At 45.9% G+C, this 144,179-nt stretch overlaps 2 protein-coding genes and 1 pseudogene across 2 annotated transcripts; 2 read left to right on the top strand and 1 right to left on the bottom strand.

Annotated features, from left to right (window-relative positions):
- Positions 1 to 685: 685 nt before the first annotated feature.
- On the top strand, positions 686 to 62,330 carry JHY (junctional cadherin complex regulator). Its single transcript, XM_030332966.1, is given in 10 exon segments — positions 686 to 756; positions 3,414 to 3,841; positions 17,279 to 17,795; positions 36,746 to 36,859; positions 42,128 to 42,551; positions 42,554 to 42,788; positions 48,643 to 48,937; positions 57,876 to 57,956; positions 58,747 to 58,875; positions 61,674 to 62,330. Coding segments are annotated over 9 exon segments (2,328 nt in total). The 5' UTR covers positions 686 to 756; positions 3,414 to 3,506; the 3' UTR covers positions 61,872 to 62,330.
- A 23,441-nt stretch (positions 62,331 to 85,771) lies between these two features.
- Positions 85,772 to 89,451, bottom strand: BSX (brain specific homeobox). The gene is made up of 3 exons (XM_030331322.1): positions 89,190 to 89,451; positions 87,006 to 87,202; positions 85,772 to 86,011 (listed from the first exon to the last, which is right to left on the bottom strand). The coding sequence occupies exons 1-3, from the start codon at positions 89,449 to 89,451 to the stop codon at positions 85,772 to 85,774; spliced, it is 699 nt and encodes a 232-aa protein (XP_030187182.1).
- Positions 89,452 to 108,419: 18,968 nt separating this feature from the next.
- On the top strand, positions 108,420 to 108,609 carry LOC115525614 (annotated as a pseudogene).
- The last annotated feature ends 35,570 nt before the right edge of the window (positions 108,610 to 144,179 follow it).

Consider the following 144,179-nt stretch of genomic DNA (forward strand, 5'->3'; position numbering starts at 1 on the left):
TGTGCTAATTCTTAGGAATTTGTGAAGAACAGAGTATTGCCGTGTTGCTTATTAAGCCATTGTCTCTCACGCCAACCCCCCCCCCCCCCCCAGCCTGCTTGCCGGAGCTAACCACAATCCTAACTTTATGAGAATCACTACTTTTTTTTTTTTAGTTTTCGACACAAACTGTGCATCCGTAAATATAGCACAGTTTAGTTTTTCCTCTTTTTAACTTTATATACAAGATCACACAGTACGTATTTTGAGGGGTTTTCTTCCTCAACATTTTTAAGATCCCTCTCTGCATTGCTCTATCGCATTTGAACGCAGTCATCACAACTGGTCCCACCCTCTCTGCAAGAGCAGGGGATGCCACCGCCGTGCGCCCGGCCCCCGCCCCCGGCGCCGGGCCCCGCCCCCGGCGCCGGCCCCGCCCCCGGCGCCGGCCCCGCCCCCGGCGCCGGCCCCGCCCCCGCCCCCGGCGCCGGCCCCGCCCCCGGCGCCGGCCCCGCCCCCGGCGCCGGCCCCGCCCCCGGCGCCGGCCCCGCCCCCGGCGCCGGCCCCGCCCCCGGCGCCGGCCCCGCCCCCGGCGCCGGCCCCGCCCCCGGCGCCTCGCTAGCTGAGTTCGTGGCTTGGGTCTTGTTGGCTGCGGTCTCCAGGGCAGCACCTGCGACGCGGGCGGGGCGGGGCCGGGCGGCGGGAGGGAGGCCGGCTGGTGGCGGCACTGGAGAATGCGGGCTGCGGGGGTCACGGTCTCCGAGGAGCGCTGGGCAGGTGACAGGCGGTTGCCTCCTGAAGGGGGGGGGGGTGCGCGTGCCCGGGAGGGAAATGGGAAGAGCTGAGACTTGGGGTGGGGGGGGGGGACGGGGACAGCAGGAAACCTCCAGAGGAAACTGGATCAGGACCAGGAGACACCCAAGGAGCCCGTGCTAGACAGCATTTGGGGTCCAGGCGGGAAGGGGGACCGTGGCGAGGCAGGGACAAGGGCCCCTGGAAAGGCTTCGGTGCCCAGACTCCCAGAGCAGCCCTGTCCTCTGTTGACTAAGACCCGTGCAGGGCACGGACCCGTCACTTCCCTGATCTTAAAACGCCTTTGCTGCCCAGTCTTGATCATCAGGGTGGGGGGAAAAAGGCAAATACAGAAAACAAACCGGCCGCCCCGTACAGGCAGTTTCCAGGCTGTTCCACAACAGGACAACTTTCTACTTTTCCTCTTAGCCGGAACACGCAGAGTTCCCTTTCACCTACAGAAGGAAATTCGTTCCTCCCCGTATGAGAGGACGAGACTCAAGGTCTTGAAGAGAACCCTAGGGAACTGGCCGAGTCTCAGCGCCTGGATACCAATGGCGACATCCCAGCCTGTCTTGTTTACTTTGTAACGAGATTTGTCAGCCTCTCTAGGTCAGAAATTCAGTGAAAAACAACTGTACCACTAGGGAGCCACTTTCATTACATTTAAAATGCCCGTGTGCTCATTTATTCAAGATACTAGTTTCCCCTCTTTAATCTCACGCCTTTATGAGATCAGGCCTCCACCAAAGCCTGGTGATGTTTGGCTTTGCTCTCTCCCCACTATCCCAGATTTCATTAACAACAAAATTATCTTCTTCCATGGACATTATTTTTTTATTCGTTAAATCGCAGAAACCTTAGCCTATTTCATTTAAGAACTACTGAGGGGACTGAAGGATTTCATGAGCAATTCCAAATTGATTAAGCCTTGTCTATAAGATCCCAAGTACAGAGGCTTAAACTCATTCAGTAAAACTCTTAACAGATGTTTATACAAATTTTCCATTAAAATGTTAGTACTTGGTGGATTTGCTGCTTTCTAAAAACACCCGAGGGGCCCCTGGGTAGCTCTGTCAGGTAAGCCTCCGACTTCAGCTCAGGTTCATGAGTTCAAGCCCCGCCTCGGGCTCTGTGCTGACAGCTCAGAGCCTGGAGCCTGTTTCAGATTCTGAATCTGTCTCTTTCTCTCTCCGCTCCTCCCTGCTAGCACTCTGTGTCTCTCTCAAAAATAAACAAACCTTAAAAAAAAAAAAAAACTTAAAAAAATAAAAATAAAAACACCCTAAAGAGCAACAGTTAATCTGCTTATCAATATTGAGCTAACAAGGTAAGGCACACTATGTATTTTTCAAATGAGCTGATACAGCAAACTAGTCTGTACAGTTAACCGATAATATACTAGGTCTACCCCCTTGGGGGATTTTGAATTAAAAAGAAAACCACTTCATAATGTATTTAAATCTGAAAGCTGCCTTTTGTCTGTTTTGTTTGTTAAGGTATTTTCCTCTGAGGAGCTGATAACGTTAGCAACCAGATTCCACGTGATTACAGTGCAAGGAATCCGAATAAGTTCATTTACTTAATTACAGCTAGCGGTCTGCCAAAATAACAAGAGCACTTAAAAATGTTACAGGAATCTCTGATGGTAAAGTTTCTGTTACCTGACCTACGGGGGGAAAGAATGGCACAAAGGCGGGGAGAAAGAAGACAGAGCAAAATAGGAATGCTAGGTGGAGATGAAAGGGATCACAATCCAAAATCATCATCTCCTTTCAATCTGATATGAACTCAGAGCACCCCTTTCCATAAACCGTCTCATGGGTCTTTATGACAGCCCTTTGAGACAGGGGAGGCTTGCCTGGAACCACACACTTCAGAGAGTTAGAAGGGACCCTCGCTGTTACTCAGGCCAATCTCCCACCCACCCGACATTCTCCAGGACAACATCCCTCTCAGGTAGGTAGATGTCCAGCCTCTGCTATGAGTCACTTAGTGGCCGAATGCACAAAGCCTCCAAATATTTTGTTGAACGGTTCTAATCGTTGCTTTCTTAAATATATATACTGACCGGAGGTTGGCCTCCATGTGATGGCCACCTAAGTTACACATTCCTACCCAGTAGCAAGCTGGGTACCGACATGTCTCCTAAATGACAAGACCGGCCAGTACTGGTCTACGCACAAAAGCCTCCCCTCTTTACAGTTCCAAAACACATTCTTCCCTTTTTTCTCCTCTACTTTTCAAAAGGTAGACCCTGAACCTGTTTTATTCTATTCATGAATACTCCTGAACCTGGCATATTTATATTGGTGCCCTGGGTGTTCAAAATAATTAATCATTTAGCTCTTGTCCAGGCGTGTCTGTAACAGGCCCTTGGAAGGCAGAGGAAGGAATCTAGCCACTGGATTTCCTCAATAAAGCTGCATTTGATTACTCAGGCTATTTATGAGCTCCACATCAGATGTGTTTCCGTAGAGAGAAAAACACAATAGTTTTTCTAATAGACCTTCCTCCCACAAAAGGGTACAAAAAGGCTGCAGATAATATAACGGAGTTCCACTCACTTAAATGTTTGAGTAACCCTGGAATTAAAGAGCTTTCAGGAGTCGCCAAGTGACATAAACTTCATTGTTTTTTAGGTGATGCTTTTGTGAACCGCAGCTTTAAATATTCAAGCCAACTGCTCCTCTCGAGAATATTTGTATTCATATTCATAAGTGTATTTTTTCAAGATGAGTCATAGTAAATTAATTCCCAAGCTCTCAATTCGGTCTCCTGTCCACCACACCAGCTTAAAAGTCCAGTCCACAGAGCCACCTTTTAAGAAAGACTTACACCCGATTTCAAAAGACTCCTTGGAATCCGATTCAGAAAGCTTCACTCAAGAGAGCAAGTCCCAGTCTGGACTTGGAAATCCAATCCAGGACAATATGGAGCCTGACAGCCTGGAGGAGGAAAGCCCTCAACCGGAAAGCCTGAGTGAGACAGAAGAGGAAGGAAGCAGAAAAACAGCCCAGAAGGACGGCAAGGAAAACCTCCACACCCACAACGATGGCATATACTCCAGGTAAGGAATTGGCTTGTGTAAGATACCAGTGGGTTCTGAAATGTATTGTTAGTTACAAGCAACAGTAAGGACAGGCTAGAGTCATGAACACCTTGTAATGTGTCTGGCACGGGTCCCAAGCAACTAAGGACAGCTCGAAGCCAGGTTTTGCCACGTTTGGTCGTTTGGTTGTTTTTTAACTAAAAAATCTGCAAAAGACAAGGACGGGTATTAATAAGGGCTATGCACGCACTCCTTATTTCCTGTCCATATTCCAAGTGCCTCCACTGCTACGACCTGACCTTGGAGCAATTCCAGGAAGCCTGTGATATAGGAAAGCACCAGGACGTGGAACCAGGTGGTCTTGATTTAGTCCAGGCACTGCTATCTAGTCTGTAATTTGGAATAAATCATTTAACTCTTGCGACTCATTTTTCTCACCGGTCAAACTGATCTGGCCTGCCTATATCTCCCAGGACGGCTATCAATGTCAGTAAATACATTCTGGGAGTAGAATCCTAGCTACCTCCCGGGGCTTATATAATCATATAAGGATTTAATTTCTAGTAAACTGTATTTATGGGGTATTAACATAATGTTATGTGGGAGCTACCAAATAATTTAAGAGCATATAAATGAGTACAGTACTCCGTTTTAACGAAAATACTAATTTTCTGACACAGTATGGAAGAAGTTAAAAGCTACTGATTAGAAAAGAGGTTTTCACAGGGTAATGAAGTATATAGTCCAAAACGGACAGTCTGGGTTCAGATTCTGTCACTTACTAGCTGTGTGACTTGGCCAAGTTCACTTAATCTCTCTGTGCCTCAGTTCCATCATCACTGAAATGGGACAACAGTTCCTTCACTGAGTTTTGAGGTGAAAGTCAATCAATATACACAGAGTGTGTAGAATGAAGTGCTTTTTAAGTTATATAGGTATCAGGGGTTTTTTTCTAAATGGATAAAATATATTAAAAAAATTTTTTTAGTGTTTATTTTTGAGAGAGACAGAGACAGAATGTGAGTGGGTTAGGGGCAGAGAGAGAGGAAGACACAGAATCCGAAACAGGCTCCAGGCTCTGAGCTGTCAACGCAGAGCCCGACGCGGGGCTCGAACTCACGAGCTGTGAGATCATGACCTGAGCCGAAGTCGGACGCTCAACCGACTGAGCCACCCAGGCGCCCCTAAATGGGTAAAATATATTGAACAAAGTTTATAGAAGGCCTAGAACTTGGGCAGGCAGGGTTTTGGAAAGAAGGTAAAATTTGACAACAACAGAATTAGAACGAATGCGTGACACGTTAAAGCCCCACTTGGTGCCAGAGGAGCATAGAGAGAGAGGACGGCACAGGGCCCTGATTATAGGGACCACAGTGAATGCAACCAGCCCACCCACCAGACAGGGCATTGAGCATGGAACCCAACAACCAGCCCCAGCAACACCGTCCTAACAAGGGCACCTGCGGGAGCCACAGTGAGGGCCCAGTCCTGAGTCTTTTTCTTCCTTTCTGCTTTCCTTCCTTATTTCTTTCACTACGGACATCCTGCAGAATCAAGTGCATTTGCTTCTAAGCAGTAAGTGCTGTGACCAAGGTGCAGCCACGGCGCTGGGCGAGAGAGAGGGGCTCAGGGAGGCATCAGCCAGACAGCCACCCCTGCGTGGCCTGGGTTGGGTACACCACGGGGAGAGAATACAGGCTCTTGGGGACACCGGGGAGACGAAGCCATGTGTAAGGAAGATTATCCTGTAAGCAGGTGCATCGTGAATTAGAGGGTAAACTCATGATGGACAAAGAGACTACCAAATAGTAACAATTTATAGCCATGACAACAGTATCTCTTTTTAAAGGCCCATCTGTAATTTCTTTTAATTCTGCATTGCCATCCTGCAAGAAAATGCTGCTATTCCCATTTTATGGATAAGGAAAATGAGGTGAACAGAGGTCAAGTAACTTGTTGAACATCATAGTGCTGTGGGAGGATACTTGTGGTTTTGTTCTTGATGTTGATTTAAATTTCGACAAAATTCTGGGGGGCTTGGGCGGCTCAGTCAGTTAAGCATCCGACTTTTAATTTCAGCTCAGGTCATGATCTCATGATGCCTGAGATCAGGGCCCACGTTGTGAAGCCTGCTTGGGATTCTCTCTTCCTCTCTCTCTCTCTCTCTCCCTCTCTCTCAAAATAAAGATTTAAAAAAATAGGACAAAAATCCTAATCTACAGATTAACCCTTCTTGCCATATGTGTGTCGTATATTTTTTTAAAGACCTAAAATGTTACAGATAAAGTGTCCTGATTCCCCTTCTCAAACCCATTCCCCCACGTGCCTCCTCAGAGAGAACCAGTATGTACCCTTCCGTGGATGTGTATCCTTCTTAGCAATCTTTTATTCATTTACTGCATAGGTAATTTAGAAAGAGAGAGAATGAGAACATGAGTTGACAGGGCCTGTTGACACATCAGATATGATGACTGAAGGAAGAAGAGAAACTAAAGGTCACTATTAAGGTTCTCGTAACAATAGCCAGCATTTATAGGATGTTTATCATGAGCCCATCCCTGCACTAAACACTTTATGCATATTGTCTCATTTAATCTGTATGCAGCCCTGTTAGGAGATGCTACAATGATCCCCATTTTATTTTTTAATTTTTTTAACATTTATTTATTTTTGAGACAGAGACAGAGGATGAACAGGGGAGGGTCAGAGAGAGAGGGAGACACAGAATCGGAAACAGGCTCCAGGCTCCGAGCTGTCAGCACAGAGCCCGACGCGGGGCTCCAACTCACGGACCGCGAGATCCTGACCTGAGCCGAAGTCGGCCGCTTAACCGACTGAGCCACCCAGGCGCCCCTGATCCCCATTTGAAAGGCTGCCCACAACGCTTAATTGTTATTATATACATTTATTACCTCGGCTGAGTGGGAGAGTGGAAAACAAGCACAGTCTCTGTGCCTTAAGCCGTGTTTTTATCATAGCTCTGATGTTGAGAGAGTCAGAGTCTCCTAGGTAATAAATGGTAGTTCTTTGGGGGTTTTTTTCCTCCAGAAACGAGGGCATTGGAAAGGACAGATCTTTGCAGTAGATAGGCATTCTTGCCGGTACTTTTACAACGGAGAAACCAAAGCAAGGATCCATTAAGTGACCTCATTTCCCCAGTGTTGAGTTTTTCTTCTTTTGAGTCCAGTGCTCAGGAAGCAGACTTTTCTCCCTTGCTCCTTACCCCAGGCCAATGTAAATGCCACTCAATATATTTCAAAATAAAGACCACTACTTATAGAAATCAAAATTATGGTCGGGGCCCTCGTCTTCTGATTCAGAGATCCATGAAGATTGCTGTTTTTTGTAGACTGATTTTATTTCGAAATCTTTAATGACAGACTGTCATCCCCGGGGTTAGAATGGCTTTTAGCCCTAGTAATTGTTTGGCGGTGTAGCGCTCCGTGCACTGAACATGAGGAGGACCAGTTCTCCACTACAAAGGAAAACAGAACTGAAGCATTTAGCCAAATAATGCCTCAAAAATATTATTCAGGTTAGCTATTGGCCTTTTTCACTTTAGTCCTAGAAACCTTTCCTATGTGCAGTTGTTGCTTGGCCCTGGGTAGTTTGCTAGCCGTGAAATAGACAAATCGATCCCAGGCTCTCCTATGAAATTCAAGCAGGCTTTCATTTTTGCGAGGTAGATGGTATTCTGGGAACTGTAGTTCAAAAACAATTAGTCAAAGCCGTGCCTTAAAACCATGAAAAATCTCTTTCCTCTTGCTGTTATAAGCAACAATTTTAAAAGCTGCCTGACAAATCACTTGAGCCCCACTCTTCTGTTTTGATGTTCCCAGAACCTCCTCAAAGCAATTACTCTCCTGTACCTCACCAAAGTCAAGCCATAGTTCAATGTATATGGATTAGAGAAAACCTTTTACTTAATGGAAATTGGAGCGGCATTGACTACAGTGAATGAATCGAGAGTGGAGAGAGAGAGGATCTCCACGTGATAATCCTTAAACCCCACTCCACAACTAGCCATAGGAAACTCGGCAATGGCAAAGAAAGAGATCAATGTAATTCCTAGAGCATTAGAAATAGCCTCTTCAGTCGTGGGGCCTCTGAAACCTTATATGTTAAAAAAAAAAAAAAAAAAAAAAAAAGTCAGGGGGCAGCGGTACCATACCTAGTATATGTGTTTAATAAGAATACTTACATGTAATTAGCTACCATTTGTAGAACTATTTGCTTTATATATACTATCTCATTTATCCTTACGAGAGCCTCTTAGGCACTATTATCCCCATTTTGCAGATAAGGAACCAAGGCTTTGAGAGTCGTGTAGGTGTATGTCGTTTCTAAGTGGCAGAGCCAGAAATTGAACTGAATGAAAGCTCTCCTAACCAAAGCCTGATCCTCTAATTATTGGTTATCTAGATAGGTGATCAGGGCTGATAGCAAAAATTAAAGCTATAACAATCTCGACATGGACTAAATGGAGGCCAGACTAAATATGTATGTAAGGTTATAAATTTTGGGAAAGTAACACACATTTTTTTCAAGGATACTGTGCCTTTGCAATGTACAAACATTGATCGCACTTTGCTCTGGGCGGCAGGGTCACTGGCTACAGCATCTGTCCCGGGGAAACAGAAATGTTTTCATTCATCAAGGCCTGTAGGTGTCTTCTGCATCACCTGGGAATCAAAGCCTTCACCAAAGATCCCATATTCTAATAAACCACCTCATACCAGAAATCACCGGGCAGGAGACAGGCACAATGAGGAATTTTTTTTTTTAATTTATTTTAATGCTTATTTATGAGAGAGAGAGAGAGACAGAGTGCTGGGAGACAGAGTGCAAGCAGGGAAGTGGCAGAGAGAGAGACACAGAATCCGAAGCAGGCTCCAGGCTCCGAGCTGTCAGCACAGAGCCCGAGGTGGGGCTCGAACTCACGTGCCAGGAGATCATGACCTGAGCCGGAGTCACACGCTTAACCAACTGAGCCACCCAGGTGCCCACCCCCCCCCCCACAATGAGGAATTCTTACCCTGTAATACTCAAAACTGTCTAAAAGTAAGAAATGGATTCAGTAATAATCTGCATTTTTATCGTGCTGTGGTGTTATAGGATCTTCCCCTCAAATGCTTTCATAGGTATTATTTCTGATTACTAATACAAGAATCAGGTGGAGGGCTTAGAGCAGTGCTGAAGAACCAAAAGAGACAGTGGGTAAAGAGAGACTTGGTAAAAAGCAAAACTCAGCGGGGCGCCTGGGTGGCTCAGTCAGTTAAGCATCCGACTTGGGCTCGGGTCATGATCTCATGGCTTGTGGGCTCGAGCCCCACATCGGGCCCTGTGCCGACAGCTCAGAGCCTGGAGCCTGCTTTGCATTCTGTGTCTCCCTCTCTCTCTGCCCCTCCCCTGCTGGTGCTCTGTCTCTCAAAAAATAAATGTTAAAAAAAAAAAAAAAAAGGAGCAAAACTCATCATCTCATTTCCCCTCAAATTTCCCAGGCTGTTTTGGGGAACACACTGGAAATATTAAGCTGAGGGCAGACTTTCTTTCACAGGTGGTGTAGAGATTCCCGCCCCCCATTAGTAGAGTAAGGATGACACCCGAGGGCACGTTTAACATGCTAGTGTTACTAAGAACATTGTGAGAGATTCCAGGAGCCCACTCATCCCTGTTGGTCTCTAGAAACATTCACCCATGTTCATTTTTATTGACTTTATTGGATAGATTTTCAATTTAAGGACATCGGTTGGCCAACCACTTGAAATATATTACACTGCCTTCCTTACTCCACACAGTATTTGGGGGAACAGCTACTAGCATTTTTGTTGTTTCTGATCACGTGGGAGTGGCTGTTATCAGAGAAGTGACTTTTTGCCGTAGGTATTAGTCATTTGTTTTCTTTTCATCCGTTTGTTCAGAAACTCTGTTGTAGTTAAACCTCGGTGCCCTCCCCCGGGAAGGCAGGGTGCCATCACAACGGATGAGCCGTCAGAGACAAAAGTAAAGAATGTGCGTGGGCATAGATTGTGTCCATTAAAGGCAGAGTCCCCGCCAGAAATGCTAACGCCGCAGTGCCCTGGGGTTTAATGCCCTCGGAGACCACCACCAGTTCCTTTCTGGCTTATTTCAAAATTGGGATGCTTACTGTGTTAAATTAGTAAATAGCGAGTTCCGAACCTCACAAAGCAGAATTTAAATTCACATCACCTACAATCCTGTGAGTTTATCAAGATGATTAAGCGGATTATAACCAAGTTACTAAAGGAATGGCTTAATCCATGGCCTTTATTGTATTCATTTTATTTCTACTCCCTGGCAAGTGTGAAAATATAGAAAGCTTTCATTACTATACATTTTGAATATATTGAATTTAAAATGAATGCTTTTTCCAATTCGTTTTTTTTTTTTTTTTAATGTTTATTTTTGAGAGAGAGGGAGGGAGGGAGGAAGGGGCAGAGAGAGGGAGGGAGGGAGGAAGGGGCAGAGAGAGGGTTCCTCGCTGACAGCAGAAAGCCCGATGCGGGCCTCGAACTCATGAACCATGAGGTCATGCAAACCGTGAGATCATGACCTGAGCCAAAGTTGGACGCTTACGCAACTAAGCCACCCAGCCACCCCTCTCTTATGTACATTGGTGAGTTTAGCACAATGGATGCAACCCAATGAATAAAACTGGATTCTTAGAGCTGCAGGGCTCTTAAAGCCCAGCCTATTTTCCTTATCGTCCAAAGGAGGAACCGGGGGCCGAGGGCGGTGAAGAGATTCACCCAAGTGCACCCAGCCGGTCAGTGGCAAAATCTGGACTTGGGACCCAGGTTTCAAGACCTGTCCCTTCCACTGCTTTTCTCATGACATCACGGCTACCTTGCAGGTACAATGCTGTTAATATCTGGCATCTCAAAGACAGAAAATTCTATCTAAAGAAAGTGTAAGCACCTAGACATTTTATAAATCCAAGGCTCTGCTTCTAAGAAGGCAGCGTTTCTGCAGATTAAAAAGAACATCCGAGACCTGTACGGAAAATTCCTAGTGAGCGCTGTAACTCTCACTGACTGCAAGGAATTATGTTTGTAAATACTGGACATACAACATTTTCCTTGTGAAGCTGTAGGGAGGCTTTGTTTCACGTAAGTGATAGAGGTGAGGTACTAGGATTTTACACCGCGATTACAAACACACACTCTTTACAGCATTTATTTTCCTTTAATTCACAGATTGCCCTTGAATCAAGGCTGAACGTGGGGCAAATATCTGGTTATTTTGCCGCCATAAATCTGTTGTCGACAAAGAAGGGACTTTAGTCGGAATTACCCAAATTATATAATTGCTGTAAACAAAATCCACTCGGTACCATCCAATCCCTTCTCTTCGGTGTGTTTCTGTAGATAGTGTTTGGCCTTCAGTTCATTAAAGCAACATTCTTCCATTAAAATGTTTAATTTTTTTTTTTAGCAGAATGCCTACATTAAATGAAATTTCCCGAACTGTAAACAACCTACTTGAAGTACATCCGTATAGTTGTGGCACCATTTTATTTCATATTTGCAGAAGTGATTTTTTAATCCTTTGGATTTATTTCATTTGATTTACTTAAAAGCCATTGATTAAAAGATGAACATGAGCCTAGAATTCAGAAATCCTTGGCAGTGATTGTCAGTTTTATAGTTCCTTAAAGAAGCATTAAAAACTTTACACTTAAACAAAAATTGAATTTGCTGTTCATATGCATAAAAGATTTAATGGCATATAAATTGGGAATAATTGGTCTGTTTAAAAGGATTAAATTAAACCTGAATCAATAATAACATGTGCAGTTTCAATTTAACTGCCTACTTAAAATAAAGTGGCAAATAAATAACTGCTAAATGATTAATAGCAGTGCTTTTATTCACCTCCTCAACAGGCAAAATGGCCAGTTATTGAATATTTTATTATGAGTGCCAAGGATGTTAATTGTGCTAGAAACATGCTCTAATTTTAGTAGGTTTTTTTTTTTTGATCGAGTGCTATGCTACATGTGAGGCTCTTCATTAAATGGAGACTTGATTTTATTTTGTTTGGAGTACAGTAAGTCCTCGAATACGGTCCATGAAAGCCAGCAAATATCATGGTGCATGCATATGAGACCACCCTCCCCTGCCTCTCTGCATCCGTGTCTTACCTAGGCATCTGAAGAGGAGACCTTGCATCTGTTGTCTGAACAGTAACAAAAGAGTTGTGTCCGCATTGTCTGCGTAACCTTTCTAGCGAATGCGGAGGAAAAGAAGTGCATGTTTTGTGTGCAGATGATTACCGACGAAGGAGCACTTCACGCTCATTTTGTTCCCGCGTGTTGACCTGGACCACGAGACATAATTGAGCGTCTTTGCACACAAGCCCGGTACAATGGGGATCCTTCAGTATCATGTTCTGTTTCGGCCATTAGATGTGTTTCTGTGAAACAGTACAGCTTCCCATGCCCGTGATTTTGCGAAACGTAACCTTTCATTTGTTTCGACGTAGAGTTTCCATCTAGACGGGGGACCGAGGGGACACTTTGAGACAGTTGCGGCCGGCGCAAGTGGCACAGCGTAATTCAGGCTCTTAGAAGAGCCACGTTTTCAGATTTAAATCTGCTATGCAAACATCATTAGCGTTTCTCTCCACACAATTGGTTCAAAACCAGTTTTCTCAGCCAAAGCCATTAGTTCTTTCTGATTTGTTTCCAAGCCCGTCGTGTTTTCTAGGTTCCACTTATAAACACCAGTCTCTCTGCGGCGTGTGATATAGTTCTACGGGCATTTAGGAACGGAAATTTGTTGAGGCCCGAAAGTACAGTTATTTCTGTAGATCTAAAGTAATTTAATTCTCCCTGTTTTATCTTCCCCCTCATCTTTCAGCAGGTTCTTAAAATACTTCACCACGTGGCTGAAATTTCTTAATCCCATCTCCTAAACTATAGCTCAAAAAGATTGTCCACAGTGCCTAAATCGTGGTTTAAAAAAAAAAAAAAATTGGATTTTTAAAGATAAGTGTTAATCCTTCAAGGCCACTCAGGTGCCACTTAGTGCATCACAAGACAGCCTTATGTTCTGGAAAGAACATAAGCCCCAGGGAGAGAAGAATCCCTTGAGATCTATCAGCAGGAAGCACAATACACAACACTGTTATGTCACGGTGACTGTGACACTCAGCAAGCAAAGAACGGTGACAGAGCTCACTGACATAGGCTTTCACAGCTAGCCCTCACTCTGTGTCAAGGACACAACTACAAGCATTCGTACATATTAATTCACTTAATCCCCTCAACAGCGCTGTGAGATGGGTGCTGTTCTTATCCGCGAGTTACCGATGAGGAAGCGCAGAGAAGGTAAATAATTGGCCCACGCTCACACGGTTACTGGTGGCATCAGGAATTGTGAATACGGGCAGTCCGATGTGGGCCGCCTGTCCTTAGACACTCTGCTATACCATTTCTCAGAACCAAAGTACTCCCTGTCATTATCCAGGCAGGAAAAGCACCACGGAGATGATGTATAACTGAGGAAGGTCTACGGTCGCGACTGCGGGCATAATGCCATCCCCGGCCGATGCTGGGTAAATACGATGACCGCTCTGAGCGCTAGTCTTACTGCAGAGATACAACCAGGGAAACCTTCATATCCTTCAATCCTCAAAGACTACCTATTTTTTTTTTTTTTAATAATAATAAGCACCCCTCAGCGTTATCGCTTCTTCTGTGGGTTTATCACAGGGTCATAGAAGGATAGAACTGAAACGGACTTTGAGGTGATCATCTAGCAACCGACTCTGGAAAGAAGAGGTTAACACGTTTTCAGTGATAAGCAAGGTTGTGCAGCCCCTCATTTTAAATTTTTTTTTTTAACGTTTATTTATTTTTGAGACAGAGACAGAGCATGAACGGGGGAGGGTCAGAGAGAGGGAGACACAGAATCTGAAACAGGCTCCAGGCTCTGAACTGTCAGCACAGAGCCCGACGCGGGGCTCGAACTCACGGACCGGGAGATCATGACCTGAGCCGAAGTCGGATGCTTAACCGACCGAGCCACCCAGGCGCCCCACATTTTAAATACCCATAATATGCTGCGTGTTTCTGTACACATCTAACTTCGCCCTTGATTGTGAGAGCTGGCGCAGAAAGCCTGTTTCCTTTCCAGCAGGTTAGCCTGCTTCTGTTTGCTCACCACGCTCCAATGCCTCCGCACCCAGGGAGCCGCTCGGCGTGTATGTGGACTAACTCGCTAACTCACATGAGGCAGGCCTCGCTCCGTGACCGCCCGAGGGGATAGCTGCAGGACACAGGCCACCGACCCCGTGGACAGGAGCCAGGGCAGGCTGCCGCGGTCTCTGTCCCGGCTCCACCACGTGTTCGCTCTGTGACCTTGGCAAAGTGACACAAGCTCTCTGGCCTTCAGCTTCTTCATCTATTAAATGGGGTGCATGAGAGTACTGCCCTCACAGGGTTGTTCTAAGGGAAAAACTGGAGATTCGCCGTGAGCACTCCCCCTCCCTGGCACGCAATAAGTATGCTGCCTTCCCAAAGTCAGCCCGTCACATCCCACCCCGACCGAGTAGCCGAGCAGATCCGCAAAGCGATGCGTCACTCTTAACGGAGTGCAAAGAAGGGGACTCTATCTGTTCGAAACACCAAATACATACGCACACCTCTAGAGACGATCCCTTCCCAAAACTCATCGCCTGGACTGTTCGAAAGTATTCGTGTCTAACACCTCTGTTCTCTAATTAAGTTATTTTTGCTCAATGAAAGCCAGACTCTCGAGTTCACTGAGGTACATGCAGGCCGGGTTCCTTCGCAGAGTTCACAAAGCCTTTCAAAGACCTCCCCTCTGCTTCGCCCTGAGCTCTCCTCAACCTGCCCTCCTCCCGCCCTCCGCTGCGTCCGTACAGAATCCGTCATCGGGTCCCTCATCACGGCCACTGTAAACTGCCTGTTTCCTGGTCTGTATTCCCCACAAGGCAGGGAGCCCATCGCTGTGTCCCCGAGCTCAGTAAGTGCTCAGTAAATACCTGTAGAGTCACTGAGTGAGCAAACGAGTGAGGGAAGTTAAATTCTGTGAAACGGAGCGAATGAATGAACAAGGAGAGTTAAACGTTATGTTTTCCTTTCAATATGTACTGGATATGGGGAAACGGCACCCTTCTTCATGTAAAAAAAAAAAAATCATGGCTTTGCTGAAGATTATACGATTATATTGAAGATATAATCAAGGTACCCCTTCCTCTTTTCTTCCTTAAACCACCGCCGATGAACCCTATGTTTAACTCATTACGAACCAAGCCTTGAAAGCTTTCACTAATTTGGTTCCAGACAAGAAGCTTTTCTGCATGTTCGAGTCTAATTTCCTACACTGTTGGGTTTTTAAAAATTAACATCCGATGCCACATTTGTGTTGACTCGAGTATTTTTGAGGCCCAGTTATTTAAGAAACACCCGTTAACTCCTCTGTCCATAGCTCAGGGTGGAGTACTAAGGGCAGAGGTTAGGGAAGGAAGGGTGACACTTAAGTCCCTGTTGCCCAGAACCTTAACTAGGTCAAGAGGCAAAGTTACCACAGTGAAAATAAGCAAATACAAACCCTTAATTATGACATAACTGCCTCATTTTGATGCTTATGCAAGCCCAACAAGAAAACAAAATATAATTTAGCCCTACTTACAGACCAGAGAGACTGGCTCAGAGATGACAGCATTCGATACACAGATAGGTAAGGACAGACCCAGAACTGTCCAGTCCCAGGTCCAGATTGTGCCCTGCTGCACCACTCCGTGTCCCCGCTACCTGCCCAAAGAGACCCACGGAACCAGGCGAAAGGCAAGGCCAAAACACAGTGCGTTCAATGTGACAAGACATCACCCAGGAGAAAGGTCCCCCTCAAAGCCCCAGAGGCACGTAACCCTGTGCTGCCTAGGGGGTGGACTAAGCTACACAACCGGGTGTCCGGCTTCCCAACACGTGGGCGCAATCTCCCTTCAGGCATTTTGCTGGAAGAGCGTGTCATTTCGCTTCCCTGGGTGGAGAAAGAAAAGCAACCAGTTCCAAGAAGTTCTCCGTCTTAATACGTGAACCCCAAATTCAAAATGACGGTTTAGCAAGGCATGGGAGTTTTGTGGTGTTGCCATAATTTTTGCCTTACATCGAAGCAAAAGAAATCTAGGTCCACGTTAAGAGAAGTAAATTAGCCGTAGGGGCACCATTAGTCTGTTTACCCAGCATAGAATTACGTCCTCTGTAAACGGGAATATCAAGTAGCATAAAAAGCCTAGGTGATTTACATTTTCTTTTTGATTAGAGGATTGCAAGTACTGTACTCAAGGAAGGAAAATCTCCCCCATTTAGCTTTTGAAGATCAAAGGGGCCATTAAATATGCCATATTACCAGCCTTTTTTTTTTTTTTTCTTTTTTGGTTAAGACCGGGAGGTGCTTTACAAATTGAGACTGTCAGGAGGAAAAGGGAAGACTTTATTTGGGGTCATATGCACGGATTATGGACTGGCCCGTGTCCCTAAGGCAGGACCCTACGTTTAACCTTTGGCTGAAACAGGGCTGTCCTACAGCTTAAAGCGCATGCTGACCTGTCTGCTGTTCTGTGTGCATCGATCCGACCAATGAAAAGAATATGAGCTGAGGATGAGTTCGGATTCTCAACATTTGGGGATCTTTCTGTAGCGCAGCTGATAAAACCTACAAAGACAAAGTGAAAAGTAAAATCGCTTTACAGCAGGATGAACCTAGGTGGGTATTCAGTTGAGACGAATCTTGCTTTCCCTCACAAAAGGCGCAGACCGAGGAAAATAGCGTCCAGGCAGCAACAACATGTTCTTCCTAGATAAGCAGTCAAATGTGTATGTCACCAGCCAAAACGTGAAATCAATTTTATCTTCATTAGCCGAAGTACTTAAGGTGTGCATAACAGCCTCCCTTAAACAGTGAGTCACTGACATTTATTTTTCAGCTGTTTTTCTAGCATTTATAAATTAACTATCCCCCACTTTGATTCTGTAATTTAATGAACTGGGGTAATTAAGACCTTTTCGTCCTCAGGCACAGCGTGTAAACCCAATCTGAGCCTCAGATAGGTCTTGAACGTATAGATAGCAAAAGAATGGCTCAGTAGGTTAAGCATCTGACTCTTGATTTCGGCTCAGGTCAAGATCTCGTGGTTTGTGAGAACGAGCCCTACACTGGGCTCTGCACAGACCGTGCAGAACCAGCTTGGGATTCTCTCTCTCCCTCCGTCTCTCTCCCTACCCCTCCCACATGTGCACACCCTCTCCCCGCCTCTCTCAAAATAAATAAACAAACATTAAAAACAAACAAGATAGTAAAGAGGAAAATTATAGGAGAAAGATTCAAGTAGGATAATCAACTAAATATAATGAGTAAGTTCATTTTGATGAAAGACTTGACATTTTCCTTCTGCTTTGGGCAGCCAACAGCCGGTAGAGGATAAATATTCAGACCTGCGATACGACCCAAACTGGAAGAGTAAGAAAGAGGAGAGGAAGTTCTTGACTGTGGAAGGACTGCCAGAGTCTGTAGACAGCTCGACTGAAAATCTGACTTCAGATCCACTGTACCCCTCCAAGGAGACGTCCATGGAACTCCCTGGGGGAAAGGCGGAACAGAAGAGGAGCCCACAGAGCGTTGCCTCCTTACTTGGGAGTGAATTTTTAAGCCCGAACTATGAGCGCGGCACCCATCACAGCCAGCCATCTTCGGAGCTGAGCGACCGTGATCTGGAGAAGTCCAGCAAGCTCTCTCGGTGCTTGAAGAGTTCAAGTTCACATAATGAGGTTTCTCTGCCAGGATCACGTGGCCGGCGGCGAAGGAAGTCCAAACAATATTTTGTGGAAAAAAACAAGCTGACTCTGGGATTACCTACTCCTAAAACGGACTCGTATCTTCAGCTTCACAATAAAAAAAGGGGGGACGTTCTCTCAGAACAGGTATGTAAGTGCTCCTTTCTCTCTTCCCAGCCCTAGACTGGGACTTGCCCTTGTTTGAAATGGCTGGAGACCACTTCCTTTGAGATGGTGATGTCATTGTAACCACATGGCTAAGACAAATGTCCTTGCTCTTCTTTGAGGAATCGGGGGAGTTATTCCACTAATTCTTAAGAGCAAAATCAAAGCCATCAATGGCTTACAATGCTATAATTCAATTATATCCAAAATATCTCCATTCAAGGAAACAGAATTTAAAAAGAAATTTTTTTTTTAATATTTATTTTTGAGAGAGAGAGACAGAGACAGAGTGCAAGCAGGGGAGGGGCAGAGAGAGAGAGAGGGAAACACAGAATCCCAAGCAGGCTCCAGGCTCTGAGCTGTCAGCACAGAGCCTGACGCGGGGCTTGAACTCACGAGCTGCGAGATCATGACCTGAGCTGAAGCTGGACGCTTAACCAACTAAGCCATCCAGGCACCCCAAATGCAGACTTTTTTTTTTTAACTGCCTATTCCATTAGATAAAATAGAGGACTGAACGTATGGTTCCCTGTGCTGGTTACCTGGTTTTCAACCCTCTTAAATGCCCAATACAACGGAGGTGACATGACAAACTCACATCAGAAACAGCAACTCACATACACAAGTTATTCTCAACTTAGATTTTAGATACATATTGTGTGGTAGTGGGAGAGGGGCGGGGTACAACATGTGGTTGTTTGGTCATCGTTTTTCATTCTCCAAGTGATTTTATTACCTTTCCAACCATGATTGATAATCACTACACCTTCCTTTATTCTGGGCAGATGATATAATTAAACTTTAGTTTCTCCATCTATAAAACTGGAATAAATGCCCCCCCTTTCTCATCTGATCATTTCTAGAATAAATTCTATCCCAGATGATGGATTCAAAATCTATTTCATGGGCACTCATTAACGATCCTATCAGCCCACCTCCTGGTAAGAAAAGAAGGTCTGGGGCGCCTGGGTGGCTCCGTCGGTTAAGCGCCTGTCTTCAGCTCAGGTCATGACCTCACGGCTCATGGGTTTGAGCCCCACGTCAGGTTCTGTGCTGACAGAGCCTGGAGCCTGCTTCAGATTCTGTGTCTCCTCCTCTCTGCCCCTGCCCTGCTTGCGAGCCCTCTCTCTCCCCTCTCTCTCAAAAATAAATTTTTAAAAATTGTTAAGAAAGAAAAGAAGGGCCGGATCAGTATATCTACCATCCATATTGGGGAAATAGCTTGAAATTCATTACCTACTAATGTGGAATCATTTTCAAATAAGAAGGAAAGGGTATTAAATGAGGATGCCCTTAAACCCATTCCAGATTCAAACTGGTATTATTTACAGTGCTCTAACCTGTTCTAACCTGTAGCTTTTTTTTTTTTTTTTTGATAGAACAAGAGAGATGAGGTAGATGAACATTTGAGATTTTCCTTTAATTCAGAAAATCCTTTTATAGTCTTAAAGGATTAGGGTCACATCCTTGCCTTTGTAACTAATAATAAAACAAAGGAATTGATGTATTATATTCAGCTGAATTATCAAAACACTTAGCGGAATTTAATTTTGACCCAATTTTAGATGTTAACATAAGTTTCATGAAGCTTAGGTGGAATTGTGAATTTTGCTTCATTGCCCATTTAGAAATATAAATAGGGGTGCCTGGGTGGCTCAGTTGGTTAACCGTCTGACTTTGGCTCAGGTCATGAGTTCAAGCCCCGCGTCGGGCTCTGTGCTGACAGCTCAGAGCCTGGAGCCTGCTTCGGATTCTGTGTCTCTCTCTCTGCCCCTCTGTCACTTGCACTCTCTCTCTCTCTCTCAAAGATAAATAAACATTAAAAAAATTTAAAAAAAAATTTTTTAATATAAATTCAACAGTCCAGTATCTGTGAAAAATGCTTAGCCAGTAGTTTCCCCGGACAAGAACAATATTTTTCATTTATTTTTAAATGTGTTCTCCAAAGAAGCCAATCTAGGAGAGGCAAATAATGAAGCCAAAGGAAAGAGTTATATGTCTACTAATAAAAGTGAAAATAGCTGTATTATAAACTCTTTAATTGCTGATTTTTTTTTTTAACATTTATTTTTGAGACAGAGAGAGAGAGAGAGCATGAACAGGGGAGGGTCAGAGAAAAAGGGAGACACAGAATCTGAAACGGGCTCCAGGCTCTGAGCTGTCAGCACAGAGCCCGACGCGGGGCTCGAACTCATGGACCGCGAGATCATGATCTGAGCCGAAGTCAGACGCTCAACCGACTGAGCCACCCAGGCGCCCCTAACTGCTGATTTCTTAATTGCTAATTTTTCTTAGTAGTTGTAACTTAATTTACAGACAACATTGGGGTGAATTGACTGTCAGTGATTCCACAGCATAATTCTGTGTTATGCCAGTGAGGAAGCTTCAAAGCATTTTTGGCCCGCTCAATCTTTAAGCTCATGAATTAGTCTTTGAAGTGGCCATTGACCTTGTCTGCCACTTGGTCCAGGTTTAAATGTCGAAGGGCTTGTTTATAATTATAATCGAAAGTGTTTCTTCATCATTTCCCAACATATATTTCCTTCATCTTACTCCATTTAAAAAAAAAAAAAAGGTAGCAATTTAAAAATAAACAGGCTAGAAATCAGTTTAACCTAACAGTGATATGATACGTGTAACTTGTTTTACTGAATTATAGTCAATAGCATAGAATGACGTGTTCCTTTCATTATTTATATATGAAATATGTGCAGGTCTTTCTGCCAGTAGAGATTAAAAGTTCCCTTATGGGCAAGAACTATGCTTTGGACTTATCTTTTTTTTTAGCTTATTTATTTATTTTGAGTGAGAGAGCGCGAGCGAGTGTGAGCAGGGGTGGAGCAGGGAGAGAGAGGGGGAGACAGAGAGAGAATCTCAAGCAGGCTCCATACTGTCAGTGCACAGTCCGATGTGGGACTCGAACCCAGGAACCATGAGATCATGACCTGAGCTGAAGTTGGATGCTTAATCGACCGAGCCACCCAGGCACCCCACTTAGTTATTTTTAATCTTCGTGGTAATGAGCCTAACATACTACAAGGTCTCAGTAAATACATGGGAAATGAAAACTGAATCTCTTCCATCACCTCCAAACTTATTCTCTTCAGTATAAAGTTTATTTGAGGGGGAAATAGTATTTCCAGAGCAGTGGTTAGAAAGCCTCACTGGATATTAGATTCACCTGAGAAACGAATTGTAAAATGATTCTTGGCTTCACCCAGACCAACTGACATCTCGGGGTAAGATCCTGAGAGGCAGTATTTTTCTTTCAAAGCTCCCCAAGTGATTCTAATATTTAGCCAAGATTGAGAGAATCCTTGATGTAACGGAGTGGTTCAGGGGCACCTGGGTGGCTCAGTTAGTTAAGCATCTGACTCTTGATTTTGGCTCAGGTCATGATCTCCCGGTTCGTGAGATCGAGCCCCGCATCAGGCTCTGCGCTGACAGGGCAGAGCCTGCTTGGGATTCTCTCTCCCTGCCTCTCTCTCTCTGCCCCCCTCTCTTGCAAAATAAATAAATAAACATTCAAAACAACAACAACAGTGGTTCCCAAACGTTAGTGTGCATCAGAGCCAACTGGAGGGTTTATTAAGACAGACAGCTAGACCTAACCTAGGATTTCTGATTTAGTAGGCATAGGGTGGGACCCAAGAATTTGAATTTTCTACATGGTTCTGAGTGATGCCACTTCTGCTATCAGGCCCACTGAGAATCACGGATCTTTTCTTCCCCTCAAACTTTTCGAAGGCACTAATGAGCCACCTCAGGATCTTGTTAAAATACAGATTTCGATCGAGTAGGTCCGAGGCGAGACTTAATTAAGAGTGTTCATTTCGAACAAATTCCCAGGTGATGTCAAGGCTGCTGGACCACACATAAAGCACATACAGGGGTTTCCAGAGACCCAAAGTCAAAGTTGGGTACGTGAGTACCCACAGAGCATTGATGTTTTCAATGGCTGATAGGATTGTTCTGTGGATTTGGGAGCAGGAGGTTAAGTATTGGGCGTGGCAGGTGCGGAAGTTATTGTTTTAGATTAAGCAGCATCTATCTGGAAGGTTTTCATATTTGAAAATCTATTGTCTCCTCCTAATTTCTTTGAAAAAGATGACAAGTGTCTTACGACTAGAAATACTGAAAGGACAAATGACACCTATTGCCAAATGAATGACTTAATGTCAGTTGCCATTACACAGCCAAGGAAACCAGCTTCTTAATACATTTTATTGTTGCAAGCATCCCTGCCCAGTCTAGTAATACAGGGTCTTAAGTAGTGTATTGTATTTGGGAAGATTTGATAGTAAATCTAAGGGGCACCTGGGTGGTTCAGTTGGGTAAGCATCCAACTTCAGCTCAGCTCGCGATCGCATAGTTTTTGAGTTCGAGCCCTGCTTCGGGGTCTGTGCTGACAGCTCAGAGCCTGGAGCCTGCTTCACATTCTGTGTCTCCCTCTCTTTCTGCCCCTCCCCTCCTTACACTCTCTGTCTCTGTCTCTCTCAAGTAAATAAATAAATAAACATTAAAAATTTTTTTAAAAAAAGAAAGTAAATCTAAGAAATTTACATTTAAAAAAAGTCAAGTTTTTTTAAAAAACAAAACTCAAAAAAAGCTGATTAAGTTCAGATGAAATCTAAAACCAGGAATAAAGAAAGCTCTGGAAATTAAGAATCATGCGAGAGGGGCGCCTAGGTGGCTCAGTCGGCTGAGCGTCCGACTTCAGCTCAGGTCATGATCTCACAGTTCGTGGGTTCGAGCCCCACGTTGGGCTCTCTGCTGACAGCTCAGAGCCTGGAGCCTGCTTCGGATTCTGTGTCTCCCTCTCTCTCTGCCCCTCCCGCTCTCAAAATGAATAAACATTAAATTTTTTAAAAATTTTAAAAAAAGAATCCTGAGAGAATCTAGCACTACCACGTAGTGTATTATAAAGTCTCGATAATTAAATACTAGGGTAACATTTAATGCATATACAGACATTAAAAAGTGGTAGAAAGTCTAGAAACAGAGCCAAATTACATACAGGAGTATAGGATATGATACTACGATTCGATGAAGCAGTATCTCAAGTCAGTGAGGAAATGATGGCTTGTTCGATAAAACAAATGGGTAGCCATCTGGGCAAAAATGAAGTCATATCCATACCTCATATCATACAACAAGCTAAATTCCAAATGGGTCTAATATTTAATTGAAAAAATTAAACCGTAAAAATACTAGGTGGAAAAAAAAACAAGAAAATTCTCCTATAACCTCAAAATGGTTCACAGTCCAAAATCTATAAAAGACTGAGAAATTTGACTACATAAGTATCAGAAACTTCTGCAGAGAAAAAGCCTAAGAAAGTCAAAATATAAAGAACAAAGTAGAAAAATACTTCTAATTCATATCATAGATGGAACACTAATATCTCCAATATGTAAAGAGCTCCTAGAAATCAAGACCAAAAAATCCCAATATAAAAATACACAAAGGCGGGAATAGATAATTCACAGAAAAGTTAATACCTGTATCTATGAAACATGAAAAGATCCCCAACCTCAGTCATTAGGCCTCAGCCTTTAGGCCAAAACAGTACAGAATAGTTGGTGAGAGAATAAATTAGTATAACTGATATGGAACACAATTTGTTAATATCTATTTAAAATACAAATACATTTACTCCTTGAAAAAGTAAAGCATAATGGCTAAGAGAATAGACTTTTGAGCCACGGCAGCTGGCACTGACACCTGCTAGCTGTCTGACCGTGGGCAGGTGGCTTAACCTCTATGTGCCTCAGTTTCCTCATCCTTAAAAAAATAAATAATAGTACTTTCCTCCCAGAATTATTAAGAAGATTAAATCAATGGGTTAATATAGGGAGTGTGCTTAGATCAATGCCTGGCTTATAGCAAACACTATACAAGTGTTAGCAATGATTATGATTTTTTTTTTTTTAAGTAGGCTCTGTGCCCGGCATGGAGCCCAGTGCGGGGCTTGGACTCACGACCCTGAGAACAAGATGTGAGCTGAGATCAAGAGTTGGACACTTGGGGCACCTGGGTGGCTCAGTCTGTTAAGCGTCTAACTCTTCATTCTGGCTCAGGTCATGGTCTTACGGTTCGCGGGATCAAGCCCCGCACTGGGCTCTGTGATGACAGCACAGGGCCTGCTTGGGATTCTCTCTCTCCTCTCTCTGCCCCTCCCCCTTTTGCACGCTGTCTCAAAACAAATAAATAAACATTAAAAAAAAGAGAGAGAGAGAGGCGCCTGGGTGGCTCAGTCGGTTGAGCTTTTGACTTCGACTCAGGTCACGACCTCGCAGTCTGTGAGTTCGAGCCCCTCGTCGGGCTCTGTGCTGCTGACAGCTCAGAGCCTGGAGCCTGCTTCGGATTCTGTGTCTCCCTCTCTCTCTGCCCCACCCCCACTCATGCTCTGTCTCTCTCTTTCTGTCAAAAATAAACATTAAAAAAAAGAGAGAGAGAGAGAGAGTTGGACACTTACCCGACTGAGCTCCCCAGGCACCCCGCAATTATTTTTAGTTGACCCAACACATTCCACTCCGAGGCATTTTTCCTAGTTAGGTATGTGCAGTTTTTAAATAAATCGTGTATAGGATTATTCATTTCAGCCTTATTTTTAATAGCAAAAGACTGGAAACTACCCAAATGTCTACTATTTGGGGCATACTGAAATTATAGTACATCCATAAAGTAGAGGACATTGTAACTGTTAAAAAAAAAAAAAAAAGAATGGGGATGTTCTCCATGACCTCTTATGGATAACTTATCAGGGCTTATTAACAGAGAAAGTAAAGGTGTAGAAGAATGGCACATACAGTGTAAGAAAAGTGAGGAAGAATAAAGATACACGTTTTGTTCGGAACGCATAAAAAACCCTGATAGGACTGGCGGGCGTTAATTGCAGAGGGTGGACGGGGGGCCAGAGTGAGAGCACAGCTTTTCCCTTTCTATCCTTTGATAGCTCCTCTCTTTGGAACCACGCCTATGGATCCACAACACACAACATCTTGTAATAACCCTTGTAACTATACACCCCCGAGTGCTTGGGGGTGACCTAAAATGCATTCTCTGCTTTTAAATAACGACTCCGAACCACCGACTTTTCGATTCAATTGCTCCGCAATTTTTTGTGTGTGCCATTTTTCACACATCTGCTGATCGTACATTAAAACGCACTGGAAATCACCTTGAAATGCACGAGAAGATCTTTATCACATGCCGTGGAACGCAAGGAACGGATATAAAAACGAACACACACTAGAGGGCACCTAAGTATCACAGTCAGCCAGGAGCTTTGCTGGGGAGTATTCAAGGCTTAACTTTTTTATTCATGGTTTGTTCAGCGTTTGCCGGAAACGCACCAGGATTTGAGCCCATGTATGATCTATCATGAAAAGAAAGTGGGGTCTTGAAAAAGGAGCTGCCTTTGTGTCTTGATTCCAGAATGACTCTGAAGACTGATACAGGTGAAATCTAGCATGCTTGGAAAACAGCAGGAGCAGCTTTAGACACGCTAGTCCTCTCCTGTCCTTCCTTAGAAAGTACAGATGCTTTTCAAGTGCAAATACAGAAACGTTATTCAGTCGCCCTATAGCCTTGAAGCCAATGTAAAGCCCTGTAAGTATCCACTACCCATTTTGAAGGTCAACATACGTTTGTGGCTCTTGCTGCGACAGCAGGTCAGTCAGCCCACACACCTTTAATGAGCACCAACGATGTGCTCGGTGCTGTGCTCGGCATGGAACAGAAAACAAGACACACAGAGCCTAGTCTTCAAGGAGCTTACCTTCCAGTCACGTGACAGAGGCAAGAAACGTGTAACAAAATAATTTCAAACGCCAATAAAAGCCTCAGAGGATGCTGAATAGCTACTTAATAAAATGACGAGGGGGAGCCTAACCGGGATGGTTGGGTTCTTGGGAAGGGCTCGGAGACGTCGTCCAAGTTGAGGCGTGGACGGACGGCAAAGGGAAAACGTCAGGAGCTCTGGGGGACCAGCTTCGTTCGGTCTGTGCCAGCCTTGGGAGCAGCGTTCTCCCGTAGGGGCAACATGATGTCATGGGAGAAAAAAACAAAACCAACACAAAGCGCTAGTTTGGGAGTCAGACCATCATGGATTATACATCCTGGCTCCCCCGACGTCCTAGGTGGTGGCACTTCCTAGACATCTGAGCAAGGGATTCTTTAAACCTTACCTTCTTCATCTATTACGTGGGGTCAACGACTGCCTTGGAAGCTTATTGGAAAAAAAATTATACAAAGCCCCCGACGCACTGCAGACACTCAGCAGAGGGAAGCTGTTACCAACACTGGGCATTCCGAAGCCACGGCTTCTAAACAGATTCTTTTCTTTTTTCAGGTTACAGTGATGCAAAAGGAAAGGGATGGGGCTTCAGGTGGGATAAGAAAGTGTAGCTAAAAGGATAGCATGTAAATGCCCTGCCAGCCCGGTCGACGGCAGGACCCCCAGAAGACCGTCCGCGAAGCGGGCAGGCGGAGGGACACTTCACGCTTGCCATGTTGTAGGTCAGACTCAGACCCTCAGACTCGCACACCCTCTCCGAGACCCAGCCCCTTCCTGCGGCTTCAGTCTTAGTTATTTTTTGTCATCCTCCCCCTTGCATCTTCCGGGAGCTCACGGCTCCCCGAACCCAGCATCTCCCCTGTGTTTCTGGCCACACTGATGGACGACCCTTCCCTATCTTGTTTGCTTAGGAAAACCGTACCCCCCTCTTGCGATGCAGCTCAAAGGCCTCGGCCTTGTACCACAGGTTCAGGGTTATTGGGATGACCGAATGAGATACTATGTGTGAAAGCCTTGGATGGGCATGTCGCCCTACATGTCTATTATTATTGACATTTAATTTGAACTTAGTCTCCCACTAGAGAAGATTAACAGTTAAGTGATACATTGCTTGCCTTTTCCATAGTTTCAGCCTTAGCAAGACGTTTGGCTGTCTAGAAAATCAGGCTTTACCTTTAAATGATGATCATCTTTTTCTAAGCACATCTGGCTAGAAACGTAGAATCCCGTTCTAGAGAATTCTTCCAGTCTGATGGCATGTTCGAGTCTCACCTCTTTATGCTGGTAAAAACGTTTCTTCTACAGAGTAAGTACTCTGTGCGTTCATTGATTGGCCTTTTTTTTTTTCTTCTGCCCCGTGCGACCGCAACAAGAGCACTTACTTACGACAGCCTAATTTAAATTGAACTTTACGGTTTTGTCCAGTGTGTTGCTTAAGGCGTCTTTCCGCGCGTGCTGTTTAGCACTGGCTTGGGCTACCAGTTGTATGATCCATAGAGTGGCACTCCATTAACTCCGTGTGACTGAGGAGGGATCCACAAAAAGAGAACCTTTCCACGTAACGAAAGCATGCCCTTTTGAAAGCCAGAAGTGATCGTAACACGAGTAATCGTGTCTCAGGACAGCTTGCACAGAGGCGCCCGGTGTGCCCACCCCTTCCGTGCCATCTTGCCCAGGCCATACGGCGTGGCTCTGTGGTACGGTCGGGAGCTGTGGCAACGGGAAGAAGCCGTTCTTTTGCGGCTGTCAGTATATCTGCTCTTCGGGACCTTCTGGCCCCGTGGCAAGCCCACAGAGTAAAGAGTGGGTACCAGGTAGCAGCTGCTGTAGTAGAGACACGTACGGCCCCGAAGGAACACAGAAGAAAAAGTGCGCAAGTCTGGCAGGGGAAGTCAGAGAGGGCTTCACAGAAGAGGCAATTGTTAAACAGATTCTCTAAAAAGCAGCAGAAGTTAGCAGGTGGCGGTGGGCGGAAAAAGTATTGAGGCCTAGGGAGTGAAGTGCAATGGTGTAAAAGCAATGAGAGGATGCTGGGGCGCCTGGGTGGCTCAGTCGGTTGAGGGTCCGACTTCAGCTCAGGTCATGATCTCACGGTTCGTGAGTTCGAGCCCCGCGTCGGGTTCTGTGCTGACGGCCTGGAGCCTGCTTAGGATTCTGTGTCTCTCTCTCTCTCTGCCCCACCCCCACTCATGCTCTCTGTCTCTGTCTCTCAAAAATAAATAAATGTTAAAAGTAAATTTTTTTAGAAAAGCATTGAGAGGATGCTGTTTAGGTAGAAGCCCCCTGGTACAGTGGGAACCTCTACGATACAGGTCAGGAATGGTATTTGGTCAATCAATCCAAGTGGCTCGGGTGCCTGGGTGGTTCAGTTGGTTAAGCATCTCACTCTTTTTTTTTTTTATGTTTATTTTTGAGAGGGAGAGAGAGTGTGAGCAGGGGAGGGGCAGAGAGAGAGACACAGAATCCGAAGCAGGCTCCAGGCTCCGAGCTGTCAGCACAGACCCTGACACGGGGCTTGAACTCACGAGCCGTGAGATCATGACCCTGAGCTGAAGTCGGATGCTTACCCGACGGAGCCACGCAGGCACCCCAAGCATCTTACTCTGGATTTCGGCTCAGCTCGCGATCTCAGTTTCGTGAGTTCAAGCCCCATGTCGGGCTCTGGGCTGGCCTAGCAGAGCCTGGTTGGGATTCTCTCTCTCTCTCTCTCTCTCTCTCTCTCTCTCTCTCTCTGCCCCTCCACCTCCCCACTCCTGCTCTGCCTCTCTCAAAATAAATAAATAAACCTAAGAAAAAAGCAGTCAAAGCAGATATGAACAATGATAATCTGAGATAGTTGATTTTCACGTAAAGTATATAAACATACGTTAATTCACCAACCTTTAACAGAGGGGCCAAGGCCTCTTCTGTCCGTGCATATGCTACCAGGGTATTGCGTCATCTTTCCTGAATCAGTCTGAGAGCTAAGATTTATACTTTGGATTTCTTTTTTTAAATTTTTTTTTTTTCAACATTTATTTATTTTTGGGACAGCGAGAGACAGAGCATGAATGGGGGAGGGGCAGAGAGAGAGGGAGACACAGAATGGGAAACAGGCTCCAGGCTCTGAGCCATCAGCCCAGAGCCCGACGCGGGGCTCGAACTCACGGACCGCGAGATCGTGACCTGGCTGAAGTCGGACGCTTAACCGACTGCGCCACCCAGGCGCCCCTACTTTGGATTTCTTAAAAGCAAAGGGAAAACTTAAAAAGCCTAGGATCTAAGAACATAATCTTTGATTTTGCTAATAACCATTTCCATAATCTTTTACAGCTTTCCCCCTGCCCTACTTGTCATTTTGCCTTTTGCTTTACTGGGTCATTCTAAGTTATTTTACTTAGTTTTCATGAAAATAACGACTCTCTGTTCACACACAGACTTCTCCAAACAATCTGACCTTCCAATGAATTTTATAATTTTAATAACACGTATAATACAAATCAATAGGTTTGCAAACAAATGGAGAAAGAACTGCTGATAAACATACAGTTCAACTACCGGAGACAGAAATACCCAGGCATCTTAGAGAGCAGCTGGCCAGTCATGGCATCTGGCTGGGAGCATTAGTTGGGATATCTTTTTTGTTTTTTTCTAATGTTTATTTTTGAGAAAGAGAGAGTGAGCAAGGGAGGGGCAGAGAGAGAGGGAGACACAGAATCCGAGGCAGGCTCCAGGCTCTGAGCTGTCAGCACAGAGCCCGACACGGGGCTCAAACTCACGGACCATGAGATCATGACCTGAGCCGAAGTCGGACGCTCAACTGACTGAGCCACCCAGGCGCCCCAGGATATCTTAAAGAAGGACTAGAGTAATTAAAGGATATCTTAAAGAAGGACTAATCCAGTAAATTGAGACGACGAATACTTCCGTGTTGCATGGGACTAGATTGTGTGGATGGGAGTATAGGTATTTAGGCAGAGAAACTGGCTGGTGCCTTTCATGCAGGCCCTTGTAGGTCACTGTAATGCAGGGGCTCTCAGAATGTGGTCCCTCGATCAGCGTCAGCATTGCCTGGGAACTTATTAGCCATGCAAATTCTTGGGCCCCATCCTATACTTCTTGAATCAGAAACTCTGGGGCGAGGCCCAGGAATCTATTTTATTTTTTAATTTTGGAGAGAGTGCACACACAAGCGGGGGAGAGGGGGAGAGGGAGAGAGAGAGAATCTTAAGCAGGCTCTGTGCTCAGTGCACAGTCTGACACGGGGCTCCATCCCACGACCCTGAGATCAGGGCCTGAGCTGAAACCAAGAATTAGACACTCAACCCACTGAGCCACCCAGACGCCTCCCCCCGCCCCCAGCCATGTTTTAATAAACGCTCCAAGTGATTCCAATACATGCTCAAGTTTTAGAATGCTGCGCTAAGGAAGTATCTTTTCCTCTACACGACGTAGAATCATTGAAGGATTTTAGTAAGGGAACAATTTGAATTATGTGGTCACCCAGAGGTCCCACGTCCATATTCTTAGTTGTGTTATATAGAACTCGGGCTGCTGGTTTAATCGAACACAAGATCTCTTTCGTATTCTTGAAAACAGTTAATTGCATTGTTCATTTGCCTATATTTATTACCAGCTTATGGTGGGTCAGGCATTGTCTTAGGTACCTAGAATAATACATCACTGAACCAAATTCCAAAAAATTCCAACCACCGTGGGGCTAACTTTCTAGTAGGAGGAGACGGACAATAGACAGAATAGATAAATCAGTGCAAGGGAGAGAAATAGAGCAGAGAAATGGTGAATTTGGGGCTGGGGGGAAATTATAGTTTTAAAGAGGTCACGAAGGAGGTGAGAGAGCGCATGATGCAAACATTTGAGGGAAGAGTGTTCCTGGAAGAAGGAACAGCACATGTGAAGAGTGTGAAGGGCCAGTGGTCCTAGGCCAGGCGAGCAAGGGAAAGGGAAGAGGATGCCTACTTTGCACCTTATGTTGTTGACAACTGGCGACCCAGCTTCCTCATAAACCACAAATGTAGCCAGATTAACAAGTAGATTCTATGTGTTCTGATGTCAATGGAGAGTTCAGTGCTCAATGCAGATAGGTCTTTTCACTTAGTAATATTTACTGAGCACGTCTGTGCCAGGCACATTCAGGGTCACCCTGCAGTTCCTGTGAGTCATGCCGCTAGAGCTGGGACTTAGAGTCTAGAGGGGAAACGAACCTAATGACCAAGGTAAGACTTGTTACAAAAGGGAAAGTACAAAGTGCCAAGGCCATAAGCTCAGGTGCCTCTATTGGTAAGTAACCTCTGAGGAGTCAAGGAGGGCTTCCTGGAGGAAGTTATATTTCAGCCAAGGCTGGAACAGGAACAGTGAATGGGATTGGTCAGAATAAATCAGGTGAAGAGGGGTTTCTCAGCAAAGGATGGCCTATGTGCAGACCTAGACATAATGGTACATGTGGCCCAACCATAGAACTGAGAAAATACGGTGTGAAAAGACCAAGAAGTATAGGATGCAGGGCCTTACAAACCTTTAAAGATTAAGGACAACGGAAAAGTGCTGAAGGTTTGTTTTTTTGTTTTTTTTTTTTTTCATTTCTTTATTTTTGACGGAGAGAGCACAAGTGGGGAGGGGCAGAGAGAGAAGGAGACAGAATCCAAAGCAGGCTCCAGGCTCTGAGCTGTCAGCACAGAGCCAGCGGGACCGGAACCCGTGAACTGTGAGATCATGACCTGAGCCGAAGTCGGACATTTAACCGACTGAGCCACCCAGGCGCCCCTGAAGGTTTTTTTAAGTTTGTTTATTTTTTGAGAGAGAGGGAGAGAGAGAGAGAGAGGGAGAGAGAGAGAGAGAGAGATTGAGAGAATCTCAAGCAGGCTCCACACTGTCAGAGCAGAGCCTGACATGGGGCTCAAACTCATAACCCATGAGATTATGACCTGAGCTGAACCCACTGAGCCACCCAGGCGCCCACTGAAGGGTTTTTTAAAGTGGTGGCTTAGCATAATTAGTTCAGGGGTTTTTTAAGCTGCGGTATCTTATAGGGAGAATGAATGTAAAAAATAATAGATCCAGAGGTCTCGAGGCCCTCCAATTCTTATTGAACACATACTTGTGAAATACATTAGGAAGTGATCGGCAGGCACGGAGAAAGCAGCCCACGGGAGCCAAAGTATCTCACGTGTATTGTCTCTAAGCAGCTGAATAATTACTACAGGTCCCCAGACAATCCAAGTAGCCGTGCGACGTATCGGAGGTGGAGCCCCACCACGGCAGGCTCTCTGGACCGCCACGCCTCCACCTGTTTTGCTGGCCACGTATGAACAGAGGTGGCAGCACCCATGTGAGTGGGTGGGGACTGACACGGAGCAGAATGTATGAGAAATAGGACAGAATTAATACAGCAGATCGCTCGTCAGCCAAGTTAACAAACGCTCATTGAATCCGGCGACTATGCACCGAAGGGAGGGTTTCAGTAGCAGACGTGTTGGGGTGAGGGTGGGCGAACGCTACATTTCAGAAATCAGACTCCTTGATCTGCTTTAATTTGGGCACGTGCTAGTTAATACCCTCAAGGAATAACAAGGAAACAAATTAATAGTGGGGCTCCCCATAAAGTTAAAAAAAAAAACACACAACATCAAGGAATAAAGGAGCCAAACATCCAGCGATTACAGGACTTAAGGCTGATACGCTTTGCAAACACAATTCAGCATGTGTCGTGCAGATACGCTAATTCACATATCGCTCTTGGTTAAAGCCTCAACTTTTTTGTGCGGTGCCGATTCTCTCTGAGAACCTGCCCAGTTTCTTTGAGAGAGAAGCCGCAGCCCAGTCTAGCTCAGCTGTACTCAATCTGAGTTGCTTTCCTTCCTACAAACCCTCACTTCAAAGCAAGGAACATAATGTACAATTTTTTAATGGCTCTAGACCCAGGCACTCAGGCTCTCTGCTCTGCGCCTTACCTCAGTGTAAACACCTAATCAGGATTGCCCGCGCTTCATCAATAGCAGCCAAATGCAATTCGAGAACCACAAGCCTTTGAAGTCCTCCCGGCAAAGGCCGGTTTTCTAGTCTGGGATAATGACATGCCATGATTGCTGTCTTTGTTGTATCTTTTCAGTAGAGAAGCAATTATAGGCCCCAATTTAACAGAATAGACATTACGCAGCTTATGATGCTCAAAATGCAATTTCATTTGATCATTTTCTCGATTTGATTGGTATTAATAGAATGGTTCACAAAAAAAAAAAAAAAATAGCTGGCAGAGGTTGTGTCCCACTCCACTTTCAAAGAGATAACGTAGAAAGAAGCATGCTTTACTTGGTCGGAGTCTCTCGCTGGGGTGATTCAGACACGGAGTCCACCGAAACAGCGTGTGGATGGAAATATCACGCAGCCCACATTCTCTGGGGAAGGCAGCGTAGGGCAATGCATTTTTAATTTGTAAATTCTTTACCAGAGGCTGTGTAGGGGAGCCCATAACTGGTCGTCAAACCATCGATATCACCAGTGAAAAACTGAGTTAACGAAACCCAGTCCCCTTCCCAGAAGCCCAGGGAATCAAACATCCTAGTGGAGGCTCTAGGAGATCAACCCAACTTTTTCTCCCAGGCTCCAGATAACGTTTTTGTCCAAGACGTCGCTCATTTGAGGTTGGAAAAAGGATTATTTCCTTGCCTGCTTAGGCAGCCTATTTAGACTCTTAATTTTTTTCATGTTTATTTGTTTTTGAAGGAGAGACAGAACATGAGCTGGGGAGGGGCAGAGAGAGAGAGGGAGACACGGAATCCGAAGCAGGTTCCCGGCTCTGAGCTGTCAGCACAGAGCCCCACGCGGGGCTGGAACTCAAGAACTGTGAGATCATGACCTGAGCCGAAGTCGGACGCTTAACTGACTGAGCCACCCAGGCGCCAACCCCCCCAACTTTTTTTTTTTTTTAAACTCTGTTGGCCTTCATTTCTCCTCCAGGAAAGAGATGATTTTACTTTTAAATGAGTGGTGTTTCCTTTTAACATCATGGCAACAAGGGATGGAAACCTTTACAGTAAGAGGAGCAAAAGCTGTAAAAACCCTAATGCTTGTATAATCCCCTTGTGTTTCTTGAACCGGTGTCATGAGAGGGACGGAGACGTGGGCATCATGACACAGTGGTTCCTGACCTTGGGTGGCAGCATTCATATTTCTTAACTATCTCAGTGCAAGTTACACTGTTTCGTGGTGTTGGGAAGCTTTCCTTTTGCGAAGTAGGTAATCCTTCAAAATCTGCTGATCAGTCCCATTTGTAATCAGAAAAATCCCCATGACCCAACGGCACAAGTCGCTCCGTGTATTTGCCAGGATGGTTCGAGCATCAAGAAGTTTTGTTTTCATTTTTCTCCGTTTTCAGATCAACCTCTAAGTACAGGCGCCCTGAGGAATGAGGTTATCTTTACTGTCAGACGCTGACTTATTAATATGTAACAAATATTTCCCCCTCTTCCCTGTATTGACTCTGCATGTATGCGGAGTACAGAGCAGCAGGAGAATGGGAACACGTGAACGCACACAACGGACCCTAAACCCCATGCTTCTTCCTGCATTACACGGCTCGCTGCTCGTCACGCTACGCAGCCCACCGGGGACAATTTAATAAAACAAGTATAAGATCCAAAACCTAAATTTGAAAGTTCTATCAGTTTCGAAAGGGCAAGCTCGACATTGACGAGCCATCGGGCATGGTGGCCAAAGGAACCCAAGCTGGGTAACCTGTCCCAGGACGAATGGCAAAGAAATCTCGCCACCGCGCCCGTGAATAAGAGGAGGTTTAGCAAAGGCATCACAGTCGGCTTCTATTATTTGGGGCCATCGTCCGAACGAGCCAAACAGTCTCATTTTGTTTGACTTACTCCATTATTTCAGAAGGAAGCAGGCTAGAAATTACAGGAAGATGTATTTCTGCTCTCATAGGAAGAAATTTTATAGCAACTGGGTGGCTCAGTGATGCGACAGTATGTTCACCATCCACGAAACAGGGATTAAGAGAGCTAGTGTTTTACTCCATGGGATGGTCGAGAGGACCAGGTCTCCCACAGAAAAAAAGGAATATTCTCAAGCCACCTTATGCCTTCTCGCCTCCTTAGTCCACAGAAGGTCTTTAAACCTACAGTGACACAGGGGTGCCTGGGTGGCTCAGTCGGTTAAGCGGCCGACTTCGGCTCAGGTCACGATCTTGCGGTCCGTGAGTTCGAGCCCCGCGTCGGGCTCTGTGCTGACAGCTCAGAGCCTGGAGCCTGTTTCAGATTCTGTGTCTCCCTCTCTCTGACCCTCCCCTGTTCATGCTCTGTCTCTCCCTGTCTCAAAAATAAATAAAAAAACATTTAAAAAATTTTTTAAAAATAAATAAACCTACAGTGACACAGACGGGTGTGTGTTTGAGAGAGAGAGAGGGAGGGAGGGAGAGAGAGTATGCACATGTGCACACACATGAGCAGGAGAGAAGAGCAGAGGGGGGAGAGGGAAGGGGAGAGAATCCCAAGCAGGCTGCACACTCAGGACGGAGCCCGACCCAGGGATCGATTCCAGGACCCTGGGATCATGACCTGAGCTGAAATCAAGAGTTGGATGCTCAGGGCACCTGGGTGGCTCCGTCGGTTAAGCGTCCGACTTCAGCTCGGGTCATGATCTCACGGTCCGTGAGTTTGAGCCCCGCGTCGGGCTCTGTGCTGACAGCTCAGAGCCTGGAGCCTGTTTCCGATTCTCCCTCTCTCTCCCTCTCTCTCTGCCCCTCCCCTATCCATGCTCTATCTCTGTCTCAAAAATAAACATTAAAAAAAAAAAAAAAGAGTTGGATGCTCAACCATCTGAGCTGCGCAGGCGCCCCCTGGGGCATGTGTCTAAATAGCAAATGGATTGTGTAGAAGTACTATAGTTATACTGGATTACCTCTAGAATCTTTTACCAATATTAAGACTGTATCACTTCAGGGGCGCCTGATATCTTGTCATTCCAACATCTGACTAAAGTTGAGAACCTCACTCTCCATCATTCAAATTCACTAAGTGCCAACATTACAAATTCTGCAAGTCAAAGATGATACTGCTCTCTATGTTTTTACGTTTTTATTCATTTTTGAGAGAGAGACAGAACATGGGCAGGGGAGGGGCAGAGAGACAGGGAGACACAGAATCTGAAGCAGGCTCCGGGCTCTGAGCTGTCAGCACAGAGCCCGACACAGGGCTCGAACCCACCAACTGTGACCCGAGCTGAAGTTGGACGCTCAACCGACTGAGCCACCCAGGCACCCCAAAGATGATATCTGTAATAAGTGAGTTACTTGAGCAAAATTGCGAAATATCAGGCTCTGGAATTAGACTATTTGGTGCTTCTACTTACTAGCTGTTGATTCTGGGCAAGTTACTTAACCTCTCTGAGAGATGATAATCAGATCATCTGTTAATAGTTAATAGTTACATACCTGATCAGCTTTAATATATTATAACTGATAGAATATATGCTAAGTGCTTAGGACAGCTACTAGCGCACCATGCACATCCAATGAATATTGTTATTTCTGTTGTTGTTGTCGCTATCTTCAAGTACAGCGTTATTTCACTACGTTAGTATCTCATTTGATATACTCGACATTTGTGGCTACATTCAGTTCAGGTAACTGTTCGAAAACTGGGTCCCCTGAGTATATATCGAACATTTAAAGTACAGGGTGACTGGGTGGCTCAGTCGGTTAAGCGTCCAACTCTTGATCTCAGCTCGGGCCATGATCTCACGGTTCGGGAGTTCGAGCCCCACATCAGGGTCTGTGCTGACAGTGCAGAGCCTGCTTGCGATTGTCTCTCCCTTCTCTCTCTGCCCCTACCGCACTCTTGCTCTCTCTCTCTCAATAAATAACTTTTAAAAGTTTTTTAATAAAAAAAAAAAATAGTTTGACCTCAAAGCACCAATTCTCACATCGTGCCTACAGGAGGAAACGTTATTTATTCCCATTTTCCTTAGGAACAATCCAGGTCCCTGAAGACCGAGATAGATCCTTGAACCGAAAGGAAAACATAGCCCTTCAGGGTCTCTTTCTAGGTTACACGGTTGAGCCTCGTGGCTCTAAGACTAAGAAGAAACTTGTTAACATGCTCTCTCTGTTTTACCCTCTTAGATCTCCTACTCCATCAGTGTAACTGACAAGACGTCCATTCAGAATGCCAAAGAGACTGAAAACGCTGCCATTGATCCTGTAGACAAATGGCATCAAAGAGCCCAACAGTTAAAGGTTACTTGCTAGACTGAATTTTAAATGGGTTTCGAGGGTTACTGCTAAATATCAATAATATCCACCACTGACTTATTACTTACAGGTGTATTCTTTTTTTTTTTTTTAATGTTTATTATTTTTGAGAAAGAGAGTGCGAGTGGGAGAGGCACAGAGAGGGAGACATAGGATCCAAAGCAGGCTCCAGGCTCTGAGCTGTCAGATGCTTAACCGACTGGGCCACCCAGGCACCTCTATTTACAGGTCTATTCTTATGCCTGAGAATAGTTACCCACCATAGGTAAGACTGATTTCTGCCCAGATGGGCAGAATTGCAATTGCTGGGTCGTAGGGTAGTTCTATTTTTAGTTTTTTGAGGAACCTCCATACTGTTTTCCAGAGTGGCTGCACCAGCTTGCATTCCCATCATTTATTTTATTTTTTTTGAGGTTTGTTTATTTTTGGGGGGGAGGGGGGCGGACAGAGAATCCAAAGAGGGCTCTGTGCTGACAGCAGAGAGCCCAATGTGGGGCTTGAACCCACCAACCACAAGATCATGACCTGAGCCGAAGTCAGACACTTAACCGACAGACAGAGCCACCCAGGCGGCCCAGAACTCATTTGTTTATAACCCACTCCTGAAGGAAGATAAAGAGGAGCCAAGTATCTCAAGATCGTTAGACCTAACATGGCAGCAATACGGAGTGGCCCATGGGATGCTTCCAAAGGATTTGTTCATTTCAAAAGGATTTGTTAATTCCCTGCTGCATCCTACACACCAGTCAGGCGTTCAGCATACCAATGCTGCAGGCTGCCTTTCCTTTTCCTCTTCAACTACCCAAATCTAGTGCCTTCTTTCTGGATGGAAGACCATGGAACCCGAGACGTGAACATCTCAAGAAAAAGACACCGGAAACAAGGTCCCGAGACAATTTAAATTTATGTAGCCTCACTTTAAAAATACTGACAACTGATGGTCGTCATAATCATTTTTTTCTTTTTTTGAATTTTTTTAAATGTTTCTTTTTGGGAGGGCGGGGGACAGAGAGAGAGGGAGACGCAGAATCTAAAGCAGGCTCCAGGCTCCCAGCTGTCAGCCCAGAGCCCGATGCGGGGCTCAAACCCACAAACAGCGAGATCATGACCTGAGCTGAAGTCGGATGCTTAACCAACTGAGCCACCCAGACGCCCCATCATCACTATTTTCTATGGAAGCATCCTACTTGTGCCTAAGGTCTCTACTTTAAACCAACTAATCCCTCTTCACTCTACTTTTCCACATAGGTCTTGTCCTGAATCATTCTGTGCTGTCCTGTGAACGTTCCTGGGTATTCCAAATCCCAATTCCATTGTGTATCCAGAACTAGACCCAGTACTTTGCTGACTAGTGTGAGGGAGCACATTCCCAATAGCAGAAGATCCTTTCCCAGGCATGGAACAGGTCACCAATAGAAAGAAATGCAAAGTTCTCCAATTAAGTAAAGCTTCAAAAAAAAAAAAATGAAATAGGAGATTTGCTTTCTTGCCACTCTAAAATAACTCTTGGGGCGCCTGGGTGACTCAGTCATTTAAGCGTCTGACTCCTGACTTCAGCTCAGGTCATGAGCTCACGGATCCTGAGATCAAGCCCCAGATCAGGCTCCATGGTGACATCACGGAGCCTGTTTGGAATTCTCTCTCTGTCCCCCACCCCTACCCCACTCATGTGCATGAGAGCTCTCACTCTCTCAAAAATAAACTTAAAAAAAAAAAATAACTACTGGGACGCCTGGGTGGCTCAGTTGGTTAAGCATCCAGCTCTTGATTTTGGCTCATGATCTCATGGTTCAGGAGAGCTCTCTCCCAAAAATAAACATTTAAAAAATAATGAAATAACTCTTGACTTTCTAGGCAAAGGAAGGACAGGGTATGTAGGATCTTTGACTAGTTAATGTCAGGTTCCTCGTAATCACATCCTAAGTAACTTCCCACCTTTCCAAAGACCTATTATTTTGGTTTGGGCTCCAACACTGTCAAGACTTCTTGACGTCTTTTGTTCATCTGAACACAGAACCCTCCCTTCCTGATGCTATAAATTAGAGCCAGTTAATACGTGTGCTCTAAGTTTTCTTACTAGTATCCGATGGAATTTCTAACCCAAGTTCAAAGTATTTGTGTTTCATTGTTAATAAACACAACAGACACTTCTCAACGTCAGAGCTGACCCTGGAGCCCAGGCACAACCCTCAGGACGCCAGGGTCGATCGGGGACACTAAGGACAAGAACAGCTTTTGTTTTAAAGCAGATGAACCTTTGGTTAAGACGACCATGCATCCTCCTCTCTGCTTATGGCATAGCAACAGGAAAGCCGCCAAAGAGAAACAGCCAGACGCTGCCTTTTGCGGGGTTGGGGGCAAACTACCCTTGGATGGCACGGTATGAACAAACGTTAATAACGAAGCGCGGATCTTACTAAGAAATCATCCTCCCAGCGTGAGGCATCAGGATTCCCCGACGCAAACGCTGTTCCAATGGACAAGGGTGTGTGTGGGCCAGGGAACCCTAGTGCCATTAAGCCGTTATTCTGAGTGCATGTGGCATGGACCGGTTGTGAGTGTTGGTAACAAAAGAACCCCGTTGAGAGCAGGATAAAATAGAGGATTTCAGCGCTGATGGAGATTAAATAGCCTGAGAATGGCTTTGTATATTACCTTGAGGGAACTCAGGTCTTGTGACCTAAAAAGTGACACCTGGCACCTCAATTGTAGGGAAATAAATCTTCAGGAAACCACACAGCTCAAGTAGCCTGCTCACAAGGTGAGAGAAATCACAGCAAACCCGTAAATGTCTTCCCTTCTGGGGACTGAAATGCCATCTCTGGGCACTTACGCTCACGTGAATAGCGGATTTAACACTCGAGACAACTGAAGTTTCCTCAAATGAGGAGTCCTCTGCCTTGTTGACAAAGCCCCCTATGAAGAGTACTACTGTAATCTGAATCGTCAGCAGCAAAGGTGGGACATGATTAAAACCAAGTGGTAACCCAAGATTTTGGGTCTGGGACCCCAGAGAAAGAATTCTTGGTAGCTTCCCCCCCCCCCCTTTGTCGGTGGGAATGAGGAGGGAGGGCTAGGATGGCAGCAGAAAGAATTCCTGTTCGCTTATTTTTCTAGCAATTAAAAGGCTGGACAAGTTTCTTTTTAATTGTTTATTTATTTTGAGAGAGGAAGAGAGCCGGAGATAGAGTGTGAGCCAGGGAGGGGCAGAGAGAGAGGGACGATCCCAAGCAGGCTCCTCACTATCAGCACAGAGCCCCACGCAGGGCTCGATCTCACTCGCGACTGTGAGATCATGACCTGAGCTGAAATCACGAGTCAGACGCTTAACCGACCGAGCCACCCAGGCGCCCCAGAACAGATACTCTTCTATATGACACTATCAGCATCAATAAATATTTAGAGATCACAGCAAAGGGGATTTTTCTTTTTTGCCTTCATAAACAGGGATGACAGGCATGAAAAGAGCCACCGTGTTTCATTAACACACTGATATGACTGTAAAATAGCCGTTTTCTTCTGGGTCCACTTTAAGGAAGGATGCTCTTGGATTATCTATTTGCAGAGCCTCTGTACCCACATTTCTCCCGTGCAGCTCCATATACCACATGGAAGGAAAACTGTTTTTCTTTAATGTTTATTTTTGAGAGGGGATAGGCAGAGGGTGTGGGGGGGGGGGGGAGACACAGAATCCGAAGCAGGCTCCAGGCTCTGAGCGGTCAGCACCGAGCCCGATGCAGGGCTCAAACTCATGAACCACGAGATCACAACCTGAGCCGAAGTCAGATGCTTAACCAACTGAGCCACCCAGGTGCCCCTTTCTTAACTGAAATACAAAAAAAAAAAAAAAAAAAAAAAAAAGGAAGTTTTTCTTTTTTCGAGTACCAAAGGTAAAAATGTAAAGTTTAGACGAGCTAATCAGAGGCTGGCCAATCCTCCAGAAAGTTCAAATTCTGAGGAGAACATAGTCTAAATTTCAGATAAGCCATTCTCACTTAAAAATCTGACAATGCAAAGTAATATTGTATATTACTGTGTTAAATTTAACTGTCTCGACCTAATCATTATAAGGAGACTTCATTAGAAATAGAATGCCATTTATTATTAGAGAACAGGATGTCCTAGTAATTCTACCAGAAAAGTGAAAAGAAAGTTGAACTCGCTGCAATAATTTAATCATTGTTCATAGCAAGCTTAAACAATTTGAGCAAAAAAAAAAAAAAAAAAAAAAAAAGGTGTTCCCCCCCCTCGAGTGATCCAGGTAACTTGGATTTTTCAATTAACATTGCATAGATACAGGCCATAGAGATTTTTTAGTAGGTGTTCAGAAAGGAAAAAATATGGCACAGGTATATTCCACACTGATGCATATGGTCTTTACTATTTTTACTAAGCATTTAATCATTCTTTTCCAAAGGCCTCTTAACTCTGCTAGTTTTTCACAAAGTAATGAGTGCTTTATTCCTTGGAAAAGATTTCTAAATGGCTTAGCACAATATAGTTACATAGTGTATCTATTATACCAGGAGTACATTTTGTTGTTACAAGACTTTGAAAAGCATAAAGACCTTTCTGAAATTGAAATATTTCCCCCAGATGTTTGATTGCCTAAGTACAGGCTATATTAAGGAACTGAAGCAAAACAACCCTTGTGGTTTCACGGATGTCCTATCACAGTGCAGACTCTTTTATAATCCTCTGAATAAAATCTAATTTGTTTCATCTGGTGAAGAGGTCATTTCTAGCTTCTGACCCATATGAGTAAGAAGATCTGATCATCTAAATGGTATCTCCTATTAGATTTGTACCTGGTTGGTAAGCAGATCACTGATGTCCCTTCTGGTTAAGATGTTTAAAAATATTCGTCTTGGTTAGAATAAACTTGCATATTTTGGTATAGATTTGCACCTTCTTTGTAATGCAGCCCTGTAGAGGTAAAGCCCCTTCCCCTCCCCACCCTGTGGTGATACATCGTTTTACATTTGAAGTCAAAGACTAGTCCTGAATATAAAGCGCATTCTAAGCTCTCTTCTTCTTTCTAGAAAATTCATAATCTGAAATTGCCAAGAGGAATTACTCAATCACTCTCATATCCTGAAATTAGGAAAGGTTCCCCCCTCCCCCCATTCATAATCTCCTTTTGATTCTGGGGTCACTTTCCAGAAGTCTTAACCGGCAATTTGGAAAATACTAATATAAATTGTGAAGCATGCTGATCATTTAGCTTTACGTTAACCAAAGGTCTCTTTTTAGAATCACCAAGAACACTGGTCTCAATGTGAAAGTGCAAAATCAAACAACCTACTGAGACGTCAATCTTCTGAAACCACCAACGGTCAGCAGCCTTCCAGAAAACCAGCCAAGCGCCGCATCCGGAAACAGCATCAACGCCAGCGTGGCCTGAAGTCTTTGGTGACTGAGGAGCTGGCTGTCTGTCAGGGAAACCAGGATAGCACTCCCAGACAGCAACCAAACGAGAATAAGCCCACTGATCCTTCAATAAAGCACGAAACAACTGTAATTACGAATGCCCCGAATGATGATTTACAAGACTCAAGTGCACTTAGGAGCCGGGATCCCAAAGTAACCTCCAACAAACTTGGCCCAGCACAGCAGGCTTCTGATAAGGCATCGTATAACAACTCTACTGGGTATCAGTCAGTGACGGATGTTCACAAACAAGAGGACACGAAGGCCAAGACGAGAAAAGACCGTCACACCAGCAGCCACACATCCACACTCTTTCCAATGTGGGCTTGAACCACCTAAACGAGCTTAGTAAGAGACAAGTGCCCCTGAGCCAGAAAGGCTCACAGTCTGTTCCTACAGTAAATGTTAATGGATCAACCACAAATAAGAAGCAACCCAAGCAGATTTACACAGAGACGAAATATAAGAACTTAGAAATATTATGGTAAGAATTCCCTTTTCCCAACTTTTTCCTAGAGGAGCTATGAGAGACCACTGGAGACAGGAGAAGGCGTGGGTCATGGGGACGGTCAAGGGAGAGGAAAACATCGCCTAGCAATGTCCTTGGCTCTGATTTCTGCCTCACATAGCCCACTTTCGAGGTATTTCTTTTCTTCTTCCCAGTCTCCTCTACTTTTCCCACTATAGTTAAGCCAGAGATTGGAGGGATGGGAGGAGAGAGAAGGACCCGGTGGGGGGGGGGGGGGGAATCAGTATATTTTGAGGGTTACAAGTAATGTTTGGAGGAAACTGTCTCCAACATGGTTATCCTAAGGAAATATAGGTATGCCCCCAAATACCATCATTTACCAAAATGACAACAATAATCCAACAATAAGGAAATGTTTAGGTAAATGATGGTATTTAATGTCACGCAACCATTAAAAAACTTTGGTTATAAAGAAGCACTTCTAGGGGCGCCTGGGTGGCTCAGACGGTTAAGGGTCCAACTTCGGCTCAGGTCATGATCTTGCAGTTTGTGGGTTCGAGCCCCACCTCGGGCTCTGTGCTGACAGGTCAGAGCCCTGGAGCCTGCTTCGGATTCTGTCTCTCCCTCTCTGTCTGCCCCTCCCCCCGCTCGTGCTCTTTCTCAAAAATAAACATTAAAAAAACCTACTTTAAAGAAATACTTCTATAAAAAGCAAACAGTAAGGTGCAAATTTACACCTAAGGAGTAGGAGCTCTACTATGCAGAAATAGGCACCAACGAGGAAAAACGCATCAAAATGTCCATAGCCGTTATTTCTGGCAAGAGAAATTGGACTTATTTTTAATGTCCTGTGCATACTTTCTGAATCTGAATTGTTCAAGTTCCCTGCGGTGTAGATGTATTGCTTCCATCGTCAGACCAAAAAAAAAAAAGTTATTTTTAAACTCACATCAGGGGACGTGTGCCGATGTCATTCAATCGAATGTGTATATTACACACCAGATATGCACTAAATCCAGTGCTAAAATGCTATATAGAAGGTTCAAAAGTAGTGTGATGCCTGGGTGCCTTCAAGGAGCTTACTTTCAAAGTAGGTAGACAATTTTGCATGTCTGAAGTAAGAAGACATCTCAGTGCTTCTCCTGGAGGTATGGAACAGTCAATAAAATTCAGAACTGGCTTCCTAGAAGAGATCGTGATAGGTAGCAGGCATCCCTGTCTTTTTTCCTGACTTTAGAGGGAGCGCTTCTAACATTCATACCATTAAAAATATTTAACTTTTGCTAGACAGGGAGGGGAGACAGGAAATGTCTCCTATTCCTGTTGCCAAGAGCTTTTATCACAAATGGATACTTAATTTTATCAAAGACTTGTCCTGCATCAATTGAAAATTTTTCTCTTTAAATCCTTTAAGGTAGTTAATTAACAGATTTCCTTTTTTTTAAGTTATTTCTATTTTTATCGGAGAGAGACAAAGAGAGCATGAGTAGGGGAGGGGCAGAGACAGAGAGAGGCTCTGTGTCTGGTCAGCATGGGGCTTGAACCCACAAAACCACAAGATCATGACCTGAGCCAAAATCAGGAGTCGGTCACTCAACTGACTGAGCCACCGAAGGTGCCCCTATTAATAGATTTCCTAATGTGACATCATCCTTTTATTCCTAGGATTAACCTAACTTCTCACATTGTATTTTTAATATGTTGCTTAATTTTTTAACACTATTTAGGATTTAACATTCACATGCGTGAAGTGAGGTTGGCTTAAAATTTTCCTATCTGCCACTAGCCTTATCTGAATGGGTTATCAAGACTATACCAAACTTATAAAACTAGTTGCAGAGTATTCCCCCTTTCTCCATCCTCTAGACACTTGATATACAATTGGAATTCTCTATTACTTGAAGTTTCATAGAATTTTCCTATAAAACCATTTAGATCACATGTATTTTTTGTTTGGCTTTGTTCGGTTTGTGGGCAGATTTTCAACTTTAATCTACTTATGTTTACTGTAGTAATCATATTTGGATTTATTTCTATCATCGTAATTTGTCCTATCACCCTGTTTCTATCCTTTGTGTGTGTGTGTCTGTGTCTTTTATTGAATAGAATTGTTACTTTTTCCCCTGATTTGGAAATACGCTTTGTCTATTTTGAGTATAGTTGACGCACAATGTTAGTTTCAGCTGCACAACTAGTGATCTGACAAATTTATACGTTATGCTACGTTCACAAGTGTAACTGCCCTCTGTCCCATCACATTGCTATTACAGTATCATTGACTGTATTCCTTATGCAATGACTTTTACTCCTGTGACTTATGCATTCCATAACTGGAAGCCTTGTATCTCCCTCTCTCCATCACCCACTTTGCCCAACGCCCTACCTCCTACCCTCCGGCAACTGTCAGTTTGTTCTCTGTATTTACAGGACTGATTCTGCTTTTTAGAGTTTATAGATTTCATTTATGAGTGGAATCCTATGGTATTTGACTCAGACTTCATTCACTTAGCATAATACCCTCTAGATTCACCCAACTTAGGTTTTTGAAAAACTTACTTAGCCAGGCAAAATATTTCTGTTCTCTTCCAGAGCATATTCAGAATCGCTGGATTGTTTTAATCCAATCGCCCTTTGAGTCACGCATCATCCTCCAGCATCTTTTGTAGTTCCTAGGTCTCCAAAAGTTAAGGCTTCTTGTAGAGAGTGTTTTAAATTTAACTGTTTATTAATGTCTCTGCCTCACCATTTTTCTTCCATTTGACTCTTTCTTCCTGAGGTAGATCTTTTGGAAAGGTTTTCAGCAAGGGTAGGTCACTGCTAAATCTACCTGAAGGACCTTTACTGTCTATCTTGAATTATAGTTCAACCTGGTAAAGAGCTGGAAAACATTTTCCTATCTCCTGGTTTCTGTTTCTTTGAAAAGTTTTTGTCAATATGATTATCATTCCTTTGTTTTTCTCTTTTAAGGCTTCCCCTTTGTTTTCGGTATTCTGAGGTTTCCCTGTGTTAGGTCTCGATATGAAGTGGTTTTTTTTTTAATTTTTTTTTTTAACGTTTATTTATTTTTGAGACAGAGAGAGACAGAGCATGAGCGGGGGAGGGTCAGAAAGAAAGGGAGACACAGAATCTGAAACAGGCTCCAGGCTCTGAGCACTCAGCCCAGAGCCCGACGTGGGGCTCGAACTCCCGGACTGCAAGATCGTGACCTTAGCCGAAGTCGGACGCTTAACCGACTGAGCCACCCAGGCGCCCCTCGATATGAAGTTTTTAATCCTGCTTGTGATTCCTAAATCTGAGGATTCATCGCTTTCATAAATTCCATAAAAACTACCATCCATTTCCCCTTTGATTATTATGTACTATTTCCTATGAATATTTCCTGTCTCAGGAAATAGTTACTGTTTTCCCTCCGGGAACACCAAATACATGCATACTAGATTCTGTTATTCTCGACTCTGGGTCTCTTTAACGGTTTCTTATTTCATCTTTTATCTGTGCTTGAGAAATTTCCTCCCACCAGTTTCCCAATGCACTAACTTTCTTCAGCTGAGTCTAGTATGCACTTTAATCAAAATTTAGTAAATTTCAATAGTGGTATTTTTCATGTCTAGAATTTTTATTCGGTTCTGATTAAAACCTTTTTTCTTTTTTTTTTTTTTCCCAAAATCGGTTTCTCAGGGTTTTGATTTCTTCTCTCAGGTCTTTAAAATCTTGGGGCGCCTGGGTGGCTTGGTTGGTTAAGTGTCCGACTTCGGCTCAGATCATGATCTCACAGTCCGTGAGTTCGAGCCCCATGTCGGGCTCTGTGCTGACAGCTCAGAGCCTGGGGCCTGTTTTGGATTCTGTGTCTCCCTCTCTGACCCTCCCCTGTTCATGCTCTGCCTCTCTCTGTCTCAAAAAATAAATAAACGTTAAAAAAAATTTTTTTTTTAAATAAAATCTTTAAACATGCTTCAGAATGCTATCTAGGGGCTCCTGGGTGGCTCAGTGAGTTGAGAATAAAAATCCTGGGGTCATAGGATCCAGCCCTGTGTCAGGCTCCTGAAGCCTGCTTAAGATCCTCTCTCTCCAGGGTGCCTGCCCAGCTCAGTCGAGTAAGGGTCTGACTTCGGTTCAGGTCATGATCTCACCTTTTGTGAGTTTGTGCCCCACATCGGGCTCTCTGCTGTCAGTGCACAGAGCCTGCTTTGGATCCTATGTCCCCCTCTCTGTCTCTGACTCTCCCCCACTCATACGTGTTCTTTCAGAAATAAAGATTAATATTTAAAAAAAGACTCTCTGTTGGGATGAGCACTGGGTGTTGTACGGAAACCAATTTGACAATATTTAAAAAGAAATAATTAAGAAATTAAATTTAAAAAAAAGATTCTCTCCCCCTCTGCCCCCTTCCCAGCTCACTCTCTAAGACATAAAAATTTTTTTAAATGTTAAAATTCTATTATCAGAAGTTCGTAGAAATCCATCACTGTTTCTTGTGCGTGTGCGCCTGTGGACTCTTCTACTTAGTGGATTATTTCCTCATATATTCTAGGATTTGGGATTGTGAATGTATGCTTGGCTATCTTGTCCAAAGACACGTAGGCAGGCTAGAGAAGGAGGTTATCCCTCCAGAGAATTTTTTTTTTTAATGTTTATGAGAGAGAGAGAGAGAATGAGAGTGGGGAAGGGACAAAGCGAAAGAGAGGGAGACACAGAATCCGAAGCAGGCTCCAGTCTTCGAGCTGCCAGCACAGAGCCCGACGCGGGGCTCGAACTCAGAAACTGTGAGATCATAACCGGAGGTGAAGCCGGACACTCACCAACTGAGCCACCCAGGCGCCCCAGAGAACTTTTATATTTGGTTCTGCCAGATACAACAGGGAGAGCCCTCTTCTAGGATCATTTTTATGTTAATTTTTTTGGTGCTGGAATCCACACTTGTGTGGGGAAGGTAAATTTGAACCCCAAACGCTGTCCCGTGGAAATTCACAAGGAATTTTTTCTCCACTTGAGAGCTTAGATCAAGACAAACAGGCTTGCTTTGCAGATTCTCAAGGCTGGTGACTTTCACTAACCCAACTTTTTCTTGAAGACGTAGCTCTCCAAGGCCTGTATGCGGGCGTCTCCCTTGATTCCCCATGCCACACGGGGCCAAGATTTCACATATCCTACACCAGCGTTAAGTGTTAACACTCAAGCCCAGGGGCGCCTGGGGGGCTCAGTCGGTTGAGCGTCCAACTTCCGCTCAGGTCATGATCTCACAGCTCGCGACTTGGAGCCCCGCATCAGGCTCTGTGCTGATAGCTTGGAGCCTGGAGCCTGCTTCCCATTCTGTGCCTCCCTCTCTCTGCCCCAACCCACTCGCATCCTGTCTCTCTCTCAAAAATAAACATTAAAAAAAAAAACAAAACTCAAGCCCATAGGTGCAAAACTCCCACCAAGAAAGCCATAGCTTTAGCTTATCCAAAATCTGCTTTACTTTTAGTTCCTTTTTTTGTGTGTGGTCTTGAAGTTTCCCTGTCTCTCTTATAAATTCTACTATGTATTCACTAAAAAGATGTTTGTTCCAATTTAACCCAACATTTCCAGGCATTTTATAGTGGGAAGGTCTTTGACGTTTCCAAGGGGCGTTTGTTGTTTTTGTTTTTTCGATTTCGAATTCACTAAATGCAAGTCCTCAAACAAGAGCTAAACTACCCTAAAGAAAAACTAGGAGGATTTTAAGAGGTTAATGTATTTATGCAAAGATTCAGCTGAAGGTCATGAGTTTGATTTGGAGAGCGATGAATACCTCAAGTTCAAAAAGACTTTTCTGCTAAACGTCCTATATACCCAGGTATCATTAACAGATTTGTGGGTTGTGTTTTTTTTTTTTTTTCTCCCCATTCAGGAAATTCCATTCTCCCTCTGACAGCCAGCCTGTCAGAGCTTCTCCGGACTCCCAGCTCGCTCAGATCATGGAGCACCATCAGCAGGCCTTAAAGCAGCTGACGGAGGTGCAGCCTAACGAAGGGGCCTCGCCCAGCGTCACATTTCCACCTATCTTGTCCAGGGTAGAAAGCGAATCCCAACTCAGCGCGGAGACAAGCCAAAGAAACCAAGTGAAAGTGGGTCGGAGCAACTCCGAAGGCTATCTGTTTCAGCTGGAAAAAGGAAAAAAGCACAGGAAAAGCAGCAGCACCAAGGTAATAAAAGCATTTTTACCAAATAACCTTTCAATTCTGGTAACACGGGTGGGCATGGCCATTCCCTTACGCCCAGCCCCGAAACAGGTCCTTCCCGGTGGGCCCAAGTCCTGAGGCGTTTCCTGATCTCATCCGTCCCTGGCTGCCGCCTGAGATGTCCCTACTTTGTGCCTCATCTCTGGGAAGGGTGCACCTTCGCGGAGAAGCGAGAGTCCTCCTTCTAGCCCCAGGTTAGACGTCACACGCTTGGGTTCCTCACACCCCATTTCAACCCCTAGCCTAGGCTGAGTCTCTCCACACGTGCTCGTATTTGAAAAGAGGAGACAAAGTCGGGCGGAGGGAGTCTGTCACTGCATTCTACCCGCTCCATCCCACTGTCCCTCCACCCCGGGGAACAATTCTTGTCCTAATCCCCCCCCCCAGCTCCTGCACCCCAAGACCCAGGACCAACCAGTGACTGGGCTTCCCTCAGCAACACTGGCTCATCTCTTCTGAGTTCTTTGTAAGAGTCACCATTATGAGCACCTTTGCTCCATTTAAATCTTTCGCATCCAGTCTGTAGAGATAAATAAGCGGAAAAGGGGCAGAGGGGGAATTCCTAGTGGAGTCTTTCCAGGAGGACCTGAAGGAACGTTGAAGGAGTCTTTTTATGTCCTGTGCGTTTCTCCACTGTTGCAAGTAATAAAAACCCCTCAGGAAAGTCACTGGCTTCGAATGTCAAGTGGTCAGGAAACAACTGGAAAGTGCATTCCGGTTTACAGGGCAACAGGGCAAGACCCAGTGGGAAGCAATATGGGAATGTGGTGACTGGGTTCCCCAGGAATAGACTCTGAAGTGGAGATTCCTTGCAAGAGGCTTACTGAGGAGTGCTTCTAGAACCACCCCTGTAAGGGGGTGGGGGGTGGGGGGACAGGGCTGGCTGAGGGAGAGTGTGTGCCCATGATACAGGGGCGGCAAGAAGCCTCCGAGAGGCCCAAAGGGACTCTGAAGTTGGGATGGCCCTTTAAAGGTACAGGACCCACATGGACCCGCCATTGGCTACTGACTGTCCCTGGGGAAGGGCTGTAACTTTGGGTACCACAGCGCCATCTGGCTGAGGGCAGTTCTTAGGGAGGGACCCAACTGTGAGCCACAGCAGACAGCACTCCCAGCAAGTGGGGGAATGAGTGCCTCGGTCTAGAGGGACCCTCCCTAGAAGGCAGTTTAGGGCATCAAACCTTAGCTCAGTTCCACATAGGTGTCGAATTCCTATTAGGAACAGTGGTAGGTGCCAGGGTGTAAAGAAAATGAGCCACGGCCCCTCCTCGTGTAGACACACATGAAAATGGCTTCAGTATAATGTTGCACATAAAAAAAAAAGAAAGGAAAGAAAAGAAAAAAGAGGTATGTGTGGGCTGCACTGAGGAGCACCAAGGAGTTTGGGGGGAGGGTGGCGGGGTTAAGCAGGGCTTCGGAGGATAATTCTGAGCCAAGTTTTATTTTCTTCTCGGGTTCGTTTATTTTGAGAGGGACAGAGGGACAGAGGGACGAGGGAGAGAGAATCCCATCCACACTGCAAGCACAGAGCCCGACGTGAGGCTCGAACTCACAAACCGGGAGATCGTGACCCTGAGCTGAAACCAAGAGTCGGATGCTTCACCGACTGGTTAAGTGCCACCCAAGCTCCCCCGAGCCGAGTTTCAGATGATCAACAGTGAATAAGAAAAGACAGAGAGCATTCCAAGCAAAGGGACCGGCCTGAGCAGCTATTATGCAGCTGGAGACACCGCGATGCATGCTGGGAACTGCCAGCACGTCAGTGTTGCTGTCCCCGAAACAGGGAGCACGGGGTGTGGACGGAAGCAGGTGGAGCAGTAGGTAGGGGCCAGGTCTCACAGGAGCCTGCTTATCATATGGAGAAGGACTTTATGCATATTTAAGAGAAGAAAAGAAAGATCCGCTTGGGGCAAAGACGTCAGCGGTTGATGGGTAGGAAACAGCCCAGCCAGCTCCTTACAGCTGCCACCTTGGAGGCCTGTCTACCTCAGGACTCTAGCCCCCCTCATAACCCTGGCGTCCCTGCCTCAGCTCCCTCGCGCACCCCCACCCCGCGGCTCCTTGGACTCCTTGTTCTGACCCTACTCCCTCTTAGCCTCGGTTCTGCAGGGGGTCCCTAATCCCTGCCCAGGCCATGGGAACCACAATCAGTGGCTTGGAGCTGGGAAAAGCCCCAGTCTCCCTGTAAATAAGGAGCAGCGTGTTTCTGGGATCCCAAGGTCCTTCTTTTTCTACAGAAACATCATTACGTGGTAGTTAGCTTCTGCGGTAGGATTAGCGCTGTTCTCAAGTCCTCCGTAAATAGAAGGGGTCTTGCAGGCCAGACTAGGAAGGCAGACGCCACGCAGGCTATTATGTCTAAACAGAAATCCATTCAGAGCTTTGGAACCAGCACATTCTCAGGGTGAGGAGGGCCTGCTGACTCGAGGGTTGATAGGTTACCAACGGCCTGAGCCATAGCTCCAACACACTCCTCAGAAGAGGATCTTCTGCGTTAGGTTTCTTGCCAACTAGGGGTTGTTGTTAAAAATGCAAGCTTTTAGGGGCGCCTGGGTGGCGCAGTCGGTTAAGCGTCTGACTTCAGCCAGGTCACGATCTCGCGGTCCGTGAGTTCGAGCCCCGCGTCGGGCTCTGGGCTGATGGCTCGGAGCCTGGAGCCTGTTTCCGATTCTGTGTCTCCCTCTCTCTCTGCCCCTCCCCTGTTCATGCTCTGTCTCTCTCTGTCCCAAAAATAAATAAAAATGTTGAAAAAAAAAATTTAAAAAATGCAAGCTTTTAGGGACACCCGGGTGGCTCTGTTGGTTAAGCATCTGGCTCTTGGTTTCAGCTCAGGTCATGAGCTCACAGTTCCTGGGTTCAAGTGCCGTGTTGGGCTCTGTGGTGAGTGTGGACCCTGCTTGAGAATCTCTCTCTCTCCTCTCTCTCTCTCTCTCTCTCTCTCTCTCTCTCTCTGCCCCTCTCCCATTTGCATGCATGCGCTCTCAAAATAATTTGTTTTTAAATGCAAGCTTTAAACACAGTTCTTATTTTTTAGAGAGAGAAAGAGCATGAGGTGGGGGGAGGGGCGGAGGTGGAGGGAGAAAGAGATTTTCAAGCAAGGTCTACACTCTCCACAGAGCCCAATGCAGGGCTCAATCCCATGATCCTGGAATCCTGACCTGAGCTGAAATCAAGAGTCAGATGCTCAACTGACTGAGCCACCCAGGCGCCCCTGGACTCCGTTCTTAGTGAGCAGGGTTAAGTGGAAGTCAGACTCAGCCATTCCCAATTTCTCAGCTCTCTTAATACCGGTGTCCCTTGGGCAAGTCAGTAAGTCACCTGAGCCCGTTTCCTCACATGCACAATCAGAAATCATTCCTTCTTTTTGCAGATTCCGTGTGATAATTACATGAAACAATGTATTAAACCTTAGCTTAGGGGCATCCGGGTGGCTCAGTCGGTTGAGTGTCAGACTCTTGGTTTTGGCCCAGGTCACGATCTCACGATTTGTGAGTTCAAGCCCCGCATCAGGCTCTGCTCCGACAGACAGAAGCCTGCTTGGGATTCTCTCCCTGCCCCTCCCCTGCTCACGCACGCTCTCTCAAAAATAAACTTTAAAATCTGGAAAAAAAAAAAAAAAAAAAAAAAAACACCTTATCTCCGTCCCTAGTGAGGACTAGACCATCAAATCAATTAGTTGCCTTTTCCTTCTTCCTTCTCTCAGTAACCTAAATTCAGGTCTTACAGAGGAGAGGGGGAGGAGAGTACCTCTGTGACAGTGTGTGTCCCCAGAAGTCTGAGAGCATGGGAGGGTAGGGAAGAGGAAGGAAAAAGAACTTTCAGTTACTGCCGCCCAAACCCTCTTTCCAAGTCAGAGAAGCCCTTCCCTTCCTGCTTTCTTTCAGGAATGTTACCATCCACCCGTATCCATTTTCTCGCTCCAACACCTTCAACCTACATCTGACAAATGCACAGAAGCGCCCTTTGTCCTTTAAGCTACTCCAGAAGCTCAAATGATTTCGAACAGAGCTATTTGTATAGGACAGCAGGTAGCCGGGGCACCAGACGGGGGGAATCATTATCCGGGTCATGCCCATTTGCTAGTCACAGCAAACCTTGTGGTTTCCAAGGGAATCGACTCGAAGCACATTAAAAATGTGAGGATTTGTAAAGCCAACGGGCCCACGCACCGTTCCCCTTCCCCTGGCAGTTCTGAGGGGACTGACTGATGAACACGAAGCATCGTCCGTGCTGTTAAAGCCAGACGTCAGGCAGCAAGAGACTGACGCAGCGCCCGGGACGACAAACAGCATAAAAGTATCTATCTCAACCCACCACAAAAACCACTGCTTACAGGGTTCTCCCGCAGCCGAGCTGCAGTAATTAACTCGTGTGTTTGTTGTCACAGACAATCTGGGTATTGCTGCTTGACTGCTTCTAAGGAGAGGTTTATTTGGATTAAATTTCGCAACCACAGAGCAAATTCCCTTCGCTTGCTGTTCTCTCCAGTATCTGAGGCATTGTTTTTCATGGTCCCGCTTTTGAGTAGCCTTCCCCTGCTTATACGTCTGAGGAATGTTCTGGAGAAAAGCCCTGCCGTGTCCCCCACAGCAGGGTACAGCGTTTCAGAGTTGAAACAGGTCCTCGCCAGACAGTCAAGGTCATTTTCAATTCGCGCACGCTTCGCCCCAAGTTTACAAGAAAACATCACTCTTCTAGCTTGTGAAGGGTGATTAATTACCGGCAGAAATATGCCATCAGGACAGTCCCGTGCCATCTTCTGCTAAAGGGGCCATCAACAGTGAACAGCAGTTCAGACGGGTGGGTCTGGTCTTTGCCATCATCAGGCAGGGCCAGTGATGGCTGAGGTCAGCTTGGGCACATCTTAGGCAAAGACTAGCTGCGAACCCCATCAGGGGCGTATTGAGAACAGGACTGTATTCCCCCCCACCCACCCCGTGTTTGGAGACCTAACAGGGCTATCATTGTTGATTTAATTTTCAGGGTGTGGAGGGGGGGGGATGCTATTGTGACCTTTTAGTCTTGTAACAGCCAAGGAGAACTAAATCAAAGTAAATTCTGAGGATTATTTTACTATAAAAGCCTTTTGAAGAGACAGAAAGCAGATTAGTCGTTGCCTAGTGCTGGAGGTGGGGGGCCGGGGTGGGGGGTGGGGGGCGGGGGAGGAGCGGCTGCTAATGGGTACAACTTCAAATGGGGGAGTTCTGTGGTATGCAAAGTCAATTTCAGTAAAGCTGTTAGGAAGATTTCTGATGGAAAGAGATCAAATGGAATTACAGCACTGAGCGGCAATCAAGATTACTTGAGGCAAACTTAAGCAAATCTAGGATTTTTCATCGCCAGTCACCCAGAGCAAACTTCGTTACGAAGCATGCTCTCTCCCCCTTGAGAAAGGTCTCTGGCTAGAGGCAGCCCGATCCCGGAAAAGGAGTTTGGAGCATTTGGATTCCCCCTCCCCTCCGGGCCACACTCTTTACTCTGTAAATAGGTAATGCTAGTCCCTCCGTGTTCTGTTTTTCAAGGACAGCCAAGATGTAGATTCTGGTTATTCGAGGGGATAGTAAAAACTGGGGGAACCCGGGAGCAGGGAGCTATCATTCACGCTTCACAATGTATCTTTTTTTTTTTTTTTTTTTAAGAATATAGAGTTTCATCTTGTCATAGAATTACTTTTTTTTTTTTTTAATTTTTTTTCAACGTTTATTTATTTTTGGGGACAGAGAGAGACAGAGCATGAACGGGGGAGGGGCAGAGAGAGAGGGAGACACAGAATCGGAAACAGGCTCCAGGCTCCGAGCCATCAGCCCAGAGCCTGACGCGGGGCTCGAACTCACGGACCGCGAGATCGTGACCTGGCTGAAGTCGGACGCTTAACCGACTGCGCCACCCAGGCGCCCCCACAATGTATCTTTTTAGGGAGTCCGTGCAATGATTACAGTTAAGCTGCTTCACATTAAGTTTGTGATTTCTGGACACACTGATCATTTCTCATCCGTTTTGGACAAATTGGATTTAGGACTTGGATAGGAGCGAGGTTCTCTCCGTTTTCATTTCTGGTTTACTCTGGCAAATGGTAATTTCAGCGATTGCAAAACAACAGGTCAGATGATAAAGAACAAGTTTGCGACTGCCACGTAGAAGATACGAGGGTTCATTCACCTAGTAATTAGCAGAGATTTTTAAATGTGATCACACACAGTGCAGTCAAGGCTTGCACAAAAAGGCCATTGTTACACATTGCTAATGAAGTGTTCATGAAGGACCTTAAAGGTGTTCATGATTTTGCCTCAATAATTCCACTTCTGTTAACTGATCTCAAAGCAATTCTCACAGTAGCCCACAAACAACGCTCACTGCCAGGACATCTTAAATGGCCGACATTTAGAGGAATAGCTAAATAATGCAACTATAACCAGAAGACAGAATGTTATGTATGGAAGTCACTTTTGGAAACCAATGACGGGGAAATGCAGTATAATGCTACAACGCTTAGTGAAGGGGCCCCTGGGTGGCTCAGTCAGTTAAGCATCCAGCTCTTGATTTCCACTCAGGTCATGATCTCGTGGTTGTGAGTTTGAGCCCCACTTGGGGCTCTGTGCTGATCGAGGAGCAGGCTTAGGATTCTTGCTCTCTCCCTCTGCCCCTCTCTCCAACTCACGCATGTGTGTGCTCTCTCACTCTCAAAAAAAAAAAAAAAAATGCTTAGTGAAAATATCTAATTTGTAGCACTTGACAATTTTACCCAAGCATGAACAGATAAATATCAAGGGCAAGAAGCAACTAGAATGGTTTTGCCAGGTGATCGTTTTTCTTCAAGGGGATTTCGGATTTTGACGAGCCTTTAACGAACACCATTTTCTCTCCATAGTTTAATATTTTTAAACCATTTTTAGCCCAACAACTTCTTCCGAAAAAAGGAACCTTCTCTCTCCTTTTAGAGTTAGATATGCCCAAAGAGTTTCGACTGTAAGTTTTGAACATTCTAATCAGGGAAATTGGGTTTGCAGAACTCGATCCTTGAAGCGTAGAAATGTTGCCTACGAGTCACAAGATTCTGGCTCTCTGAAGCACCAAGACGTTAGAAATGTTGCTTTCACCTCCAAGTCACAGAATTACGATTTACCGTACCTTCAAAAAGATGGGCTCCTTCTCACATATGATTAACCCACAGGTAGAGAGCCACACAGCTCACAACACCAGAACCAGTTATTTGTATGGTTCTCTTGTTCCCTTCCCGACCCAAGATTGCTGTTCCGGATCCAAGAACCATATCCGCATTCAAGGCGAGAAAACAGAAAAAGAGAGGGGCCGAGCCAGCCCAGATAAAAGCTTCCTAAGATACAAGCTTTCCCCCGGCCAACTTTCATTTATACCGCACGGGCCAGAGCTCAGTGCTTCGGATCTGCAGAACAGAGTACCTGGCTCGAAGATTCTATAGTGGGGAAAGGCAATGGAGAAACTAACTAACTGGGGCCAGCTGTGGGTAGTCTGGCCAATAGCCCAGTGGGAGGAGAACACATTCTTGTAACAGTTGATACAAAGGATACCGAAGTTCCCATCAAGGAATGATACGCAGTAACTGTATCCAACCTAAGATTTTTTTTTTTTTTTTAAGTCTCTGGACGCTCTCTGCCAAATTCTGTCTGAAGAACTTATTAGATGTACTGCTTATCTTAGGCCTTATCGTAATTTACGAGAGCTTTCGAGATTTAGAGAAACACTGAGCTTTGTACCACGTGCAGATGAAACAGGGCAGAGCTGTCGCCTCTTGAGGATGGCTGTTCTTTCTCCAGCTGAAGCGTTGACGTAGATCTGTCTGAACGGAACTACTGTCGTCCAAACTAGCTCTTTGGGATGGTCCTTTCCTACCCTGCTCAAGGAAGGAAACCAAATGAACTCACAAATTCAAAAAAAAAAAAAAAAAAGAGGGAGGGGTGCGGGGAGACTTGGTATCTCCACAAGGTCATCTGCCCCAAGCAGCAAGTCAGTTTTAACACTGAAAGCAGCAGTCAGGGGAATATCATCATCTAATCTACAGTCTGGAGAGCATTAGTGTTTTCCCGGCCTATTATTTTGCTCAAATGTCGTCATCATGTTACTGTCCCTTTAAATATGCAATACCACTATGAAGGTCATATAAAATTACACCCTTCAAAATATCCAAAAATCACAATGAATGAAAGGAGTTTCTCAGTAGATCTTGCCTAGACTCTAACCCTTAGAAATTTACTATCTTGGGGCGTCTGGGTGTCTCAGTCGGTTAAGCATCCGACTTCAGCTCACGTCATGATCTCCCGGCTTGTGAGTTCGAACCCCGCGTTGGATTCTGTGCTGCCAGCGGGAGCCTGCTTCAGATTCTGTCTCCATCTCTCTCTGCCCCTCCCCCACTGGTTCGTTTTCTCGGTCTCGCTCAAATATAAATAAACATTAAAAGATAAAAAATGTACTGTCTTTTGAATGTTATGACATCATCAGGGCACTCCTCTTTTTGAAGCAATGCTTACCTGATTTAGATGGCCTCTTCCCAGGAAATCATTTGGTTTGGTCATTGTAGGAGATCAGACATAACAGTAATAGCAGATGTTGTTCAAAAGGTTAATAACAAAACACCAGTTCGTTCACTCGAAAATGTTTATTTGTAATTCTCAGAATTCCAGCTTTGTTGTTGTTGCAGAAGTCGGAGAAGTCACTGCCGAGAGCCGACCAGCTACAAATTACCCAAGAAGCTACAAATTATCAAGAGCTACCCTTAACGTGGAAGAACTATCAGGAACTGCGGCCACGCTCTCCCAGCTGTCCACACGGACCTCCGTTCTTCCCTCTCCTGTGTGGCTAGGACAGCTGGGCGGGGGTGGGGGGGACACACAGTTCCTTAATAGAAACTGTCTCTTTGTATCTGTAGAGTGCCAAGCTGAAAGGTTATCAGAAAAGAGACGTGAAGCTTGGAGGCCTTGGACCTGACCTTGAGTCCATCAGAGACAAAGTGAGTGTGACGTACGTACAGCATTCTGTAGGCTTGGGTTTGCCGACCTGCCTTTTAGCAGAACCGCACAGACCCGTGCCCCGGAACCAAGTCCTCATCCAAATGTCTCCCTCTGAGTAGACTCTTCTGAAATAGCATTGGTAATAGAGACCCGGATACGCCTTTTACCATAAAAATTACCCAGCCAATGATGTTTTATGTATCCACCTTTTAGTTAGGTTTGAGGGCCCGCACAGAAGAGGGCCATGTGCACATGAAAAGAGATGCGTGTGTTAGACGGTCATTGGTCTTTCCCAATAGAGTGATCTTGGTAATTTCAAAGAGTGGCTACAGAGAAGACGCTTAGGATAAGAGTTCCCCAACCCATGAAAAGTGCATCCACTTTAGTTCCTTTCCTCTAGTGAAAGGAGATCTTCATTTAATGTGTTTTAACTGCGGTTGCACTCAGGGCATGAAAAGAGAGTATAGTTCAAAGTTGGAAGCCAAAATGAAAATAAATTGGGTAAATGCAACAAAGAAAGAGCTGAATGTGATTTAGCCCCTGTTAAGGGAACACTGGGTGTGCTACTGCGGTGATGTCCCGCCCCCTCCGAGAGAGACTGTTTCTAGGAGAAACATTAACTTAACCATCTCACCGCCGTTGCCTTACACATGGTAACCCCGTTTCCCCTGGTGCCTCCCAGACGCTACCATACGCCCAGCCGGCTAAAACGAGTGCTGTTTTTAAAAGGAGAGAACGGGGAGATCTAGCAGGGCCTGTGCACGGTCGTAACTTTGTTTCTCCGAACAGATGCAGAAATTAATCCAAAAAAAGGAATACGCCAGACAAGTTCAGGAGTATAACACGAAGACGCTATCCCTCCTGCCGAAACCACAAACAGCAAAAACCAAAAGTAAATCGGCCATCCCTCGGCAGAAGGTAAGAAATTCTCAGCAAGGCCGTTAGCTTTGCAATTAGAGTGAAAAGGAAACCTTTGTTACCTCTTAAGTTCCCCCACCTTTTTGGGGTTTTTTTTGTTTTTTGGTTTTTTTTTTTTTTTTTTTTTTTGGAACACAGGGATGTTTAGCTACTGCTGTTCCTGCAGCTGTCCATCCTTCACAGATACTGATATTGATTGATACAGACAGTGATACAAATAACACGTACACACATATGATGCTGTAAGATTAGCCTGAAGTTCGTCATGGTCTTTAGCCCTCCATGGTTTCCTCCAAGTACAGTATTTCAAATTCGTCACCCACCCACAAACCGAATAGTAAGGCCGGCAGACATGAAGAGATACTCGACATCACTCCTCATCACGGAAATGCAAATCAAAACCCCGATGAGATCACCTTACACCTGTCAGAAAGGTTAGAATCAAACAGACAAGAAATAACAAGCGTTGGTGAGCCTTCGGAGAAAAAGGAACCCTCATGCACTGCTGGTGGGAATGTCAGGTCATACGGTGACTGTGGAAACCAGGATGGAGACCCCTCAGAAAGCTAGAAACAGAAACACCGTATGATCCAATAGTTCCACTACTCATTATTGACCCAAAGAAAACAAAAGCACTGATTCGAAAAGATACATGCACACGTACGTTTATTGCAATATTTGCCGTAGCCGAGATACGGGAGCAACCCCAGTGTCCCTCTATAGAAGAATGGAGAAAGAAGATGGGGCGTATTAAAGAAGGATAAAATGGGGCCACTTATGCCAATGTGGATAGGCCTAGAGGGTATTATGCTAAGTGAGATAAGTCAGACTGAGAAAGAAACACAATTTCACTCCTATGTGGAACCTAAAAACCAAATGAACAAGCAACAAGCAGAATCCAACCCATAAATACAGAGAACAAATCGATGGTCGCCAGAAGGGAGGTGGTGAGGGCGAGGGGCAAAATGGGTGAAGGGGAATGGCAGGTACAAGCCTCCGGTTATGGAAGGAAATCATGGAGACGAAAGGCACGGCCCTGGGATTATAGTCAACGATACTGTCATGGCCTGCGTGGTGACAGATGGTAACTACACTTGTGGGGAGCACAGCCTAACCTACGGATTTGTCAAATCACTATGCTGCACACCGGAAACGAATGCAATATTCTGTCAACTCGGCTCAAAACTTTAAAACCGTTTTCACTGGATAGTAGGGGGATTTCTTAGGAGAAACCAGCAATCCTGATAGAATCCTATCAATTTCCTTCGCTAGCATTAAATTTTAAGAAATTAGAGTCGTCGTGTCATTTAGGAGTAGGTATGTCAAAGAAAAGTCCTTCACAATGGGGCGCCTGGGTGGCGCAGTCGGTTAAGCGTCCGACTTCAGCCAGGTCACGATCTCGTGGTCTGTGAGTTCGAGCCCCGCGTCAGGCTCTGGGCTGATGGCTCAGAGCCTGGAGGCTGTTTCCGATTCTGTGTCTCCCTCTCTCTCTGCCCCTCCCCCATTCATGCTCTGTCTCTCTCTGTCCCAAAAATAAATAAACGTTGAAAAAAAAAATTTTTAAAAAAAAAAAAAAAGAAAAGTCCTTCACTGTTTTTTCAATTTCATTCCCCTACATTGTTCCCAAGGGACCGTAATATATAGGTTTCTCTAGCCACAAAAAAAATATTTCATAAAATACAGAATGTTCTCCGTCTCAGAGGTCATCCAGCTGGAAGTCAGGATGTGAATGAAGTACATTCGGGGAAACACCGAGCCTTGCAGGGCAAAGTCTCTGTCTCCGTCCCAGTAAGAACATGGGACCCTTTGCATGAGGGACAAGTGACCCTTTGGTGCTTTTAGGAATTTGTACTTCATGTTCTCTCTCACAGACCATCATATTTTCTCTTTATTGCCTTTCTTCCTCGGACCTTGAAGACCTCAGCCCACTCGACTGAGTTTCCATGGTGCCATTTTTTCTTTTCTCTCCAATCCATTATTTTTTCATGAAGAGAGTCAAGGCAACAAGTCTGTAATTAGAAATTCCTACAGAAATCACCTACACATACGGAGGAGTCTGGAGGTCCCCCCCCCACGACCTAAATATACTATTCCCATTTCAGCTATCAAGAAACGCTCATTAAAATATAAAATTGATATAAAGGCAGGTTTAGAAATCTATTTCGTGATCTCATTTTTATTGTAGTGCCTTTCGGAACGGACGTCAGTGAAGGAAAAAAAAAAAAAAAAGTCTTTTTCCAGTCTCCGGGTTTCTATAGATAATATGCTAAAGAACAGAATAATTCCCAACCTCTGATAAATAGTTGCTAGAGTTCAAAGAGCCTAGGAATAAGGAAGAGTTGGATGTAATAATGGAGGCTCATCGACGACAGTGAGATCTTTGGTCTCAAGCTGTAACAAATCCACTTCGAACGGTAAAGTCCGTCTCTCCTCAATAGAAGTTTGGTTTTAAGAAGACGGCCAGAAGCTAAGTAGAGCCCACACGTGAGAAATCTACTTTCAAACACTCGAATAAAACTCCGTTTTACAACGAAAACACCCAAAGGCACAAATCTGTGTGTCATCTCTCGGCTCTTTTCCACAGCACACGGTTACGCGGCTATTTGGTGGACACTGTGTGTTGTTTCACATGATTTGCATACCCCATTCTCTCTCCATTCCCACCCACATCTCAGTAGGTTATTGTGGCCGGAGGCTCCATTCATATGGCTAATAAGCATTTCCTAAGACTCCACATCATTAAAGGAACCCGGGGCTCACTTCCCATCTCAAATAACATTTTATCTTTATGCTTTTAGGCTTTGGAATATGCTAAGACCATCCCCAAACCCAAACCTTCCAATCTGACTGATCGAGCATCGAAGGAGAAGAAAAATCCAACCTATGCTCGAAAGGAAGACACTCTGCCTGAAATCTCCCTGCTGGAAATACTGCAGAATAGACACGAAAGGGAAAAACAGGCTGTGGCCGCTTTCAAAGCCCTTCACATTGTGTAGACAACACATGTATCAGAGACCAAAAATGCCCGGGGACTGGACACGGAGGAAGAGGGCCAACCAACCTCCCTGCATGGGGAGGGAGGACCCAATGTCCTCCAGCTGCGGTCCATGTTCGCTTTGTGCAGAATTTAAAATATGGAGCCGTACCACATCACGGTGCCACATTTTAGGTTCTACAAAGAATGTTTTCTTCATTATTTATTTTCAAATCAGAATTCTGAACTCATTCCATTTGAATAAGAACTAGGGAATAAAGGCTTTTAGTTGTAGATTGGATTTTTTGCTTCCTTAAACAATCTCTACCCATCCTTGCATAAATGAAAACCTTGAAGTTGCCCAGTAATAAATGTATCTACTATGCTGCTCTCTTACCCTCCAGATAAGAAAAAGGTATGAATGCTTCAGTTTCAACTAAAATGAACTTAAACTGGACTAACTAACTGCCAGTACATCAGAAGTCTTTCCGGGGCGCCTGGGTGGCTCAGTTGGTGAAACGTCCAACTTCGGCTCAGTTCAGCTCTCGCGGTTCGTGGGCTCAAGCCCCGCGTCGGGCTCTGTGCCGACAGCTGGGAGCCTGGATGGAGTCTGCTTCAGATTCTCTGTCTCCCTCTCTCTCTGCCCCTCCCCTGCTCATGCTCTGTCTCTGTCTCAAAAATAAATACAAACGTTAAAAAAAAAAAAAAAAGAACTATTTCCAAAATAGTTCTAAACTAAGTTAAAATAAACAAAATCTCTAAATTTAGTAAAGGTTTGTATATAAAATTGAAAAAACAAAGGCACATCTAGGTTTGCTGACTTAAGTAGAACATATCCCAGTGTCATTCTAACAGAGCGTCTAGACATTAGAGGGGCACCTGGGTGGCTCAGTCGGTTGAGTGTCCAACTTTGGCTCAGGTCATGATCTCATGGTTCATGGGTTCGAGCCCCACATCAGGCTCTGGGCGGACAGCTCAGAGCCTGGAGCCTGCTTCAGATTCTGTGCTTCCCTCTCACTCTGCCCCTCCCCCAGCTCATGCTCTCCCTCTCATTCACTCAAAAATAAATAAACATTAAAAATATATATTAAAAAGAAAGACATGAATTAGAGAGCCAACAGGTCCAGGGGTGCATGGGTGGCTCAGTCAGTGAAGTGTCTGACTGGATTCCAGCTCAGGTCATGATCTCACAGTTCAAGGGATCGAGCCCATGTGAGGCTCTGCATTATCAGCAAGATTCTCCTGCTCCCTCTTTCTGCCCCTCCCCACCCCTCTCTCTCTCTCTCTTAAAAAAAAAAAAAAAATCCAAGTCCAGAGACACCCATTCAGGCAAATCTGAGAAAGACGTTTTCTCTCAAAGCTACTTACTCATGTATGTAAATATCCCAGGCGTCTTGCCCTCACAAACATCTTGACATAGCACCACATCCGTGCTTTTACACAAAATACTAGGGAAGAGGAAAAAGCATCCCATACTTTACTACTGAGTGTCAATATTAATAAATATTTTTTACTTTTTATCTGAGGAGACTGAATAAACATTGTAAAATTACCAGGTCTTAAAATAATCACTGAAGAATTTAATTTTTGCTTACTTGTGTTAGGTGGGCATTGCATTCTTAGATGGACATATCCAGAAACGGGCAGTTTTAACAATAATTTAGGAGGAAGGGGCCCCTGGGTGGCGCAGTCGGTTAAGCGTCCGACATCAGCCAGGTCACGATCTCGCGGTCCGTGAGTTCGAGCCCCGCGTCGGGCTCTGGGCTGATGGCTCGGAGCCTGGAGCCTGTTTCCGATTCTGTGTCTCCCTCTCTCTCTGCCCCTCCCCCGTTCATGCTCTGTCTCTGTCCCAAAAATAAATAAACGTTGGAAAAAAAAAATAATTTAGGGGGAAATCTGTTGATCTATACAGGTACCATGATGTGGCATAAAAGCTACTTGTACATAACTTTCTCTTAAAACTGGAAGCAGTTAGAATTGAAAGTCTTGAATGATCATGCATATCTGAAGATAAAGAGTAAACCGACGAATCGTGTTTCAGTGGGATTTTGAAAATAATCTATGTGAAGCATTAGTCCGGGGAAATTCATAGCCCAAAGTGATCCTAAAATGTATTTGTAAAAGAAGACCCCTCATGGTACATGATGAAGACTTTTCTAGAAGCTTAAGAATTGAATTGTTTTTCCCAAATAGCCTTAAATTTAAGCTTAGACTGGAAGTTTAAGCAACGCATATAGCAACGTTTCTAAATTTAAAGGGACAGGGTAAACTTTTAAAATAATATCCCATTTCTATTAGAGTACCTTAAAAGAATGTAGAACTTGGTATTGGTGTATTTTGTTCACCTACCAATTTTTCAGAGAAGGACATGGAGATCAACGTAGGATAAATGACGGACATCTGTCAGTCCTACTGATAGTAACGGGAGAGGGAGCCTCCAGGTCGCAACTTCAACCTTTCAACACCCAGGACAGCACTGTTTGAGTATGTGTTTGTAGCAAGTGGTAGTTTTGTTTACGGTGTAGGAAAGGAGGAGGTCAGTGTTATGAACTTCAGTTTGGGACGTGAACTTCCATCGTTAAGTTCCCTTTTTAGAAATGGGCAGGACTACTTACTCGATCACACGTAACGCGTATCATCTGGCAACTGCACGATTACATTGTTAAAGTTGAAAGCTACATATAAAGCAACCCAGATGTTGCCTAATAAAAGACACAATTTCACTTTTGCACATTCCCCCTAACCGTTTCTCTGTCAGCCTAAGCACTTTTAAATCCTTCGATCCCTTTCACCCATTGTCAAGAATCACACGGAGCTGAAGCAGGTGGCATGGTGTAGTCGACGTCAAACAGTTCACAGAATCTTTACTTCCAAACCAAGTGTTTCGCAGCCAGGATATAAACCCTCACAGTCCTCTGTACACAAGTATTAAAAGTGGCCAAGTGGCATCTAAAAGGCTACGGCTAGCAAGTAGAACACACTTGCCAGAAGCTGGGGGAGGAGATTAAAGAATGAACCAAAAGAGGCCTTTGGCCCCCACCTCGTAAGATCTAGCTACCATGATACTGACGATAACGATTCTCAGAAATAGTGAACGACAAATACTTCTTTGCCCTGCCTTGAAAATAAAGGCTAATGGCAACAACATTGGTCTTCGTAGACCCAAGTGGATCAGTGATCAATTTTTACAGCATTTCTGCTTCAGATATTTAAGAAGTAAAAACACTCTGCCCATTAGGAAGCAAGGAACTTTAAATCTGAGTGATAGAATGATGGAGGGCTTATATTTACCCGGATGTTAGATGTGCCACTGAAAAGACACAGTGCCTAATCCGCCTAATCTCTATGAACTGGTATAAAGGACCTTTAAATCATGCATTCTCGCATTATAGACTCCTTTTTTATGGCACTTTTCCATCTTCAATTTCCAACGAGAACATCCTGTTAAGAGGAAGCTTTGTTCCAAGTAGGTGAATTCAATAACAGCTGTCTTCATGATACTGTTTTGTATATTAAGGAGTCTCTCAGGAGTTATCCAGAAATCAGCCCCAGAGAAGACAATATTGAGGAACAAAATAAAAGGTAAGTCTAGCAAAGGCACCAATGCTTAATGGTTCCAATTGGGGCCCTATTATTGGTTAATGAATCATTGTCGAAACATCACAGCGAGCATGAGCGTGCAATCTATAGTGAGAAAATGACTCTTCATCCCAATGGTTATTAGCTGGGAGTTGTTTGAAAACACATCCAGTAATTATAACAACACTGGAGCTAATTGAGAACTTTGAGTTGATAGCAAATGGTCTACAACAGCCGACTAGATAAACACGGGGCCGGGGGTAGAGGGTGGTGTGGATTCTTTTTTAATCACTAATTGAAAACTAGAACAGGATGAATAGAATTCGGGTCATAGTCTTAAGATATCAAGTTTAGCTAATTCTTTCCAAAATCTTCTTTAAAACATAGATGACCCATCATATTCAAAGTAGCATTTGGAAATAGAAGATTCTTAAGGAAAAAAAAAAGTTGCTCTCCTACAAGTTGCTCTCCTAAATCTTTTTAAGATTAACTTTATTAGAGCAAGAATAAATTGTGAACTTTATTTATCCAGAGCATCTCACCCCCTTCATCCCAGATGATAAGGAGTCGTCTATACGGTCAGACAAAATTTGTATACCGTAAAGGCAATATAAAGGAGGAAGATAGGGGCGCCTGGGTGGCTCAGTCGGTTGAGCATCCGACTTCAGCTCAGGTCACGATCTCACGGACTGTGAGTTTGAGCCCCGCGTCAGGCTCTGGGCTGATGGCTCAGAGCCTGGAGCCTACTTCCGGTTCTGTGTCTCCCTCTCTCTCTGCCCCTCCCCCGTTCATGCTCTGTCTCTCTCGGTCTCAAAAATAAATAAACGTTAAAAAAATTTTTTTTTAAATAAATAAAGGAGGAAGATATCTAATAAAAATTTTATTCAGGTATTCCACTCTTAGTTTTTTTTGTTTTTTTTTTTTTTTTTAAGTGTATTTACTTACTTGGAAAGCAAGCGAGCGAAAATAAGCAGGGGCGGAACAGAGGGCAGGAGAGACAGAGTTGCAGGCAGGCTCTGCATCATCAGCACACAGCCCGGTATAGGGCTCGAACTCATGAACTGCAAGATCATGACCTGAGCAGAGATCAAGAATGGGAAGCTTGACTGTGCCACCCAGGCACCCCTAGGTATTCCACTCTTTAAAATGCACTAAAGTAAGATTCCGGAGTAGCTGAAATCTAATATTCAAAAGTGTCCCCCTGGGCTGCCTGGCTGGCTCGGCCAGTAGAGTATACGACTCTTGATCTCAGGGGCGTGAGTTCAAGCCCCATGTTGGGCCTAGAGCTTACTTAAAAAAAAAAAAAATCATATATATGTAGATATCCAAAATTGTCCCTTGACCCCACCTCTCCAGACTAAAATATTTGCTCCTACTCCCCCTCTAGCTTTGTTGAGCAAAACCATACATCTTCTCACAAAAGGTACTGAGAAAACATACATCTGGATTTTCTAAGCAAACATCTGGTCAATGGAAAGCAAAAGGTTTTAGAGGGCAGATTTTTCATTCATTTATTAATTTTTCCCCCGGTCTTAAAAGTTCCATTCTTCAGTGTTTGGTTAGTTTGGGCTCAGTGAAATACCTGGAATCTGGGGGCCCTTCCCAAAGTGTTGTGGAGATATCACCTCGCAAGACAAAGTTGCCAACTAGATTTCGCAGCCCCCGCTACAGGGAAGGCTCTTAGGGGCACATGAAGGGAGGAAAAGGAAACAAGAACTTGGTGGGCAGGGCTGATCTCCGCTGCCTCTCCACTGCCTTTTCATTTTCCCTTGCAAACCTGAGCTATGTAAGTAAGTAATTTTCAATAAGCTGAGAAAATGGTCTTCCGCACTTAAATAGCTCTAATAGGCTGAGAGGGTTACAATGATACGAACATTTCAGGCAAATATGTTTAGTGAAGGCTTGGAGATCTGGAGTAAGATTTCATAAATGTCCTTTACTGAGTTGACAGCTCGTCTCTGAGACCCACCCCAATAGCGCCAGACGGGCTTCTCAGGGTCCCCTTACGGTCGCTAGGGTCCCAAGCTTTAGCAAGAGATATTGAAACGGTGGGTATCCTTAGGATGCAAAGTCAACAGTGGGGGAAATAACCTTCAGATATTTAAAGTCCAAAAGTGTGACCAATTATCCTTTGGGAAGCTGTCTACGTCGGGGAAGGAAGTAGATAACAGCATATACGTATATATATATTTTTTTTATTGAAAAAAATGTAGCTATCTAGAGTATAATATAGTATGGCTACGGTTAAATTACATATAGTTATATAGCACAGTTAAATTACTTGGGCCCAAACCTACTCTTTTCTCTGTGGCAAATAGGTCTCCCAGAATTGATCTTACACTTCTCGTTTTGCCATCCTGACAACTATCAAAGTCACGGCCGTGAAGCTTGGGTGGCCTTACCTCGTAGTTCCAACCTATCACCTGGCAGTGAGGTCTTTCCCATTTCCCTGCCTCCACACAATGGGGACACTGAAGCTGAGGAGGTCCCCGAATTTGTTGTCTCTGCCTAAAATTGATGAGCTCCACACAAACCTCAAGTGTCTATTTTTAATGAATCCTTTAGAGGAATATCAAAGAACTATTTAGCCATGTCTAATATTTTAATTACATTATATTCTCAATTTAACCCATTAAACCTCCTTTGATGATCCCCATATTTAGTGTTTAGCCTCAGATGCACGAGGTAATGAATGCCGGACCTTTTGATTTAATGAGAATTTCGGCTCTTCCAGCCTGGGCCTCTTTGTATACCTTTTATTTTGCCGGCTATAGAATTCAGTTAATTGAAGGAGTCTCTTACCATCACACATTAAGGAGGATAAATTAGCATCCCCATTCTGATTGGAAAATGCAAGCAGACAGTTTTGCTTTGATCTGAGGATTGAGCCGAGGAAGGCGCAGCCCTCTGAAAACGAGCTGATGGCCTTGTTATCAGGGCAAAATGCAGATGCGTCCATGTGTCACAAGACACTTAATGTCTTAATTGATCACCTTCCAATTCTCCCTGTCCCGTTTGCCTCATTCTCTTCAGGCGAGTATGTGCGTGTCTGTCTGTCTCTCCGTGTCTCCGTGTGTCTGTCTCTCCGTGTCTCCCTGTCTCCGTCTGTCTCTCCGTGTCTCCGTGGCTGTGTGTCTGTCTCCGTCTGTCTCTCCGTGTCTCCGTGGCTGTGTGTCTCCGTCTCCGTCTGTCTCTCCGTGTCTCCGTGGCTGTAGGTCACCCTGTCTCCGTCTGTCTCTCCGTGTCTCCGTGGCTGTCTGTCTCTCCGTCTGTCTCTCCGTCCGTGTCTCCCCGTATCTCTCCGTCTCCCCGCGTTTCTCTGTGTCTCTCTGTCTCTGTGTGTGTCTCTCTCTGTCTCTGCGTCTGCGTCTCTCTCTCTCTGTCTCTGCGTCTGCGTCTCTCTCTCTGTCTCTGCGTCTGCGTCTCTCTCTCTGTCTCTGCGTCTGCGTCTCTCTCTCTGCCTCTGCGTCTGCGTGTCTCTCTCTCTCTCTGCCTCTGCGTCTGCGTGTCTCTCTCTCTCTCTGCCTCTGCGTCTGCGTGTCTCTCTCTCTCTCTGCCTCTGCGTCTGCGTGTCTCTCTCTCTCTCTGCCTCTGCGTCTGCGTGTCTCTCTCTCTCTCTGCCTCTGCGTCTGCGTGTCTCTCTCTCTCTCTGCCTCTGCGTCTGCGTGTCTCTCTCTCTCTCTCTGCCTCTGCGTCTGCGTGTCTCTCTCTCTCTCTGCCTCTGCGTCTGCGTGTCTCTCTCTCTCTCTGCCTCTGCGTCTGCGTGTCTCTCTCTCTCTCTCTGCCTCTGCGTCTGCGTGTCTCTCTCTCTCTCTGCCTCTGCGTCTGCGTGTCTCTCTCTCTCTCTGCCTCTGCGTCTGCGTGTCTCTCTCTCTCTCTCTGCCTCTGCGTCTGCGTGTCTCTCTCTCTCTCTGCGTCTGCGTGTCTCTCTCTCTCTCTGCCTCTGCGTCTGCGTGTCTCTCTCTCTCTGCCTCTGCGTCCGCCTGTCTCTCTCTCTCTGCCTCTGCGTCTGCGTGTCTCTCTCTCTCTGCCTCTGCGTCTGCGTGTCTCTCTCTCTCTCTGCCTCTGCGTCTGCGTGTCTCTCTCTCTCTCTGTCTCTGCGTCTGCGTGTCTCTCTCTCTCTCTGTGTCTCTCTCTCTCTGTGTCTCTCTCTCTCTGTGTCTCTCTCTCTCTGCGTCTGCGTGTCTCTCTCTCTCTCTCTCTCTCTCTCTCTCTGCGTCTGCGTGTCTCTCTCTCTGCGTCTGCGTGTCTCTCTCTCTCTCTGCGTCTGCGTGTCTCTCTCTCTGCGTCTGCGTGTCTCTCTCTCTCTCTGCGTCTGCGTGTCTCTCTCTCTCTCTGCGTCTGCGTGTCTCTCTCTCTCTCTGCGTCTGCGTGTCTCTCTCTCTCTCTCTGCGTCTGCGTGTCTCTCTCTCTCTCTCTCTCTCTCTCTCTCTGCGTCTGCGTGTCTCTCTCTCTCTCTCTCTGCGTCTGCGTGTCTCTCTCTCTCTCTCTGCGTCTGCGTGTCTCTCTCTCTCTCTCTGCGTCTGCGTGTCTCTCTCTCTCTCTCTCTGCGTCTGCGTGTCTCTCTCTCTCTCTCTGCGTCTGCGTGTCTCTCTCTCTCTCTGCCTCTGCGTGTCTCTCTCTCTCTCTGCGTCTGCGTGTCTCTCTCTCTCTCTGCCTCTGCGTCTCTCTCTCTCTCTGCCTCTGCGTGTCTCTCTCTCTCTCTGCGTCTGCGTCTCTCTCTCTCTCTGCCTCTGCGTCTCTCTCTCTCTCTGCGTCTGCGTCTCTCTCTCTCTCTCTGCGTCTGCGTCTCTCTCTCTCTCTGCGTCTGCGTCTCTCTCTCTCTCTGCGTCTGCGTCTCTCTCTCTCTCTCTGCGTCTGCGTCTCTCTCTCTCTCTCTCTGTCTCTGCGTCTCTCTCTCTCTCTCTCTCTCTGCGTCTGCGTCTCTCTCTCTCTCTGTCTCTGCGTCTGCGTCTCTCTCTCTGTCTCTGTCTCTGCGTCTGCGTCTCTCTCTCTCTCTGTCTCTGCGTCTGCGTCTCTCTCTCTCTCTGTCTCTGCGTCTGCGTCTCTCTTTTCTCTCTCTGTCTCGACGTCTGCGTAGTCTCTCTCTCTCTGTCTCTGCGTCTGCGTCTCTCTCTCTGTCTCTGCGTCTGCGTCTCTCTCTCTCTCTCTGTCTCTGCGTCTGCGTCTCTCTCTCTCTCTGTCTCTGCGTCTGCGTCTCTCTCTCTCTCTGTCTCTGCGTCTGCGTCTCTCTCTCTCTCTGTCTCTGCGTCTGCGTCTCTCTCTCTCTCTGTCTCTGCGTCTGCGTCTCTCTCTCTCTCTGTCTCTGCGTCTGCGTCTCTCTCTCTCTCTGTCTCTGCGTCTGCGTGTCTCTCTCTCTCTCTGTCTCTGCGTCTGCGTCTCTCTCTCTCTCTGTCTCTGCGTCTGCGTCTCTCTCTCTCTCTGTCTCTGCGTCTGCGTCTCTCTCTCTCTCTGTCTCTGCGTCTGCGTCTCTCTCTCTCTCTGTCTCTGCGTCTGCGTCTCTCTCTCTCTCTGTCTCTGAGTCTGCGTCTCTCCCTCTCTCTCTGTGTCTCTCTCTGTCTGCGTCTGCGTCTCTCTCCTCTCTGTCTCTGCGTCTGCGTCTTCTCTCTCTCTGTCTCTGGTCTTGCGTCTCTCTCTCTCTCTGATCTGCGTCTGCCGTCTCTCTCTCTCTCTGTCTCTGCCTCCGCCTGTCTCTCTCTCTCTCTCTCTGTCTCTGCGTCTGCGTCTCTCTCTCTCTCTCTCTGTCTCTGCGTCTGCGTCTCTCTCTCTCTCTCTCTGTCTCTGCGTCTGCGTCTCTCTCTCTCTCTCTCTCTGCTCTGCGTCTGCGTCTCTCTCTCTCTCTCTGTCTCTGCGTCTGCGTCTCTCTCTCTCTCTCTCTGTCTCTGCGTCTGCGTCTCTCTCTCTCTCTCTCTGTCTCTGCGTCTGCGTCTCTCTCTCTCTCTCTCTGTCTCTGCGTCTGCGTCTCTCTCTCTCTCTCTCTGTCTCTGCGTCTGCGTCTCTCTCTCCCTCTCTCTGTCTCTGCGTCTGCGTCTCTCTCTCCCTCTCTCTGTCTCTGCGTCTGCGTCTCTCTCTCCCTCTCTCTGCGTCTGCGTCTCTCTCTCCCTCTCTCTGCGTCTGCGTCTCTCTCTCCCTCTCTCTGCGTCTGCGTCTCTCCCTCTCTCTGTCTCTGCGTCTGCGTCTCTCCCTCTCTCTGTCTCTGCGTCTGCGTCTCTCTCTCCCTCTCTCTGTCTCTGCGTCTGCGTCTCTCCCTCTCTCTGTCTCTGCGTCTGCGTCTCTCCCTCTCTCTGTCTCTGCGTCTGCGTCTCTCCCTCTCTCTGTCTCTGCGTCTGCGTCTCTCTCTCTCTCTCTCTCTCTCTCTGCGTCTGCGTCTCTCTCTCTCTCTGCGTCTGCGTCTCTCCCTCTCTCTCTCTGTCTCTGCGTCTGCGTCTCTCCCTCTCTCTCTCTCTGTCTCTGCGTCTGCGTCTCTCCCTCTCTCTCTCTGTCTCTGCGTCTGCGTCTCTCCCTCTCTCTCTCTGTCTCTGCGTCTGCGTCTCCCTCTCTCTCTCTGTCTCTGCGTCTGCGTCTCTCTCTGTCTCTCTGTCTCTGCGTCTGCGTCTCTCTCTCTGTCTCTGCGTCTGCGTCTCTCTCTGCCTCCGCCTGTCTCTCTCTCTCTCTCTCTCTCTCTCTCTGCCTCCGCCTGTCTCTGCCTCCACCTGTCTCTCTCTCTCTCTGCCTCCGCCTGTCTCTGCCTCCGCCTGTCTCTCTCTCTCTCTCTGCCTCCGCCTGTCTCTCTCTCTCTCTCTCTCTCTCTGCCTCCGCCTGTCTCTGCCTCCGCCTGTCTCTCTCTCTCTCTCTGCCTCCGCCTGTCTCTGCCTCCGCCTGTCTCTCTCTCTCTCTCTGCCTCCGCCTGTCTCTGCCTCCGCCTGTCTCTCTCTCTCTCTCTCTCTGCCTCCGCCTGTCTCTCTCTCTCTCTCTCTCTGCCTCCGCCTGTCTCTCTCTCTCTCTCTCTCTCTGCCTCCGCCTGTCTCTCTCTCTCTCTCTCTCTCTCTCTCTCTCTCTCTGCCTCCGCCTGTCTCTCTCTGCCTCGCCCTCTCGCTCCCTGTCTCTCTCTCTCTGCCTCCGCCTGTCTCTCTCTCTCTCTCTCTGCCTCCGCCTGTCTCTCTCTCTCTCTCTCTGCCCCCGCCTGTCTCTCTCTCTCTCTGCCCCCGCCTGTCTCTCTCTCTCTCTCTGCCTCCGCCTGTCTCTGCCTCCGCCTGTCTCTCTCTCTCTCTCTCTCTCTGCCTCCGCCTCTCTCTCTCTCTCTGCCTCCGCCTGTCTCTGCCTCCGCCTGTCTCTCTCTCTCTGCCTCCGCCTGTCTCTGCCTCCGCCTGTCTCTCTCTCTCTCTCTCTGCCTCCGCCTGTCTCTCTCTCTCTCTCTGCCTCCGCCTGTCTCTCTCTCTCTCTGCCTCCGCCTGTCTCTCTCTCTCTCTCTGCCTCCGCCTGTCTCTCTCTCTCTCTCTGCCTCCGCCTGTCTCTCTCTCTCTCTCTCTGCCTCCGCCTGTCTCTGCCTCCGCCTGTCTCTCTCTCTCTCTGCCTCCGCCTGTCTCTGCCTCCGCCTGTCTCTCTCTCTCTCTCTGCCTCCGCCTGTCTCTGCCTCCGCCTGTCTCTCTCTGTCTCTGCCTCCGCCTGTCTCTGCCTCCGCCTGTCTCTGCCTCCGCCTGTCTCTCTGTCTCTGCCTCCGCCTGTCTCTCTCTCTGTCTCTGCCTCCGCCTGTCTCTCTCTCTCTCTCTCTGCCTCCGCCTGTCTCTCTCTCTCTCTCTCTGCCTCCGCCTGTCTCTGCCTCCGCCTGTCTCTCTCTCTGTCTCTGCCTCCGCCTGTCTCTGCCTCCGCCTGTCTCTCTCTCTGTCTCTGCCTCCGCCTGTCTCTCTCTGTCTCTGCCTCCGCCTGTCTCTGCCTCCGCCTGTCTCTGCCTCCGCCTGTCTCTGCCTCCGCCTGTCTCTCTATCTGTCTTGCCTCCGCCTGTCGCTCTCTCTCTGTCCTCTGCACCTGTCCTTTCTCTCCTCTCTGTCTCTGCCTCCGCCTGTCTCTCCCTTTGGGGTCTCTCTCTCTGTCCCTCTGGCCTCCGCCTTCTGTCTCTCCCTGTCTCTCTCTCTGTCTCTGCCCTCCGCCTGTTCTCCCCTGTCTCTCTCTCTGTCTGCCTGACTCCGCCTGGTCTCTCCCTGTTCCCTCTCCTCTGTCTCTGCCTCCGCCCTGTCTTCTCCACCTGTCTCTCTGTCTCTGCCTCCGCCTGTCTCTCCCTGTCTCTCTCTCTGTCTCTGCCTCCGCCTGTCTCTCCCTGTCTCTCTCTCTGTCTCTGCCTCCGCCTGTCTCTCCCTGTCTCTCTCTCTGTCTCTGCCTCCGCCTGTCTCTCCCTGTCTCTCTCTCTGTCTCTGCCTCCGCCTGTCTCTCCCTGTCTCTCTCTCTGTCTCTGCCTCCGCCTGTCTCTCCCTGTCTCTCTCTCTGTCTCTGCCTCCGCCTGTCTCTCCCTGTCTCTCTCTCTGTCTCTGCCTCCGCCTGTCTCTCCCTGTCTCTCTCTCTGTCTCTGCCTCCGCCTGTCTCTCCCTGTCTCTCTCTCTGTCTCTCTCTCTGTCTCTGCCTCCGCCTGTCTCTCCCTGTCTCTCTCTCTGTCTCTCTCTCTGTCTCTGCCTCCGCCTGTCTCTCCCTGTCTCTCTCTCTGTCTCTCTCTCTGTCTCTGCCTCCGCCTTGTTCTCCTGTCCCTCTCCTACTCTCTCTCCCGTTCTCTCTCTCTGTACTCTGCCTCCTCCTGTCCTCCCTGCTCTCCGCCCTGTCTCTGCCTCCCTGTCTCGTCTCTCGTCCTCTCCTGCCTGTCTCTCTGCCTCCGATCTGTCTCTGCCTCCGCCTGTCTCTGCCTCCGCCTGTCTCTGCCTCCGCCTGTCTCTGCCTCCGCCTGTCTCTGCCTCCGCCTGTCTCTGCCTCCGCCTGTCTCTGCCTCCGCCTGTCTCTGCCTCCGCCTGTCTCTGCCTCCGCCTGTCTCTGCCTCCGCCTGTCTCTGCCTCCGCCTGTCTCTGCCTCCGCCTGTCTCTGCCTCCGCCTGTCTCTGCCTCCGCAGGTCTGTAGCTGTTTTACTTTTTGTTTATCCTGTTTCTCTACTCAGAATCAGGGACGTAGGTTTTCAATTAATTGGAGAGCAAGGAAGTTGAAACAACCAATTCCCTCCCCTTGAAATAAATGTCTGAGAAGATCCCGGAAAACTGTTTGGACCTTTCACAGACCAAGATTCTCAAGGACTAACTTCCAAAGCTCCCCAACTGGCGATCCCGCACCACTGGTACCGTATAGGAGGCAGGAGGGAAGAGCTATTATGTGTTTTGGCGACGAAGTCAGCCTTTTCATCGGTTCTAATGAGAGTAGAAGTCTCCCGAGCCTCTATGAACACCGGTGCATAAAAGAAACATCCGGTGAAAGATCAACACCTCCATCGCTCACTGTAAAAGCCAGAGTAAAATAACATGAAGTTCAGACGACAAGGCTTCTAGGTAAATACCTTGGACGGGACACACGAACACACGTACATCTATGCACCGTTGGCAAACCCATGCTAAAATCACAGTAAAAGTTTTTAGAAGGTGTAAGCATACAAGAACAGGACGAGAGACCATAGTAATAAAAGTTGGAAAGCAGGAAAGCCGATAAAAGAGTTGGGGAAAAAAAAAAATTCTAACCTAGCAAATGGGAAACCCAAGAATCAGTCTGATTTATGCTCCAGAATATCCAAAATGCTCAGGAACGGATGGCATGGATTACCTCTTAAAGAAGAGAATACGGGATTGGGGGGAGGGGGGGGTGCGGCGGGGAGGCTAAATGAAGGACTACTGCCCCTTCGCTACCCCCCAAAAAGATGGCTCTCCTCTCCCCAGAGGGTAGCACAGTACCTCCAAAGGGAGGGACGAGTGGCTCTGCCGGGAGACACAGGAAGGAAAGCAGAGTCGATGGTGAACTTATTCTAAACTCAGAGACCTCTCTCTGGTCTTCTTCTGCCGCTTGGCTCCCAGAACACTGAGCCCTCATCCTACGAGCAGGAGTTTGGAAAAATCCTTCCCTGATTGGGGTGTTTGGGTGGCTCAGTCGGTTGAGCATCCAACTCTTGACCTTGGCTCAGGTCATGATCCCAGGATCGTGGGATCGAGCCCCACGTCAGGCTCTAGCATGAACCCCACGTGGGATTCTCTCTCTCTTCTCTCCCTCTGCCCCTCTTCCCCACTCGAATGCTCTCTAAAAGAAAAAAGAAAAAGAGGGGCACCTGGGTGGCTCAGTCAGTTGCGCGTCCGACTTCAGCTCAGATCATGATAGGAGTTCGAGCCTTACATCGGGCTCTGTGCTGACAGTGCAGAGCCTGCTTGGGATTCTCTCTCTGCTCCTACCCTGCTTGCTCACTTGCTCGCTCTCTCAAAACAAACAAACTTAAAATTTTTAATTTAAAAAAAAAAAAAAAAAGGAAAAGGAAAAGAAAAGAAAATCCTTCCCTGGAGAATCTGACCACCCTAAAGAGACTTAAAAATTCTGACTTCAGGGGCGCCTGGGTGGCTCAGTCGGTTGAGTGTCCAACTCGATTTCGGCTCAGGTCATGATCTCACGGTTCGTGAATTCAAGCCCCACGTCGGGCTCTGTGCTGACAGCTCAGAGCCTGGAGCCTGCTTCAGATTCTGCATCTCCCTTTCTCTCTGTTCCTCCCCTGCTTGTGCTCGGTCTCTGTCTCTCAAAAATAAATAAAAAAAAAAATTTTTTAACATTTAAGTTCTGACTTCAGAGGCTCTCCGGCTGAAGAATTCAACCATATTATCGGAAAGCTCATAGTCAAAAGCATACCCCACTCCCCACAACATCCCACTGTGTATTCATTGCTTCCTATTAGCCTTTTTGTTTCTCATATTTAAACATGAGCAGAAAACTGACCATCTCTACATGTCTGAGGATACCATACAGGAAAGCCAATGGAAAGGCAAAGAAGGAAATTAAGAGATCTTGGAAGTTAGAAATAGGATAGCAGAAATGTAACATTTTAACAGTTAGAACACTGAAGAATTTTCCCAGAAAGCAGAGCAAAAAGATAAAAATAGAGAAAATGGGAGAGAAAAACAACAAATTTAGAGCATAAATCCAGGAAGCAAAAAAAAAAAAAAAAAAAAAAATCCACATAATAGGAGTTCCATAAAAAACACAAAGAAGGGAAATTCTCTTAGAGTTAATTCAAGAAAGTTTCCTGTAACTGAAGGAGTTTTCAGGCTGAAAGGACCTACTGAGGATCCAGAACAACAGGTGAAAACAGACCTCCAGCCAAGGCACACATCTGTAAGATTTCAGTCCATTGGCTACAAAGAAAAGTGTCCCAGAAGCTTCCAAAAAGGAAAACAAATGAATAAACAGGACAAAGAATCGACAATCGAAATGGCTTTCCACGTACACAGCAGCAACTGGAAGGTAACGAAAAATAAATCAAATGCTGCTTTTAAAATGACTCAAAATATTCAAAAATAATTTCCAACATAGAATTCTACGCTTAGTCAAAATACTAATAAAGCCTGTGACTAGAATATTCTTTAGAGGAGGAGGAGCTCAACACATTTACCTTTCACCCATGGATCAGGAAACTACAGGAGACTGTGTTCCCCCAAAATGAGAGAATAAACCAAGAAAAAGGAAAACACTGGATACAAGAGTAAACTGAAAGGAATCCCAGAATGAAGGGGAAGAGAGACACATGGACATAAAATCCAGAGGGGAGCTCTGGGAGAGATTTGTTCAGGAAAATGAAATCTTCCCAAGACGATCTTGAGAATCAGGTATGGACAAGCAGTCAACAGTCTGGAGTTAAACTGGTCACAAGTACATTAAAGATTAACAAGGCAAACATTAAGTCCAAGAAACCACAAAGTCTTGCAAAAAAAAAAAAAAAAAAAAAAAAAGTAATCCGAGTTGATTACCCAGCTTAGCTGAGAGTCAGATATGCATATCCTAGAAAGGACCTAACCAGGGGCACCTGGGTGGCTCAGTTGGTTAAGCATCCAACTTCCGCTCAGGTCATGATCTCACGGTTCATGGCTTTGAGCCCTGCATCGGGCTCTGTACTAACTGCTCAGAGCCTGGAGCCTGCTTCAGATTCTGTACCTCTCTCTGCCCCTCCCCCACTCAAGCTTTGTGTGTGTGTGTGTGTGTGTGTGTGTGTGTGTGTGTGTGTGTGTGTGTCTTTCAAAAATAAACATCAAAAATATTTTTAAAAAATCAAAATTAAAAAAAAAAAAAAAGGACCTAACCAAAATCAAAACACAGAGAGAAGGGACGAACAGGGTGCACAGATAGGGTGGGAACAGGGAAGAAAGAACTAAATTTTCGTCTTTTATAGCAGGAAATACTAGATGATGCCTAAAGGTAAAATACCTAGAAAGTGGCAGTGCAGCAGGGACTTAGAAACACGAAGAGAAAATACAAAAAGAATCACCCAGTACTAGAAATTGATTGCCTCTGCAGTCAAGAAAACAGGGAAGGGGTCAGGGGACTGCTGCTTCCTTAAACGATCCTTGTAGAACCATTTGACTCTAGAAACAATGTGCATGGGTAAAGGATGAAACTCAAATCTTCAATAAATGAACTTGGGAATTGAAAAAGAAAAATACACGGGGAAAAGAGAACAAGCTTAAAGTACTAGTACTTTGTCTTTAGCTTATAAATGATCTCCATTTGAAATTCAGGATAAAGAGCCACCCTTCTACCCTTATTTCCATCGCTTTCTACAGTCTATTTCCCATTCAATGTCAAGCTCGGAGGAAGAATAAAGACTATTTGGCCATTGTCTAACTTCTGGCTAGAATATTGACAAGTGCACCGAGTTATACCATTATCTGTAGCCATGGAGGCAGGGAGAGAATGGAGGTTACAAATATTCAGATAATACCCAAGAATTTTACTAGTCCACATTTTTAAGCAACTCTTAGTTATTCTTGTCACAGAGACACATTCATAAGGCAGGTCTTTTTTAAACTAAAAAAGAGAACAAGTCTTAAAGGCTTTGGGGAAAAAAAAGCTTGGATTTCCCTGGTATATAGCTTTTACTGGAAACAGGCAACTCAATCTCTTACCAGGGCTCCCATAGATTTGAATTATACCGTCCTTCTCTCCCTATTTATGTCTGCCAGGAAGAATAGAAACACTGGGGCGGGATGGGGGTGGGATAGGAAAGGGGGAGAGAAGGAACATTCCAAATGAAGGATCCTCAATGCAACTGAGTGGCCCTGTGTGGCCCTATTTCATCCAGGGCAACCACCTCCTCTCTTAGTCCACACACATGACCAAGAAATAAGGGATTTTAAAAAGTCCTTAGAAATGGACAGAATAACTCCTCATAATGATAGTGATGGCACACACCTTTTAATTAACCATGTCACTACTGCAGTTTTTAATTTTTTTTTAACGTTTATTTTTGAGAGAGCGAGAGAGACAGACAGACAGAGCATGAGCAGGGGAGGGGCAGAAAGAAAGAGAAGGAGAGACAGAGAATTCGAAGCAGCTCCAGGCTCTGAGCTGTCAGCACAGAGCCCGACGCCGGGCTCGAGCCCATAAACCGTGAGATCATCACCTGAGCCAAAGTCGGATGCTTGACCGACTGAGCCACCCAGGGGCCCCATTACTACTGCAGTCTTATACAGACCTACCCACAGTGTGATATCGAGAACCAACCTGGTATGTTCAGATCCGTAAATTCATGGTCTTCCCCTAGCACTTTTCATCCAAGATCTCACAGTAGGTACTTTTATTTTAAATATTTATTTTTGAGAGGGAGAAAGAGTGCGAGCAGGGGAGGTGCAGAGAGCGAGGGAGACACAGGCTCTGAGCTGTCAGCACAGAGCTCGACACGGGGCTCGAACCCACGAATCATGAAATCATGACCTGAGCTGAAGTTGGACACTCAACCGACTGAGTCACCCAGGCACCCCTCAGAGGAGTAGTTTCATACGTCTTATATCACATCTTCTCGCCATTTGTAACTTATAAGACACTCTCGTGTTTCTGAGGTCATGTAAGGGAAGTAACGTAATCCTTGCAAAAGGAAGATTAGAATTTAAGTCTCCAAGCCAACCCATCTAGCCAGTGGCCATGATGCCAAATCCAAATGCAGCTACACAATATTGTGAAGAGGGTAAGAAGAGAAGGCCCACAGAATTATAAATGAAATCGTGGAGGAAAGGTTAACTGGCATATACACAGAGAATTCTGAGCAGGAAGGAGTAAATAAAAAAGAAAGGAATCTTTGGGAGGGGGAATTAAAACCAGAAAATACAAGCGAGAGAATCTGGACAGAAAACAGAAGCATCATACTTTTTTTTTTTTTTTTTTACCTCACTCTAAATATTTATTGGACTGCTCTCTGAACTCTACATGTATTAATTCTGTAACCTGCCAGATTAATCGGCTAGAAGACACTGAACACGTCAATCTCTTTCTCAGTCACCTTATCCATAAGGATTAGGGCAAAATTTTTAGTTTCATCTTTCATCCTACTCGATGTGTCAACCTCTCCGAAAACATTCCAGCAAGTTGTTATTCAACTTTGGCTTGAATGTAAAGGGCTAAGGAGTGCAGTACCTCCTCGGAAAGCCAAATTTAAATTTCAGATTGCCCTTAATCAAATATTTTCCATACATTGATCTAAGATCTTCCTAGATAATTCCCAGCTAATTTTTTTTAATTAAAATTTTTTTTAATTTTTAAGTTTTTTTTAATTTTTAAAAAATTTTTAAAATTTTTAAAAATTTGGGGCGCCTGGGTGGCGCAGTCGGTTAAGCGTCCGACTTCAGCCAGGTCACGATCTCGCGGTCCGTGAGTTCGAGCCCCGCGTCGGGCTCTGGGCTGATGGCTCAGAGCCTGGAGCCTGTTTCCGATTCTGTGTCTCCCTCTCTCTCTGCCCCTCCCCCGTTCATGCTCTGTCTCTCTCTGTCCTAAAAATAAAATAAACATTGAAAAAAAAAATTAAAAAAAAAAAATTTAATGTGCCTGGGTGGCACAGCTGGTTAAGCATCTGGCTTCGGCCCAGCTCATGATGTTGAAGTTTGTGGGTTCGAGCCCCGCATCGGGCTCTGTGCTGACAGCTCAGAGCCTGGAGCCTGGTTGGGATTCTGGGTCTCCCTCCCTCTCTGACCCTCCCCTGCGCACGTTCTCTCTCTCAAAAATAAACATTAAAAAATTAAATATAATTTTTACATCCAAAATCACTATGGGAGATCCTTCTACATAATACAATGACACCAACCCCCTGACACTTTAAAGTGGCATCATTAAAACTGGCTTCTCGTCCTAATTCTGCCGTCTACTTAACATTGACAATACATTCGTTATAGCTGGATCCCAATTTCCTCACTTCTAAAATGAAGGGCTTAGATTTTTGTCAGATGTCTCTAACGCGGACAGTTCTTTCCTGAATATACATTGGTCCTTAATTGCATGGATCATCGCCTTATTTTTGCTTCCTTTCTCAAATGAGGTGTTGGGGACTTCTTCAATGAATAAAAGATCTTTTCCTTCTTTTTCCCGTTTCTTTTAATTCTTCTAATTGTTATGGACATATTTAGAGTACGTGAACGGAAATCTTAATGAGGGGACAATAACTTTAATAAGCTGGAATTTATAGTTCCTTGCCTACAAAAAAAACAAAAAAAATAGGATACTAGGTCCTTAAGCGTTAGAAAGAACCAACCGGGTTTGACTTCCCACTAACAATGAACCAAAACAGAGCCTTCCAGCTTCTGCTCTGACCGACTTTTCTAGAGAAAGGTGCTTAGTGTCTTCTGGACTTAGCCTGTCCTGTTAACGGACAGCACAGTACCTGGCCCATAGGAGGTACGCAAATGCTGTTCCCAAATCTGTTTCCCTGGAAACCACCCATCGGTTCTGGTTCCGCCTTCTTTAGCATAGCCCCATAGATATAGCCCTTGATACGAGGAGCCCTACAACCATCCAAACTACCATAGCTAATCCCCTCTCCTGCCCCCCTCCACGACTCTGCTCCTCCAAGCCCTAAAGCTCACACTCCTTTATTCGTTGTTTTCCACACCTTGACTATCCACGTTGCTGTATACCGGATGGATTTTAGCTTGTCAACACCCTCTTTAAAACGTGACGCTGGGGAGCCTGGGTGGCGCAGTCGGTTAAGCGTCCGACTTCAGCCAGGTCACGATCTCGCGGTCCGGGAGTTCGAGCCCCGCGTCAGGCTCTGGGCTGATGGCTCAGAGCCTGGAGCCTGTTTCCGATTCTGTGTCTCCCTCTCTCTCTGCCCCTCCCCCGTTCATGCTCTCTGTCCCAAAAATAAATAAACGTTGAAAAAAAAATTTTTTTTAAATAAAAAAAATAAAATGTGACGCTAAGAACATAAATATTGCAGTCACCTCATTAGGTCTGCACCGAGCCCAGCTCAAGACGACCAGAGAGTTACTGCTTCGACTAAACAGGTTTATTGCAGGATTCTCTTAGCACCAAGAAGCATTCTGCTTGCTCTGTGCCCTCACAGATCTTTATCTCTAGTCATCAAACACTCGGAGCCCGTCTTCTACCTTCTGAAGTGGGGTCATGAATTCCAACTAATTCTTAGTGGAGGACTCTCAGCTAGTACTGGGCAGAATGGGGTGTTGTCCATTTCTTGTGTCACGTGAGCAGAAATAGCGTCAAGAGTCCATCTCTGAGAATCTACGAAGTCCGTTGCCAACAGCATTGAGAACAAACCCGGAACAAAGTATTTACTACACTTGGGATTCCCGGTAGGCCACCTCGGCTAGTTTAAGATGTTTTTGCCCCTTCAGAACCAGCCCTGGGTCTTTAATCCTTCCTAATGAATGTGGTTTTGTCAGATCTTCACCACCAAGGGCAACGGCGTCGAGGCAAAAGCCTAGGTAATTCAGACAAAATACCTCTTCAGCCTATGGAGGCTTTGATCGGTCTTGAAAGCCAAAACCAGTGCCATCGTGTTACATTAAACTGAAACTTAACTGGGTCTGTCCTCGACTATCATCGCCCCTGTGTGTGGAAAAAGAAAAGAAAAACCAGGAGAACTGTGCTGTTTGCCATCAATTTCAGGGAACGCTGCCTGATGAGAAAACCGTGCCTCAGTCAGTGTGGCAGGTGCTACAGAGGTGAGCTCTTCCCTTCCCACTTACTCTAGGCAGAAAACAGCCACATAAGGCGGCCACGATAAGGCAGAACAACCTTCTTTCCGCATGTAATGCTCATGAATCAAAGACAAGGCCATTCCCTGGCTCCGGGATTCACTCTGCCTCTGATCAGGCAGAACGGTGCCCACGCTAACAATGTTTCCTATCTACTTGCCTTTTCAAAAGTTCAGGAGACATGCCTCACCTGCTTCTGTCAGGGCCAAAATAGACCCTAGCATCTTCCTGTGAAGACAGGAGGAGAAAGATCTAAATCTCTGGGGCTTTGGGGTTTGTGTTAACCATCCGATTCAAAAATTTTTAATGTCTTTCCAAAATATAGTATTTCTGCGTGCCTGGGTGGCTCAGTCTTTTAAGCATCCGACTCTTGGTTTCAGCTCAGGTCATGAGCTCCCTGTTCTGGAGATGGAGCCTCACATTGGGCTCTGCACTGACAGCACAGAGCCTTGCTTCGGATTCTCTCCCCACTCTCTGCCCCTCCCTGGCTCATGCTCTCGCTTTCAAAAGAAACTTAAAAAAAAAAAAAAAAAAAAGTATTTCTACTCACTTTAAAGATTCTCCCCAAATTCCTTTCGGTAGCTCTTCTTTCTAGTATTCAAAGAATCTGATATTCTCCGGAGTGCCTGGGTGGTTCAGTCAGTTAACGTCCGTCTTCGGCTCAGGTCATGATCTTGTGGTTCATGGGTTCAAGCCCAGCATCAGGCTCTGTGCTGACAGCTCAGAGCCTGGAGCCTGCTTTGGATTCTGTGTCTCCCTCTCCCCCTCTTGTGCTCAGTCTGTCTCTCTCTCTCTCAAAAATAAACATTAAAAGAAGAAGAATCTGAGATTCTCCCCCTTGTGGAATAGTATCTACTTTACCTTCCGAGTTACTGGGAACATTCTTATTCACAAATCACTTCCCCTCTCCCCACCCCCCCATAACCAAGCCTTTTGTCTTATTGTAGAGCACTTGCCAAAAAACCCCCGGCCTTAGAAAGGTATTATCATCTGAACAGGGAGAGAGGAGAAACCTGAGTGTAAATTTGTTTTTAATAGCGCACATCCACACATTCTAACTCAAGGAGAGAGGTGTTCACATAAAGTGATAGAGGCAAAATGCCGACCGGTACGTTGTTACAAGAAAACAATGTACTGAACAAAGACATGAACAAGGAACCAGAAGAGAGATTTTTTTGGTCCTGCTTTGGCTGTTAGCTAGTCCTGATTTCATGGGTAGATCCTTCCATCCTGCCAAGCCTCAATTTTCTTAACTATGGAAGGGAAAACTAATCCTTGTCATGACTCACAAGATCTCGATTGATAAATAGCACTTTGGGAAATCCAAACACCTATACAACCCTTACGTTTTTAAAGCAATAGCTTTGCATCCTAAATGATGCAGATTGGATAGAGGTCTCACCCTGACACTTATCTTTGCTTAAATTGAGGTTTCCTGGAACAAACCTGTTAGAGAGAAAAGAAAGGAGAGAAAGGGAAAAGAAAGAAAGAAAAGAATTCCTATGGCTACATTCACAGAATCCTAGAACTTAGACCTACAAGGATATTTAGGATTGTCCTCTTAGCGAGACAAGGAAACACAAAGATTAAATGTAACTAACCCAAGCTCACACCGCCACGGCGTATAGAATTACTATTCATCCTTAGGACCCAAGGGTCAGGATTCCACGTAGCCACACGCCTTTTTGCAGCCTTTCTGGGCTCCCTACCTAACTACACAACCAGGGCCAAAGGAAGATCGCAAGCCGAGCTCGCCTCTAGCTGGCCGCTGCATTTCTAAGTGTACTGGGGGCGTAGCATCGACACACCATTTGGTAGTAGAATTTCAAACTCCAAATACCGAGTAATCTCTGTCCCTTCGGTGTTTCAGAGTCAAAAAAAATTCCATCTGCGGTGACCTTTTCCGTGTAGGTGAAACTCACGACTATACCAAACGAGTAAAAACAGGAAAATCGGGGTGGCTGTGAGGGGGTCGGCCACGGAAAGGTTTTTAGCCCCGTTCACTCCGGTCGAGCACAGGAAACCACCCAGAGCCGAGGGGAGGGGGCGTGCTCGGAGGAGGACGCGGTAACAAAACGATTCCCGGAAACTCGTGTTCGTTCCCAGTTTTGCCCGGCGAGCCCTTTATTATCTAAAGAGACTGCAAGCCCGGGGAGAGAATAGGAGACCTCGTAGGGGAAAAGGAGAGGGGAGAGGGGCGACGCGCTGGGCCGGACTCCCGCCCCACCTCAATAGACCACAAACAGGTGCCCGCCCCCCAGGACATGCGTCTCCCCCTTGAGCTTTAATCTCGCTAAAACTCCGCATCCCTAAAATGCAAGGAGAATGGGCATTTCCACACGCAAGCCAAGGAACGCTCATTTTCAAAGTATCTGTAGCCCCTGGGACGTGTAAGAGTTGCGGGACAGGTGCGGCAAGGTCAGGAGGCAGACGTCGCCCGGGGGTGTTTTCTCTGCCCAAGTTTCTCGCCGCGGGTGGGCGCGCCGCTCAGGACGGGGGCGAGGCGGCGTCAAGAGCAGGGGTACCCGGGGGCCACAAACCAGGGGTGCCAGGGTTGCGAACCGCAAGCTCGGGAGGGACCCGCGACGGGAGAGGATGGGAAGCGCCGCCCGGAGGAGGGGGCGTCGCTTTCGCTTTTGAGTTACAGACGGGGGACCCGAGTGCGAGGTCAGTGGCAAGCAGCGCGCGACTCGGTCGGGCACCGGCGTCTTCAGCATCCGGTTGTGGCTCAACCTGGCTCCCCGCAGAGCGGAAGGCGCCCACCCGGTCCCTTACCTGCGGCCAATCGGTCTACCCAAGGAAGGGCAAAGGGTCCCGGTGGAGAGGTCGCGGAGCCTGCACAACGGAGCTGGGGGCAGGTGGCGGAGAAGTGAGGGCCGAGAGGGTCTGCGATCGCGGCGGAGGTAAGAGAACCGCCAGCGCGGGGTCCAGCTTGCGCCACTTAAGACGCGGGGCGCGGGAATGAGCTAACGCAGGTGCGCGCTCGCCCGGCAGGGCCTCGGCGGGCCGCAGGGGGAGGAGGGCGCGAGCACGGGGCCCCCGCACGAGTTCGAGGGTTGACAGGTGTGTTTTGTTTGTCTCCGAGGCCCGCCCCCGGCCCCGAGTCCGAGTGTTCCGGATCCCGGAGGGCCCCGCGCCCCGCCCCGCCGCGTCCTCCCCGCCTCCCCCGCCACGCGGCTCAGAGCACGTGCGGCCCCGAGCCGAGCTCCCCCTCGTCCCCGATGTCCACCTCGTCCTCGGGCTCGGTCAGCGCGAAGGGGCCGGCGGGCAGGCCCAGCCGAGCCTCGGCGGATGCGGCCTCTGGGCCGCGAGGGCTGCCCTCGGGGCTCTCGAGCCCATCGGGCGCTTTGGGCTCATCCTGACTTTTCCTCAGCTGCTTTTTATGCTTCATCCGCCGGTTCTGGAACCACGTTTTCACCTGATTGCAGGGAGGGAGAAAAAAAAAATATACAACCGCGTCATCCCTTCAGACCCATAGTTACTAAGATCTCAGAGACTGCTGGGGGCTAGGAAAATGGACCCATTTCCGAATTACCCAGGAGCTGTGACCATCTCTTCCTTGGGTTAAGTCACACCTGAACTGCTCGCAAGTTACCGTCTTAGGCTGAATGAGAACCAGACATCCTAAGGCTCCTGGAAGTCATTATCCAAAACAATAGTAAAGGTCAAACGGGTGTGGTTAGTTAATACTGGTTAATACTAATATCTAATTAATATTATTAGAATGGCCAGTAGTAAGTGCTACGTGGGCGAATCTCCTTCGTGTTTACCTTACGTTCTCCTGATTATGACCTCTAAACACCCGGTCCAGCAAGACTCCTGGACGGGAGGGGGAGAATCAATCTTGCTGGTTCTCATCAGAAAGAAAAACCATTGGCGCCCGGCGGGGCTCCCGGGTACAGAGAAGAGAAGAGAGAGAGAGGCAGTGGAGGAAGGAGTTTGAAGGTTGCAGGTGAACAGCATCTGGGAGATGGAAAAAAACCAGTTCTTCCACCCAGGACAGGGCAGTAAGGAGGAGGGGAGTGGGGAGGCTGCATTCGCAGGCGGGAGAGAGATTAAAATAGTAAGGAAAGAATTTTCCTCCGTGCGCGCTTCTCTCGGGGCAAGAGCCGGCCTAGTCTCTGATTTTTACGTCCGACCAGGGTTACCGCCCGGCTCGGAGAGGAGTGGGGGCGGCACATCAGGATCACCAAAGGTGTTTCTCTTCCAGGTCTAGCGCTCGAGAGAGAGATGAGATCAGGTCTCGGGAAGCCTGACCCGAGGTTGGAGGTGTCGGTACCTTTACTAAGGATCTTTGGAGAAGCCTAGAATAACGGGGAGAGGGGCCACTCCCACTCCAGAACTCCGCGGCGGCGGGAGCTACCGGGAGAGGAAAGCGGGGCGGGGATCGGATCTGCCCCTCCCCGGCCCACCTGCGTCTCGGACAGGCTGAGGGCCGTGGCCAGCTCCACCCGCTCTGGCGTGGACAGGTAGCGCTGGATCTCGAATCTCTTCTCCAGGCCGGAAAGCTGCGAGTCCGAGAAAACCGTGCGAGCTTTGCGGCGGCGGCAGTGCTTCCCCGGCAGCTCGCTGTGCTGGGGGTGCGGGAACAGCGCCGGCACCGGCACCCCTGCAAGAGAGAAAAGCAACCGAGTGGGTCGAGCCCTGACACCCGGGAGCCGCCGCCGCCGCCGCGCTCCCCTGGTCCCCAGCGCCTCCCGCCGCCTCGTGCGTGCCTCCGCTGGTCCCCTCGCCGCCCCAGACCTACTCCAGCCGTTCTCCCAGGAACCTCAGGGCAGGGGAAAGAACACATCACAAGAATAGAGCTGGAAGGTCTTTATCGGGAAGGCCATCTAGACACGCAGACAATCAACGGTGAAGTAAAACGGGAAAGAAATTGTTTTTAATCGGGGGCCTTAAAAAATGTCTCTTGAAAGACTTCCATAACGCCTGCCAGCTCCCAGTCCTCTGTGGCGCCTCCCGAAGTTTTCTTGCGATCGCCCGCTGATCCAGTAGCTGTTCTGACCACCCGCCGCCCTTCCCCACCCCTGACGACATTCAGCACTGCTCTTGGGCTACTAGAGGCGCGACTGTGGCCTCGCCTCCCCACCTCACTAAAAAAAACACCTTTCTCTTTCCCGGGCTGCCCCCATTCTCCCGCCTGCGGCCAAAGGAAACAGATGAAAACTCCTCAGGAGAAGCTCAAGGGCCAGAAGGGAGGGGCAGTGCCCGCCTTGCACGTTCCGGAAGGAGGAGGCCCGCTGGGGACCCAGACCTGTAATCCGGCCCTCATTCTTTCTCTCGGACCCTAGGCAGAAGGACCGAAGTGCTTTCCCCACCCCCGCCAGGTCTGGGGAGACTTATCTCGTCTTTCCTGACCTTCACAGGCATTACAGGGTCTGAGATGCCCCCAAGTAAACCGCCACAGACATCCGTTTCTGCCAATCCCAGGGAAAAACCAAAAACAAAACAAGCAGTTCTGTCATCACGGGCTTTGGCCACTGCTGTTTGGGGGGAACCCAGAAGAGACTGTCATTGGCCAGGCAGTGAAGACAATACCAAAATGCAGGCTTCCTTCCACATAGCTTTTGTAATCGCCCTTCCGACCTGGTGCCTCAGAACCGGGGTTTTACCGCGTCACAAAAACTTCTAGCTCTCGCCGTAGATCCCAGAGCCCACATTTCGCAAACTGCCTCCTGTGTTTCCACGGCTCTCCCCCAGACCAGGGTTGTTTTTTTCGGCCGTGCTCTGCACCTGCACGCAGCGAACTATTATGTTTTAACTGGAATGAAAATGCCAGAGAAGAAGGCGTGAATGTGGCCTTTCAGAGAGCAGGAAAAAAAAAAAAATCTGGGTATTTCCTCACCTCTCCCTGTCCCAACCACACTTTGCTGCCCCTCCCGCCAGTCCTTGTCATTCACGGAAAATCAAGATACTTTGGCGTAGGGCTCCAGCTCAGCCAGCAACCAGGGCAGAGGAGGGCAGCCAAGCCCAAGATTGTGAGTTAGACTTCTGGAATAAGGAGAGTTCAAGAGGAGCAGCGTCCCTCCTCCTGTGCCCCGGTTCATTATTCCCCTATTCCGGCCACGTCAAACCTTCAGTCCTCCGAATATCCCAAACCTTCTTTCACTTCTAAGCCCTTTCAGCATCCGTGAATGCTCAGTGCCTGAGAGGAGAGAGCTGGCCCGCCCGGAGCCTTTGGAACTAATGAGCTGAAAAGTTGAGCTGTGTTCCATGGGGTGGTCAGGAGTCTCCTTTAGAATGAGGAGAGGCAGAGAATCAGGATTGAGAGCTGGACCAAAGTGGCCAGGAAGACCACAAGGAAGGAGACTGAGCATGGTCTACCAAGACTATCATCAAAACCCTCCAGTCGCCTCTTGGATAGGAACGTTTCCTCCATTGTAAAGAATGCAGAGTGACCATGAGTGCTCCCCATGGGTTGGCATGCCTCAAGGGAGCTCAGCCATATCCCCAACCTTCCACTGTCACTTAGGGAAGGAAGCTGCCAAGCCAGGCCGAACCAGCTCTGGCCTTTCCTCAGCTCCATCACAGACTTAGGGCCGGTAGTGGGAGACCTGCTCTTCCGCTCCCCAAACCTTGAGGCCCCTGTTACTTACCCGAGGTGGTGAGGAAATAAGGGTGGTGGTGGTCTCCCTTATGCAGAGGGTGATGAGGGTGAGGAGCCAGGAGGGTGGGTGTGGGCATGAGGGGGTAGCCATAGTCTAGGAGAGGCACCCGGGAGGCCAGAGAGCTGGCAAAGTGATCAGGGGCCATCTCCCTTAGCGGCTTGGGCTTGTGCAGCAGGATGTCCTCAATGAAGAAGGACGTGGGCCTCTGAGAAGACGCCGGGTGCAGAGGGGAGGTGAAGTTGAGATTCATCTTGAGCCAAGCGCCTGCCACAGGGCGAGGGCCGGAGACGAAGTGTAGGAAGCAGGCAGCGACTCAGCAAGCCTAGTCGAGAGCCGACAACCACCCTCCGAGGCTCAGAAACCCTCGAGGCTCTCTCCCCGGCCTGGGCTACCCCGGGCGCTGGAGAGGCGAGAAGACAAGCTCCTGGGTAGGTTGGGTCTATGTGTAGAATCGGCAGCTTCGAGAAGGGGAGGTGGGAGAGCCAATGGCAAAGCTGCCAGCCGCGGAGGGGAGGGTGCGGTGGGCTCGGGGCGGGGCGGGGAGCTGTCCGCGGTGCTGAATACAACCGGCCAGGCCCAGAGGGAGCGGAGCGGACAGGGTTCTCGCTTCTCTACCAGGTTGGTTTCTCGATCTCAATTTGAGCTGCTTTGCTTTCAGCCATTTAAAAAGAAAGCTATAAATAAAAAGTCTCTGTCTTTCGACAGACTCCTCTTTAGAGAGCAAAAGGCATTTAAACGACCCCAAAGCAATAGGGATAAGGCACTTATTTTGGCAGTTGGGCCTAGGTTTTAAAACTTTAGAGAGACGATAGCAAAGGAGAAAGGGAGACGTGAGGAGAAAAAGTCCATATCCGCTACACCGAACTTAAACTGATGGCTGAGGCCTGGAAGGACTGTCGAGGTAAATAAATAAAATGTTGATGATCATAACATTCTTCCCCTCAGTTATAGAGAGTGGTGTGACTTTTATCTACATTAGTCAAGTAATTTGGTCTGTGTAAGTATGTCCAGACCTACTTCTTAATGCCAGTCTCCATCTCTTCTCAGATTTCCATTACTTCCTCCTCATTCCACTCACACAGCTTCCTAGTTCTGCTATTCTACCCCCTTTCCATGCTAGCCCCCCCCCCCCCAAATAATTGTCCTCGGTTTTTGTGTCCTGTTCTATTTCCCAGCCTTTCTTTTCACTTCCCTCACTCCCAATCCTTCTGGTTTTGGTTTTTTAATTTTTTTTGTTTTGTTTTGTTTTTCTGTTTGTCTCTTTCTAATCTGTCCCATTTATTTCCCTGGAGTCAATTTGCTAAAATTAAGGTGATCATCTACAGCACAGCAGGGGTAATTTCAGCTCGCATCTCCGAAAATTGCTCTAATTATTGATGTTAAACTCGGGGAAATTAAAAGAAGCCACTTCTCTTCCATCTCCCCATTTTTAAGCTCTAATTTGTTGAAATATAGTCGTCCTCACAATTCCAATCACCACCGCTAATAGTAAAAGTGTTTTAATAGAGACTGAGTCCTCACAACCCATGCTATTAGATAATTAGAGGAGGTGTTAGAAAGCCAAGTGCTAATCCTTGGGCGCTCGGGTAGGATTTCCATCTGATCCAGCAGGTAGAACAAATTAATTACCAGAATCAATTAGGCCCCAAACTACGGTGCTCCACGAAGTGGGAGCGTCGTATTCCATACGGATGAACTGGTAAATGGTAAATAGATGAGGAGTGAGAAGAAGGGGGGAAGAGGGGGAGAAATAACTTTAAGATAAGATCTCGGCAAGTAGGCCATCCAAACAAAATCAGAATGCTTTGTCCTGGAGTCTCAACTGTGATTCATTTTTCTTTCTTTCTTTCTTTTTCTTTCTTCTTTCTTTCTTTCTTTCAACTGATTATAATGATAACTGAAAACTCGAGAGCAGGCACCCACAGAGAAGGAAAAGAGTGGACTTTCAGGAGTCCTTCCTCATCTGTAGCCCTGGTCTGTTTATCTTCCGCAGGGCTAGAGGGAAACCGAAACCGAGGAGACTTGGGGAGTGGCGCTGGGGGTGACAGTCCACACTTTACCGATGCTCACTTCTCTCAGTGAGACCCTACACAGCAAGTGAAAGCCAAGCCATCCTGTCTCCTAAGACCCTAAAGGCTGAGTTGAGTGGCTACTGAAGGCATGGCCAGTGTACAACCAGACCCTGGCCTCAGTAAAGACCCTGAACGCACCCTGCACTCCATCCCTACATATTTGCACCCAGCCTTGCGGGGGTGGGGGGGGTGGTATTTCAGCCTCATTTCTGGGCTCAGAGACTAACTTGAGCCTGGGAAACAGAAATAAGGACACTAGTGAATGTCCCTTTGGGAGCAGGAGCAGTTAAAAATGTGTTTAGGTGACAGTTACCTTTGAGTCAAGGCACTGCAACCCTTTGTCAGAATTTAGCCTTACTCAAGAACCAGGGTGTTCTGGGGGCGGGGGGGATGGGGGGATCCGAGAAGAGGAGGGGAGGGATAGGCTGCCTGCTGGGTCCTTACCCTCCCCCTTGTTCCACGTCAGCAGGACTCAGCTCCCCGCTCTCCCCCAGAACTCTCCAGGCCCCCCCTCCCCCCACTCTCTGGCAGACACGCTCCCCTTTTTCTAGTTCTGCTCACGCTGGGACTCGCTTTCCTGAGCCAAGCGCTGAGCGCCACCGAGGGAGAGTTGAAGGCATTTCCCTGGGGAATCCAGTTATCCTGCCTTTGCCTAGGCCCCAGCAGGAACCTACCATGACGAAAGAGGAAGGGAGGAAACTGGATGGCTATGGAAAGAAGTAGGACCTCGAAGACTGCGGGAGTTTTCCTTCCTCCTTCGCCTCCGCCTCCGCCTCCGCCTCCGCCTCCCCTTTCTGTACCGAAAGGAAACAAAGCTCTGTAGCTGAGAGTGCCAGCAGCCCACACCAAAGCAGGCCCGGGACGCCGAGGCGGAACTAGGATCGGAAGCGGAGGTGGAGACAGGGATTCCTCGGTCACCACCCTTTTCCATGAGGGCGAACCCCTCCTCCCAGGGTGCTCCAATAATCACAGCTGGGGCTTATCTTGAGAGCTCTAGGGGGTGAGCCCTGCCTGCCAATAGGCAGGCCGTACAGGGAAACCTTGTGCTGCAAACGTGCCTGTTGAGTCCTGGCCTCAGACTCCTTCTGGAGCTGTGGCCCACACCCTTGGGGGAAATTGAAAAGTCAAGAAAGCTGGGAAGTTTCTCTTTGGTGGTGGGGCTGCTGAGCAGAAGCTGAGTTTCTAGTGTATTCTAATGTAGAAATGCTAGGGTTACCAGAACCCATTCCCTACCTTCCCCCCAAGGCTCTGGCCTGGCCCATCCTACTTCTGCTTTGGGGTGAAGGAGGCCCCCAAGATGTCCAGCCTCCTTTTGACGTTCCATTCTGGTCTGTCCTACCAAAGGAGGAAGAGGCACTCCAGAGCTTATAGGCCTTCCCCTGCCACCTGGCCTGGCCCTTTTAGGGCCAATCTACCTAAAGGGTAAAAGTTATATATTTATTTATTTTTTAAAAACTTATTTATTGGGGCGCTTGGGTGGCTCAGCGGCTCAGGTCATGATCTCTCCGCTAGTGAGTTTGAGCCCCACATCAGGCTCTGTGCTGACAGCTCAGGTCCTGGAGCCTGCTTCAGTTTCTGTGTCTCCCTCTCTCTGCCCCTGTCCCACTCGCGCTCTGTCTCTCAAAAAATAAATTCAACAATGTTAAATTTTTTAAACCTTATTTATTTGTTTTGAGAGAAAGAGAGGGGGGAAGGGCACAGAGAGAGGGAGAGAGAGCGAGAATCCCAAGCAGGCTCTGCGCTGTCAGCACAGAGCCAGACGCACTCGATCCCACAGACCGTGAGATCATGACCTAAGGCGAAATCAAGAGCCACAGGCTTAACCAACTGGGCCACCCAGGTGCCCCAAAGTTATATTTTTAGGTAGTTTATAAACAATTCACCCCTTAAAAGCAGAGATGTTTCATTGCCTGGATTATCTCTAAAGGATAGCCCAGCACTGTCCAATAATGTGAGCCACATAGGTAGTTTTAAATTTTCTACTAGTCACCTGCAAAAAGTAGGAAGAAACGGGTGAAACGTTAATGTATTTCATTTAGCCCCAATATACCAAGAATACCATTCAACATCCAATCAATACAAATAGATTAATTTCTTCGTGTTTTTTAATACTAAATTTCCAAAACCCAGCGTGTATTTTATAGTCACTGCACATCTCAGTTTTTACTAGCCATATTTCAAGTGCTCAGTAACCACATGCACGTGGCTACTGGTTAAACTATTAGTTACCTATTGGGAAGCACATGGCTAGTTCGTTGTCATAATCCCTTTTACCCCTTTCCAGTGTAGGTAGACATACACAGAAAAATGGGAAGCAGTGGCCGAAGCCACCCTAGCACTTTCGTAGGCCTGCCTTTTACCCATGCATTATATACGATTATCGTGAGTATTCACCGAACATCGACTATATGCCAGGCTACTCAGTACACACCTTCCCGAGCTTTCCCCAAGGTTTAGGACATTAGATAAATGGACTCACATTTATTGATTCTCATTTGACTAAAATCTGTCACCCAGATCCAGCAGGCTGGAGCTATATGATAGGCTGACATATAAACAGGATTGCACACTGTTGCTCAGGATTTGCCCTGAGCAAAAAATAAATACAGATCACATGCATTTCCCCCCCCCCCCAACCCTCAAGAGCTGATAGAGCTCCCGCTTATGGTTTCAACTGAAGAATTACGAATTCCAAGAGAGAAAAGACATATTTTTCGGGGAGCAAATAATTAAACAATCCTTCTCTCTTTCATGTCTGCCTCATCTAAAACTGTCATCTGAGCTGGGACTTGGTTTCCCAAAAAGATAATTCTATTGATGATCAAAGGAAGAGACTGGTGCCATTAGCCACGTTGCCTATACAGTGGCCTTCAAAATAAGGGGGGAAATGTATTTTAGAAGGATCCGAGTAACACGCTTTACTCATAACATTTTGTCTTATATTGCTTTTTGTCAGTTTCAGCTCACTTTCTGAGTACTTTATTTTAAGCACTATCAAAGTGGATGATATGTCTAGAGAAAGAACAGGAGTCACTGAATGCTTCCTGCAAATGCATCTTCAAATAATGCCCTTACCCCCAGAAATTAGGATGTGAACTCCCATGAGAACACATTCAAGATATCCAAATCACAGTATTCCTCAGGTAAGGACCATCCAGTTTGCTCATTCAGGACAATGTCAGTCTATAGGGTCAAAACCTTTCATTTCTCAGGGCACGTGGGTGGCTCAGCCGGTTGAGCGTCCAACTTCGGCTCAGGTCATGAACTAATGGTCCACTCTCTTAGTACAGAGTCTGCTTGGGATTCTCTCTCTCTCTCTCTCTCTCTCTCTCTCTCTGCCCCTCCCCCACTCATGCTTTTTATTTCTCTGTCTCAAAATAAATAAATAAACTTTAAAAAATACTCTCATTTCCCAAAAATAAATAAAAAATAAATAAAATTAAATTTTAAAAATGTTCATTTCTCTTTCAAAGTTTTCTGTGCTGCCCTTAACATCTTGATTTAAAACATGCTTCATAAAGCGATAGAAAGACCTGGAGTTTGAAATACTTAATCCTCTAAAAGACACATAGTGAAATGAGAATATCCCCACCATTTTCCTCATCAAGTCCCAAAAAAGTAACCAAACGTATTACCGGAGAAAAAGCAATAAGCTAATCAAAATGCCTTTTAAATATCCTTTTCTTCCATTCGAAACCATCCAAATTCTATTCGCAGATTTAAAATTTGGTACCTATTGATACAATGTACTTCAAACAACAACACCAAATTAGTATGCATAGCTTTGAAAATTATGGGGCATAAAATGCTACCATTATGAACTGCGAGTTTCTGATGTTAGAGATTGTAAAACCTTTTCAAACTCTATTAGGAGGCATGGAGATGACTTGGTAAATATTTCCCAAGAGGACTTTGTGCATGGAACTAAATAGTTGGTATATTTTTGTTAAAATGGTGGATCGGCTATATTTGTTTGGGAATACTGTTCTCGAAGACGAATTGATTTTTGCTCTTCCGACTTTCGTTGATAATGCAATCAAGTTAGTGGACCAAACGAAATAGAAAGTACAAATGTTTGCACTACAAGAGGATAGCATTGAAGTGGTTTTAACAATGACCAAGATGGTAGTTAATCTTAAAAGGAAACAGCAGAAAAACTATTGGAGAGGTTGTGTTTTTTTTTTAATGTTTATTTATTTTGAGAGAGAGAGAAAGAGCAAGCCCATGCATGGGGGGAGGGACAGAGAGAGAGAGAGGAGGAGGGGAGAGAGAGAATCCCAAGCTGACGGTACAGAGCCGGATGCGGGGCTTGATCTCAGAAACCATGAGATCATGACCTGAACCAAAATAAAGAGCCTAACCGGCTGAGACACCCAGGTGTCCCTGAGAGGTTTTCTTGAATAAACAGAAAATAAGAAAAGTCATTCTATGTATAACCTAAAACCTGGGAGCCAAAGAAGAAAATGCTGATAAAATTAACTGTATTAACTTTTCACAATTCTGCATGCCAAAAATTATCAAAAGCAAAGGAAAACGACAAACAACAAAACAGATAGAAAGTATTTGTGACTCATATCCCAGACACAGGGATAATTTGTTATATATAAAAAGTTCCTACAGATCAATAAGGAAAAAGGCCAAGAGAACAATTTAAAAATCGGCAAAAGATACGAAGAAACAGTTCACAAAAAAAGAAAATATAAATGGTTATTAAACATTTTATTTTTTTAATGTTTATTTATTTTTGAGAGAGAGAGAGAGAGAGAGAGAGAGAGAGCATGAGTGGGGGAGGGGTAGAGAGAGAGGGAGACACAGAATCTGAAGCAGGCTCCAGGCTCTGAGCTGTCAGCACAGAGCCTGATGCAGGGCTCGAACTCATAAGCCACGAGATCGTGACCTGAGCTGAAGTCAGTCACCCAACTGACTGAGCCACCCACGCACCCGTGGCTATTAAACATTTCAAAGAGGCTAATCATAATGCTAAAAAGAAGCCTAATGAAAGATCAGCTACACTGAGACAGCATCATTAATATATGGAATTAAGAAATAAAAAAATCTAATTGCCCACTCCTGTTGGCAAAACTGTGGGGGAAATAATCAGTCTCACACTTTGATGCAATTCCTACATGCCCTTTTGTACCCTTTGAATGGGAATCATATGAATGTGGTGTTATTAAAAACTCAATCGTGTTAAAATTAAAACCTAAAGGAAAAAGGAATTCTTTTACTTCAACCCCAAAATGTCCAAATCAGAATTCACTACGTTACATTATGATTTTAGCCCTTTTCCCTAAGTTACTGAACCCAAAGTAGTATAAAGTTGTGTTTCACAGACATTTGCCTATAAAGGACATTAAAGTTTTATTCCTTAGTAAAGGTCCTGCAATGCTTTTTCCTATATTTATGATTTTCAAAAAGTTAATCACACACCCCACTCTCATCCAGAAATTAGGGACAATACCTACGTAATCACTTACAGAAAGGTCTTTGAAGAATACTTTTTGACTATTTCAATGATGGTGATATGGACATTTCTCATATTTACATTATACATCACGTGCTTTGTGCTGCTTTCTGACTTGAAGATCGCACCTCTTTTGTTTTTACATATAAAGACATGGAGTACCCCTTCGGTAGTCATGAACTCAAGATCACTCGGCTCTGTATGTCAGGATATGAACTCAGATTTCTCTGACCCCAGCGTCCATAGTCTGTTCATTTCAACCACATTATCTTTGTAAAATAAACAAGTAAAGCTATCACAGATGCTGTTTATTTCTCATCTGGAGGAAAACCTAAAACGATAGCCCTTGATTTAAAACACCCATCTTCCCAGTCCTCCTTGGAGGATTTATAAATTCATGCCATTACCTTCGATACCCAGAATCTCAAATACCAGAAAGGATATTTCAAGGTTTTAACTTTGGAATATGAATACACACACACACACACACACACACACACACTTCGCATCATCACTTCAAGGTGAACGTTGCCAATGGTAAACAGAAAAGGGCTTGGAGGTTACAGTCTGGCTCCGTCATCGCTGCATGCTAGCTCTATGAACTTGGAATGTTATTTAACCCCTCTAAGCCCTACTTCATAGGACAGCTTGGGGGAGTGATTCAGAGAATGTATACACCCTCAACATAGCCAATGTTTTAGGTCAATGATACCTCAATTTTTAAAAGGTAATATATGTAAAGCATTTTGCTCGGTGCCTGGCATACAGCTAGATCTCAGTAAGTAATCCTATGACCACTGCTCATGCTGTTGGTGATGGTGATATCAGGGATAGTGGAGACTGATGGTGGCAAGCAAGACCACAGGATCAATTCTGGAACCCTGGGACTACTATTGACATGGGTGATTAACACATCCAACATCGTATCGTTACATAAAAGGAGCTTATATAATCCCAGAAAGAGTTTCTTGTCAACAACAAAAAGGAAGGTATTGGGAAGGAGACAGTGCCTAAATAGTACTCTCCTGCATACAAATGGGAACAAGTGGGGAATATCTATTTAGTTCTAGAAGACACCTTGAAGAAGATTTTAAGGAAAAAGGCAGCATCTGGGGCTCCTGGGGGGCTCAGACCGTTCAACATCCAACTCTTGACTTTTGGCTCAGGTCATGATCCCAGGGTCATGGGACCAAGCCCTGCGTCAGGCTCCATGCTGAGTGTGGAGCCTGCTTGGGACTCTCTCCTTCTCTCTCTCTCTCCCGCTGTCCCTCTCCCCCTCTCGTGCTCTCTAAAACAAAAATTTAAAAAAAAAGATTTATGAAAAAAATTGAAGATGGCATCATCTAACTTTCCCCCGCCAGAGTTCAAAAACATTAAACTAGAAAATACTGTAAGATCAACACCAAGTCTGGTGGTGTTCTCTACCAGAAGAGAACAATCTGGCAAAGAGCATTTATTGTCTACCAAGTATCCTACCTTTGCTAGGCTCTGTATGAGGTGGTTTGGAGAGATAGGGTAGTGAAGTACAGGAAACAAAAGTAGAAGGCTTACGTCTGCTTCAAATACACAGACACACACACACACACACACACACACACACACACAATACATGTAACTCGAAACATGCAAAACAAACAAAACTAACCAAGAGCTTCTGTGTGTATTTTGCTTCATTAGGAAAACATCACTAAGATGATATAGGCTCAATTGTAATTAGAATAGAAAATAATAGTGAGAGACAGTAAGGCCAAAACCTCTGTGATTTGTTCAGTTTTCATCTGCAAACATTTATTGAACATGTACCTTGGGAAAAGGTGGGTATGCATTTGGAGACTTTTTCTCATAGGTGTATATTTTGCTTCCACTTTTAAGCCAAGGATTTAATTTTATCTACTATGTCTTTAATATTTTCCACTGCACAGTGGACTTTCCCAAAATTGACACGAAAATACTTCTATGATTGATTGCAGTATTATTTGACAGTTGCCAGGTAAAATAATTGAGTCCTGGTTACCAGATCCCTCCCCATTGAATGAAAGGCAGGCAGCTCCTTAAGAAGGTGTGGTGACGCCATATCTTTTTTTTTTTTTTTTTTAATGCCATGTGGTTTGGTGGGGGGAAGAGATATGGACTGGTGAATTTGGGGAAGTCTCTTCACACCGAACTAAAATAGAACCTCTGGGGTGCCTGGGTGGCTCAGTCGGTTAAGTGCCCGACTTCGGCTCAGGTCATAATCTCAGAGCTTGTGAGTTTGAGCCCCGCGTCGGGCTCTGTGTTGACAGCTCAGAGCTTGGAGCCTGCTTTGGTTTCTGTGTTTCCCTCTCTCTCTGCCTCTCCCCCACTCATGCTCCGTCTCTGTCCCTCAAAAATAAATAAGCATTTAAAAAAATTTTTTAATAGAACCTCTGCTTTGCACGCTGAGGTCTTAGCCTCACCTAATTCAATTAGTAAAAATTGCTTTCGTCTGTCTTTCTGGAAGGATCATCCTTCTCAGCTCCCATCTACATAGGTAATTTCCATCCAAATCTACACCTAGATCATTCCCTTCTCCATCAGAAAACCACTCCTCCTTGGTATTGAATCACCATAGTATTGGCAGACGTGCCCCTCACTTTTGAAATAGGCTAAATATGGGGCGCCTGGGTGGCTCAGTCAGTTGGGCGGCCGACTTCGGCTCAGGTCGTGATCTCACGGTCCGTGAGTTCAAGCCCCGCGTCGGGCTCTGTGCTGACGGCTCGGAGCCTGGAGCCTGTTTCAGATTCTGTGTCTCCCTCTCTCTCTGCCCCTCCCCTGTTCACGCTCTGTCTCTCTCTGTCTCAAAAATAAATAAACGTTAAAAAAAAATTTAAAAAAATGAAATAGGCTAAATATTATATTGACGTGGTTTATCTCTTTTCATTGCCATGTTCTGTCTTCCAACTAGATCATTTTTTATAGGCTGTCTATTCGAATAATTCCAAAGTCAAAAATTAGAAAAAGTTATGAATTGAAACATCTCCCCTTTCCCTCTCTTGGCCAATCGTCTCTTTGGAGCCCATTGCTGTTACTGCTTTCTAAGTATCCTTCCAGACATATTTTAAGCGTATACAGATTATATATGTACATACACACACATACGTATACATGAACAAACATATCTGTGAATAAATAAATGTATGGGTGAAATCTATATGTATATACATTCCTCACACAGACACACCCTGTCTCCCTCTTTTTAAACAAAGGGAGAAGGGTAGCCTCCTACATACTTTCTACACCTTGATTTTTTACTTTTTTTTGGTTGCACATTGTAACATGTACAGATGTGCCACGGTTATTTAACCAGTTTCTTTCTATGAGACCCAGGATGATTTCTTAAGATATTTAGGATGTCTTCAATCTTGTGCTGTTACAAACAATGCTGCACTAAATACATGCAATAAATAACCATATACACATATTATTTTACACATGGGCATTCTTAGACGATGAATTGCTGGATTGAGCGTGTAATTGTTTTTTCAACTTTATTTATTTTTGAGAGAGAGAGACAGAAAGCATGCGTGGGGGAGGGGCAGAGAGAGAGGGAAAGAGAGAAAATCCCGAACAGGCTCCACACTGTGAACACGGAGCCCGATGTGGGGCTCGAACCCACAAACTGTGAGACCGTGACCTGAGCCAAAGTCAGACGCTTAACCGACTGGGCCATTGAGGCGCCCCTCGAGTTTGTAATTTGGACTCTCTTTGCCAAACTGTACTCCATAAATGGAATACCAATTCATATTCTCATCCGTGGCACATGAAAGAACCCCAGGTGATTCACATGCAAATGACGTCAGGTACAAAACCCTGGTTTTTAGGTCACTTAACCCTTGAGAGCTTCAGTTATCCTACCCGCCAAGTGGGTACAATGCCACCTACCTCAGAGACCTATTGTAGGGTCTATTTTGTGAGGAAAATTGGCAAAAGAGCTTTAAAAACTGTCCAGCAAGAGGAAAATGTTAATTACTATTAAGGGTAACCGCTTCTAGCCCTTAAACCATGATAGGCATTGTATTACACGCTTAAATGTATTCTCTCTATACTGCAAAGTGAGCATAATTGCTTTGGACTTCTATTTCAAGAAACTGAAGCTCAGAGACAGGACTTAGACTTAACAGGCCACACATCTGGTAAGGACAGAAGAGGGATTGAAACCCAGGTCTGCACGGGTTCAAAGACTGAGCTCTTTCCACTGGACTTCACTTTGACTCATAATTTGTTTCCATTCAATTATTTATGTATTAATGTATGTATTTATTTATTTATTTATTTTCATCCAGTGTAATTAACATACAGTGTTCTATCAATTTCAGGTATACAATATAATGATTGGGCATTTGACTTATGATTTAAGTAAATACAGTATTACTGCTTTAATTTTTATAAAATGTCATTTAAATCTATCAAACATAATGAAAGAGTGAGGGGCTCATGCAAGACACAACCAGGGACCGTGAAGAATTGGTAGAATTTGGGGGGAAGGAGGTGAGGACACTGTTCCCATAGAGGAGAATAGCAAATACGAGTATTCAGAGCGAGAGGGTAGAACAAGTGTATTTTCGGGATCCTGAGACGATCGTAACTGGAGTGGAGACCGGGAGCGGGATTTGGAAATGTGGTTTGGGCCTTATTGATGGGTACTTTGGAAGATAGTTCAGAAGACTTCATTCTTAATTTGGAGGGCGGTGGGGTGAGGGTAGTGGCCAATAAAGATTTTTCCGAAAAGAGCTGTAACTGTGGATGATAATGTGGTAGGACATTTTATGTCAAGTCTTTATGCATGAGGAGTTAGAGGAGAGGCACTCAGAAGTGCAAAAAGTATCGATGTTTCCAGACGGGTCCATGCAGCCATTTCAGTCAAAAAACAACCATCCGTTCATTCAACAGATATTTATTGGGCCCTTTCTCTGGATGTCAGACATGGTAAGAATAGCTCAGAAGATATAAATATAGGGGCGCCTGGGGTCTCAGTCGGTTAAGCCTCTGACTTCTGCTCAGGTCATGATCTCACGGGTTGGTGGGTTCAAGCCCCACATCAGGCTCCATGCTGACAGTGGACAGTGTGGACAGCCTGCTTGGGATTCTCTCTCTCCTTCTCTGTCTCTGCCCCTCCCCTGCTGGCACATGTGCTCACTCTCGCTCTTGCTCTCACAATAAATAAACAAACTTAAAAAAAAAAAAGAAAATATAACTATAAATACCACATGGTCTCTGCTATTCAGACCTTCAAACCTCATGATAATGGCACGATCTTAACTGCTAACAGCTTTCATCGCTCCTTCTAATCCTTTCTTCAGGAGCCACAATGTTGATTCAAAAGTGCAAATCTGATTATATTAGTCCGTAGTCCGTGCTTAAAATCCTTTGGTAGCATGTTTTGTTACCTTCCCCGCCAGCAACAGGTGTTGCTGTAACCATCTCTCCAACCCTGACTTTCACTCCTCGACAGGTCTCAGAACAAATCGCTTCCTCCCAGGGGTGCCTGGGGGGCTCAGTCGGTTAAGCCTCTGACTTCAGCCCAGGTCATGATCTTGCGGTCCCTGAGTTTGAGCCCCGTGTCGGGCTCTGTGCTGACAGCTCAGAGCCTGGAGCCCGTTTCAGATTCTGTGTCTCCCTCTCTCTCTGACCCTCCCCTGTTCATGCTCTGTCTCTCCCTGTCTCAAAAATAAATAAACGTTAAAAAAAAATTCTTTTTAAAAATAAAAAAAAATTGCTTCCTCCCAGAAGTCTTCCCGGATGCCCCCAGGGTGTGAGGGGTGACCTGCCCCGTGTGCTACCACACACTTCTGGTATCATCGTATTTTTCTCACTGTATCGAAACTGCCTCTTCAGTCGTTTATCTCCTTCCCTGAACTGTAATGTGAATAACTAAATAAGCACATAGGTGAAAGCCACTCAGATGATCCAGCCGGAGAGATTCGACTTTACATGGGAAAGAAGCAAGTGTTTTCTGTTGTTCACAGAGTGGCACGAAGGCTAATCCTCCCTGCTCACCTCTCTGATTTAGTAGCAAATGGGGCCGAGATTGTAGGTGGCGGTGGAGTTGGAAAGGCTGGTTAGCAGATAACAAGACGAGAGGAGGGTGGTTGCTATGACAACCTGTAAGCTTATCAAATACCACAAGCCCGTCGTGCCCCGGGAAAAACCCAGATTCGAATGGGTGTAAGATCTGCAGGTCCCAACTACCCGGCCCAAATAGTTTTTTGTGTTTTTGTGGTTTTTTTTTTTAGAACCCTAGAATGCTAAGGCGGGTAGAACTTTAGAGATTTTTTTCCTTTTTGTACTCCTTGTTGTACAAATAAATTTCAGAGAAGGTCAGTGGTCTGTCCAGTCACACATAGCAAATTATTGGAAGAGCCGAGGTAGGAGAAAAAAAGAGTCTTTCTACACCCCCTGAAGTGTTACCATTTCGTGATTCCCAAAGATGTTGGATTCTTTCACCGATACGTCAGTCACCGTGGGTTTGCACACTTTCTCAGTATGCTCAATTTTTCATTCTACTCCCTCAAAACTTCACGCATCCATCCACTCATCCGTTCACTCCTTCAACCAGTCGGTCTCGGGGAATGTTACTCCATATCTCATCCTCCTAAGCGGTACAGAAAATAGGAAACTCTCTAAAGCTGCGTTCTTTGGCCCTCATTTGATTTTGCAATGAAATGGGGAAAACTGGATTTTTTGCCTGGTACCAAAGTATCCCCCTACAGGTTACTTGCTGTTTACAAACAGGCAAGTGTAACTGTATGTGATGTGATCAGGCTGTCACCACGTCGACCCAGGGATCAATCTGACCAGCCGTCACAGTGGGACAACCAGACACGCATCGCAGGTGCCCTGTGATGATGCTAAATGATAAATAAATTTATGATCATTAGATACACCATCACCTACAAAATATTCCTGCCAAATATTTTAACCTGAGCCCAATCAGGTTTAGACCCTACCTGAAGCTACAGAAAGTATAGAGGATAGAAAACAAGCTACGCTATACCATGTGGAGGCATTCAGAAATATCCAACACTGTATGGACTGCTCCCCATTTCCTTCGGCAAAGGCAATGCCCTGAGGAAAATAAGAATAAAGTGAGAACTCAAGACTTAAGACACACGGTCCGCGATCCTTGACTGGGTGCTGCTCTGAACATACCAACCATAAAAAAAAAAAAAAAAATACTTTTAGAGAAATAGAGACATTTGAATATAGACGAGGTATTCAAATATTAAGGAATTGTTGTTAATTTTGTTAGAGGTGATTATGGCATTGTGGTTATATAGGAAAATATCTTTTTAAATTTTTTTAATGTTTCTTTATTTTGAGAGAGAGAGAGAGAGAGAGAGAGAGAGAGGGAGAGAGAGAGACAGAGTGCGAGCAGGCTCCAGCCTCTGAGCTGTCAGCACAGAGCCCGATGCAGGGCTTGAACCCACGAACCGTGAGATCATGCCCTGAGCCAAAGTGGGAGGCTTAACTGACTGAGCCGCCCAGGCTGCCCCTCCTTCTAATTTTTTTAAAGGTGTATTTTTAAGTAATTTAGGTGAAACATATTGTCTGAATATATTTTAAGAAAACTTCAGGGGTGGGGTAGAGATGAAATGAATATGACAATACGTTAATAACTGCTACGTTTTCGGGGTGCCTGGGTGGCTCAGTCGGTTAAGCGCCCGACTTCAGCTCCGGTCACCATCTCACAGCTCGCCAAGAGTTCGAGCCCTGCGTTGGGCTTGCTGCTATCAGCGAGGAGCCCGCTTGGATCCTCTGGCCCTCCCTCTCTCTGCCCCTCCCCTGCTCATGCTCTCTCTCTCTCTCCCTCAAAAATAAACAAACATTAAAAAAATAACTTAAATTTTAGTGATCAATACATGGAAGTTCCTTATACTATTTTGTGTATTTGTCAGAAATTTTCCATAATAAAAAGAAAAAGCAAAAATATTATTCAACCATTAAAAAAAAGGTCGGACGTGGTGTGTTAAGTCAGGGTACGCTCAGTACCCAGCGTCCAGAAGGCAGCCCAGGAACAGACCAACAGCTTTCTAGGAGTCTGGAGAAGAAAGCGGTCTTGGCCTGGGGAGGGACTTGGTGAACGCAACAGAAAGGTGCATGGGCAGAAAGAACGGAGGGTCTGAGCAGAGCCTGGACAATTGTCAGTTTAAAGGCACACTCACCTCCACGCTTCTCCCACGTGGGCTGCAGGAGAGATGCTGGTGAGTCTGACACTCAAAGATGCCCGAGCCTCATTGCCTAATTTGATATTAAAAGTCCACTCACAGTTGGTCCAGAGAGTGAACCCAGAGCCTGACCTCCCACGGTGCACGGTGCACCGCGTGAGCTCCCAGCCGCCGCCGAATAATCAAAGCTAATTACAAACACAAAGGGACGCTCATTTGCAAAGAAATGACCCACAGCTACTTGTTGCACCGTCAGAGGTCAACTCAGTCCAACCCAATTAGTACTTTCCCCGAGAGATTCCTGACCTCCAAGCCCATCCCAACAGCAGGCTCTAGCTGGAGCCAGCGTAAAGCCACCCAGAAGCCTTTGAAAGCCCGAGGAGTATGTTTTTCTCTCAAGCTCAATGTTGACCTTTTTTTTTTTTTTTTTTTTAACCCGGCCCTTATCCCTTCAGAACAAATTCAGTGGGTCCACATCAAACAAAACAACAGCAGAATGGATGATGTTGCCATTTATCTGCTCTGACTAATGCAGTTCCTGATTTCCCTTCCAAATTAAATGCGTTTCGCTTAGTACATTTTCAACAGACGTTACTCATCTGCTCGATTAATGAGTTTGCGGTGAAAGCGTACTTTGGTAGCAATTTGAAACAAAAGCACCTTAACGTGCCTGAGGCTTTGCTTTTTCCTTGTCTCTCTATATCTTAGCCTCTCTTCCTCCCTCTCCCTCCCAAGGGCAAATGCATCACAGTAGTGAGGACGGGGAAGCTGGAATTGGCTGAGGGTTCTCTTCTGTGTCACTACACTACATTAGGAATAAAACCTTCCACTTAAACACTTAAATGAAAACATCGAGAAACTAATTTACTATTTGCAATCACATGATTTAAGCCGAAGCTGCCTTAATTTCCTTCCCATTTTGCTTCATATTCAATGTGAGCACACACTAGATTGGTCTATGAAAAGGCTGTCTTCGAATCACAACACTTAAGACCTCTTTCATTTTCTTTTTGATTAAATAATTGAAATTCCTGTCAGGGCCTGCACTTTACTGGCGCACAGATTTGGTGTGTGAGGATAAAGACCACTTTTTGTCTGCTGCCTGGGTCTTAAAAGCCAGCGGGCTTTCCTTCACTGAGGGGCTGGACCCACGCTATTCACCCATTTCGCAGAAACGTTCTGGGCCCATTATGTGATTGTTCGAGACAAATTATGGAAAGCGTCTCCTCTCATCTAACCATCCCTATTCATCTGGAGGCTTCTGCTAGGCTGAAAAGAGCTGAGCTAACTTCATCCACTAGGAAATTAAAAAAAAAGAAAACCCACGTGCACAGCTACACACAGACGCAAAGCACGCAAATATCAAAAAGTAATAAGTCACGGAAAACTTCATTCGCTTCAACTAAAGAAATCTGAGGCTATTTACATCCCGTGACGGGCTGTGGCAGGGGCCCAGCATGGCCACAGGCCGCCGGCATCCTTAAGGGTGTGGTAAGTGGATCATAAAGACAAAGTCACCCCCTCTTTATTCCCATCATCTGACGAGCCCGTGACTGAACTGCACAGAAGCAGGTGTTTACGTGGCTCTACCCTTTGAAACTTGTCTCTGTAACACATACACGGCCTTCGGATGTGTGTCCGTGTTTAAATACAAATCACGGGGCAGCTGGGTGGCTCAGTTGGTTGAGCGTCTGACTTTGGCTCAGGTCATGATCTCGGGGTTTGTGAATTCAAGCCCCATATCCTGCTCTCTGCTGTCCGCACAGAGCCCGATGCGGATCCTCTGTCCCCCTCTCTCTCTGCCCTTTCCCTGCTCGTGTGTTCTCTCTCTAAAATAAAAAGATATTATTTATCTTAATAAATGCTTAATAAATAAATAACACACATTCTCTCTTTTTTTTTATTTTAATTTTTTTTTTTTTTTTTTTTTGAGAGAGAGAGCAAACAGGGGAGGGGCAGAGAGAGAGGGAGTCACAGAATCCAAAGCGGGCTCCAGGCTCTGAACTGTCAGCACACAGCCTATCGTGGGGCTTGAACTCATGAACCAGGCGATCGTGACCTGAGCTGAAGTCAGCTGCTTAACCAACTAAGCCACGCAGGTGCCCCCACACACATTCTCTTTTATAAGGCTGGTCATCAGATACACCTGGATGTTCAACACACCTAGCTGGGTGCCCTTGGGTATATTATCTGTGACCTCCAGGAGCCTCGTGCTCATCTGTAAAATGGGGACATAAATAAATGGTCCCTCCTTCCTCTCAGGATGGTGGGGATCTTTTAATAAGACAGTGCCTGGGAAGTGGTTAGTGTGTCTAAGCAATCCTGTTATGTGCTTATACGTCTTTATATGTAAATCTACATATGATCGTGTTCACATTCCCCCAAATAGTGTACTTTCAGAGAATGAACAGTCATACCCACATTTTACCCATTAAAAACCAACCAAACAAAAACCTACATCTGAGTACAGAAGGAGAGCCATAGGTCATACACACATGCGCGTGCGCACACACACGCACACACACACACACACACATACAGTTGACCCTTAAACAATGGGGGGGCTAGGGGCACCAACCCCCACCCCATGCAGTCACAAATCCACGTATAACTTTTGACTCCCCCAGAACTTAACTACTAACAGCCTACTGTTGACTCAAAGCCTTATCAATAACATAAACAGTTGACTAACACATATTTTACACATCATATGTATTATATACTGTATTATAATAAAGTAAGCGAGAGGAAAAAAATTTAAGAAACTCATAAGGAAGAGAAAATACCTGGACAGTACTGCACTGTATTTACCGAAACAAATCTGCGTGTGGGTGAACCCGTGCACTTACAACCAGTGCTGTCGTGGGTAAGCTGTATAGCATATTTTTCTTTAAAAAAAAAAAATGTTTATTTATTTTGGAGAGAGAGAGAACATGAGGGAGGTAGGAGCAGAGAGAGAAAGAGAGAGAGAATCTCAAGCAGACTTTGCATTCTCAGCACAGAGCTCAATGCAGGGCTCAAACTCACAAACCGTGAGATCGTGACCTGATTGGAAATCAAGTCAGACGCTTAATTAACTGAGCCATCCAGGCGCCCCTGTATAGTATAATTTTATTGCAGGAAAGGGCCTTAACGGGTATCTGGCCCAACCTCCACCCAAAGTGGGCCTCCCACCTAAAACGTCGGGGACAGTTCAATGACTTCCCCAGAGGAAGCCTCAATTTATTTCTGGATAACCTCTAACTACTGATTCCTGTTCTGACCTCCGGAATCACATGGAAAACTCTGCTACAGAGAAGCTTTTCCAATATTAAAACACAAACAATAACAACAACAAAGACAAACATTTTAAAAGCTCTACTGTTTGCTCTGAGTATTCTCTTACCCAGAACCTGCACAGCCCCTCATAACATAGGAGTTTTACACCCTCTTACAATTTTGGGGTTCTCAACTTTAAAGGGTACCTGCCTTGGAGGACGTGGGAGGCACCGGAAGCAAGATGACGGCAGTGGTCGATGAGGTGTTCCCTGAGGGCGCTGGGCTCTACGTGGACCTGGAAGAGGCAGGAGGCAGCACCGGGCTCCTGATGAACTTGGCAGCCAGTGAAAAGGCAGTTCATGCAGACTTTTTTTTTTTTTTTTTTTTTTAATGATTTTGAAGATCTCTTTGATGATGATGGTATCCAGTGAGGTATGGTCCAGTGATGCGTGTGGTCACAACTCTGTCACGTATTGGTGTGGTGGATCTCCTCAAAGGACAATTTCAGGGCGCTTGGGTGGCTCAGTCAGTTGAACATCCAACTTCGGCTTAGGTCATGATCTCACAGTTCAAGGGTTTGAGCCCTACATTGGGCTCTGCGCTGACAGCTCAGAGCCTGGAGCCTGCTTCGGATTCTGTGTTTCCCCCTCTCTCTGCCCCTCCCCTACTTGCGCTCTGTCTCTCTCTCTCTCTCTCTCTCTCTCTTTCCCTCTCTCTCAAAAAATAAACATTAAAAAAAATTTTTTTAAATAAAGAACAACTTCAAATGGTTCTAAAGAACTTGTGGACAGTACTTGAAATTAAGAGATGGTTAACCAAGAAAGAGAAGGATGGTTTTAACCCTCTGTGTGAGGCCCACTAGTCTCCGAATGTGACCAACTTTTGTCCTTCAATTAAAAAAAAAAAAAATGATGGCATCATTTGCCGGATAAAAATAAGACAAACAAATAAATAAAAATTAAAAAAAATAAAGGGCGCCTGCCTCAACTACACATAAAAGTCCAAATGTGGTCTGATAATGTTGGAGAGATATACATATTGAATTTCATTCATTGATCAACTAATTAATCCAACATTTATTGCCAGCAGAAACTAAGCTAGTCACATAGATGGATATACATATTAAATACCTTACTAAATGCTATATACACAAGATTTCCTTTCCAGGATGGTGACTATAGATAATGATATTGCACTGTACATTTGCAAGTTGCAAAGAGAGAGTAAATCCTTTTTTAAATTTTGTTAAGCTTTTAATTTTAATTCCAATATAGTTAACATACAGTGTTATATTAGTTTCAAGCATACAGTATAGTGATCCAACAATTCTATACATTACTCAGCGCTCATTAAGATACGTGTGCTTGGGGTGCCTGGGTGGCTCAGTCGGTTAAGCGTCCGACTTCGGCTCAGGTCACGATCTCACAGTTGGTGAGTTCGAGCCCCACGTCGGGCTCTGTGCTGACAGCTCGGAGCCTGGAGCCTGCTTCTGCTTCTGTGTCTCCCTCTCTCTCTGCCCCTTCCCTGCTCATGCTGTGTCTCTCTCTGTCTCAAAAATAAATAAACATTAAAATAAATAAATAAATAAATAAAAAGAGCACCACCGGAACTTGTGGGCTTTCAAAAAAAAAAAAAGAGAGAGAGAGATACGTGTGCTCATGTGTCTTATTAAAAATAAGATTTATTTAAAGATATTAATTAAAGATATTTATTAAAATAAATAAATTTATCTTTTCTATTTTATTTTAAGAGAGAGAGAGAGAGCACACCCACTCCAGCAGAGGGGCAGAGAGAGAGAGAGAATCCTAAGCCCCCTGATGTGGGCCTCGATCTCATGAACCATGGGATCATGACCTGAGCCGAAATCAACAGTCAGATGCTTAACCCACTGAACCACCCAAGTGCCCTAATATGTACGCTCTTAATTCCCTTCACCTATTTTACCCATCCCCGCCCCCACCTCCCTTCTGGCAAACCACCAGTTTGTTCTCCATAGTTAGAAGTCCGCTGGGGCTCCTGGCTGGCCCAGTCAGTAAAGCATGGCACTCTTGATCTTGGGGCTGTGAGTTTAAGCCCCACACTGGGTGTAGAGATTACTAAAAGAAATTAATAAATACTTTTTTAAAAAAAAGAGTCTGTTTCTTGGTTTGTCTCTTTCCCTAAGAGAGAAGGTCTTAAAAGTTCTCGTCACCAGAAAAAAAAAAAAAAAAAATCTGTAATTACGTATGGTGATGGCTTATAACTAAATTCATTGTGGCGATCATTTTGCAGTATCTACAAATAGCAAATCACAATGCCCAACACCTGAAACTAGAATGTTGCATGATCATTGTATCTTAATACGAAATAATAAAATAAATATTCTCCAGAAAAATGACCTCTTAATGGCGCATGTTGAAGATTATCCGTGACCAAGCACTAATTCCAAGGACGTTGCTCTCAATCCAACCATGCTTCCTGGGGTTCTCCCTTTGGCTTTCAGTTGTTATGGGCTCAGAGACCACACATTCATTGTTAGCCTTGGCCTAAAGAATAAAAGAGAAAGAGGGGCATCTCCCTCACGAAGTTACTTCATACTTCTCAAGGCCAAAGAGAGAGATCTTGGTAAGCCACCAGGAATAATGCAAACTCAGCCCTGCTTGGAGGCCAAAGGAGAGACATGATGTCACCCAAAGATCCCAGCCAGCCAGGATTCCCTTTCCCAAGAACAAAACCAACCACGCTCACGCAGAGTAGGGGAAGCTTGGTATTTACTTCCCAACCGTCAAGCGAGGACAAAGATCCTGGCCTTCTCGTTTCCACATGTAGGATTTCGGTGGCACCGGGGAGCTAACTGAACAAGCTTCCAGTTTCAGACTTTCGGGTCTGCATCTCCCCCCTCTTGTTGCTGTCTTTTCATGACGCTCTCTCTCTGGTATAATCTTCAGTGTTTGAATCGCTGCCATCTCGGAGCCTGCTGGACAGCTCAGCAAGGAAGAGATATTAGCCGTGCAAACTCATTGCCCTGAACTCCCAGGTCACTGCTTGGGACAGAGTAGGAAGGGGGATTTTGAAGAGGTGGAGCCCAAACAATTAAGGAGAGAAAACAAACCAGGTTGCTGTCACAGAGACCTGGAGGATATGTTTCCAGCCTTTTCTATTCCGAACAGAGAGGACTCTCTGACTTGTTCCCGGAGTAGATCCCGGGATTGGTTCTAAAGCCATTCCAGCCTCACCAGATGGTCTCCTCCTGGGGTTCAGTTTCCCTAAGCGTGAAATGAACTTAGCCTCCCAGGGCTGCTGAGAAGCAGCGGTGAACTGAGACGCAGAAAGTTGCCTAGGATGTTTTGGAGGATTTCCAAGCTTCCTATCGAGGGTGTAGACAAGGCAGACAAAGTAAGGTCAGGCGGAAAATGCCACTTTACTGGTTTCACCAAAGCGCCAAGCGCTGTGAGCACAGATACCTGGTTCACACTACCCCATGGCGCCCATATCGCCTGCCATCTCCCACCTGAGCCATGAACCCTGAGCCCTGTGAGAATCCAGACTACATCTAAATTTTGTTCTGATTTCCTTCCATCTGGGATAACTTAGGGATCTGTCCCTGGAAGCAGACAAAAGCAGTAGATCCAGAGTTCCCAGAGGCCGGTCTATGGACCATGTGACACGTAATGAGGTTTTTTTTTATTGATTAAGATAAAACGAGTTCAATAAAGACACCGTAATGAATCTTTCATACAGCTCAATTTCTCTTGGAGAGTTGTCTTTTAAGATTCTTTTTCGTGTTTACTTTTTTTTTTTTTTTTATTTTTTTTTCAACGTTTATTTATTTTTGGGACAGAGAGAGACAGAGCATGAACGGGGGAGGGGCAGAGAGAGAGGGAGACACAGAATCGGAAACAGGCTCCAGGCTCTGAGCCGTCAGCCCAGAGCCCGACGCGGGGCTCGAACTCCCGGACCGCGAGATCGTGACCTGGCTGAAGTCGGACGCTTAACCGACTGCGCCACCCAGGCGCCCTCGTGTTTACTTTTATTTTTGAGAGAGAGAGAGAGAGAGAGAGAGAGAGAAACAGAGTGTGAGTAGGGGAGGGGCAGAGAGAGAGGGAGACGCAGAATCCAAAGCAAGCTCCAGGCTCTGAGCCGTCAGCCCGGAGCCCGACGCAGAGCTTCAAACTCACGAACCATGAGATCATGACTGAGCTGAAGTTGAACACTCAACCGACTGAGCCACCCAGGTGTCCCGAGTTGTCTCTTTTTTTCTTAACGTTTATTTATCTATTTTGAGAGAGAGAGAGAGAACGAGAAAGTTCAAAAGCAGGAAAGGGGCAGAGAGAGAGGGAGAGAGAGAGAATCCCAAGCAGGCTCCCCCTGATGTCAGCACAGAGCCTGATGCAGGGCTTGAACTCACTCGTGACCTGAGCAGAAATCAAGAGTCAGACACTTAACCAATTCTCTCTCTCTCTGTCTCTAAAAACAAAAACAAACAAACAAAAACATTGAAGACAGAGCAACATTTGCTTCTAAATTGGGCATGTTCTTCAGTATAAGGGGAAACTAGACCAAATCCTAATGTGATGAATTGAGAAAAATGAGGATTTTTTTTAAAGTTAAACATATGTTTAAATTTATTTTTCTTTCTTTTTTAAGATTTCATCATTTTTAAGTACTCTCTACACCCAATGTGGGGCTCGAACCCATGACCCCTGAGATCAAGAGTCACGTGCTCCAGTGACTGAGCCAGTGAGGCACCCCTAAATACGCTTTATTTAAAGCATTGTTCTTTATGATGTCTTTGGTGTCTTGAAGCTTTTTATTCTGTTATTATATCATGATAATAGCAGACAGTAGTTGTTTCTTTTTTCATTTTAGAGATAGCGCACAAGCGGGGGAGAGAAGCAGGGGGAGAAAGAGAATCTCAAGCAGGTTCCATGCTGTCAGTGCAGAGCCCAACGTGGGGCTCGATCGCACAACCCTCAGATCATGACCTGAGCCGAAATCAAGAATGAGATGCTCAATGACTGAGCCAACCAGGCGCCCCGGTAGTTGTTTCTTTTTAAAGTCAGGAATTCACAAAATTCCAAGTTTTGTCCAAAATTAAAAAAAACTGAGAATCCGCATCATTGTTGCAAACTGACCTAAGACGACGTGGTTATGCAGTTACGGGGCTCTTTTTGATGGACGTTGATAACCTCCACTAACTAGTCGACATAGAAAAAAGATCTAGGTGGGGACTCAGTCTGGGTGGCTCAGTCGGTTGGTTGAGTGGCCGACTCTTGTTTTTGGCTTGGGTCATGGTCTCACAGTTTGTGAGTTTGAGCCCCACATCGGGCTCTGTGCTGACAGTGTGGAGCCTGCTTGGATTCCTCTGCCTCTCTCTCTGTCCCTCCCTGCACCCCCCCCCCACCCCGCAAATAAATAAAATTAAAAAAAGGAAAAGAAAAAAGCTTTATGTTTCCCTCCTGCAATTTCACCATCAGGTTGTATATTACTAAGAGAGCCACAGACCAAATTCTGTTATGATAGGGAAAGATAGGATAAAATAGGCTGAGTGGGAAAGGTTAGGACCTTAGGTCCCTGGGTGGGGAAAAACACATATTTTATTTATTCTTTATTTTCTTAATGTTTGTTTGTTTTTGAGAGAGCGCACCAGCAGGGGAGGGCAGAGAGAGCTGGAGACACAGAATCCAAAGCAGGCTCCAGGCTCTGAGCTGTCAGCACAGAGCCCGACGAGGGGCTTGAACCCACAGACTTCAAAATCATTACCTGGGCTGAAGTCAGACACTTAACCGACAGAGTCACCCAGGCGCCTGGAAAAACACACATTTTAAAACAACGCTAGGAGCCTCCGGCCACAGCAAACCCCCTGGGGCTTAAGGTTCCTCTTAAGACTGGAACAGGCTCCACCTACCCTCCCTCAGGTTCCCCTCAGGAGTCTGACGATCAAGCTACCTAATAAGTAAACCATAACACTTACACTATACGAGGGACAGCATGGCCATAGTCTGAGTCCTCACCCAGCAGAATCGAGCCAATCAGGAATGGACAACCCAGCATCCGGAGTTATCAAGCCAATAAAGGTAGGACTTGAGAAGGAGCAAGGGGGAAGGGGAGGGGGGGAAGACCAAAACTCTGTAAAACAAAGTCCCTTGCCTATAGTCGGGGGTGTTCACCTTTGAATGTCCCCTCTCTGTAAAGAGAGCTTTCATACTATTCTTACTTTCTGATCTTATTGTTTTTTTTTTTTTTAATTTTTTTTCAACGTTTTTATTTATTTTTGGGACAGAGAGAGACAGAGCATGAACGGGGGAGGGGCAGAGAGAGAGGGAGACACAGAATCGGAAACAGGCTCCAGGCTCCGAGCCATCAGCCCAGAGCCCGACGCGGGGCTCGAACTCACGGACCGCGAGATCGTGACCTGGCTGAAGTCGGACGCTCAACCGACTGCGCCACCCAGGCGCCCCTGATCTTATTGTTAATACACTTTCGGCTGCTGCTCATTTTGTGCCCGCCTCTTCATTCTTCGAAGCAGCGAGACGACAAATCCCAGGTCTTGAGGCAAAAAATCCTGCAACACTGTCACACGCACAAACGTTAGCAATTAGATATAGAAACAGCCACACAGGGGCGTCTGGGTGGCTCAGTCGGTTAAGCATCCGACTCTTGAATGCCATTCAGGGCATGATCTCACAGGTCGGTGGGTTCAAGCCTTACGTCAGGCTCCGTGCTAAGAGTGCAGAGCCTGCTTCAGATTCTCTCTCCCTCTCTCTCTCTCTCTCTCTCTCTGCCCTCCCTCGCCTCCCCCAACATAAATAAAGTTTAAAAAAAAATTGTTTTTTATAACAGCCATACAGCCAATTCCGTGAGCTCAGTGAAGCTGGAGCTCTCCGTCCTTTTCCAGAATTTCTTGCCACTATTAGGTCATTCTTGGGGGGGGGGGTGTCCTGGGCAGCATCTCTGGCCAATATCCATTAGACGCCAGTAGCAACCCTCACACACAACACACACGCACAACTGCGACAACAAAAACGTCTCCAGACATTGCAAATGCTTTCCTGCCTCATCCTCCTCACCCCTACCTCCCCTGGTGGGAGAGGGGCAAAATTGTCCCCAGCTGAGAATCCTCACTCCAAAACAAGGCATCTTGCAAGCAAGGTTCGCTCATAGTAGACTCATATATTAATTCTTAATCAGAGCCAGGCGACCAGATCCTGTCCAAGCTTCCTAGAGTATAACCAGGGACCTTTCTAGGGCTAGGCAGTGTTCCAAAGGGCGTAGGCCACCGGGCACGCTTACAGCACGTTCCCTGTACATCCCTGAGAGGAAAGTGCCAGATCGGTATTTCTAACCAATCCACGTATCTTGAACACCACTCATTCCGCCAGTAAAAAACCTTTTCTGACACCAGTTGTTCATATTAGCAAACGCTGGTGTGAACAGGGGGTGAAGTTCATCGAGGTGGCCGTAGCAGTCACTTGAGAGGTACGGACTTTTGATTAGAGACTTTCAAATGCTAACTCTTCATACGGAAGCAATTTTAAATAAAGGCAATATAATAAGTCACTCTGACAGCTATTTAGATACCCCAAATCTTAGGGGACCTGGGTGGCTCAGTTGGTGGAGCATCTGACTTTGGTTCAGGTCATGATCTCATGGTGCATGAGTTCGAGCCCCACGTTGGGCTCACGGCTGTCAGCCTGTCAGCACAGAGCCCACTTCAGATCCTCTGTCCTTCTCTCTCTGCGTCTCCCCTGCTTGCGCTCTCCCCAAAACTAAATAATTTTTTTAAAATAAATGTCCCAAATCTTTTATTATTATCATTATCGTTATCATTATTGGGATGTGATTGATCCACGAAATCCAAAAGGCTGAAAAACCATCACCCCATATCAAACTGCTTCTTTGTGAAAAGCTATTCAGGTGGAAACTAGTCCCTCCGAAGGGACTCTCACACTCAAACTGTTCCTGCATGTGATTTGTAGCCAAATTTTAATGAAAACCAGTGTCCCCAGCCACTTTTCCCAACTGACGGAAAAGACGGTTTCGAACAGAAGTCAGCCTAGGGTCCATCTTAGGGGTGAATTGCATGATTGCCAACCAGAGTTTGTTTCTCAGGGAGTTTGTGTGTATAAGAATGCACAAGTTGCAATTAATTCCCAGCGAAGTCACTCCTCAAGTTAATTAGAAATGCAAAGTGTGAGTCTAAATGTTATGAGATTATAAAATGGCTTAATAATGGGAACAATGAGATTGAAGCATATGCATTCTGGCCATGTAAATATTTCATAACAGTGCCAATCTGATTTCATTTGCCTAATCATGCCATTGATATGCAGCCACCAGCCTGCAAATAGAAAGGCTGAATTGCAACAGATCACCCTTCTAATGTCATAATTATTAATATTGGAGGAAAATGGAGCTGCTCTACTCCCATGCAGACTGCTGGGCCTTTGGAATTGAGATGGGGGCGGCACTGCAGTGGGAAGAGGAGGAAGGTGATAGGTACACCAGCCCCAACGTCCCTAGCCCGCCTGTTGGCCAGAAGTATTTAGGTAAGTAGTCAGCTCAGCAGAGCAGAGTGATAGGAGCAAGCTGGAGAGCAGAGTTGCAGGACGTGAATTACCCAGCCCTTGGTCAAAATCACAAGGAAACACACATGGAACTGGAGAAGAGGAAAGAGGAGAGAGTTTTGTGGTAATACGGGATTCTGTGATTCAGCTGGGGGCCGGGTAGGGCTGCGGGGCTGGGCGGGGCAGTAGCCTCTGTCCTCTTTGGCTTCTTCTATTGGGTCAGTATCTTCCATATACTTTGTGCACAAATCTTTGATGTGCACAGAATCTGACTCCCCGCCATCGACATTTGAGAGCTGCTTTCCCTCCATTTCCAGTTGAACTGCTTTGGGACACTTCTCCTATCATCAACTCTTGTCCCGGGTGTATCCTGCCCGTCCACTTTAACCATAAGGGGTAAAGGATACTCTCTGATTCCTCTGTGGCATTTAGTACAGTGGGGAGGGTATGGCGACTGGACGGACTCCATCAGCAGTGACATGAACTTGTTTAGGCAGCACGGCCTAGGGAAAGAATGCTAGATAGTAACTAGTGAGATGCAGGTTTGAATCCCAGCCCTGCACCTAACTTGGGTAAGTCGCCTAACCTCTCCTCGCCAGTCTCAGTTTCCCCATTTGTAAGATGGGGGGTCATGGGGTACCCGAGTGGCTCAGTCGGCGAAGTGTCCAACTTTGGTTAGGCCACGATCTCACGGTTCGTGGGTTCGAGCCCCGCGTCGGGCTCTGTACTGACAGCTCGGAGCCTGGAGCCTGCTTCCGATTCTGTGTCTCCCTCTCTCTCTGCCCCTCCCCTGCTTGCGCTCGGTCTCTCTTTCTCTCTCAAAAATAAATAAACATTAAATTTTTTTTTTAAATGAGGATCATGATGCCTGGCTCCCAGTTCTGTTGTGGAGGGTTGTTCAAGAAAAAGAATGTGACAACACTGTGTGTGTAGGTGCATAATGCCTTGTTTTAAAAAGGATCTGCAGGGGCGCCTGGGTGGCGCAGTCGGTGAAGCGTCCGACTTCAGCCAGGTCACGATCTCGCGGTCCGCGAGTTCGAGCCCCGCGTCGGGCTCTGGGCCGATGGCTCGGAGCCCGGAGCCTGTTTCCGATTCTGTGTCTCCCTCTCTCTCTGCCCCTCCCCCGTTCATGCTCTGTCTCTCTCTGTCCCAAAAATAAATAAAAAAACGTTGAAAAAAAAAATTTAAAAAAATAAAAAAAAATAAAAAAAAAAGGTTTCTGCAGCAGCCAGAACCTTTGTAATACGATGTCAAATGCTACGCAGAAGTTCAAAATGAACATTCGCAGCCTTAAGTTTCTCTGCTTCCTTCTGCTCCAAGCAGGTGTCTCAGGTCTAGGCACACAGGTCATTCCCTGGAAACAGGCACCAGACAAGCTTCCTTTTAGAAAATGGTCCTTACCCACCCCCCCCCCCCCAGCACTTCTTGTCCATAAGATTCGCAGACGTTGGCAGAGGAGTCTACTAAATCTAGGCAGCACATTTTGGGGGTGCTTTTTAAAAACTGGGCAAATTACTGAACTTCTCAAAACCTCAGTAACTTCATCTGTGAAATGGAGAAAGTAATAGCTCTCGCCACACAGGCTTACCGTGAAGATCGAGAGAACACCAACGGAAAGCATTTAGTGTGCCGCCCAACTCACAGAAAGCACTCTGTGTAATCTATTACCATGCTTACTTTTTATTTATTTTATTATTACATAATAAATAATAATTATATTATATAATTATAAATACGTAATACTAACAGTATTGCTAATTATTTATCACTGTTAATTGTAATAAGTAGAGATGTAACTGTGGGCTCTAAGAAACCCAGAAAGCTAGAGATGTTGCCACAAATATAACTCTTGATTACCTCCTTTCTGGCAGACTGCTTAAAGAACTGTAGATTATTGCTATATGTGCACAGCATGCAGGACCTGTGAAACGTGTGCTGTGGACATAGTTGTTGGGGCACCTGGGTGGCTTAAGTCAGTTACGTGTCTGACCCTTGATTTCAGCTCAGGTGATGGTCTCAAGGTTCGTGAGATTGAGCCCTGCATTGGGCTCCACGCTGGGCATGCAGCCTGTTTTAGATTCTCCCTCTCCCTCTGTTCTTCCCCTGCTCTTAATCTCTCTCTCTCAAAAAAGAAACAAAGGAGGGAAGGAAGGAAGGAAGGAAGGAAGGAAGGAAGGAAGGAAGGAAGGAAGGAAAAGAAAGAGAGGGAGGGAGGGAAAAAGAAAGAAAAAGAGAAAGAAAAAGAAAGAAAGAAAGAAAGAAAGATGAAGGAAGGAAGAAAGAAATGAAGGAAGAGAGAAAGTTGGCACTAAATATGTGCCAGGGGTGGGAGGGAGGGGAGGGTGGGTGATGGGCATTGAGGAGGGCACCTTTTGGGAGGAGCACTGGGTGTTGTATGGAAACCAATTTGACAATAAACTTCATATATTGAAAAAAGAAGAAAAAAATGTGTGCCAGACACTGGCTAAGCACTTTACATATAACTCACTTAGTTCATACAATAGCTCTCACGAAGTGGTACTTAACATTCTCCCCATCTTACAGATGAAGAAACTGAGGCAAAGGAAGGCGTACAACTTGTCCGAGAGTCACGGAGACAATAAACCGCAGAGCTGGCGTCAAAACCACGCCATTGGCTTCAGCATCCATGCATGCCTTTACAGTGTGGACGAACCGCTGTGCTGTTTCCTTTCCATAAAGGAATCCACAGGAAAGGAGAAATTCCGGGTCCCCTCCGCTCGCTCCTCCCGCCTTGGGAGCTAAGAGCCTACAGTGATGGACCCGGAGGGTTTGCCTGCTACACACCCAGTGGTTTTTTATCGTTTTACCCTGAATGCCTTTAGGCAGAAACGTGTGCTCTTCCGGCTGAGACAGGCTGGGCCGCTCACTAGTGGATTGTACCTCTGTTATTTGTTGGTTTGACCTGCCTGGCCCACGTGGGCACTTGAGCATGCAGCCCTGTGCTCTAGGAAACAGAACGACTGGAATCTGACGTTTGGATTCGCACCCAAGCAGTTTTACTCCAGCGACAGACGTGTCGGGCTTTGCCAGTAGGGTTGACATGAGAAGAGGCTGTATTAGAGGAAAACAATTTCTTCTTCTCAGTCCCCATTCAAGGCAGCACCCTGAGACGGGGAAGCTGTCAGAAGCCACAGAGTGAGGGGCCCGCTCGCCTTACTCGGGGGTTTGGGCCTTGGGTTTCAAACCGTTGCCTTCGCTGATCTTGATTCTTTGTGCATCCGGCTTCCCCATTAGACCAGGGCTCCCTAGAAAGACGCTGCTTCTCTTGCCTCGGCGCCTCCTCTGCAGCCAGGTCAGCGCTCTGCATTCAGGGACCTGCCCATACCTGATGCTCATCAAGGCTCTCCCAGCAGACCATTAGGAGCTCCCGAAGATGGAGGCGTGGTTATGTCTCAGCGGCAGCGGCTGGAACCGGAGTCTTTGCTCCAACGGTGCACCTGACGACCGGGCTCGCCCAGGACAGCAGCGGGCCAGCCGAGGCGAGAAACAGCAGCAGAGTGGCCGTGAGCGCAGAAGCAGGAGCAGGAACGTCAAGGCCCAAATCTTGGTTTCCCTTCCAACCAGTTGTGTGACTCGGGCAGGTACGTAACCTCTTGGTGCCTCCGTTTTCCTCAATGTCAAGTGGAAACGAATGAGAACACTTAACTTACAGAGTGGTGATGATTACATCTGTTGATCCATACAACGCATTTACGATAGTGCCTGGTGCATAGTAAGCGCTCAAGAAAGAGTCTTTTCATTCTTCGTCACTGAATATAAACCAGCCACCTAGGTATCTAGATGGCTCCTGTGTGGCTGACCTCTGACCCCTTGGTCCCATCACCCTGTCTCTCAGTTGCCGCCTCCTAGGCTGGAGACAAAGGAAGCACGGAGCCCCGTCCCTCCCACCCTCCCTCCCTCTCTCCTCTGGGGGCTACGATCAACAAATGATCACAGCACAGGTTCGACCCAATTAGGACAAGACCCCCAAAGCAGATGCTGCTTATGTACAGAAGAGAGAGTAAAAGAATGGACTCCAGAAGGCTTGGGACCCACTCATAGAGGATGCTAATTGGTTTCTTGCTGGTAATTTTTCACCCCTAAGTGAACAAGAAAGAGGGCGTCTCAGAGGCTCATCTGCTTTGCAGGTGATCAGGCAAATGAATATCTGTGTCCGAGGAGAGTTGAAGATTATCTTTTTTTTCCCTCTCTCCAAAGAGAACATAATCTCATTTGTCCCAAGCAAAGATTTAATTCCTGGCAGGTCTGCTGAGCTGGCAAGGGATAAAGGTCATCTCCAAAACTGCCTCCAGGCTCTGACTCTTGCAGACTCTTGGGAAGTCCTAGCGCCATAGGGCTTGGGTCGAGTTAATAAGTCATTTTGTCATCAAGGAGTTTGCAGAGAAGAATGAGGATGACACAGTAGCTTCAGGGACTATGAAGAGCTTGGCTGTCAGGGGGAGGGATGGGGCTGAGCAAGAGACAAGTATCTATAAGAATCATTTCCCTCGAGGGGCGCCTGGTGGCTCAGGCGGTTAAGCGTCCCGCTCTCGATTTCAGCTCAGGTCATGATCTCTGGTGAGATCAAGCCCTGCATCGGGCTCCATTCTGTCAACAGGGAGCCTGCTTGGGATTCTCTCTACCTCTCTCTCTCTGCCCCCTGCTCGCTCACTCTCTCTCTCTCTCTCTCTCTCAAAAATACATAAATAGGAGCACCTGGGTGGTCGGTCGGTTGAGCGTCCGACTTTGGCTCAGGTCATGATCTCTGAGTTCGTGAGTTCAAGCCCCACATCAGGCTCGCTTTGTCAGCGCAGAGCCCACTTTGGATCCTTTGCCCCCTCTCTCTGCCCCTGCCCTGCTTGCATACTCTCTCCCTCTCTCAAAAATAAATAAAACATTTCTGAAAATGTTTAAAAATAAATAAATAAACGTGAAACAAAACAGAATCACTTCCTTTTCGAACACTTTCTGTGCCTTGCATGTATGTCTATTATTGCAATGTCTTGATGAACTGGATGAACCCAATGACATGACTGTGACCTTGAGGGGAGTGGCTTAGTCTTAAACAAACACCAGTCACTTACTGTGTGTCAGGCACTGTGCTATTTGCTTAACCTGCATTAACTCATCAACTCCTCAGGCAGGGGTTGCATACGGATGGAACTAGGAAGCCTGATAGGGTCCCGCATATCTGTTCTCCTGGAATCTCCAAACCCTAACACCGTATGGCCTTAAGGTATTCTATTGACCTAAACCCACGTTGCAAAGAAAACTGCTGGTGGTGCCATGAGCGCATAATACTAAGTGCTCCATAAACATCTGCTCTCTCGAATTGACTAGCCAGGGGCACCCGGGTGGCTCAGTCGGTTGAGCGTCCGACTTCGGCTCAGGTCACGATCTCGCAGTTCGTGGGTTCGAGCCCCGCATCGGGCTCAGTGCAGACAGCTCAGAGCCTGGAGCCTGCTTCGGATTCTGTGTCTCCCTCTCTCTCAGCTCCTCCCCCCGCTCACACACACACACACACACACACACACACACACACACTGTCTCTCTCTTTCTCTATCAAAAATAAACGATAAACATAAAAAATAAAAAGAATCGGCTAGTCATACACTCGGCCAAGATGACTAGCGTGAAGCTGTGCTCCTGAAACAGAGGCTGTTACCCACCTGGAGATAACTCTAAGGAGTGGGAGAAAACCATCCACACTAGCTGCCTCACCCGCTGCAAATTGATCTCCAAGCTTTATCCTGGGACAGCTGAGTCTACTCCAACATCATCCCTCCTGTCCATTCTTGTTACTGCCTCCGTTCCATTACCGGGTACCTCTCCCCCAGTCGGCAAATCAATGACACTTGTCACCTCCCACCTTTCTAAAATCCAAACCACTCTTACATCCTGTAAATCTTTCCAAAATACAATTTCAATCAAACTGAAAATCTGCATTACCCAGTGCCTTCCAAATCCGGTCACATCCTCAGCCTTCTGGGCCCTCCATACTGCCTTGCCCCATTCCTTGTTTCCCTCTGCCCGGCATGCTGACTACTCCCCCTGCTCAAACAGGCTGTTGCATATTCACGTCCTAGCTCAGAGCTGTCCAGCCTACCGTGGCTGGCTTTAGGCATATCTGCGGCTCAGAAGAACAGAACAGGAGGAGTCAAACACATCTGAGATTTAAATTCCTGTCCTGTCACTGATGTTTGCATGAACTTGCCCAACGTATTCAGTCTCTCTGTCTTGGATGCCTCATCAGTAAAAGAAAAATAATTCCAACCACGTTGCAGGGTTGTTGAGAGATAAGAGTTAACTCACTTGGCCAGTTCGGCTAGTATTTGTTGACCACCCATACGTGGCAGGCATCACTGTGGGTCCCAGAGATACAGCAATGGACAAAATACGGAGCTTGCCTCCAACAGAAGGTGGAAAGGACACATGAATAAAAAAAAACCGAATGCATGTAAAGTGCTCAAGGCGTGCCTAGCACACAGCTGTCTCTCAATAAATAGTAACCGTTTTCCTTTTCTTTTCTTTTGTTAATATATTTTTTTGAAGTTTATTTATTGTTTTGAAAGAGATAAAGAGTGAGCAGAGGAGGGGCAGAGAGGGAGAGGGAGAGAGAGAGTGCGGAGCTCGAACTCACAAACCGTGAGATCATGACCTGAGCTGAAACCGGGAGTCGGGCACTTAACCGACTGAGCCACCCAGGCGCCCTGGTACCGGCTTTTCTTTTCAAATATTTCAAAAGGCCTGATAACAGATGTACATTTTTTTTACCCGACATAACGCAGGATTTCAACTGTTAAACTCAGAGACTTCCCTGAAGGAAGGGCAGTATCTTATCTATCAATCTACTGTGAATGTATTCCAAGTACCCAGCACACAAAGAAGGTGCTAAATATTGGCTTGCTGAATAAACGTTGGCTAATTTGTGATGATCAGGAGCTTTAATCGGCAGTTTTGCAGTTTTTTTATACTAAACGTTTATTTATTTTTGAGGGAGAAAAAAGAGAGTGAGCACGAGCTGAGGAGGGGCCGAGAGAGGGGGGACAATGGATTCGAAGCGGGCTCTGCGCTGTCAGTCTGACACAGGGCTCAAACTCATGAACCAGGAGATCATGACCTGAGCCGAAGTTGGACCCTTAACCAACCGAGTCACCCAGGCGCCCCTTAATCGACAGTTTTGTTGACTTTTTTTTTTTTTTTAACGTTTATTTATTTTTGAGACAGAGAGAGACAGAGCATGAACGGGGGAGGGTCAGAGAGAGAGGGAGACACAGAATCGGAAACAGGCTCCAGGCTCTGAGCTGTCAGCACAGAGCCTGACGCGGGGCTCGAACCCACGAACCACGAGATTGTGACCTGAGCCGAAGTCGGACGCTCAACCGACTGAGCCACCCAGGCGCCCCGACAGTTTTGTTGACTTTAATTATAAATAGGAAAATGTATTACTCGGTAAGTCCACTTGGAGAGGCAAAATCTTTCAAGTGTGGGGCCATTGCCAAGAGAAAGGTGTAGGCCTCACAAGCAGAGCCCCCTGAAAGCCCTTCTCAGCTACCTTCATTTACTCATATCCTCTCCTCCCTTCAAGACCCTTTCCTCCTTATCCATGACGCTTTTTCAGATTCCATCCACCATATGCTCCCCGTGATGAACCTCCAAAGCTCACTGCACCTCTCTTCAACACATAAGCCTCACAGCAGGATCATTTGAGGGTTAGTTTTGTGCACCTCCAGACCACAAACTCTTTGAAGACCTCTAACAGCTTTCACCCCAAAGCGACTAGAAAAATATCTTGCTTTTAAAAGATACACTGTCGGAGAGCCTGGGTAGCTCAGTCTGTTGGGCGTCCGACTTCGGCTCAGGTCATGATCTCGCAGTTTGTGAGTTCGAGCCCTGAGTCGGGCTCTGTGCTGACAGCTCAGAGCCTGGAGCCTGTTTCGGATTCTGTGTCTCCCTCTCTCTCTGCCCCTCCCCTGCTTGCACTCTGTCTCTCTCTCTCAAAAATAAAATAAGAACATACAAAAAAAAAAAAAAGATACACTGTCATTGTCACATGGTCCTGATTGGCCCAATCTCTTCTCTACCTCCAAGGCCGCTCCCCCTCCCCCTCCTCCAGCCCAGACCTTTCTCCTCTTGCAGAACGAGACTAGCCAGACCACATAGAACAGTCTTAATGCTTCAACAAAGGGGGCAACCGCTTAGGCAAAGTACCTGCAAAATAATACTCGGTTCAGGATGTGGCTACTGAGTCAGACTAACAAGGTTCCGACATTAACTCCAAAGGCATCTCTCACCGTGATCTTGGGCAATTTACTTTACTTCTCTGGGCCTCGGTGTCTCCACCTGTAAAATGGGAAGAAGAAACAGTAGCCTTTATTTTATTGGGTGGTTTGAAGGAGTAAAGGAGATCACACGTAAACTTCTTACCAGGCACGGTGCCTGGTATATTGTAAGCACTCGAGAAATGTTAGCTGTAACTCAAGAGCATCAAAAAAAAGCCACAAACCCCAAGTGTCATTCACCACCCAGCTTGCTGGTACCTAAACTACACGGTCAAGAGTGGGAGCTGAGAGCCAGGCTACTTTGGTTCCAAACCTGCTCCGCCACTTACCAGCAGCGAAGCTTTGGGTGAGTCCCTAAAGCTGAGATTCTATTTCCTCGTCTTCAAAACGGGGATGATGCTGATTATGTCATTTCCTCTTCAGGACATTGTGACGAGCAAGTAAGCGAATGCAACCGAAACTGTTTCGGATGGTTCTGCCATGCCGTAAATGCTCGATAAAGATTAGAATTACTGGTACAGGGGCGCCTGGGTGGTTCAGTCAGTTGAGCGTCTGACCCTTGGTTTCCACTCAGCTCATGATCTCAAGGTTCCTGAGTTCGAGCCCCGCGTTGGGCTCAGGGCTGCTGGTGCAGAGCCTGCTTGGGATTCTCTCTCTCTCCCTCTCTCTCTGCACCTCCTCCCCCCGCCCCGAATAAATAAACTTAAAAAAAAAAAAAAAGAATTAATGGTAGAGCCACCCGTTCCGTCCCATTGCGGAAGTCTGTCCATTTGTCCACACCAAGGCAGAGACAACTGATTCGTTCCGTTCTTCCATTTCACCCACCGTGAGGATGACTCTTGAATTCCACCCTGTGAGATACACGTGGCAGGAGACCGAGAGCAAAGGTGACTAAGGCCGAATTCCTGTCCTCCAGGAACACGTGATGTGACCACCACGGGTAATAATTTGGTAGCAACTTGGAGTTTGCCAAGCGCTCTCATCATCTACCCTTCCGTGCCTGTTCACAACTCTGGAAGGTAGGGGTCGTGAGTCCATTTTGTCACTGAGCAAACCGGTTTGTTCAGGGTGAATGACTCACAAAGGTCACACAGCTAGAGGGTGGCTGAGCCAGGATTGGAACACGTGCCCTCCCCGTGTTTGCAGCCCCCAGAGGATGGACTTTGACAGGTGGCAGGGGACGAAGGACTTGGGATTCCTGTGGAAGCTCAGAGGCAGCTCAGAGAGGGGAGCAAGGGGACAACAGGATGCTGTCCCCCTACTTGTCTGCCAGCAATGGGAGCTAAGTGACTGTTTACATACAAATGGCCTCCAGGCAGATGCTGGAGGAGCAGGGGGGAGAGGCCTTGCCCGGGGGACCCCCCTCCTTTGATTAGCCGCCTCCCCTCCTTCCCTTCCCCCCATTCCAGTTTTGTCAAAGGGCAATTAAGCCCCTCTCTCCTGTCTGAGGAGGCTGCCTTTGTCATTCGGGTCTGCATCCTCCTCCTTGTTTAGCAGCTAATGAGGCCTCCCCTAATTAGAGTTTTACAGTCACCTACAATTAGGCCCCTTTAATGCTTTTGAATAGGATACTTTTAACCTATTTCACTTTGTAATTGGGGCATCCATCCAGGTGTACGCACATTGGAAGCAGGCACCGGTGAGGGTAGAGGATAAAGGGACTAGGTCAAAGGCACATGATGCATATGCACATGTTCACATACATATACATACATATATACTCATATGCATGGACACATATACATACACGCGCATATACACACATGCATGTACACACATACATATATAAACATATGCATATACATACACACAGACACGTGCACATGCACGTATTTACACATATGCATGTACACACATAAATATATACATATGCAAATATATACACGTAGACATGTATGCATATACACATATATACGTATATACATATGCATGTGCGCACATACATATATATGCATATAGATACACCTAGACACATATGCATATACATATATATGTACGCATGTGCACACATACAGAAGCATGTACACACATACATATATACACATATGCATGTACACAGAGACACATGTGCATATACGCATACGTACGTGTATGCATGTACATACATATACACGCAAGCATATATACATATAGACACATAAGCATATACATATATACACGTATGCATGTACACACATGCATATATAAACATATGCATATACACACACAGACACGTGCACATACATGTATATACACATATGCATGCACACACATAAATATATACATATATGCAAATATATACACATAGACATGTATGCATATACATATATATGCATGTGCACACATATATACACATATGCATGTACACACATACATATATATGCATATAGATACACCTAGACACATATGCATATACATATATATGTATGCATGTGCACACATACATATATACACGTGTGTACATACACAGACACATGTGCATATACACATACGTACATGTGTGCATGTACACACATGCATATACATATAGATACATGTGCATATACACATATACACGTATGTGTGTGCACACACATATACACATACGCACACACATATATACATACACGACCATGTCACACACAGGACTGCAGGCTGTCGGGTGTGTACATGGGGATGTCTGAGCACAGAGATGCATGGCTTCCCTTGTGAGCATACCAGGGCTCTGGGGTTGCAAGGGAGAACATTTGGCTGTGTGTTTACTGTTCAGAGTGTACATGTGGAAGGAAGGTGTGGGGGGGTGCAGAGAGTTCTAGCTGTGTGTGACTGTGTTAAGGGAAGGGAGTAGGAAAGCAGGAAATGGTTGGTGAGTGCCTACTATCTCTTTCCAAGAAAGGACTTTATTTTTAATAGATGCTACATGTGCATGGATTCAAAAGGCACAAAAGATGAAAAGAGAGAGATCTCCCTCCCACCCTTGCCTCCAAAGAGCCAGTTCTCTTCCCAAAAGGCAATCTTCTACCAGAGACACGCTGCCCCTATACAGTATATATTTACAAACATCCTTTTTGTAACAGAGTTAAGAGTTTAATATACACATTGTTCTGAACCTTCCTCTTTCCATTTAAAAATAGATGTTGTCTGTTATTGTGATTCTGGGCAGTGTTCCCCATCTGTATAGAGGTTTTTTCTATAGATATATTTAATGACTATGTGTTATCTTTTTTCATACCATTATCCTTTAATTAACAGTATTCTTGTGAAATAAATATGTTTCTTCCCATTTTTTAAAAGTTTATTTATTTTGAGAGAGAGAGGGGGGGGGAGCAGGGGAGGGGCAGAGAGAGAAGGGGAGACAGAATCCCAAACAGACTCTGCACTGCCCGCAGAGAGCCCAGTGTGGGGCTCAACCTCGCAAACCATGAGATCATGACCTGAGCCGAAACCCAGAGTCAGACGCTTAACTGAATGAACCACCCAGGTGCCCCTTAGCATTTTATTCTTTAATTTTTTCCAAATTTTTATTTAAATTCTAGTTAGTTAACATATAGTGTAATATTGGTTTCAGGAGTAGAATTCAGAGATTCATCACTTACATATAACACCTAGTACTCATCACAACAAGTATCCTCCTTAATGCCCATCACCCATTTAGCCCACCCCTCACCCACCTCCCTCCATCAACCCTCAGTTTCTTCTCTACCGTTAAGAGTCTTGGATGCCCGGGGGCGCTTGGGTGGTTCAGTCGGTTAAGCGTCCGACTTCAGCTCAGGTCATGATCTCACGGTTCGTGGGTTTGAGCCCTGTGTCAGGCCCTGTGCTGACAGTTCAGAGCCTGGAGCCTGTTTCAGATTCTGTGTCTCCCTTTCTCTCTCTGCCCCTCCCTGGCTCACACTGTCTGTCAAAAATAAAGAAACATAAACAAAATTTTTTTCAAGAGTCTTGGGATGCCTGGGTGGCTCAGTCAGTTAAGCATACAACTTTGGCTAAGGTCATGATCTCACGGCTCATGGGTTCGAGTCCTGCATCGGGCTCTGTGTTGACAGCTCAGAGACCGTAGCCTGCTTCAGAGTCTGTGTCTCCCTCTCTCTCTACCCTTCCCCTGCTTGTGCTGTGCCTCTTTCTCCCCAAAATGAATAAACATTAAAAAAATTTTTTTTTACAAAAAGAGTCTCTTATGGCTTGCCTCCCTCCCTTTTTCCCTTTCCATATATGCACCTATTTTGTTTCCTAAATTCCACAAATCATATGGTGTTTGTCCTTCTCTGACTGACTTATTTTACTTAGCATAATACAGTCTACCTCCACCCATGTCATTGCAAATGGCAAGATTTCATTCTTTTTGATGGCTGAGTAATTTTCCATTGTATATGTATGCCACGTCATCTTTATCCATTCATCAGTCGTGGGATACCTGGGCTCTTTCTGTCGTTTGGCCATTGTTGATAATGCTGCCATAAACGTTGGGGTGCGTGTGCCCCTTCAAATCTGTATCTTTACATCCTTTGGGTAAATACCTAATAGTGCCATTGCTGGGTCATAGGGCAGTTCTATTTTTAACTTCTTGAGGAACCTCCACACCGTGCTGCAGAGCGGCCGCCCCCGTTTGCATTCCCACCAGCAGTGCAAAAGGGATCCTCTTTCTCCGCATCCTCGCCAACATCTGTTGTTGCCTGAGTCGTTCATGTTAGCCATTCTGACAGGTGTGAGGTGGTATCTCATTGTGGTTTTGATGTGTGTTTCCCTGATGATGAGTGATGTGGAGCATCTTTTCATGTGTCAGTTGGCCATCTGGATTAGACACGGTTTTAGATGCTACCCTTAGCACATCATAGTAGGGACCTGACCAGTGCCTGCTAAATGAATGGTATTAAACGGCCAACCAGAATAATGAAAAAGAAAAAGACATATAATACCAAGTGTTTGGGAGGATGGACAGCAATCTTCATATTCTGCTGGCCCCAATGACCTTTGCTCTCTACTGTCTTCCCATCATTATCTTAGGTTGCATGGCAAGAGGGCTTTTGTAGATGTAACTAAGGTTACTGACCAGTTGACCTTAAGATAGGGAGATGAGCTGGGTGGGTCCCATTTAATCACATGAGTCCCTTTTTTTCTTTTTTGGAGAGAGAGAGAGTGGGGAAGGGCCAGAGAGACGGGGAGAGAGAGAGAATCCCAGGCAGGTTCCACACCAATCACAGAGCCGACTTGGGGCTCTATCTCGCAGACCGTGAGATCGTGACCCGAGACGAAATCAAGAGTCAGATGCCCAACCTATTGAGCCACCCAGGTGCCTCAAATCATAGGCGTCCTTTAAAAGCAGAGAGCTTTTCTTCAGCTGGTGGCAGAAGGGGGCACCAGAGAGATTCAAAGCATGAGAAAGATGTGATGCACTGTTGTAACTTAGCTGGGCCTAAAAGTGGCCTCTAGAAACCGGGAAGCCGCCCTCAGCTGACAGCCAGTAAGCAAATGGGGAGCTCACTCCTATATGACTGCAAGGAACGATTCTCCCAACAACCTGAATGAGTCTGGAAGCAGATTCTTTCCCAGAACTTCCAGAGAAGAGCCCAGACCCACGATACCTCGATTTTGGCCTTGTAAGACCTTAGGCAGAGAACCCAACTGAGCCTGCCTGGGCTTTTTTATTACAGAACTGGGAGATAATAAATGGGTGTTGTTTGAAGCCACTAAGTGCTTGCATTTAAATATGCATTAAATATGCAGCATTAAAATACTAATAGAGATGCTCAACCAGCACTGTGGAGAGCAATGAAGGCCTCCGGGTAAAAGCCTGTGCCAGCTGCCAACCGTGTGGGTGAAATCACTTTAGAAGTACACCGGCCAGCCCCAGCCGAGCCTTCGGATGAGGCAGCCTGGGTCAGCATCCTGACTGCAGTCTCACAAGGCATCCTGAGCCCAAATGACCCAACCAAGCTGCTCCTGAATTCTTGCCTCACAGAAATCATGAGAGGAAAGAAACGATTATCAGTGTTGTAAGCCACTACGTTTCAGAGTAGTTTGATATGCTACAATAACTAAGAGAGGAAGTGCTCGGTAAATATCCAGGGCCTACGGGGCTACCCTGGGGCGTTATAACCAAGCACAGGCATTCGGGCCCCCCCTAGTCTCTAGCATCCCACAATGCAGATCCTGCAGGCAGCCTCACACTCCCCAGGGCAGATCCCCCGGGTCTCCTGTCCAACTCCTTTGCCCTCCCTTTGGAATTCCCACCTTGGATTCTCAGGGTCCACAGTTGCCCGAGTTGCTCTGGTGAGGATGCTTAAGAGCAAACGAAACTTCTTTAGGAGGAAGGTCAGAGAAAAATGGGTTTTTTTCACACGCGAAGAGGGGCACCTTGTTGGCTCAGTCAGTTAAGCATCCGACTCTTGATTTCAGCTCGGGTCATGATCCCACAGTTCATGAGATGGAGCCCTGCGTCGGGCTCTGCATTGAGAGCACAGAGCCTGTTTGGGATTCTCTTTCTCCCTCTCTCTCTGCCCCTCCCCAGGTCACTCTCTCTGTCTCCCTCTCAAAATAAATAAATAAACTTAAAATTAAAAATAAACAAAAGTTAAAACATTAAAAAAATAATACAAAATTTAAAAAATAAAATACTAAAAAAATAAAAAAATAAAATAAAATAAAATAAAATAAAAACCATGTCTGGCACAGACTAGGCCCTCAGTAAATATGTGTTAGCTGATTTTCCAGATGGTGGAAATATAAAACTCAATAATAAGACATGAATTCAGCCCACAAGGAGATTAAAATGTATATAGCAAGTAAATAACCATAACATAGTTTTAAAAAAAGCTATACTGTGAGAGCCATGAAGAAGTTAGTTTAAAATGCTAGAAGAACTCACGGGAGAGGGAAAATGTTTTCCAGTTTGGAGAGAGATAAATCAAGGGAAACTTCCTGTAGCAGGTGGCATTTGAGTGGGTTTTGTAAAAGGAAATTAGGGATCAGTCATGCAGAGGTGATAAAAAGAAATTAGGGTTCAGTCATGCAGAGGTGATGGGGAATGATAGTAATGGCTAATACCACAAGCAGATAGAAGAAAATAAGCAGGAACGTCTGGGTGGCCCAGTCAGTTGAGCGTCAGACTCTTGGTTTCAGCTCAGATCGTGATCTTATGGTGTGTGGGATCGAGCCCCACATCGGGCTCTGTGCTGACAGCACAGGGCCTGCTTGGGATTCTCTCTCTCCCTCTTTGTGCCCTCCCCCCCCCCCCCCGGTGTGCATGCACTCTCTCTGTCTCTATCTCTCTCTCTCAAAATAAATAATTTTTTTTAAAAGAGGAAGAGCATAAACAAATTACTGAGTGTGTACAGAAACTCAGGCCTAGGAGAAACCATAGTGATAAAGATTCTCTAACCCATGAACTGCAAACTAGCAGCTTTCTGGATGCATTTAGCACCCAGACGTATGTTACTTGGTCTCCTCGATGTTTTGTAAAAGTTGAAATGTGAGGGGTGCCTGGGTGGCTCAGTCGGTGGAGCATCCGACTTCAGCTCAGGTCATGATCTCGCAGTTCATGAGTTCGAGCCCCGCGTCGGGCTCTGTGCTGACAGCTCGGAGGCTGGAGCCCGCTTCGGATTCTGTGTCTCCCTCTCTCTGCCCCTTCCCCGCTCGTGCTCTGTCTGTCTCTCTGTGTCTCTCAAAAATGAATGTTAAAAAAAATTTTTTTTAATTAAAAAAAGTTTAAATTTGAAAGCATTTCAGCAGGGTGTGCACTTTCCAATTCTACTTTAGTCAACCCAGCTTCCTGTTGTCTTAAACCACTCTTCAGCCTCTTCGTAGATTTCCATTATCCCACCCTGGCTTCTGAGGGATTTGTGTTTGAGACCAGGGAGTTCAATAATCTTTTCATTTTACATGTAAGGACATCAAATTCCAGGAAAGGCTAAGTGGCCCCCTCAAGTAGGCATGGATAGTGGTGGACTTTTCTGCACGATTTCCAGCTTCCTGATACCCTACCTAAGCTGCTTCTGCAGAGAGCCTGACCAACCAAGCAGCTCGGTGACACTTACTGTGAAGCATCCCCTGGCAGGTAACTGCATTATGGCTGTCAGCGAAGGTATGTTTGTTTTTCCTCGGAGCAGGTTTTAAGGAAAAGGCAAGGAGCCCAAGGTTTCTAGGTAGAGCTGAAGTCACAGGCTACAGTGTGCTTCCTTTGTTATTTGGCTGAAAGCTGAGCTGAAGACCTAAATGCCAAAAAAAAAAAAAAAAAAAAGTCTTAACTATATTAAAAATGCAACTAGAATGTCTCTTCCCCCTTCAGGAATGCATTCGCTTCCTGGAGCAAAACCTAAGCACGGGAGAAGCAGACTTTTCTTTAAAGCAGAACTGCAGTCGACTCTGAGGCGCCACCTGGTGGCCACGTACAGCGCAAGCAAAAGGAAAAGGGGTTGAATTCAGGGGTTTGATCAGGTAGGCCTGATCCTTGGTATAGAAAATTCCCTACGGAAGAACGTGGTATTCCAGGTTTCAAAAGGTTTTACTTGGGGGCCAAAGCAGCAGAGAGTTCAGTGGAGGTGGGTGGATTGAAATGGAGGCCTTTGAAATCACTTGTGAGAATTTCTTCCCAGGGCACTGAAGAAATAGGCGATACAGGAGCGGAGAAGGCTACTGGCGAAAGGAATAGGGTGGGAAGAGATAGGGTTCAAACCTCCCTACAGGCTCTAGAGGACCCAGCTTGAGAATATTTCTCCAAATCTTCTGTGTTATGCGAGGAAGAAAGAAACTGTCCCCTATACATGGGGCTTTTCAAAATCTTTTTCCAAATAGTATCCACTTTTAAAAACATGTATGGGGCCGCCTGGGTGGCTCAGTTGGTTAAGCGTCCACCTTCGGCTCAGGTCATGATCTCACAGTTCGTGAGTTCGAGTCCCACGTCGGGCTCTGTGCTGACAGCTCGGAGCTTGGAGCCTGTTTCAGATTATGTGTCTCCCTCTCTCTCTGACCCTCACCCATTCATGCTCGCGCTCTCTCTCTCTCTCTCTCTCTCTCTCTCTCAAAAATAAACATAAAAAAAAATTTTAATAAAAAATAAAAATATGGACTTTAATAGAAATTAACAACATAACCACAGTAAAGGGTGTGAATGAAAAAAGAATCTACCCAAGAAGCTTTGGACAGTAATAGAAACTGTATGCACTGAGACTAACAAGTACACAGTATTGTACCCCAGTTAATAAATCTGTTTTTCAAATAGGTTGTAGATTAGCAGCTCTGAAGCTGCTTTACATGTATTCTAAGGTTGAGCAAATAAGTAAATATATTGTTAATAATAAGCACCAGAATTTTTACTGTCAGAGAAAGGAATCTGAATAAGAAAGGGAAAGGATAGAACGTACCAAGTGTTGGATGGAATCCGAGGAATCAGTATCCAGTTATGGTTTTAACAGACAACCAGATGTGGAAATTAGTACAGATGGGTTTGTATGTCACACATACATATATTTCCTAGCTCTGCCCACTGAGTGAAGAAATAATGACACTCCAGTGGCAATGAACCTATAGCGTGCAGACCTCTGTTTCTAAACACTATGCTCCCATAAAAAGGAACCAGGCATACTCAAATAGACAACTGATTACCTAGCGGGGGCAGAGAAAGTACAGGGTGAACTTGGAACATCTTGTGGTACCAGCAGGTAAGGACGCACTCAAAAACATAAGAACCTTGGGGCGCCTGGGTGGCGCAGTCGGTTAAGCGTCCGACTTCAGCCAGGTCACGATCTCGCGGTCCGTGAGTTCGAGCCCCGCGTCAGGCTCTGGGCTGATGGCTCGGAGCCTGGAGCCTGTTTCCGATTCTGTGTCTCCCTCTCTCTCTGCCCCTCCCCCGTTCATGCTCTGTCTCTCTCTGTCCCAAAAATAAATAAACGTTGAAAAAAAAATTAAAAAAATAATAATAAAAAAAACATAAGAACCTTTTGAGATGATGCAAGCGAACTTGATAGGGATCCAAATTCTGGGACAATTTGGGCCAAAAATAAGAAATGACAATAATGAATTATAATCCACAGAACAAAATAAGTTTTCAAATAGATGACTGATTGAATGAATAAACAGATAGTATAAGTGGAGAGAAAGGGAACGTTCTTTCTTATTGCATTCCAATTAATAAACATAGAAGTGATGGAGAAAATAGAAAATCATTGATTGCAAACACCACAATAATTGTTTCAAGAAAGTATCATCAACGGATGCTAAAACTTGCGGATGAGGGCCGCCTGGGTGGCCCTGTCCGTTGAGCATTGGACTTCGGCTCAGGTCGTGATCTCACATTTCGTGAGTTCGAGCCCCGTGAGTTCTGGCTCGCTGCTGTCAGCACGGAACCTGCTTCAGATCCTCTGTCTTCCTCTCTCTGCCCCTCCCCCACTCCCGCTCATGCACTCACTCTTTCTCAAACATAAAAATAAACATTTCAATAAATAAACAAACAAATAAATAAAAGTTGTGGATGAACATGTGACCAGAAACAGGATATTTACAGAGCCTCAAGGTCTCTCTCTACGAGATCCTTATTAGTTACAGGGAGAAATATAACAACTTCACAGGGAAAAGACCTGGCAGATATCTCCTTAACCAAGTGATCAAAGTTGATGTCACCAGTAAAGAAGCATAGACACCTGGGAACGCAAGCTGGTGCAGTCACTCTGGAAAACAGTATGGAGGTTCCTCAAAAAACTGAAAACAGAACTACCCTATGACCCAGCAATTGCACTACTAGGCATTTATCCACGGGATACAGGTGTGCTGTTTCGAAGGGACACATGCACCCCCGTGTTTATAGCAGCACTATCGACAATAGCCAAGTATGGAAAGAGCCCAAATGTCCATCGATGGATGAATGGATAAAGAAGATGTGGTATATATATACAATGGAGTATTACTCGGCAATCCAAAAGAATGAAATATTGCCATTTGCAACTACGTGGATGGAACTGGAGGGTATTATGCTAAGTGAAATTAGAGAAAGACAAATATCATATGACTTCACTCATATGAGGACTTTAAGAGACAAAACAGATGAACATAAGGGAAGGGAAATAAAAATAATATAAAAACAGGGAGGGGGGACAAACCATAAGAGACTCTTAAATATGGAGAACAAACTGAGGGTTGCTGGAGGGGGTGTGGGAAGGGGGGATGGGCTAAAGGGGTAAGGGGCACTAAGGAATCTACTCCTGAAATCACTGTTGCACTATATGCTAATTTGGATGTAAATTTAAAAAAAATAAAATTAAGTTTTATGTTGAAAAAAATAAAAAATAAAAAAAAATAAATAAATAAGCCTGCAGTAAAAATAAATGCCTTACTCTCTTTGGAGGAAAATGCTAAATAAATAAAATGGGGTTCACTTTGAAAAAAAAAAAAGCATAGACACTATGTGCCTCCTGATATGATGTGCTAAGAAGGATACTGCATCCCTACCGTGGTGTCCTAACCAAAATATATAACCAAATTTAAGCATGAGGAACCTCAGGGCACCTGGGTGGCTCAGTCAGTTGAGCCTGAGTGTTCGACTTCGATTCAGGTCATGATCTCGCAGTTCATGAGTTCAAGCCCCACATCAGGTTCTCTGCTGTCAGCGCACACAGCCCGTTTCGGGTCCTCTGTCCCCCTCTCTCTCTGCCCCTCCCCCACTTGTGCTTTCTCAAAAATAAGTAAACATTAAAAAAATAAAATAAACATGAGGCAACTCAGGCAAACCCCAAACTGAGGGACAGTCTACAATCCAAGCAGCCAATGCTATTCAAAACTGTCAAGGACATGAAAGCTGGACACAAATCAAGGCACTGTCTCAGGGTGTTCTTGGTTTTTTTTAAGTCTTCATTTTATTTTTGAGAGAGAGAGACAGAGCGAGCAGGGGAGGGGCAGAGAGAGAGGGAGACATAGAATCCGAAGCAGGCTCCAGGCTCCGAGCTGTCAGCACAGAGCCCATCGCGGGGCTGGAACTCACAAACCGTGAGATCACGACCTGAGCCGAGGTCGGACACCCAACCCACTGAGCCACGCAGGCGCCCCTGGACACTGTCTCAGTTTTAAAAAGACCAAGGGGACATGACGAATAAATACAATGTGTAATCGTGGATTGGGCCTTGGACCATAAACAGGACATTAGTGGAACAGTTTATGGTATATTGGCAATAGTGATTTCCTGGCTTTATTATCGTACGGTGGTTATACAATGTGTTAACGTTTGGGAAAGTTGGGTGAGGAGCACATAGGAATTCTTTGTACTATTTTCGTAATGTTTTGCAAATCTTACAAACTCTTTTCTTGTACGTCTCACATATCTGTATCTTAACTAATTGCTTTGTTCATGCAATGATTTTTCTTTTAATTAAAGGACTGTAGTCTAAGCCTCATATCTGGGAACACGACAATAAATAGGCCTGACATAATCCTTACTTTCAGGGAACCAAAGGTCCCGTGGAGATATAACTAGTCAATTACAATGTACTATGCGAAGTGCTTGATGTGTTAAGCAATTGCAGGCAGCATGACATCATAGCACAAACTCTAGAGCTCTATCGTCTGGATTCAATTCCAGGCACTACCACTAGCTGTGTGACTTTGGGAAAAATCACCGAGACTCTCTGTGCTTCCATTTTCTCATCCGCACAATGACTGCATGTACATTCTAGGGTTATTACGAAAATTCAATGAGTTAATTTTATGAAGCACTCAGAATGGTGCCTGGTGCACAGTAAGCAGTATAAAATAAATAAGAACACACGAAGAGGGGAGCATCTAACCCGAAGGTGTGGAGAAGGGGAGTATTTAAAAATATTCCAGAGCAAGTGACATGTAAGCTGAGACCCAAAAGGTGGAATGATCAGCCTTTGCAAAGGTCCGGAAACAAGATAAGGCAAAGAGATTCACAAACTAAAAGAAGATGTGGATGTCTGGAGGGGTGAGCCGTGATCGGTCAGGTGTGGGAAATGAGATTAAGGAACTAAGCAAGCAGGGGGAAGATCACACAGGGCCTTTTAAACTGGATTAAGGAGTCTGGTCTTGGGGGCGCCCGGGTGGCTCAGTTGGTTAAGTGTCTGACTTCAGCTCAGGTCACGATCTCATGGTCCACGACTTCGAACCCCACGTCAGGCTCTATGCTGACAGCTCAGAGCCTGGAGCCTGCTTCAGATTCTCTCTCTCTCAAAAACAAATAAACATTTAAAAATTTTTTTTTAATTTTTAAAAAACACGGGGAAAAGACCTGAATAGACATTTCTTCAAAGAAGACATACAAATGGCCAAGAAGCACATGAGAAGTTGCTCGACACCATCAGCCGTCAGGAAGATGCAATTCCAAACCACAAGATATCATTTCATACAGACGAGGATGTTGAAACATTAGAACTCTCGTATACCACTGGTGTGCGGGTAAAATGGTGCAGCCATTTTGGAAAACAGTCTGGCCGCTCTTCCAAAAGCTAAACAGAGGCTTACCATAAACTTAGGAAGTCCACTCCTACTCAGGTGCCTAAGAGAAATGAAGACATCCGTCTACACAAAAACTTGTACACGCGTGTTCCTAGCAGCGTTCTTCGTAATAGCTCCAAAAAGTCAACGACACAAATGTCCGTCAACTGCTAAATGGATGAGCAAAATATGGTATATCCATACAATGGAATGTTCAGCCATAAAAAGGAATGAAACATGGGTATGTGCTAAAACATAGGCGAATTTTGACCACAGCGTGCTAAGTAAAAGAGGCCAGTCACGGCAAACCACGTGTTTTATAATCCTGTTTGTCTGAACCGTCCAGAACAGGCAAATCCAGAGAGCAGACTGGTGGTTGCATAGAGTTGTGCGGTAGGGAGTTTGGGGAGAAATGTGGAGTGAGTGCTAATGGGTGTGGGCTTTGTTTTGGAGTGACAAAAATGTTCTAAAATTGCTTGTGGTGATGGTTGCACTTACCTGTGAATATACTAAAAGTCATCGGCTTGGACACTTTAAAGGGGTGAATTGTATGTGAATTATGTCTCCACAAAGGTGTTAAAACAAAATCTCCTCGCACAGTGCTCTCACCTTCGTGGATGGTCACTTCCCTCAGCCTTCGAATCTGTCCGCTTCTCTCTGTCCAGCCTGCCATCATCCATTTGGGTCACCACAGAAGCCTTCTAACTGACCATGCTGCCTCCATTCTGCTGGCTCGGAGGTCTTTCTGAAGGGCAAATTGGTCACCTCACCTCTAGCCTCAATCTTGTCATGGCTTCCCACAACCGTAAAGCTAAAGACCAAACTCCCTTTTTTTAAGATATATATTTTTTTTTAATTTTTTTTTTAAATTTTTTTTTTCAACGTTTATTTATTTTTGGGACAGAGAGAGACAGAGCATGAATGGGGGAGGGGCAGAGAGAGAGGGAGACACAGAATCGGAAACAGGTTCCAGGCTCTGAGCCATCAGCCTGACGCGGGGCTCGAACTCACGGACCGCGAGATCGCGACCTGGCTGAAGTCGGACGCTTAACCGACTGCGCCACCCAGGCGCCCCATAAGATATATATATTTTTTTAATTTTTGAGAGACAGAGCACGAGCGGGGGAGGGGCAGAGAGCGAGAGGGAGACACAGAATGTGAAGCAGGCTCCAGGCTCTGAGCTGTCAGCACAGGGCACGATGCAGGGTGGGCTCGAACTCACAAGCTGTGAGTGAGATCCTGAGCCGAGCCGATGTTGGGACACTCAACCGACTGAGCCACCCAGGCGCCCCAGATCTTTCCCCCATGTTTAAATTGGGTTATTTTTCTTTTTATTGTTGAATTGTAAGAGTTCTTTATGTATTCTTGATACAAATCTCTTACCATATACATGGTTTGCATTTTGTCTCCCATTCTTTTGGTTATCTTTCACTTTTTTTTTAATGTTTATTTATTTTGAGAGAGAGATTGTGCATGTGAGCAGGGGGAAGGGCAGAGAGAGAGAGAGAGGGGAGAGAGAATCCCAAGCAGGCTCTGCGCTGACAGCACAGAGGTCAATCTCATGAACGGTGAGATCCCGACCTGAGCCGAAATCAAGAGTCGGATGCCCAACCGACTGCACACAGGCTCCCCTCTTTCACTTTCTTGGCGAAATCTTTTGTCACGAAAAGGTTTTAATGTTGATGATGTCGTGTTTACATTTTCTCTCGCCGTTTTTGTTTTGTTTTCTCTTGCTGTTTTGTTACATCCAAGAAGCCACTGACCAAAGCCAAGGTCACAAAGATTTACGCCCATGTTTTGTGGTAAGAGTTTTATAGTTTTAGAATTGCATTTAGGGCTTTGATCAATTTCGAGTTCCTTTTTGTATATGGTGTGTTGTAGGGGTCTAAATTCATTACTTTGCATATGCAAATCTAGTTGCTCACCTTGATGAAATTTGGAGAGGAAATATATTGAAATTGCTCCCAAGAAGAGTGAGGAGGGGAATCTAGGAAAGCACCCGGGAAACACGCTTAGTTAAGGAACAGCAGAGAAATGCTATGAGGCCAAAGAGTTTAGGAAGGGGTGGATAGAACAGAAAAAATCCAGGGGCTGCTGGGTGGCTCAGTCGGTTGAATGTCTGACTTCAGCTCAGGTCATGATCTCACAGTTCGTGAGTTCGAGCCCCGCATCAGGCTCTGTGCTGATAGCTTGGAGGCTGGAGCCTGCCTCAGATTCCGTGTCTCCCTCTCTCTCTCTGCCCCTCCCCTGCTCATGTTCTGTGTCTTTCTCTCAAAAATAAATAAACATTTAAGAATTAAAAAAAAAAAAAAAAAGACAAAGAAAAGGGTGAAGTTAGCAATGTCAAAATTCTCAAAGAGTTCAAGCAGAATAAGAACTGGGTGTATCCACTGAATTTAGTGACCGTGTGGTCACTGGTAATAGGGAGAGAGCAGTGTCAGTGGATAGATGGGGGTTCTCATCAGAGTCAAGAGTGAAGCAGATGAAGAAGTAGAAATGGCAGTGTAGACAAGTCTCTGAAGTGGTTTGACTATTATGGATGTAATGCAAGCCTGAACCAGAGCAGCTAATACTTATCATGCATCCACCTGGAGCCTCAAGCTTTCATAAATATTCGGTCATTTAGTCTCTTTGACCGCCATATTACTTCCTGTGTCACACCCTCCTAGACTTCCTATGACTAGAGCACTTTCCTGTTTGATGCTAGTCAGAGTGGAAATTATACTTCATTCTCAGCGACCATCTTTCAAAGGCTCCCCAAATGTTTCTTCCCATATTCTAGTTTATTCTAGAACTCTGCCGTAATCAATTTCAAGATGATTGGTTTATGCCCCCCGGAATTTACCTCTCCCCTTCCGTATTTACCTGTATCTTGTTTCCTGATCCCAATTTTTTTTTTTTCAGAATTCTTTAGCCAGGACTGACACTCTTGCCATGATTCGGGCGTATGGTTTCGGAAATACACAAGACTTTGACTAAATACCCCTGTGTCCTTCCTTCTTTGTTCCCCTCTCTGTAACTACCCCGCCAGCTCAAAGAACATAAGTGTCACTTCACAGATATCTCTTGCAGAGACCTCCCAACGTCTCCCTCCTAACATGAAACACACTTTGACCTCAAGCCCAAACCAAGAAAAACCGGGCAAATTTTGCTACTCCGTTTTATCCGCTGCCCACATCCCCATTTCCTTGAGGCTCGCTGCCTGGTTTCTAAATGGGGCCACCTCTGATTATTTTTAGGCCTGTGGGGCCAAGACTGCTTTTCTGAACTTGTTTTCGGCACAATAAGGCCTTCTCGGTTCAAACAACAACAAAAACCCTTCATGCTTTCTTCACCTGCTCAAAGATGCAGCCCTACCTTCCGCATCTCCCTAAAAGCTTTCTGAAGCCCACTAAAAATATCCAATGTTGACAGATACAAGCTATCAATACAGAGACTCAAGATCCCAGGGTGAGAAGTGGCCAGAGGCAAAGTCTTGATAAACAGCTCAAATTGGCTCTTACTCCACAGGTGACGCCTAGTTTATCTGGGTAATTGTAAAGGGCATTTTACAGCAAATCAATTAAATGAAAATCTTTTAAACCCTTTTTAAACGGGGGGAAGGGAGGGGAGGGTGAAAAGAGCCAACCTTTGTAAGCTAACAGGTGATTTTAATTGGAACCAGCAGTGTTATACCATGTTTTTGACCCATTCGGTAAAGGCAGAAAAAGAAATCAATAAATTTCCATCAGCATTTGCCCTCCTGGAGTCTTATAAGTAGAATGGAGACACGAACCCCAGTTAATGGCTTCATCAAGCACCTCACTGATTCTCTAACAGAATTAAATAGGTTGCAGGCCACTCACTGTCGTGCTCCACCACGGAGATGCAAAATGCCCCAGTGTGCTGGGTGCCTCTAGGTGACACACGGGGCAGGTCCTTCTCCTTACAAGCACAGGCCCCCCTGCCCTCCCGCAGGGCCACTCATGACAGAACCTCCTGCAGCGGTCCCGGGTCAGAGATGTGAATCCACGCACTGATCCTGTATTAAAAGCAAAACACCTAAGCTCCACGTTTCACTCCTGGAAATAGATCCACAGAGAATCCACAGGGCCTAAGTCAGGCAACTTGACCTCGGCCGCATATTAGCTGTGTAGCCTTGGGTAAATTACTTAACCCCTCTAATTGGCCGTTTTCTCATTTTTATAAGGAGGAGGACTGATACCAACCTACTACCTCATTGGGTTGCTGTGAGATGAAAGGTTGTTTTATGTCAATGTCATACGTAGCTATTTTCCTGTCGCCTCTTCCCCCGGTGATGGGAAATGTTCCAAGAGGGCGACGGGAGCTGTATCTTGACAGCTGTTTATCGCTTCTGCTACTTTCCGTTGGTCAGAGAACATCACCAGGACATCCCAAATTCTAGGGCTGAGGAACCAGACCCCGCCTCTTACTGGGAAAGGCCACAGATAATTTGTGCATCATCAATCAGCTTAAGTCTATCTTCAGACCACAATTATCCACAGGTCCTCCCATCAGGTAATGGAGTCCACGTCTCCACCCCGTGATTCCGGACTGGTCTCGCAACGCATACTGAATGGTAGAAGCCGTGGGGTCTTCTAGAAGGCCTTCCCCGGTAGAAGAGCGGGGAAGACCGTGCGGCAGTGTCCAGACACAGTCCTGCCCTTCGCCTTCTGGAACACGGTCTTTGCCCGGTGAAGAAGCCTGGCCTAGACTGCCCGGGGATGCAGGTCCGTGTGAAAAGAAGCCACGCCAGGCTCCCAGCTGGGCTCAGTTCCCAGTCAATCTGCCACCAGAATGCAGCCACATGGGTGGGCCTGGATGAAGAACCACCCGAACACATTAACAGAATCCTGAGAAATAACTAATTGTTGTCTTAAGCCTCTCCGTTTGGGGGCAGTTTGTTACACAGCGATAGATAACTGCTACATGGGCCCTCCGCAGTAGGAGTTGTGCAAATCTGTCCGAGTTGTCATTAACGTGACTATTCCAAAGTCTGGCGTCCACGCCTCTTGGCTCCAAGTCTGAGCCAGGAGTCTACGTCTGAATCACTCAGCTGTGGCAGGGAGGCGAGGCCACCTCCTAGCACAGACAGGGGACCCAGGGGGTCACCCAAGTTGGCATCTCCCGTCACACGCACACGTTGACCCAAGGCGTTTGCTCTGTCTGCTTTTAACCTTCAAATCCAAGCCCAGGGAGGATGGATGGTTTTCCTTCCTCGCTTCCCTCTAACAGCTGAAAAATGGGGAAACTTAAAAAAAAAAAATTGCCAGAACTTCAAGAGGAACCAAAGAGACCAAAATGAAGAGAAATAAGACGTATTCAATAATCTAAGTAACAGGGCTCCTGATGAGTGCTGACTACCCAGTGATGGCAGGCATGATGAATTCCATCGGTCCTTACCTCATATGCTGAGAATAATTTTGTCCCTATCACAGATCCAATAATATACTAATATCCCGACCATGCGGTACACATATATACTGAACACGGTCTGTCCTGGGAACTTTCCGTTCATAAATTCCACTAGGAGAAGTTTTTCTATGGGGAGAGAGTACTGCACAGGGTTTAATATTATGAATCAAAGAGACAGACTAATCTCCTCATTGGTAACATGGAAATAGAATTATCTGCACCATTTAGGAGTAAGATAATGGTGCAGATTAAATTTAAAAAGCACGTATAGGGGCGCCTGGGTGGCTCAGTCAGTTTGATCCGACTTTGGCTCCGGTCATGATCTCGCGGTCCGTGAGCTCGAGCCCCACGTCAGGCTGACAGCTC

The sequence above is a fragment of the Lynx canadensis genome, chromosome D1, assembly GCF_007474595.2.
Source record: "Lynx canadensis isolate LIC74 chromosome D1, mLynCan4.pri.v2, whole genome shotgun sequence".
Lineage (NCBI taxonomy): Eukaryota > Metazoa > Chordata > Mammalia > Carnivora > Felidae > Lynx > Lynx canadensis.

Bases quoted from the DNA above. Each gene is read 5' to 3' on its own strand.
- BSX (XM_030331322.1), bottom strand. From the start codon at position 89,451: ATGAATCTCAACTTCACCTCCCCTCTGCACCCGGCGTCTTCTCAGAGG. The intron at 87,203-89,189 runs GTAAGTAACAGG...TCTCTCTTGCAG, and splicing joins TTATTTCCTCACCACCTCGG to GGGTGCCGGTGCCGGCGCTG. The intron at 86,012-87,005 runs GTGGGCCGGGGA...CCCTGCAATCAG, and splicing joins TCAGCCTGTCCGAGACGCAG to GTGAAAACGTGGTTCCAGAA.